The sequence below is a fragment of the Eleutherodactylus coqui genome, chromosome 10 (genome assembly GCF_035609145.1).
Source record: "Eleutherodactylus coqui strain aEleCoq1 chromosome 10, aEleCoq1.hap1, whole genome shotgun sequence".
Taxonomy (NCBI): domain Eukaryota; kingdom Metazoa; phylum Chordata; class Amphibia; order Anura; family Eleutherodactylidae; genus Eleutherodactylus; species Eleutherodactylus coqui.
Genome location: NC_089846.1, coordinates 9,094,048 through 9,238,226, shown reverse-complemented (window position 1 = coordinate 9,238,226; position 144,179 = coordinate 9,094,048). Strand labels below are relative to the sequence as shown.

The 144,179-nt window shown below is 48.3% G+C and overlaps 2 protein-coding genes and 3 non-coding genes across 12 annotated transcripts; all 5 read left to right on the top strand.

The window, feature by feature from the left end:
• The first annotated feature begins 26,424 nt into the window (after positions 1-26,424).
• PRRC2B (proline rich coiled-coil 2B) lies at positions 26,425-117,883 on the top strand. Of its 7 annotated transcripts, none has more exons than XR_010786940.1 (32): positions 26,425-26,564; positions 66,960-67,129; positions 69,838-70,015; positions 70,144-70,246; positions 71,551-71,623; positions 71,726-71,893; positions 74,175-74,419; positions 74,578-74,705; positions 74,809-74,960; positions 75,038-75,128; positions 75,556-75,769; positions 78,109-78,436; positions 78,620-78,783; positions 79,977-80,214; positions 80,446-80,647; positions 90,967-92,931; positions 96,574-96,755; positions 96,842-96,954; positions 97,046-97,169; positions 98,797-98,873; positions 102,498-102,686; positions 102,926-103,120; positions 103,277-103,363; positions 104,156-104,260; positions 104,422-104,614; positions 105,467-105,564; positions 107,137-107,264; positions 108,133-108,373; positions 108,456-108,617; positions 108,735-108,826; positions 112,869-113,251; positions 113,853-117,883. XR_010786940.1 is itself a non-coding variant. In XM_066580200.1 (31 exons), the coding sequence occupies exons 2-31, from the start codon at positions 67,015-67,017 to the stop codon at positions 110,412-110,414; spliced, it is 6,417 nt and encodes a 2,138-aa protein (XP_066436297.1). In that variant the 5' UTR covers positions 26,425-26,564; positions 66,960-67,014; the 3' UTR covers positions 110,415-110,717. The 7 variants fall into 7 exon arrangements, 5 of the variants coding, with proteins under 5 accessions (XP_066436297.1, XP_066436296.1, XP_066436293.1 ...); XR_010786939.1 differs by having other exon boundaries at positions 112,866-113,251; XM_066580200.1 differs by lacking the exons at positions 112,869-113,251; positions 113,853-117,883 and adding an exon at positions 110,321-110,717 and having other exon boundaries at positions 71,726-71,869; positions 74,812-74,960.
• Positions 98,927-99,011, top strand: LOC136581176 (small nucleolar RNA SNORD62). Its single transcript, XR_010787050.1, has one exon. It is a non-coding gene; the product is annotated as a small nucleolar RNA SNORD62 (small nucleolar RNA).
• LOC136581178 (small nucleolar RNA SNORD62) lies at positions 105,290-105,370 on the top strand. The gene has a single exon (XR_010787051.1). It is a non-coding gene; the product is annotated as a small nucleolar RNA SNORD62 (small nucleolar RNA).
• On the top strand, positions 105,623-105,706 carry LOC136581179 (small nucleolar RNA SNORD62). Its single transcript, XR_010787052.1, has one exon. It is a non-coding gene; the product is annotated as a small nucleolar RNA SNORD62 (small nucleolar RNA).
• Positions 117,884-121,708: 3,825 nt separating the features above from the next.
• Positions 121,709-140,254, top strand: POMT1 (protein O-mannosyltransferase 1). 2 transcript variants are annotated; one of them, XM_066580194.1, is made up of 20 exons: positions 121,709-121,850; positions 126,557-126,713; positions 127,106-127,212; positions 127,532-127,582; positions 130,190-130,336; positions 132,180-132,291; positions 133,004-133,069; positions 133,145-133,238; positions 133,317-133,472; positions 134,117-134,247; positions 134,339-134,434; positions 134,511-134,603; positions 134,701-134,797; positions 135,348-135,440; positions 135,766-135,886; positions 135,961-136,058; positions 136,176-136,289; positions 139,241-139,367; positions 139,458-139,635; positions 139,706-140,254. In XM_066580194.1, the coding sequence occupies exons 2-20, from the start codon at positions 126,592-126,594 to the stop codon at positions 139,875-139,877; spliced, it is 2,175 nt and encodes a 724-aa protein (XP_066436291.1). In that variant the 5' UTR covers positions 121,709-121,850; positions 126,557-126,591; the 3' UTR covers positions 139,878-140,254. The 2 variants fall into 2 exon arrangements, with proteins under 2 accessions (XP_066436291.1, XP_066436292.1); XM_066580195.1 differs by lacking the exon at positions 133,004-133,069.
• The last annotated feature ends 3,925 nt before the right edge of the window (positions 140,255-144,179 follow it).

Here is a 144,179-nt window from a genome sequence, read left to right as displayed (position 1 = left end):
AGATGATAGCTGTCCCATCTAGAGCGACCCTTAATAAGGTTACCCAAGGAATGTCATCTGTGGGGGAAAATAAAACTCCTTTCGCATCCTGACGGTCTGCAGCTGTAGAGACACGCTGGGAGTTATAGTTTCCTCGGAAGAGGAAAGGGCTGTCAGGAATGTAAAAATGAATTAATTCTAATTAGCTAGTAGGAAAGGGACACGTGTTTTGCAGTAGTAGTTGCCGTCAGGCTCTTCCATTGTTTCTGTTCTGGTGGTCCACTTAGTAGTCGCTCCCTGTTCCGTATCTCAGATTGTCTCTCTCCTGGTAGCCCACTCAGTAGTCGCTCCCTGTTCCGTATCTCGGATTGTCTCTGTCCTGGGACCCTCTCATTAGTTGCTCCCTGTCCCTTGTCTCGGATTGTCTCTGTCCTAAGACCCTCTCATTAGTCGCTCCCTGTCCCTTGTCTTGGATTGTCTCTGCCCTGGTGGCCCACTCAGTAGTCGCTCCCTGTCCCGTATCTCGGACTGGCCCTGTCTTGGTGGCGCACTCATTAGTCGCTCCCTGTCTCATATCGCGGATTGTCTCTGCCCTGGTGACCCACTCAGTAGTCGCTCCCTGTCCTGGTGGCACACTCAGTAGTCGCTCCCTGTCCTGGTGGCACACTCAGTAGTCGCTCCCTGTCCTGGTGGCACACTCAGTAGTCGCTCCCTGTCTCTTATGTCGGATTGTCTCTGCCCTGGTGGCCCACTCATTATTTGCTCCCTGTCCCGTATCTCGGATTGTCTCTGTCCTGGTGGCCCACTCAGTAGTTGCTTCCCGTCTCTTATGCCACTTTTACACGGGCTGAGAATCGCACAATTCTCATTTACCCGGGAGAACGAGATGGTGATGACATCATCAGCCGCCTGTTTAGACTGCTTAGTTCTCTTTCACCTAACGTTTAGTGTTTTCACATTTCTCTGTGAAAAACTGACCGATCCGTGTATAAACGGCACAATAAGTGTCCGAGCCGGCGCTGATACTGAACGATGAATAAGAAGCGGATGATTCTCGCTCATCATTCAATCGTTGGGTCGAATTTAAATCAAATAATTATTATTCAGTTTTACTGGTTTTAATGATTTTCAAAAGGATACGCTTTCCGTGTCACTAGACTGCTGCCTGTCCCTTACCTCGGACTGTTTCTGTCCTGGGGCCCTCTCATTAGTCTTCTGCCTGGCCCTTACCTCTGACTGTTACTGTCCTGGGGCCCTCTCACTAGACTACTGCCTGTCCCTTACCTCAGACTGTTTCTGTGTCGGGGCCCTCTCATTAGTCTTCTGCCTGGCCCTTACCTCAGACTGTTACTGTCCTGGGGCCCTCTCACTAGACTACTGCCTGTCCCTTACCTCAGACTGTTTCTGTGTCGGGGCCCTCTCATTAGTCTGCTGCCTGTCCCTTACCTCTGACTGTTACTGTCCGGGGGCCCTCTCATTAGTCTGCTGCCTGTCCCTTACCTTGGACTGTTTCTGTCCTGGGTCCCTCTCATTACTCTGCTGCCTGTCCTTTACCTTGGACTGTTTCTGTGTCGGGGCCCTCTCATTACTCTGCTGCCAGTCCTTTACCTTGGACTGTTTCTGTGTCGGGGCCCTCTCATTAGTCTGCTGTCTGTCCCTCACCTCGGACTGTTTCTGTGTCGGGGCCCTCTCATTAGTCTGCTGCCTGTCCCTTACCTCGGACTGTTTCTGTGTCGGGGCCCTCTCATTAATCTGCAGCCTGTCCCTTACCTCGGACTGTTACTGTCCTGGGGCCCTCTCATTAGTCTGCTGCCTGCCCCTTACTTTAGAATGTTTCTGTGTCGGGGCCCTCTCATTAGTCTGCTACTTGGCCCTTACCTCGGACTGTTTCTGTGTCGGGGCCCTCTCATTAGTCTGCTACTTGGCCCTTACCTCGGACTGTTTCTGTGTCGGGGCCCTCTCATTAGTCTGCTACTTGGCCCTTACCTCGGACTGTTTCTGTGTCGGGGCCCTCTCATTAGTCTGCTGCCTGGCCCTTACCTTGGACTGTTTCTGTGTCGGGGTCCTTTCATTAGTCTGCTGCCTGGCCCTTACCTCGGACTGTTTCTGTGTCGGGGCCCTCTCATTAGTCTGCTGCCTGTCCCTTACCTCAGACTATTTCTGTGTGGGGGCCCTCTCATTAGTCTGTTGTCTGTCCCTTACCTCAGACTGTTACCCTCCCAGGGCCCCCTAATTAGTCTGCTGCCTGTCCCTTACCTCTGACTGTTTCTGTCCTAGGGCACTCTCATTAGTTTGCTGCCTGTCTCTTATTTCTGACTGTTTCTGTCCGGGGCCCTCTAATTAGTCTGCTGCCTGTCCCTTACCTAGGACTATTTCTGTGTCAGGGACCTCTCATTAGTTTGCTGCCTGTCTCTTATTTCTGACTGTTTCTGTCTGGGGCCCTCTAATTAGTCTGCTGCCAGTCCCTTACCTTGGACTCTTTCTGTGTCTGGGCCCTCTCATTAGTCTGCTGCCTGGCCCATACCTCGGACTGCTGCCGTCCCGGGGCCCTCTCATTAGTCTGCTGTCTGTCCCTTACCTCGGACTGTTTCTGTGTCGGGGCCCTCTCATTAGTCTGCTGCCTGTCCCTTACCTTGGACTGTTTCTGTGTCGGGGCCCTCTCATTACTCTGCTGCCTGTCCCTTACCTTGGACTGTTTCTGTGTCGGGGCCCTCTCATTACTCTGCTGCCTGTCCCTTACCTCGGACTGTTTCTGTCCTGGGTCCCTCTCATTAGTCTGCTGCCTGTCCCTTACCTTGGACTGTATCTGTCCCGGGGCCCTCTCATTAGTCTGCTGTCTTTCCCTTACCTTAGACTGTTTCTGTGTCGGGGCCCTCTCATTACTCTGCTGCCAGTCCTTTACCTAGGACTGTTTCTGTGCTGGGTCCCTCTCATTAGTCTGCTGTCTGTCCCTTACCTTGGACTGTTTCTGTGTCGGGGCCCTCTCATTACTCTGCTGCCTGTCCCTTACCTCTGACTGTTACTGTCCGGAGGCCCTCTCATTAGTCTGCTGCCTGGCCCTTACCTCGGACTGCTGCAGTCCCAGGGCTCTCTCATTAGTCCGCTGCCAGTCCCTTACCTTGGACTGTTTCTGTGTCAGGGCCCTCTCATTAGTCTGCTGCCTGTCCCTTACCTCTGACTGTTACTGTCCTGGGGCCCTCTCATTAGTCTGCTGCCTGGCCCTTACCTCGGACTGCTGCAGTCCCAGGGCTCTCTCATTAGTCCGCTGCCAGTCCCTTACCTTGGACTGTTTCTGTGTCAGGGCGCTCTCATTAGTCTGCTGCCTGGCCCATACCTCGGACTGCTGCAGTCCCAGGGCTCTCTCATTAGTCCGCTGCCAGGCCCTTACCTTGGACTGTTTCTGTGTCGGGGCCCTCTCATTAGTCTGCTGTCTGTCCCTCACCTCGGACTGTTTCTGTGTCGGGGCCCTCCTGGCATCCTGTGGTCTGACTTGTGGCCCTCTCAGCCCTACGGACACGCTCGCACAGCAGAGGGCCAAAGGCAATGGAAAGGAGCTGCAAGATGATCAGTAATGGAGGCCCCAGCAGTGATACTGAGAAGGTCGGGGACAGAGGTGGGAGGATACTGGCTTACCTGCCCATGCGCCTAGGTGACCTCTCAGCCGGCCTATGTGTCTATAGAAATAGATAAACTAGTATAGTATATACTGACTGAGGTGCTATATACTGCCTGTATGTACTGTAGTGCAGCTAATTTACTCTGCTGTGCTCCGCTCGTGTGGGAGTCTGGTGGCCACTCTTGGCTCAGTGCCCACCCAGACATTCACCGGTTACCCTGTGGCCAGTCCAAGGCCGTACCTTCTCCACCCAAAGATGATCGGTGCCGGTATATATAAATACGGCGCACATTAGATTGCAGTATTTCTCCTTCTACCTGAAGTATTTCCACACAAAGATTCTGTTCCTTCATGATGGATGGGTCCCAAGTAATCCCTTTTTCGTGTCCTCTCAGCTGATCATACGAATTCCATCATCCTCAGTCACATGACTTTATGTTCTGACATCATATGACCATTGTGTGACATCATAGGACACATACACAGTTGTATCACTGCCTACACTGATACACTGTAACAACCCTCAGGTGTTAGAAGTAGTTAGTCTGTATGTATTTTAGCTCCTGGGGATGTCAGGAATGTTTACATTCACAGACAGCAAGCAGAAATGTTGAAAATGATTAAAAAAAACTGAAACACAAGTTTTTTTTAGCTATAAGTAAATGTCAGAACATTTTATTATTTGGTGATTAGGACGGGCTCTGTAAAGGACAGTGGATGGCTAGAATTGGTCGCAGAGGTCGCAGTTCTAACCCCTTTGCATTGACATAACATAACTATTAAGCAGCTTACGGTTACACAGAAAAGCAGGATTGTAAACCGTGGCATATGGCGCTGCCGCCGCCAACCGCGCTCCCTGCCTGCAAGCTGCTTATTTAGGAACTGGATGGATAATCAAATGCTAAAATCATTTTTGTCTGGATTTACAAGTATGTAATGACCCCTGTGTCCTCTGATACCTGAAATGAAGGCATTAATAATGAGGTGAAGGCTTCGGTCTGGAGAGGAGTTGCCCTTTAAAGAAATAATAATACTTATTTTCTGGTACACAAACATAATCTAAATCTGTTTTTCGCTTAAGAAAAAGTTTTTAAAAAATTGGAAAGTGTATTAAAAAATAAGCAAAAGGTGGGGGCGCTGTTGCATTACAGTCTATGGAAATTATTGTCACTGGCAGTGTTGAAAATTGGTACTGCAAGTGACTGAAGCTAATGGGATTGACTTGAAAATTGCTTTCTTAACGTGACCTGATGATATCTCATGAACGTCTGATTAGTGGAGGTTAAATTAACAGAACCAATGCGCCCATTACTGGACCATTACCGTCTCCCTGCTCATCAATAGTGAAGCTAGCATACTTTCCCAACTGTCTCTGATTCGGCAGGACAATCCTGGATTTTGGGGGCTGTCCCACTGTCCTGGAAGGCAGGAGACATGTCCTGGTGAGGGCGGCCAGGAATAGTTTATAATAAAGAGCAGTGTATACTCAGGAGTGAGCGGGAGACCAGAGAAGCAGGGAGGCAAAAGAGTAGAGCATGGGCTTATTTTTTTTAATGTACTGCATAAAAGAGGACATGATGATTGGGGGGCATACAGGAGCGTTATTACTGAGGGACATGCAAGGGCATCACTACTAAGTAGAGGCATGCTGGGGGGTAATTACTGAGCAAGGGCATGCAGGGGCATTATTAGTGAGGGGGCATATGGGGACATTGTTACTGAGTGGGGACATGAAGGGGCATTATTAAGAGTGGGAGCATGCAGGGGACATTGTTACTGAGTGGGGGCATATGATTTTACTTCTATCGTTCTTACAATTACAGGGCCATTTAAAAAACGACAGCGAGCAAATTCCACAGCATTTCCGCATCCAAAAAACAGTCAAAATCCGTAGTATTGGTGCAAATTTTGACTGGAAATCAGCAGCGTATCTGCAGCTTATTTCATACTATGTGGCGCTCCCCCTTACCTCCTCTGAAGGTGAGGTAGTAATAGTGTCCCCTATATCTGCCCCAGTAGTAATAGTAACCCCCACAGTGGCCCCAGTAATAATAGTAACCCCCACAGTGGCCCCAGTAATAACAGTGACCCCTATAGCAGCCCTGGTAATAATAGTAACCCCCACAGTGTCCTCAGTAGTAATAGTAACCCCCACAGTGGCCCCAGTAATAACAGTGACCCCTATAGCAGCCCTGGTAATAACAGTAACCCCCACAGTGTCCTCAGTAGTAATAGTGACCCACACAGTGGCCCCAGTAGTAATGGTGACCCTTATATTAGCCTCGGTAGTAATAGTAACTCCCACAGTGTCCACAGTAGTGATAGTAACTCCCACAGCAGCCCCAGTAGTAATAGTGATCCTTATATTAGCCCCAGTAGTAATAGTAACTCCTACAGTGACCCCAGTAGTAATAGTGACCCTTATATTAGCCCTGGGAGTAATAGTGTCCCACACAGTGGCCTCAGTAGTAGTACTATTACTACTGGGGCTGATATAAGGGACATTATGACTAATAGTGTCCCCTATATCGACCCCAGGAGTAACAGTGACCCCACACTAGACCCAGTAGTAATAGAGCCCCCCTGAGACTGATATACTTACCTTCTTCTGGTCTTCTGAGCGCTGCTACTGCAGGATACACACACTGATGGCAGTGTGTGTGCCTGGACTCCTCCTCCCTTCACCTCTCCTCCTGCGGAACCAATAAGGAGAGGTCAGGTGAGGAGGATTCTGGGTGCACACACTGCCGTCAGTGTGTATATCCCACAGCAGCAGCAGTAAGTGATTATCAACCGGGAAGCTGCGGCATCCCAGCTGGTAATCACCCTCATGGTGACCCCGCCTCCCGAAAGTGGAACAAATAGCTGTCCCGCTTGGAACCCTGGCGAAAGTGGGACACAGGGTCCCAAAGCGGGATTTTCCCACCTAAATCGGGACATCTACTCACCTCACTGACAGGGTATGCAGGGACATTATTACTAAGGGAGGCATACAGGGATATTATTGCTAAGGAAACATGCGGGGCATTATTACTGAATGAGGGTGCTATTAGTGTAAGTGAGATACTATGGGGTACTGTTACTATGCGGGGTCACTGAGGGGTATGGTTACTGTGAAACTGAAGCAGCAGGGGAGGGAAAGGCAAGTACAGGATTTTTTTACTGAGGGGGCCATGCAAGGGCATTATTACTGAGGGGGGCATTCACGGGCATTCAGCTGACCAGCATCACCTGACCAGCGGCGCCGCATCTGACCAGGCCGTTGGGGACCGGAAGCTGGGGAGCGCTGACAGCGGGAAGCCTTCGGAGGAGGTGAGGGGGAGCGCCGCATTGTATGAAATCAGCTGTGAGTACGCAGCTGATTTCCAGTCAAAATGGTATTTGAATGTGGAAATGTTGCAAAATTTGACCCCCAGAGTAACTCCAGTAGTAATAGTGACCCCAACAGTAACTCCAGTAGTAATAGTGACCCACACAGTAACTCCAGTAGTGATAGTGACCCCCACAGTAACTCCAGTAGTAATAGTGACCCCCAGAGTAGCTCCAGAAGTAATAGTGCTTCACAGTAACTTCAGTAGTAATTGTGACCCCCACAGTAGATCCAGTAGTAATAGTGACCCCCACAGTGGCCCCAGTTTTAATAGTGACCCCCCACAGTGACCTCAGTAGTAATAGTGACCCCCACAGTAGCTCCAGTAGTAATAGTGACCCCCACAGTGGACCCAGTAGTAATACTATTCACTGAAAAAGCCAAAAATACAATACCTGAAGGTCTGCAAAGCAGACACGGTCGCCATAGGCACGATCGCCATAAGGCAGGCACAATCGCCACCGGCACAATCGCCGTAGGGCAGGCACAATGGCCTTAAGCCCTGAAGATATGTAGTCAGCCAGACAATGTGTGGAGGAGCAGCTTGTTCCTGGCAGGCTAATATGCAGTCACCCACTCAACCCAGCCCAGAATGGGGAGGAGTGACTGCATATACTAATAGCCTGCACATGTGAACGATACCAAAGATGTCAGCCATAGATGGGTGGTGACCCACCATACAGGATATCAACCCTGGCTGATATGACAGCGGGTTGCCCTGTATCTCCAAGGTGGGCCACACTGGCTGACATCTTGGGCTCCCCCACCAACTAGCAAACTACATACAAAGATACTAATGCATACTAATAAAATGCGGGTGTTGGTACTGCATTTTGGCCAAAACGCATAGGCTGACGGACCGCGTCGAGGTCACACCGCTTCCGTCAGTACCTACGCTAACTCACAATAAATTACATAAAATCACAGAGGTGAGGAAAAAGAAAAAACACATATTCACTGAAAAAGCCAAAAATACAATACCTGAAGGTCTGCAAAGCAGACACGGTCGCCATAGGCACGATCGCCATAAGGCAGGCACAATCGCCACCGGCACAATCGCCGTAGGGCAGGCGCAATGGCCTTAAGCCCTGAAGATATGTAGTCAGCCAGACAATGTGTGGAGGAGCAGCTATTACTACTAGGGCCGTATATCGACCCCAATATTAATAGTGACCCCCACAATAGTTCCCCTGAGAAAGATATACTTACCTCCACCTTGTTGTCTTCTCAGCCTTGCTACAAGCAGAAGTGTGTGCACCCACAGCAGCGCTTCCTCCTGTCCCTTCTCCTCCTGCGGAACCAAGGAGAAGAAGTCAGGGGAGGATGACCCAAATGCACACACCACCCTCAGTGTATGCATCCACTCACTGCGCCGCTGAGTTATTAAAAACCAGGGAGCGGTGGCACCCTGGCGGGTAATCACTTTAAATGGTGACCCGGCATCCTGAAAGCAGGACAAATGGCTGTACCGCCTGGAACTCTGGGGACAGCAGGACACGGGGTCCCAAAGTGGGACTGTCCCGCCTAAATCAGGATGTCTGGTCACCTTATATAAGTAAGGAATCCGCATATGAAAATAACAGATTGATTTCAATGTGTTTATTCACATTATCTATTATTACCCTGCAGCGATGTTGTGCGATAGAACAATTGCTGTATGTTCTGTCTTTGGGGGGTTCCTTGCAAGGAATCACCCATTATTTTCAGTGGGATGCCATGCTATTTACGTGTGAGTGCAATGCCGTTTTTAGCACTGAAACTATTGGAAACGCTTGCAAACTTTTCATGAGCGTGAAAATTGCAAATACATATATGTAATGCGCTTTCCAAGCAAACCCACATCATGCTCGCATCCAGACTCGCAATTTAAAGAGTGTGATATCACTCTGCGTTTCTCAGAACGATATCGCAGTCGCCCGTGCGAACCCCGCCTCTCTGCGAGAAAAAAAAGTCATATGAATAGACCCATTGTAAATCATGGGTTCTATCTTCATGCCAGTTCTGTGCGTCTTCAATGTACTAACTCAGGCAATGAAATGCCCCGTTAAGCATCCTGGGGCTGGATTCACACAGGCGAGCACGATATCAGTCTGAGAAACCGATATCGCACTCTTTAACTTGTGATTGGAGATGCGAGCGTGATGTGTTTTTGCTTAAAAAACGCATGTATGTACTTTCGATTTTCAATGTTAAAAACCGCATTGTACTCACATGCAAATGCGATGCCATTTTTTTAACAATCCCACAGAAAATAATCGTTAATTCCTTGCAAGGAATTGCCTAAAAATAGGACAGCATCACTGTTAGAGATAAACGCATTGCAAGCCATGCGTTATTTTCATGTGCGCGTTTCATCCATATCGCGATCGGATGGAACTTGTGCAAAAAAAAATTCCATCTGATTCCAACCATAGGGCTTATTCAGATGACCGTATATCGGCTGGGTTTTCACGCCAAGCCGATATACGGTGTCCTTGTCTAGAGGGGGGGGAGGATAGAAGATCCAGGAGCAGGAACTGAGCTCCCGCCCTCATCCAGCACCCTCCTATTGCAAATAGTGGCAAGGGGCGGAGAGGGGCCAGGAGCTCAGTTCCTGCTCCCAGCTCTTCCATCCTCCCCCCCTGCAGACAAGGACACCGTATATCGGTGTGAAAACGCATACGTTATACGGTCGTCTGAAGACGCCCTTAGACTAGATTTACATGGGCGAGTGAGAGATCAGTCCGAGAAACTTGGACCAATATCGCACTGCTATATAGCAATTTCTATTTGAGCGTGATGCGAGTTTGCGATAAAAACGTATTGCGGTACATACGATTTTCACATGCATTTTTCAGGTGCATGAAAATTCGCAGGTTGTTTCAATAGGGAAAAATTAAAAATAGCACTTACATGAAACTGGCACGTACATGCGAATGCGCTAAGATTTTTAACTAGTCCATAGCAAATAATGGGCACATTTTCTGTGATGTCGCAGAAAAATAGAACATGCTACAGTCTTTCTGTCTCACAGCATCGCTGCAAGAGGAAGAACGCCTGTGTAAGCGAACTCACCGGAAACAATGGTTAGATACATCGCACACGTTCTGTGTGACGCACAGATGCACAGAATCCGTGCCATTATCTCGTTTGTGTAAATTGGCCCTAGTGCTATAGCGGGCGTAGATGAGAATAACATAATAACACTTATACGAGGGGCTGCTGATAAGTCTTTGGCTTTACCCAGAAAGAAACGAGATAGAAAGGGGAAACTTTCCATTTCTCCCACATCCTCCTCACTGATGCCAACACACTTCTTACATCGGGATTCCAAGTTCTGTAAGCCCTGCAAAAAGAAGGATTTCGGTTGTGCCTCCAACCAGTCATCCGTAGCAGCCATGGCATCAGAAATGGTGGGAAATTTGGTCCCCTTGAGGTGTTTCTTCAGGTTTGGAGACAGATGATAGTCGGAGGGAGCTAGATCTGGTGAATAAGGTAAGGGGTCAACCAGCTGGAAGCCTAGCTCCACCAGTTTGGCCGTGGTCGCTTGTGCAGTGTGAGCGGAGGCATTGTCTTGCAGGAACAGGATTCCTTTGGACAGCTTGCTGCGCCTTTTGGCCTTCAGAGCTGCCTTCAATTGGTCCAAAAGCTCAATGTAATCCCTTACATTGATGGTGGAACCATTCTGAAGGTCGTCCACCAGCAGCAGCCCTCCTTATCCCAGAACACAGATGCCATCACCTTAGTGGCTGAGAACCACTGGGCCTCCACTCTGACTGCTCCCCCTAGTGGTGGCTGTATATATCTGTATGTAGTGAGCTCCCCCTAGTGGTGGCTGTATATATCTTTACACAGACGCCATCACCTTAGTGGCTGAGAACCACTGGGCCTCCACTCTCTGACTGCTCCTTGGTTTCAGGGTCCTACAAATAAATCCAGGTCTCATCCATAGTGACCAGTCCATCCAGGAAGTTCTTATCAGTCCAGAAATGCTGACAAATGGACCGGGGCGTTTTCACTCGATGCTTCTCTGATCTGTTGTCAGACATTTGGGGACCCACTTTACAGATCGCTTCTTCATGGATAATGACACAAACACGTTCACCATAAACCCCCATGATGTCGGCTATTCCTGCAGCTGAGATTGGCCGATTCTCCAGTATGAGGTTGTGCGCAGCATCGGCAATCTCCGGAACAACAACCTCTCTCGGTCGTCCAGGACGTTCCTCATCATTGGGGCTGAAGTGGCGCGTTTTAAATTTGGCAACCCAGTTCTTAACTGTAGAATATGAAGGGCATTGATCCCCCGATGTCTGCCACATATCACCAGGAATATCCGCCGTGGACTTTTCTTGCAGAAACAAGAATTTTATCACTCCTCTGCTCTCATTGGCTGTGAATATCGCCTTAGACTCCGCCATTTTGTTTTCCCGCCTGCCAAGATCGCTGTTGCCATAAGCTACAAACACAAAATTTTGAAAACCAAGATTAGACACATAAGGCTTTCATGTGATGTAACATTCGTTACAATAGAAACAAAAAAAGAACACAAAGCCAAAGACTTATCAGCAGCCCCTCATATAATACAGCATTTACATGGTTATGCCAAACAGTGCCCACATAATAGTGTCATACTGCCTAAATAATAGTGCCGTGACATGCCTACGTAATACCACCATAAAGTGCCAAACAACAGCACTGACATACAGTGAAGGCATAGCAGCGTCGCGCCCACATATTGCTATAGATAGTGTGCTGTAGTAAATGTAGAATGGCCCGCATATGATGCGAAGGATGGCGGCCCTACAACATTGGCGCCATGTTACAAACGCCCCTTTTGCCTTTCCATAAGCTATATGACACAGAGTGTTGGGGAAGGGTTGGAGCATGTCGCTTGCTTCTATAGGCCAGAGGGTGATTGTCCCTTACGCCGGAGCTTCCTTGTGTCAGCGGCTGCATTTAGTGGACGCCGGCTGCCATAAACCGCAGCTGCACACAAGCTGACAGCCAGCAGTGAGGCGGCCCTGCGAGCTTACAAAATGCTGCAGATATACGAGGAATTGTCATTCATGCGTCTCTGCAGTGTCTGCGCCCGTACATATATATATCACATGTCTATATCACCCTTTAGGGCGTCTGCTGAGAATTCAGGAGAACAGAGCCCGCTGCCACTTCCTGCGGTTATAAATGTCGCTGCAGCGTCTTCCTGCGCAGATAACCATGTTATGTCTTATCTACGGAGCACAGACCGCAGGAAGGACTGCGACACGCCAACCAGCCCACACCTCATTATATATGTCACACTGGTGTATCTAAGCCTATCGTGTGAGATGCTGCCTGCTGAGCTGCCGTATCTAATCATATTATGTATGATACTGTTTGCTGGGATAATGTATCTAAGCCTGCTATCTGTGATACTGTCTGCTGACATGGTGTATCTAATCCTGTAATGTATGATACTGTCCGCTGAGATGCTGTACCTAATCCTATCATGTGTGATACTGTCTGAAGAGTTGTGTATCTGACCGTATTTGGAGAGATACAGTCTGCAGAACTGCTATATCGAAGCCTTGCTTCTGTTGGCTGATCTGTGTATCTAGTTATATCTGGTGTGATACTGTTTGTTAAAGTGCTGTATCTAATCCTATCATGTATGATATTGTCTACTGAGCTGTGTATCCAAGCTCTCATGTGATACTGCCAGTTAGGATCTGTTGTATCCAATGCCATCACGTGTGATACTGTCTGCTGAAATGCTGTGTTTAACCCTATTATGGGTGATACTGTCTGCTGAGATACTATATATAATCATGAATGATACTGTCTGGTGCGCTGCAGTATCTCATCCTGCCATGTGTGATACTGTCCACTGAGCTGCTATATCTAATACTTTCATGTGATACTATCTGTTGAACTGACTGAATGTGTATCTAATGCTATCATGTGTGATACTGTCTACTGAGATCATGAAATAATGCTATCCTGTATGATACTGTATCTAATCCCATTATATGTGATTCTGTCTGATGAACTGGTGTATCTAATCCAATCCTATGTGATACTGTCTGCTGAACTGCTGTATCTAATCCTGTAATATGGGATACTATTTGATGAGCTGCTGTATATAATCCCATCATATGTGATATTGTCTGCTGAGCTGTGTATCTAATCCTATCATGTGTGATACTGTCTGCTGAGCTGTGTATCTAATCCTATCATGTGTGATACTGTCTGCTGAGCTGTGTATCTAATCCTATCATGTGTGGTACTGTCTGCTGAGCTGTGTATCTAATCCTATCATGTGTGATACTGTCTGCTGAGCTGTGTATCTAATCCTATCATATGTGATACTATTTGATGATCTGCTGTATCTAATCCCTTCATATGTGATACTATCTACTAAACTCTGTCTCTAATCCCATCATATGTGATACTGTCTGCTGAGCTGCTGTATCTAATCCCATCATGTATGATACATTCTCGGAGAAGCAGGCAGCACTACACCCCCCATCATCACGTGATGTATCCTCTGTGGGGTCGGCGTCGGTAAGAAGTCCTGGACTATTCCTATCTAACAGCTGGCTGTTTCCGCGGAGGCCCCTGCTATAAATGAAGCGCTATTTATACGTCTGAAGGACAGACGCCGCGCTCCCTTCTTGAGGTCGTCTTACACAGTAGCTGTGGTGGCGTTAATCCCGCCGGCTCTCACCGCGTTATCGATTGCTATATATATTTATTTATCTTCTACATTAGAAGGCCGTGTCGCCAGCGAGATGTCTCACTCAGCGCCATCCCGCCATCACTGCTTGTGGATGATCTGGGAGCAACAGTCTGCAGATGATGACATGTATGGCAGAATATGGTGCATGACACCCCTAGTGGAGAGGTTAGGAATAGCAGGACACTCTACTGCTCAACCTGCACTTACAGAATGGAGAATCGCATAACTAGCAATTCCACAATGTATTCTTAATAACAGATCTACTTCAATTCAACCAACCACAGAGTATGAGGAGGTCAAGTTCTCTATCGCACATACCGGAAAACTATAACAACGAGGACGCAAGGTCATAAATCTGCTGAGGATAAGGTGCTTTTTATTATGGATGCCATTATATAATCAGGGCTTATAAGGTTTATTATCAGAGACAAATCTAATACAAATCCACCCAGGTATGCATTACATACGGGCACTGATAACTGCACTGAACGGCCACTTTATTAGACCCCATCTAGTAGCCCGTTGGACCTTCTTTGGTCTTCAGAACCACAGCGATTCATCATGGTGCAGATTCCACTAGATAAGAGGTTTGTTCTGCAGGAATATCGGCCCCTGCGGACAGGAAGCTTCTTGTAGTTGCTGCAGATTAGATGGAGGTGCTGACGTTCTGATCAACTGACAGGAAGGGGTCATCGATTCATGCTGCTTGTGCCAAATTCTGCCCTCCCATCAGCACAGGAATCTGGACTCATCTGACCAGGCGATATGTTTCCAATGCTCAGTGATACAAGTTCTGCACTTTTTCACCCCCTGGAGTTTCGCCTTTGTATCAACAACACTGAAACTAATTATCTGCTCTGATAGGTTGTCCGTGCTACAGAACGGCAAGTTGTACATTCAGACACATTAGGCCTCCCTCACATGGGCGGATATTTGCTGTGAATCCGCAGCAAATATTGTCCATTACTTCCTATGGAGATCCACTGTTTCTACAAATGAGCGGAAATCAATTGCGATTTCCAATCGCAGCATGCTCCATTTTCATAGGGGCATCACACGGACGGCTTCCACTGAAGTCAATGGAAGCCATCCGAACGTCGGCCCGTCCGCAAAGAGAATTGCAGACTGGTTGCGGATTCCGCTTCGTCACTTAGCGATGGCACAGGGGGAAAAAAACAAATTTGAAAAACAAAATCTATACTGCACATGTGCGACTGCCAGCCGCTGGGACCATCCGCAGTACAGAAAAGATGGCGACAGAGAAGGAACGCGTGGATGCCGCTGCTGCCAGAGCTGGATTCCGCTGCGGGCTTCTGCATGCGGGATCTGGCTCTGCCGTGTGCAGGGGGCCTAAGTTGGAGCCCCAGAGTTGTATGTGATTGTTCCTGACTATGCAGCGCCTATTAGTCAAAATGATTCCTGACATCCTCCTCTGACCCCTTTCAGTTATAAGTTGTTTCCATCCACAGAATTCCCTTTTACTGGATGTTTTCCTCGATTGTGCCATTCTCGGTATACTCTCCACACCGTTACACCAGAAACGCCCGGCGGTTGGCAGTGAGGCCCAGCGAGTCTAGCATTGATGACCAGACCTCGGAAGTCGCTCAGATCGCTGGATTTTCCCATCTAATGCGGATTCACACAGAAACTGATCCACGGAAAACTTGTCATGTCATTCTATGCTGCACTCCGGGGCCACAGGGATAATTTCCATATAGGGGGCTCTAATAAAGGAGTGCTCAATGTAGATATATGTACACATATATATCTACACTATGTACAAAGCCACGGATGAGACAGGAAGTGCTGTCATGGGGACACAGGAGTAGCGATGCTGCAGATATTGTTCCTCAGCACTAATATTTCAACATGTATGAGATTAGAAGTCATTGTTCCTGCTCATTATAGTTCTTTTTCCTAATTGCTCCCATTGTGGTAAAATTACCCTCGATGCTTCTGCAGGACGTCTTAACTGACACTATTTCCCAGTGCTGTACATGACAGGAGAGGTAACGCTGTTATATTGTATTATTTTATATCATACACCGGGAAATATACATTTTCAGTAAAACTATACAAACGAATTTACACAAACGAATAATAATATGCGTCATTTCCACCAGCAGCCTGAAGGTGGTGCTGTGTCCATATATTTTGGCTTTCACTCTATGCGCCAGATAAACATTAAAGCTGGAGTCACACGGGACGGAATTTCAGCGGAATTCTTGCGGAATGGTCGCACTGAAAAACCGCGAGAATTCAGCTGGAAAAGCGCAGCTTCAAAACACGCGGCCTTTAGGCCTTATTCATACGGGCTACAAAGTCGTGCAATTTTGTAGCGTTGTTACAATGCTACAAATCGCATGTATGTGAAGCCAATGCTTTCCTATGGGCTACTTCACACATGGGATGTTTTGTAGCATGCAAGAACCTGACACGAAAACCTCGCGGGTCCGGCGATATGCACGCAACTCGTGAGGATTTGTAGCCCATGTTTCCTTATGGAACCTTCCTCTCTGTTACATCGCATCACACTAAAACGCAGTTTTTGTGCGCTGCGATGCAACTTTGACAATAGGAAATCCTACTGTCCAAGCCTAAACTAAGCCCTAACCGCAGAAAAAATACACATACATCACTTTAGACATGCTGTCAGTGGAAGCCGTCCCACGGAATCTTGGGGGAAGATGGCATTCACATGCTTTTAAATTGTTTGCGGCTGCTAATGGGCAGCTTTGATTTGCGGGTGACCCGCACGGATTCTGCAAATCAAAGCTGCAAGTGCACATTGGGTTTGATGGCGTCCAGGACTGCCATAGCCTGTGATTACTATAATAAGCAATAATGCATTGAAGTATAGAAGTATTGCGGTGTATTATGAGAGTAATCATAGCATTGCAGGTTTACGTCCCCTACAAGGACATAAAAAGAGTTTTAAAAAATCTAGAAATAGTTAAAAAACCTTTTTGCGCACTTTTCCTTCTTGTTTGAAAAAAAGAAAGAGAAAAGAAAACATGTTTGGTATTGTCGCATCTGTAACGACCTGTTACATAAATTGAAACACTTTTTATCATGAAGGGCAAATGCTATTAAAAAAAAGCAATAGAAAAAAAGAGTCAAAATGGTTTTTTTTTGTTCATTTTGCAATAACAGTAATCAAAAATATTTTCCAAAATGGTAGCAATAGAAACTACAGCTCGTCGTGCAAAAAACAAGCCCTCACAGAGCTACGCCCATTGAAAAATACAAAAGTTCGGGGATTTTGAATGCAGCGATGCAAAAAAAAAAATATATATATATATATATATTTTCTACAAACAGGCTTTTCATTGTGCAAAACTGGAAATTTTAAAAATATATACAATTTCGGTATTGTTGTCATCGTACCACCCGAAGAAACGCTGTAAAAAAAAAAAAGGCAGAATTGATGTCTTTATTTCCCTGCCCGCCAAAAACAAAAAGTTCTACAATAAATTATATTCACCCAAATGGTACTAATAAAAACTTCAGCAAAAAACATTCCCTCAGACGCCATGTGGACGGAAAAATATAAAAAGTTATGGCTATTAAAAAGTGAAGATGAAAATCCTCCCAAAATCGTAATGTCCTTAGGTGCGAAACAGGCCGTGTCACTAAGGGGTTAAAGCCTATTGAAATCCATGGGCTGCGCTAAATTTGTAAGAAAAGGATCAGAGACGATCGAAATAGATATGAGTGGACGCTCAGATTTCACGTTATTTTGATGCACGGAGATGTCGCCTGTGCGGGCGGGTAATGATAACGAAGGATTTTGTTTCTAGAGAGTGAAGCAGCTGCAAGAAAAACATCCCCATTAAGGGGGGGGGGGGGGAACAAAAATTCATGTTTGAGGTCTTGGGATACAGCAGATAAATCGTGAAGAGCGAAGTTTGTATGGCTAGCAATAAGAGCACATGGGGCTGTCCTGCGGATATTCCAAGCTCAGTGACGGAGCGACGTCCGCTGAGTGACTCCTGCAGGTACGGTAGGCTCCGCGCGGTCACACTTCTGGCAGCAACTGTTCTACATGCATTTCCTGGCACTGTTCCTTTAAGAAAAAAAATGGAGAGTTCTTTGACAAAACTACAATTGGCATGAAACTGCGGGTATTTATAGGGGCAGTAGGGTTTGCTACCTTGTATCCAGTGTAAACAATCCTGTGTGAGTAAACACATCAGCAGGGCAGATCTTTCTCCTGTGTTACAATGTATCGGATCATTCTGGAGTCCAGGATTGTCTACACTGGAAACAAATGTAACAAACCTTCAGCTGTCAAGTACATAGATAGGGCAAGGAAGATGTTTTATTGCATGTAGTGTCGCATGAGAATCACATTAGTGAAAAACAAAACTATTGAAATCACTTCAGTTCATCGCGTTTTGCGGGCAGGATTTTCACGCACGCAAAATGTGACAAAAACACAGTCATCTTAAGCCTTTACATGCATATTTGTTCTGTACTACGTGTTACACATGTAGTATGCAGTGACAATATGCCCGTGTGAGCGAGGCCTAAAACCCCCTCCTAATATTATATGACCTGTCGGTACCGGGAATGGGACATCTGAAGAGTTCTGCGGTATCTGCAGCAGATCCTGGAAGTTGCGCGGTCCGGCATCTCTGGATCGGATGAGATCTTGGAGAAGTCGTCACCATCATCTTTCTGTCCTGTTCCTGCAGTGCGGCACATTATCCTGCTGAGGGCGCTGCCATTAGGGCATACTGCTATTATGAAGGGGGTACTTGTATATACAATGATAGGTAGGTACTACATGTCACATCCACCTGCTGCCAGGACACAAGTATCCAGCAGAACATTGCCCATCACACAGCCCCTGCCAGCTTGTCTTCTTCCCATCCTGGTGCCATCTCTTCCCAGGTAAGTGACGCACCCGGCCGCCCACATGATGCCAGGACACAAGTACCCAACAGAACATTGCCCATCACATGGCCCCTGTCAGCTTGTCTTCTTCCCATCCTGGTGCCATCTCTTCCCAGGTAAGTGACACACCCGGCCGTCCACATGATGTAATCCATCAGACCGTCCGCCTCCTTCCATCGCTCCACGTTCCAGTTCTGATGCTCATGTGCCCATTGTAGGCACTTACCGTGGTGGACAGGGGTCACATGGGCACTCTGACCGGTCTGCAGCCCTGTACATAGTGCGCTGCGATGTCCTCTGTGATCGGACACCCTTCTCTCATCGCCAGCAGGATCTTTATCAGTAATGTGCCCTGCAGTCGCTCTTCTGTGGGATTGGACCAGACGGGCGGCCTTCACACCACACACATCACTGAGCCTTGGGCGTCCATCACCCCGTCACCAGTCCTTCCTTGGATTATGGTAGGTACTAACCACTACATACCGGGAACCCCACAAGGCCGGCCGTTCTGAAGATGATCCTGCCCCGTCTGCACATCACTATTGTCACAGTCACTCAGAGCCTTGCGCTTTCACATTTCTACTACTTCCACATCACCTTCAAGAACTCACTGATCACTGGCTGCCTGATATGGTTCATAATTAGATAGACCGATATGAGAGAGATAGATAGATATGAGATAGAGCGATATGAGATAGAGCGATATGAGATAGAGCGATAGATATGAGATAGATAGATATGAGATAGATAGATAGATAGATAGATAGATAGGCTTCGGTCACATCTGTGTTACGGCTTCAGTCATAACTTTGTGTCTCTGTACCATTGAAATTAGCGGGGGGGGGGGGGGGGACACGACGACAATGGAGGAGCTCTTAAGAACATCGAGCCATTGGATCCTGCCTATGGTTCCTCAATAGAGATGAGCGAGTATTGCCATTTCCGAGTACATGCCCGCTCGTGAGAAAAGATTCGGGGGCCGGCGGAGGTGAGCGGTGAGTTGTTGGAGTGAGCATGGGGGAGCGGGGGAGAGGGAGAGAGAGATATCTCTCTCCCCCCCCCCCCCCCCCCCGTTGGCCCCCGAACCTTTTCTCACGGGCGGGCATGTACTCGGAAATGGCAATACTCGCTCATCTCTATTCCTCAACCATCCCCTCCCTGTTGGTAAGAATTAGGTCCCAGATAGCAGATCCCCTTGTTTTCTCTTCTGCCTTCTGGAAGATAAAGTTGTCACCAAGAACGGATAATAATTTGTTGGATCCATTACTTTTACCTGAGAGATTCCCAACAAATGTCTGGATGGGTAAAATCTCCCATGATCACCATGTTGGGCTTCTTTGAGAGCTTGGCCATCTGATGTAGACAGTTCCTCCATATCTTCTGCTTGTCCAGGCGGCCTATAGTAAATGCCTACAATGTTGTATTATAGACGCAGCGTTTTATCTCGCCCTTGTGTGAACCCTGCTGAAGGCCTCGTGTCCACAGGTCCGCAGACGAGGCCAAAGCATACATTGTACTCACCTGTCCGGACGCTGCGGAGCTCTCCACCGTTACAGATCATGGACCAAAATTTCTTATGCCCGTGTGAATGCAGACTTATGAAACGGTTGCCCATAGCAACCACCAGTCACAGAGTTACATTCATTTTTCAAGAGCAGAATACAAAATGAGAGCTGTGCTGTGATTGGTTGATGTACACCTGAGGTACAATGAGAGCTGTGCTGCGATTGGTTGATGTACACCTGAGGTACAATGAGAGCTGTGCTGCGATTGGTTGCTAGGAGCAACAAAGACTGGCCTGCTTTTAGCCAGTTTCATAAACATCTCCCTCATATCAGAAAGCGGCAAACATTCCAGCATACGGTGCGGCGCCACACGCTTATGACTAAAAGAAAATAAGGCTTTGTTGCCCCTAGCAACCAATCACAGCACAGCTCTCATTTCTTGTACTGCTGAGGCAAAATGAAAGCTGCGCTGTGATTGGTTGATGTACAGCTGAGGTAAAATAAAAGCTGCGCTGTGATTGGTTGCTATACACTTCAAGTAAAATGAAAGCTGCGCTGTGATTGGTTGATGTACAGCTGAGGTAAAATGAAAGCTGCACTGTGATTGGTTGCTATACACCTGAGGTAAAATGAAAGCTGTGCTGTGATTGGTTGCTATACACTTGAAGTAAAATGAAAGCTGCGCTGTGATTGGTTGCTGTATTGCCGAGGTAAAATGAAAGCTGCGCTGTGATTGGTTGATGTACTGCTCATTTCCGCACCAGAATTCCACACACGGATTTTGCCCAATGACAGGACAAATTCCGTACGCAGATCCGCGGCAGAAGGCCGACCGATTTTGTCATAGTTTCACGAGGAAGAATTCACGTAGACCATTCCATGGTGCGTTCCGCTCGGTCAGCAGACCCTCCATAGGAGAGGTGAAGTGCGCTGCGGATCCGCATCGAAATCTGCGGCAAAATGAACACCCATGGTGCGGATTTTTACATGGTTTTTAATGCGGAAAAATCCGCATTTCTGTTACGTGTAAACGTACCCTGAGGGCTCCTTTACACGAGTGTATACACGCCTTGTATTATGCGCACATGATATGCTGTAACTAGAACGCCCTGGTTTCAGGGGGTTCGTTCACATATTTCTTCACGCGATCTGATGTCCTCTTGTTGTGCGTATTACACGCAGTATGGCTGTGTACACGCGGGGCAGAGAACACGCAGGATTTTTCATCCACTTTGCTGCTTGCTCAGGCTTAAAATTGCAGGCAGAATTTCTGTGCGGACAGTCCGCCCCGTGTGAGCCAGCCTTAGACGCCATTCACACGGGTGAGCGCGGTAGCTTGGTCCGATAGAACATTTGCCGCCGTGTGATTTTTATGGCGATGCAGAGCGTTTTTTTTATTAAAAATTGCATTACTTCTGTGAAAATTGCGAACCGCTTGCGTGTGTTTCCCGCACGATAGGATCACAAAGGTTTCCCATCGGCTTCTGTGGGAAACATATCATCGCACTCACGTGCGCATCACACGGGGCGAGGCGTTCCAAAGGGAGCGGCCAACGATAGAACGTGCGGCCAGGAAAAAAAACAAACAAAAAAATGCTTGCGTGAATGAATCCATTCAAAAGAATAGATTTCATATTTGTGCGAGTTTTGTGCGCATCGCCCAGGTGCAAAGCCTCAGCTCGGGCCCGTCATTCCCCCGCACCCATATCTAAACTGCGCTGCACAACACATCTACATGCATGATCTGCCTCTTGGCATAGGGTTCCCAAATATCACGCATTTCCTGGACTACGTGATTTGTTTGCAGCCCCTTAGGCCGGGCTCACATGAGCGTATTAATACCGCGTATTGCGCATGCGTTGTACGTGCATTTGATACGCGGTAATTTGCAGGCGATCAAACACATTGCCATATGCAGTTCCGCTCACATTTGCAAGTAGGAATTGCGTAATATGCAAAGGAGAACGCAGCCTGTTCTATTTTGCGGCGTATTATGCGCAAGGAAGCCCATTGTTCTCTATTGACGCATAATCAACGCCGCCATATGTGATCACATTGTGTATGGGCGGTGTGTAGATGTGCCATTGGTAGCAGCGGCACAGGAAATAGAAAGAAAAAAAGCCGAATGGACTGCGTATGACAGCGTGCGTGAGATATGCGGTCATGCGCAGTACAATCTCGCTGCGATACACAGCAATAGGCCAGGTCACCGGCGGCTTCACACGCAGTGTTTTACGTCTACGGCCGTGTGAGCCGGCATTGGGCGGGGTTTATGGGTTTTTTTGAACCACGATTTAAAAAACACATTGAAAAGCTGCATGCGGTAGTCAAAAACCAGAAACGCTTCTAAGAAACTGTACACACTGTAAAACATGTGCAGCTGGTATAAGTTATCCATCTCCTGTATATAGTGATATGGAGCATGCTGGTATAACCTGGGTATCCCCTATAGATAATTATATATGTACAGCCGGTATAAGTTATACATCCTGTATATAGTGATATGGAGCATGCTGGTATAACCTGGGTATCTCCTGTATAAAATTATATATGTACAGCTGGTATAAGCTATACATCTCCTGTATATAGTGATATGGAGCATGCTGGTATAACCTGGGTATCTCCTGTATATAATTATATATGTACAACTGGTATAAGTTATGCATCTTCTGTACATAGAATCATATAACCGTACAGTTGTAAGGGTCCTCCAGGATCTTCGGGTCCGACCCCCTGCTCAGTGCAGGATCACTAAATCATCCCAGACAGATGTCTGTCCAGCCTTTGTTTGAACACTTCCATTGAAGGAGAACTCCCCACCTCCCGTGGCAACCTGTTCCACTCATTGATCCCCCTCACTGTCTAATATCTAATCTGTGTCTCCTCCCTTTCAGTTTCATCCATTGCTTCTAGTCTTTCCTTGTGCAGATGAGAATAGGGCTGATCCCTCTGCACTGTGACAGCCCTTCAGATATTTGTAGACAGTTATTAAAGGGGTTGTCCCGCGCCGAAACGGGTTTTTGTTTTTTTCAACAGCCCCCCCGTTCGGCGCGAGACAACCCCGATGCAGGGGTTAAACAAGAACACCGGACAGCGCTTACCTGAATCCCCGCGCTCCGGTGACTTCTTACTTACCTGCTGAAGATGGCCGCCGGGATCTTCTCCCTCGGTGGACCGCAGGGCTTCTGTGCGGTCCATTGCCGATTCCAGCCTCCTGATTGGCTGGAATCGGCACGTGACGGGGCGGAGATACACGGAGCCCCATTGAGAAAAGAAGAAGACCCGGACTGCGCAAGCGCGTCTAATTTGGCGATTAGACGGTGAAAATTAGACGGCTCCATGGAAACGAGGACGCCAGCAATGGAACAGGTAAGTGAAAAATTTCTGATAACTTCTGTATGGCTCATAATTAATGCACGATGTACATTACAAAGTGCATTAATATGGCCATACAGAAGTGTATAGACCCACTTGCTGCCGCGGGACAACCCCTTTAAGTCTCCTCTCAGCCTTCTCTTCTGCTAAACATTCCCAGATCCTTTAACCGTTCCTCATAGGACATGATTTGCAGACCGCTCACCATCTTGGTAACTCTTCTCTGAACTTGCTCCAGTTTGTCTGTGTCTTTTTAAAGTGGGGTGCCCAGAACTGGACCCAGTATTCCAGATGAGGTCTGACTAAGGAGGAGTAGAGGGGGATAATGACCTCACCTGATCTAGACTCTATGCTTCTCCTAATACATCCCAGAATGGTGTTTGCCTTTTTGGCTGCTGCATCACATTGTTGATATAGTGATACAGAGCATGCTGGTATAACCTGGGTATCTTCTGTATCTATCTATCTATCTAAAGGTGAAAGTCCTCACTTACTGACTCACTGGCCACTAATTCTCTAACTTCCTGATGTTGTACAAACATGAATTTTGGCAGAATTCTTTAGGTCCAAAATAGGAAACGTAAAGGGGGTCGCAACTCGAAAATTCAATGCTAAGTGCAGAAGTATTGGCACCCCTATTTTATGTACCAAATTTAATTCTCTAACTTCCCAGTGTCGTACAAACATGAAATTTGTCACGACCATTCTTTAGGTCCTAAATAGGAAAAGCAAAGTGGTCAAGACTCGATTATTCAATGCTAATTGCAAAAGTAAGTGCACCCCTATGTAACATAACTTCCGGGTGTCGTACAAGCGTGAAATTTGGCGTAAGCATTCTTTAGGTCTTAAATGAGGACAGTGGGAAGGGTGGCACATTCTGCAGAGAGACATCGTTACATGCAGCCTGAGGAGAATCTAACGCTCCTCTATGTGTATACATATTTTATTCCTTGGTTCCTCTAAAGTAACCTTGACTTCATAAAATTTTGCGTGCAAACAACACGTAGCAAATTAACTCAGGCGAGGCTGGGTATATCAGCTAGTAATTATATAAGTACAGCTGGTATAAGTTATACATCTCCTGTATATAGTGATATGGACCATGCTGGTAAAACCTGGGTATTGCCTGTATATAATTATATATGTACAGCTGGTATAAGATTTATATATCCCCTGTATATAGTGATATGGAGCATGCTGGTATAACCTGGGTATTGCCTGTATATAATTATATATGTACAGCTGGTATAAGATATATATCCCCTGTATATAGTGATATGGAGCATGCTGGTAAAACCTGGGTATCTCCTGTATATAATTATATATGTACAGCTGGTATAAGTTATACATCTCCTGTATATAGTGATATGCAGCATGCTGGTATAACCTGGGGATCTCCTGTATATAATTATATATGTACAGCTGGTATAAGTTATACATCTCCTGTATATAGTGATATGGAGCATGCTGGTATAACCTGGGGATCTCCTGTATATAATTATATATGTACAGCCGGTATAAGTTATACATCCTGTATATAGTGATATGGAGCATGCTGGTATAACCTGGGTATCTCCTGTATATAATTATATATGTAGAGCTGGTATAAGTTATACATCTCCTGTATATAGTGATATGGAGCATGCTGGTATAACCTGGGTATCTCCTGTATATAATTATATATGTACAGCTGGTATAAGTTATATATCCCCTGTATATAGTGACATGGAGCATGCTGGTATAACCTGGGTATCTCCTGTATATAATTATATATGTACAGCTGGTATGTTATACATGTCCCTGTATATAGTGATATGGAGCATGCTGGTATAACCTGGGTATCTTCCAGTATATAATTATATATGTACAGCTGGTATAAGTTATACATCTCCTGTATATAGTGATATGGAGCATGCTGGTATAACCTGGGCATCTCCTGTATATAATTATATATGTACAGCTGGTATAAGTTATACATCCCCTATATAGAGTGATATGGAGCATGCTGGTATAACCTGGGTATCTCCTGTATATAATTATATATGTACAGCTGGTATAAGTTATACATCTCCTATATAGAGTGATATGGAGCATGCTGGTATAACCTGGGTATCTCCTGTATATAATTATATATGTACAGCTGGTATAAGTTATACATCCCCTATATATAGTGATATGGAGCATGCTGGTATAACCTGGGTATCTCCTGTATATAATTATATATGTACAGCTGGTATAAGTTGCACCGCATGGTCCGTGTACTTCGCTCTTCTCTGCCAGTGCACTTCCAGTCAGACCAATCACAACTGCAGTCTCTCAGTGGAACAGGGAGCCATGAGCTCCCCGGGTTAGAGTGCCTCCCCTCGCTGAGTGCCACCCAAAGCCATCCCACGGCGGGAAAACGTTTTGTGCACATAAGACATGCAGTCCGTATGCAGGTAATACACACGCAAAAAACCACATACGGCAGAATGCCCACGGACGGATTATCGCTGCGGATGTCGCGGTCAGACACCCGCCGCGAATTCCACACCAATGTCCGTCCATAGGCACGCTGTGTTAAATTATTCTCCCCTGCCCACGAGCGGAAATCAACAGCGATTTTCCGCTTACGGGGAAGAATCGCAGCATGTTCTATTTTGTACAGAATATCGCACGGACGGCATCCATTTTTTACGCGGCATATCGTACGGCCGTGTGAGGTTATTACAGCGTGTTACGCACCCAAAACCCCAAACTACACCCTCATGTGAGCCAGGCCTTAAATACACGGCAAATATAAACGCTACGTATTTTGCGCCACAAGTACGCCCGTGTGAAGGAGCCCCTATAGCGGCTAGCGCCATTAGTGCAGGTGCGGCGCTGCGCCCTGCCTGGTCCAGGTGACTTGCAGTACCGCCGGGGGCCGGCAGAGGCCGCTGCTCGCTCACCTTCAGCCGGATGATTGACAGCTCGGGCAGGGGGCGGGGCTTGTAGTGGAAAAAAAATCCCCGGCGATAGAGACGGAGAAGAAGCCGCAGCTGAGGCGCCCCGAATCCGCCGCCATCCTGCGCACCGACCGCCCGTCCCGACCCCCGCACCGCACAGGCAGCAGCACCGCACAGCGCTCCACCAGACCAGGTAGCCACCGGCGGGGGGGACGGCTCTGCGGGTCATCCTCTCCCGGAAAGAGGCGGGGAGGACGGGCGCAGGCCGCAGCTTTGTTCGCTCGGGCCCAGCAGCCATCTTCCTGCTGTTCTGGGGGCTCCGAGAGGAGGTGGAGCGGCGGCCGCGGCCTTGTTGCTGTGGCGGGGCTCCGGGGGTGACGGCCGCGGGCTGAGGCCTCCTCCGGGCCGCTCCTCTCCTCGGGGATGGGGGGAGGTGATGTTTCTCTCCCCCTCCGGCTGGAATGGACTCTCCTGCTCTCTGTAGATGTCACCCTCCCCCACAGGGCTGCCCGGAGGGGTTGTCAGGGGGATGCTAGCCGCTTGTTTACGTAGTGACTGATGAGCTCCGAGAGAGCTGGATACCGTGTGGTGCGATGCTCTGCAGACGGGGCCTTCTATGGTGGAACGATCACTCTCAGCATCCACTACCAGCGGTGTATGATACAGTGCAATGCTCTGCAGACAGCGGTGTATGATACAGTGCAATGCTCTGCAGCTAGTCCCTCTGTATATGCGGGGACCATCACTCTCAGCATCCTCCTACACCTGTGTGTATGATACAGTGCAATGCTCTGCGGCTAGCTGTGTGTGATACAGTGCAATGCTCTGCGGCTAGCTGTGTGTGATACAGTGCAATGCTCTGCAGCCAGGGTCCTCTGTATACCCGGGGACCATCACTTTCTGCATCCTCCTACACCTGTGTGTGATACAGTGCAATGCTCTGCAGACAGTGGTGTATGATACAGTGCAATGCTCTGCAGCCAGGGTCCTCTGTATATGCGGGGACCATCACTCTCAGCATCCTCCTACACCTGTGTGTGATACAGTGCAATGCTCTGCAGACGGGGCCCTCTGTGATGGAGCTCTCACACTCTGCATCCACTGGCAGATCTGTATGTTTATAGTGCAATGCTCTGCATCCAGGCCCTCTGTATACAAGGGGGCGATCACTCTCTGTATCCTACAGCTGTGTGTGATACAGTGCAATGCTCTGCAGACAGGGCCCTCTGTGATAGATCCATCACACTCTGCATCCACTGACAGTTCTGTGTATTTCTAGTGCAATGCTCTGCAGCCAGGGCCCTCTGTATACCCGGGGACCATCACTTTCTGCATCCTCCTACACCTGTGTGTATGATACAGTGCAATGCTCTGCAGCCAGGCCCTCTGTATACGTGGGGACCATCACTCTCAGCATCCTCCTACAGCTGTGTGTGATACAGTGCAATGCTCTGCAGGCCCTCTGTGATGGATCTATCACACTCTGCATCCACTGGGAGTTCTGTGTATTTCTAGTGCAATGTTCTGCAGCCAGGATCACAACTCCCAGTCTGCTCTGTCAGATTGTGGCTGCAGAGCATTGCACCATAACAGTAAAGGATCTATTAATCTTGGCATCCTCAGGCAGCCTTGTGTTATTGTGCAATAGTCTGCAAGACCGGATACTCCAATTATAATGGTACTATAACTCCTAGTACTCCCGGACGGCTCTGTGAATGATGTAGTGTAATGCTCTGCAGACGGGGTCCTCTGTGATGGAACTGTCATACTTGGCATCCACTGGTAGTTCTGTGTGTTTGTAGTGCAATGCTCTGCAGCTGGGATCTTCAAATTGTGGAACTATAACTCTCAGTACTCCCTGCCAGCTCTGTGTACTTCCCAGTGCAATGCTCTGCAGACGGGGCAATTTAATTACAGTGAAACCATCACACTTGGTATCCTTTGAGCAGTTAAAGTGCAATACTCTGCAGCCCGGGCCCTATAACTGTTGTGGAACTATCTCTATCAGCATCCATTGACAATTGTGTGCTATATAGTGCAATGCTCTGCAGCTAGTGCCCTCTATGTTTGATGGGACTATCACACTCGGCACCCACTCTGTCCTGTGTTCATCATGCAATGCTCTGCAGTTGGGTAACTATGGGATCTCTTGTTCCATGACAGCTGTGTCCTGTGCAGTGCAATGCTCTGCAGCCATGAAGTATTTACAGTGTCACTATCACTCTCAGCATCCTCTAACGGCTCTGAGTGTTTATAGTGCGATGCTCTGCAGCCAGGGTGCTGTATTTGAAGCAGAACTATAGCCCTAAGGTGCTTTCGGCGGCTTTGTATTGTGCAACGGTCTGCAGTCAGGGCATCTTGCTGTGGTGGGACTACAGCCCCAGCATATCCTGAAGGAGCAATGCTCTGCAGCGGCATCCTCAGAACTGGACAGCCTGTAACCCCGCGGTGTCCGTGGAAACTGCAGCCTCGTCTTCCAAGTCCTGACTGGAGTTGTAGTCAGACTGCTATAGACTAATGGCGCCCACCGCTGGCCACAGGACGCACTGCAGGCTGCATTCTGTAATGGTCACCTCCAGTGGCTGCGGCGACTATGGAAATGAATCGTCTCTTTAAGATCTCTGCTTGCTGTCAGTAAATGGGAACATTCTTTATACCCAGCAGTTGACCTCCTACTGCTGACAGCTGAGGTTCTGTTACAATGTGTCCGGTCCGCACCATCCTCTGTGGTGACCGCAGCGGCTGCAGCAATCTCCTCCTGCGCTGCTGGTCTGTTACAGTGTATCAGTGCGGGTGAGGCTGGTCTACATCAGGGGTTTATTCTCCTGTTCGGCCCCAAGCCCGCTCTCGCACCAGATGCTTTTGACCGTGATTAGCGCGGCGTCCCGTAACCGCAGTACAACGCCGCCATTGATTTCAATGGGCCCCACAGCCCAGCACTCAGATGTGGCGTTGCCAACACTGCGCTTTTCAGGCGCCATCTGCTGTGTTTTCACGCGTTTGAGTGCTTTTTGATGCCCTTCATCACCCGTCACAATAACGGGGCGCGTTAAAAACCGCGGTCTAACGTTGTACCATGCTCTCAAAAAAGTGCGAAATCGCGGTAAAATGGCACGGCTTTGCGCAGCGTTTTCTGAACGCATGTGTGAGCGGCCCGAGGGATTTCGGTGTATCGGCTCCATCCGGCTTCTGGCATCGCAGCGATGATCCCGCCTCTGCTGTTACTTGGGAACGACCATCGCTCAGTGAATGGAGGCCGAGCGGCCGGGGATCGGTCCCGCCGGTTTGCCCGCGATCGGTCCCGCCGGTTTGCCCGCGATCGGTCCCGCCGGTTTGCCCGCGATCGGTCCCGCCGGTTTGCCCGCGATCGGTCCCGCCGGTTTGCCCGCGATCGGTCCCGCCGGTTTGCCCGCGATCGGTCCCGCCGGTTTGCCCGCGATCGGTCCCGCCGGTTCGCCCGCGATCATCCATGAACATCCGCCTATTCACACCGGCCAATTGTCTTTCAGTTCTCTGCATGCAGAACGAGAAGCGAACGCATTGTCGCTCAGTCGGGGGAAGCGTTTTGCAAAACCCCGTCCTCTTTGCTGGCTAATCGCGGGGCTAGGAGTCGGGGGCGGGAGGGCTGTGCGGACTTTCTGCACCGTGTGAAGCCAGCCTTAGGCCCAATGTCCGCGGGCAGATCTGATTAGTGGGTGCGCGGTTCGCGCCGCTCAGAGAAGCATTGGGTGGCCGCTCGTCATTTTACACCTGCAGGTTTGCATGATCTGCGGATAATAAATCGCAGCATGCTCACTTTATGGCGGCTCACGCGCGGATGTGGCGCCATTCATCTCTATGGAGCTCAGGATCCGCAGTCATCCACAAATACGTTTGCAGAGGCTGGCAGGCGGGTTGTGGATTTTTTCCGCACGGATGATCCACAGTGTATCTGCGCGGGAAAAACACAAACCGCGAGCTCCCGCCAGCAATAAAAAAAAAAACCTTTTAACGGCGACTCGCAGTGAATCCGTGCGTGCCGTGGACATGAGGCGTTGGTCAGTCTTTTTAACCTTCGGTTGTAAACAAGCATGTTCTCATTCAGTGATGGCAAGCAGAGATCTTGAATTTGGTGGAGATTTGAAAGACAGTGAATTCCTGAACCTTTGATTATAGTGATGGTGGGCTTGTCTGATTGCGTACAAACAAGGGGCCGCGGGAAGTTTAGTACTGGAGTATTTCTGGCAGGGATGCCCCTCCTACAGCGGCGGGTGATCTGTGAACGCACCATGGGGACACCCCGGGATCACGTTGGCCAGTAGTGATGTTGGAGCTTTGTGGATGTCGGGACGTTTTTGACTTTTCCATAGGAAGACATTAAAGGGGTTCTGCCAGAATTTCAGGTTTCTCCCCTATCAATAGGATCTCCACAGGATAGGGGGCAACGTGCTTATCGATGGGGGTCTTACAGCTGAGACACCTGGGGATTTGTCCCCTGTCCTCATCCGTGCAGGGAGACAGAATGAATGACCGGTTGTGCGAGCGCTTCATTCACCTTTAAGGGTACTGTGGAGATGCCCGATATCCGTCAGCCTCTGTTCAGCGTGACACCACTATGGGGGGGGGGGGCACTGCCATAGTGGCAGCAGTGTGAGGTGGGAGTCCCATCCTTGAGATCAGCAGTGAGACCCCCACCGATCAGCAAGTTATCCCCGATCCGATCCCTTCAAAGTCGCTCTGCAGTAATCCTGCAAATTTTAGCGTGATTTGTGGGCACCACGGCCGCCCCGTAGCCTTGGCGTGGGCACCACGGCCGCCCCGTAGCCTTGGCGTGGGCACCACGGCCGCCCTGTAGCCTTGGAGTGGGCACCACGGCCGCCCCGTAGCCTTGGCGTGGGCACCACGGCCGCCCCGTAGCCTTGGAGCGTTTACACGGCGCTGGTTTGCTGCAGATTCACACACCAATCTGTAACCAAACGCTCCGTAAATCAGTGGTGTGACTGCGCCCGCGGGGCTCATGTCCATGACTGTTCTCATTACATATTGTGTGCGTTGCACGACCGCGTGATACAAGGGACGGTCACTGATCCGTGCACACTAGTCTGTAGACGCTGCATATCAATACGCACGAGAAACAGACGGCAGCCCGCTGCTCCTCTGCGTACCACGCCGTACATTTGTACAGGCAGCGTATGAAGCGCGGTCTATATGCAGCACGTTACGTAAGCCGTGTTTTCATACACATCTCGGCTCTAAAACAGAGCGGGGAAATAAATAAATAAATAAAAATTCGCACCGTGCCTGTGACTTGTGGCCGTGCGCAGGGCGCTCGCTGCCAGGAACGGTCTCTCCTGGCAGACCCCGTGTTTACTAAGTCGGTAAAACGCTGCGGGGAGAACGTTTGAGAAATTAGCAGGGTTGAAGGAAGATCACAAATATGGCGGCCCCCAAGGCATCGGTGACGGACAACGGTGTGAGACTGGAATAGATACAGAGATGGCGCCGATGCGTTCGGCATCATCTGCTGCAGCGAGAGCGCGCTTCATTCATGTACTGTCACACGCTGCGCGCTCCTGTCCTACGATACTCGGGGAGTAACCCGGAGGTACATCCGGGCTGCGTGGGGCTCGTGTGGAGCAGGATCTGAGCCCGCTCCACACACGGTTGGTGTAAGCTGTCTTTACCAGCTGTGATCGGTGTTCACGCTCCTCATGGCTCTTAACCCTGTAAATGCCCCGATTGGCGGTCAGGGGTAACAAATAGCTCCCTTTGATCATGAGGTGCTGCCTGGTTGTCATGGCAGCCCAGGGCCTTCTGAAGGCCCCCCCAGGGCTATCATGTGTTTCTGCCTATTAAGACGTGCCTGCAGCCTCTTGACAATGGAATGCCTTAGAAATATCATATGCTGCAATACTGAAGTATTGCAGTATATGGTATAAGCGATCAAACATTTGCAATTTCAAGTAGCGTATGGGGACTGTGAAAAAAATTGGAATAGTTTTTTATTTTTGTAAACAAAAGTTAATAAGTTAAAATAAATCTTTTCCCGTATTTTATAAGAAAAACAAGGAAAAAATAACTTATTTGGTATCGCCATGTCCATGGAAGTGCGATCTAACCAAATAACGCATTGTTTATCCTGCACAGTGTACATCGGTGATGGCGAACCTTTTAGAGACCGAGTGCCCAAACTGCAACCCAAAACCCACTTATTTATGGCAAAGTGCCAACACGTCAGGGGGCGGGGCTTATCACAACGTAGGATTTTACCTCTGTTGTTCTAAAAAGGACAGGCCTGCTTCAAAATAGACTGGGTGCAGAGTTTGACTGCTTTTTGGATGCGGGAAATACTGCAGCATTTCAACATCCAAAAAGTTGTCAAAATCTGCACCTTGCCCGTCCTCTGCCACATGGTCCGTCCCCCCCCCAGTGGCCCCAGCGGTAATAGTGAAAACACACACCAGCCGCCAGTAGTAATAGTGACACTCCACAGGGGCTCCACTGATATCACAGTGTGTGCTGGGATTAGCGCAGATAGCTGCGCTGCTGAGTGAATGCCGGTATTTACTAATGTGGTGAGCGGCCGATGGCGACGCGTGCCAGCAGGGAGGGCTCTGCGTGCCACAGGTTCTCCACCACTGGTGTACATCATCAGAAAAAGATACCCGACCCCCAGAATGTCGCCAGCTACTCCAAGATAAAAGGTAATAAAAAGCTTTTCAAAAGTTGTTGGTACCCCCAAAATGGGACCAAAAAAACGTCATCCCACAAAAAAACCAAAAAAAACCAGCATGATAAAACCCCGTCGATGGAAAGATGAAAAGGTTCTGTATCGGCAGTGATAGAAAGAGGGACGTGTCTGGTCCAACTCCAAGATGCCGTTAAATGTTATATCCCTGGAGAGCCCTTTTAAGGCATAATCACCGGTCAGATGTCCATTGCAGCCAACCGGGAGGTTGTCAGAAAGCTGCCGCAGCGCTCGGTGGCTGTTCATGGCAGAATCGCAGCTGAAGCCAGTGTAACAGTGAGCAGTCGCATAAACGATGCATGGTATGTGACTGCTGCCGCAGCTTCCCGTTTATGGAACGGCGGTGATGGTCATGTGACTGCTGACGCTGCTTCCCGTTTGTGGATTGGCGGTGATGGTCATGTGACCGCTGACGCCGCTTCCAGTTTATGGATCGGTAGTGATGGTCATGTGACCGCTGACACGGCTTCCCGTTTATGGATCGGCGGTGATGGTCATGTGACTGCTACCACAGCTTCCCGTTTGTGGATCGGCGGTGATGGTCATGTGACCGCGGACGCTGCTGCCCGTTTGTGGATTGGCGGTGATGGTCATGTGACCGCTGACGCTGCTTCCCGTTTGTGGATTGGCGGTGATGGTCATGTGACCGCTGACGCTGCTTCCCGTTTGTGGATTGGCGGTGATGGTCATGTGACCGCTGACGCTGCTCCCCGTTTGTGGATTGGCGGTGATGGTCATGTGACCGCTGACGCTGCTTCCCGTTTGTGGATTGGCGGTGATGGTCATGTGACCGCTGACGCTGCTGCCCGTTTGTGGATTGGCGGTGATGGTCATGTGACCGCTGACGCTGCTGCCCGTTTGTGGATTGGCGGTGATGGTCATGTGACCGCGGACGCTGCTTCCCGTTTGTGGATTGGCGGTGATGGTCATGTGACCGCTGACGCTGCTTCCCGTTTGTGGATTGGCGGTGATGGTCATGTGACCGCTGACGCGGCTTCCCGTTTGTGGATTGGCGGTGATGGTCATGTGACCGCTGACGCGGCTTCCCGTTTGTGGATTGGCGGTGATGGTCATGTGACCGCTGACGCGGCTTCCCGTTTGTGGATCGGCGGTGATGGTCATGTGACCGCTGACGCGGCTGCCCGTTTGTGGATCGGCGGTGATGGTCATGTGACCGCTGACGCTGCTGCTCGTTTGTGGATTGGCGGTGATGGTCATGTGACCGCTGACGCTGCTGCCCGTTTGTGGATTGGCGGTGATGGTCATGTGACCGCGGACGCTGCTGCCCGTTTGTGGATTGGCGGTGATGGTCATGTGACCGCTGACGCTGCTTCCCGTTTGTGGATTGGCGGTGATGGTCATGTGACCGCTGACGCGGCTTCCCGTTTGTGGATTGGCGGTGATGGTCATGTGACCGCTGACGCGGCTTCCCGTTTGTGGATCGGCGGTGATGGTCATGTGACCGCTGACGCTGCTGCCCGTTTGTGGATCGGCGGTGATGGTCATGTGACCGCTGACGCTGCTGCTCGTTTGTGGATTGGCGGTGATGGTCATGTGACCGCTGACGCTGCTGCCCGTTTGTGGATTGGCGGTGGTGGTCATGTGACTGCTGCCGTAGTTTCCCGTTTATGGATCGGCGGTGATGGTCATGTGACTGCTGCCGCTGCTTCCCGTTTGTGGATCGGCGGTGATGGTCATGTGACCACTGCTTCCTGTGCCCGGCAATTTTCAGGAAGACGCGAGCGCTAGTGGCAGCGTTAATGTAGCAGCAGTCGTCTTAGTTTCTTCGACCGAGCTCATATGATCATAATATAATTCCGTATTACACGCGCCTGATATGTGGTCAACGAAAGGACATTAATTTTCGCTGTTCTATTTCACCGTGTATTACATGCCATGGAGGCCTATTGTTCTCTATGGGGGCGTAGGAAAGCGTGCGTGCGCAATTACATTACGGATTTGCAATGTTTTATGCAGCATGGTGAAGAAACCGTAGAAAGTAAAAAAATTTAAAAGCGAGGCGCTGCAGGACGGCGGGCGTGAGATACATCACAGACGCGGTTACACGTCACTCCGCTTGCAGGTAAAACCCACTTTTTTTTTTACCCAGCGTTTTCCCATACACTCGTGTGAGCCCGGCAGTGGGCCTCATTTACACGTCCGTGTGCGTAAAACACTGCAGGTGTCCCACAGCGGTTTACTGATCTGCGTGATGGCGGCAGAGACCGCGGACGGCAGCGAGTGTCCTGCGCCTGACCGCGGACGGCAGCTCTGTTTTATAGCATTTTCATACACAACCTGCTTCCCATAGTAATATATTGTGTACAGACGGCGTTGCCCGCGCTGCCCATAAACACGTATGGGGGGTCTCTCGCTGCGTACGAACACAGTAATAGCGCAGCTGCCATCTTTTCCCCCGTATTAATACGCAGGGTCCGCACCCGGTGTGCGGGGATCAATGGATGTCCATTCGCTTTCACGGACTCCAGTTACTGCGTGTCATGCGCCCGTGCATCGCGGGTGTAATACTCGCCAAAATCACGGTGTTGTGAATGAGCCCTCACTCTGTGCTTCCCCAAGTTTTGGAAGACCCCTCTAACGAGGGATTCTCCGAGGACCTCTGATCTGCATTTGGTGTGAACCTTTTGGTACTTTTCACGTGGTGCGAACAGAGCCCAGCGGGTTTCCACCAGTGAAGGCGGATGTGAGTCGTATCTAAGAAACTCAGGTGTAACTTGCGTCGGCCCACGGATTGTTTGTGGCGTTCTCGCCTGCGCATATCTTCATAGGCTGTTGTGTCTCCGTGCGCTGCTGCGAAATACCGTATAATATATACTGGACCGGATGGCGGCTCACACTGGTGATACTGGGCGGTACGTGACATGTAGTCGGACTGTAGATACCAACACCCGGAGGTTGTGCCGAGGACCCTGCGCAGTAGAGGGTTTTTTTTAAACTCCCGCTTCTCGTGAAATTGGCGTCCCGATTAAATTGCGGACGAGCCACGGATCTGATGACTTCCATTGACTGAAATAGAGCACGCTGCCATTTGTTTTGTGGACCAAAAGTTCCGCATATCAAATCCGCATGCTTTAATTCATGTTCGGTTGATTTGCGGATCTTCTGAGAGGGTAATCTGCGCGGATTCCGCAAATCCTATCCGCCCATGCACATTGGGCCTTAGGCCTCCTGCTCACTGCCGGTTATTTGCTGCGGGTTCTGGAGCGCGGATCTGCAGCAAATACCGCCCATAGCATGCGATGAGAAATCGCTTCTTCCTGCCCACTTGCGTAAACCAGTCACATTTTCCGCAAGCGGAGGAAAAATTGCAGTGTGCCCTATTTTTGTGCGGATCTGCGTAGACTGCATCCATTGAAGTCAATGGAAGCCATCCGATCCGCGGCCCTTCCGTTATGTCGCGAATTACGCATCATCGGCGCAATACTGCTGGAAAAGCAAAAGTTTAAAAGCAAAAAAAATCGGTGGTGTTCATGTCCGGCGAGCCGTGCGGACCGTCCGCAGTACAGGTGAAGACGAGAGGAAGCAGGACCAGAGCATGCAGGAGGCCTTACATGTTGTCTAGGGGCAAGGCACCACACATGCCCATCATATGCCCCCTCTACCCGCATGCTGTGTAGTAACTTTTTATGAACCCGCACTGTTTGATGCGGTTTTTGTCGTGGATCAGATTTGACCCTTTCGATTTAAAGGGTGAAGTTTTGCTGCCGATCCGCAACAATGGGGCCGATTTTGATGCTTTTTTTGATTTTCCGCTGCGCCTTGTATGAACGTACAAGATGTGTTCCGTTCGGTCCGATGGATGTTATAAGGGGCGCACAATCCTCCAGTGATCACATCTCTCTGCTGCACTTCTCTAGAGGGGGCAATGGTAGCAAACCCTCTGAACTGTTGGAGTTTTTCCCGCCGTGTGAACATACGCCATGTGGATTCCACCTCTGAAATCTGCATCTCTTTATGTCACTTCTTGATGTAGAAACGAGTTTTCCCCGTTGAAATTCCGCATGCCGACTTTTGCGCATTGACAGGCAGATTCTGCGCGCAAATCCAGATCCTAAAGGCACAGACTTTGAAGACGGAATTCACATAGAAGTTTCCCCCCTCCGTTCCGCTGTGTGAACGTGCCCTTTAAGGCCGGCTGCACACGGGAGAGCCGGACTCCGCAGCGGAGATCAGCTCTGACCCTGCAAAATCCGTATTGCGGCGGTTCGCCGTCGGTCATGGGCAGTACAGATTTTTTTCTTCTAAATACATGTATTTTTCACGCCGTCACTTGGCGATGAGGTGGGCACCCGCAGCCCATCCGCAGTGTTAATCATGAAGGAAAAAGTGAAAATGCATGGCTTTCAATGTGCGCTATTTGCTGTGGCCCCTCTGTGCGGACTGCGGATTCTGCAATAGGAATCCGGTCGTGTGAACGTACCCTTATGGTCATCAGATATGGGGAGGGGCTTCAGCACAGTACCTGCTGTCCACAGGCTGTCCGTGTATCTCACGGTTAGCGCACGGACCTATTATAGCCAATTAGGCTATTCGCACAGGCGTGCTTAGTCACATTGTGGTTGGTATCACGGACCAGAATCTGGCATGTGGTGCCCACTTCCCGTGGCAAACGGGCAGCACACGGACCTGCGGCTGTCATGGTCGATGCAAGTTCATGTCCGTGTGAACTCCAATAACTTCTCAAGTTCTGAATCTTCTTCTTTCTCCTCATAGAGCGTTGTGGTGACAACTGTACGGGTGTATGTGGACCGCATGATGCCCACGTGTTCCACCGATGACACCCGGCCATGTTGTACTCGTTTTTGTTTTTTTTTCTTCGCGCGAGTCGATCGTCCGTATGATAAAAAATATCCCTCTTTTTAATGGACCAGAATGGGATGCGGAGCGTGCGGGGTCCGTGGGGATCAGACGGCTGTGTGAATGCGGCCTTAGGTCAGTTTCACATTGGCATATTTCGGGCACATGTCTGACCGCGGACTATCTCCCAAGTTCTGTGCGTTTGTGCGACACTCGGAACTCCTGCGATGTCTATTCGCATGAAAATCGCACATTGGAGCGTGATATCAGACCAATATCAGTCGCCCGTGTAAATCCAGCCTAATACAAACTTGGAGCATCATAGAGATCTGTGACTCTCTGTTTCGGTCAGGAGACCCGCGGTCGGGCCGGGACCCGTAGAAATACACCCGCCATACGCTCATGTGACACCGCACTTGCACGCTATGAACCATAAAAGGTGACAATTAAAATATCGGCATTGTGTCCAGAATTGCGCACATCCGTGTATCCTTCTGTAAACTGCGGCTGACTTTTGCACATAATATCCGCAGCGTGTGAAGGGGTGGTCCGGCCTTTTTCAATGGATGACGCACCCTCTGCATGGATCTTCCGTAGTTGATGGACGTGGATCCGCCGCTCGGAATTCCCATACATCAGCTGATCGTCTGGCCCGACAACGTGTGGGAGCGCCGGCCTTAGGGATCACTCATACGGACGTATTTCTCGTGCGTAACGCGCGGTGAATGGCGGCAATAAAAGGCAATGGACCTCATTCTTCCACGCACACCGGCGTGTGGGCGCTGCGTATCAATACGCAAGAGAAATAAATCGCAGCGGCTCTATTTCTCCGAGTATCAAGCGCAGCCCTTGAACGGCCTACTTATGAAACGCTGGTCATACGCAGGCATAGCGAGGGGGCAGCGCTGCGATACGTCCCACTCTCAACAGAGGAGGGAGTTGGAAAAAATAAAATAAAAATCGCACGTCTGTGGTGCCAGATTCCTGGGCATGCGTGGTGCCAATTGCAGCCCTACGTGGTCTCTGCCGGCAGAGCGTATGGACTGCAATGTGTACAGCGCAGCGGGAAACCCCATTGTCCGCCTATGCCCGTGTGAATGAGCCCTTATTCTCATTGACATTAATGGGGGCTTCTACAGCACTTCCTGTTCCTCATTATGAACAGGACGTTCAGTAACTGCGTGCATTTACTGCCCCTCAGCCACAAGCATCTACTAGCACCCTAGCTGGTGCCCGTAGGGGAGGTACTGCCCGTGGCCACATCTGTAGTGTCGCCGTGGGTTTATCTTCATGTGAAGGAGTGAAATCCGCAGTGAAGATTATGAGCATAAACTGAGATGTCGCGGATGTGAAGGAAACCCGTCACTTACCTAAAGCATGGACTAACCTGCGGTGCTGTTGGTCGGGTGGCAGGGGGGCGGGTGCTGTAGTGTTTTATACTCACCCGGTGCCCGCAGTGCCGGATGCTGAAATCCGCACGCCGGCCGAACATCCGACTCTTCAGAGTCCCGTGCGCGCTCTCCTGTACAAGTCTATGGGGGAACACATGAATTAGTTTATGGTACTTCAGGCAGGTGACCGGCTCTTTAACACCCTGCCTTTTTGTACTCTGGCGGTAGTAAGTTCTGCAGCTGATGTCCTGGAGGAGGTGCTGTGCTGTTAGCAGGCTCCTCAGCGCTGGTGTACATAGATGAGTGATAGAACGCTGTACAGTAATCCCAATACAAGTCGGGCTGCCTTCACGTCTGCGTTGGATCCTCCGTTGCAGATCCGGCAGAAAATCCCAGAAATAGGCCTGGGCAGACGAGCAGAAACCGCACGGACCTCGTTACAGTCAGTGGATCCGTCATAAGATGGACCTGTTCGGCCATGGGGATTCCCCTTCTCTGGCAAAATGGAATCCCCGCTGCAGATGTGAAGGTAGCCTTAGGGCTCATGTCCACAGGCGGGTGGGATTCCGAGGACCCTGCTTACCCGTCCGAGTCGTCGTCTTTTTTTTTTTTTTTTTTTTTCTTTTTACAGACTCCTACTTTCCCATGGAATCCAGGCCGTGGATCGGGCAGCTTTCATTGACTTCAATGGAAGCCATTCGTGTGGGAACCGCACTAAAATGGAGCACGCTGCGTTTTGATTTCCGCACCCAAAGGTCCACGAATCAAATCCGCATGCTTTAATTCCGTTGTGGACATCCATGTTTCCCTATGAGCAGCTTGAACTGCGGATCATCTGCGTGGGTGCCGGAATTCAAATCCTCCCGTGGACATTGGGCCTTCCTCGGGCTCCAGGGTTTATGTAGAACATCTCTCAGACGGGCAAGAGTCCGGGCTACTGTGCGGACGGTCCACGGCAATGGTGGCATAAAGGGAATTGGCTGCTGTAGCGTTGATACCAGACATGAACAAACTAATGTGAGTTTTGTTTTGGACTCATCCACATGGGTGTATTTGGTGCATATGTGCTTTAGTTGTGCCATGGTACATCTGTTATGTTAGTTTTGTGACAACCCACAAAAAACTGGGTGCATAAAAAGCAACTGCAGTGAATACAGATGCTAATGCATATTCACTGCACCCATAGACTTGAAGCGCTCATTAACAAGTGCATAAATACACCCCGCGCATAATATTGATTTCAATGGGTTTATTCACAAATGTGTATTTTTCACTCAGTTTTCAGATGCGTGGATAAAAACTCAGCATGTCTTACTTTGGTCTGAATTAGGCCATGGAAATGAATGGAGAAATACAAAGTCCTAGATCTGAGCAAGAAACATTTAAAAAAGCACATATAAAGAGTAGGAGGAATTGGGCTAAGCAGCAGCACATGTGAAAATGACTTGGGTATACTAATAGATCATAGACTGAACATGAGTCAACAATGTGATGCAGCAGCCAAAAAGGCAAACACAATTCTGGGATGTATTAAGAGAAGCATAGAGTCTAGATCACGTGAGGTCATTATCCCCTCTACTCTTCCTTAGTCAGACCTCATCTGGAATACTGGGTCCAGTTCTGGGCACCCCCACTTTAAAAAATGACATAGGCAAACTGGAGCAAGTTCAGAGAAGAGTCACCAAGATGGTGAGCGGTCTGCAAATCATGTCCTATGAGGAACGGTTAAAGGATCTGGGAATGTTTAGCAGAAGAGAAGGCTGAGAGGAGACTTAATAGCGGTCTACAAATATCTGAAGGGCTGTCACAGTGCAGAGGGATCAGCCCTATTCTCATCTGCACAAGGAAAGACTAGAAGCAATGGGATGAAACTGAAAGAGAGGAGACACAGATTACATATTAGACAGTGAGGGGGATCAATGGGTGGAACCGGTTGCCACGGGAGGTGGGGAGTTCTCCTTCAATGGAAGTGTTCAAACAAGGGCTGGACAGACATCTGTCTGGGATGATTTAGTGATCCTGCACTGAGCCGGGGGTCGGACCCGATGACCCTGGAGGTCCCTTCCAACTCTAATGGGACTGTATATTTGTACATAAATTCAGCGGTACCTTCTTGGGTTTTTTTCTTTTTCTGTTGAAAATACGCAGCACTTTCGCTTGCAAAAAAAATCTCAAGAATTGACAAAATACGCTCTGAATAGGTGAGTTTCGGTCCATGAATGTGCAGCGTATTCACGGAACAAAACTCGCATCCGCTCTTGTGAATGAGCATGAGGACTCCTTCACATGGGCATCTTACACATGCGTATTCCCTGCGTGTAACACACGGTGAATGGAGGCAGCGAAAGTCAATGGACACTACATGTGACGACACATACACAACTCTGATATGAACTGGAGCAAACAAGCAAAAAAAGTCGCACTGCGACAGCCGGCCACACAGGCCGGTAGAGCTGCGATAGTCATGTGACCGAGGCCTTTGTGGCGTGTCCTGTTTTGAATCAAAATTGACCAGTTTGTCTATTTATTTATTTTTAGTGCGACTTTGGTCTGCGGCAAAAAACGCCTATCTGAATACACCAAGTTTACTCACTGCGTCCGCGTACTTTCTGTATTCAGTCCGTGAAAATATAGGCAGAAAATACGCCCGCGTGAATGGGCCCTCGGTGTTATCAGAAGAACTGTTACTATGTGTCCTCCAACCAGACTCCTTCATCCTGGATCTCCAGCAGCTGCAGATCTTCCACAAACACTGTCCAGAGCTGCACTCCCTATTCTGCTGGTGGAGTCACTGTGTACATACATTACTTATCCTGTACTAACCCTGAGTTACATCCTGTATTATACTCCAGAGCTGCACTCACTATTCTGCTGGTGGAGTCACTGTGTACATACATTACTTATCCTGTACTGATCCAGAGTTACATCCTGTATTATACTCCAGAGCTGCACTCACTATTCTGCTGGTGGAGTCACTGTGTACATACATTACTTATCCTGTACTGCTCCTGAGTTACATCCTGTATTATACTCCAGAGCTGCACTCACTATTCTGCTGGTGGAGTCACTGCGTACATACATTACTTATCCTGTACTGACCCCGAGTTACATCCTGTATTATACTCCAGAGCTGCACTCACTATTCTGCTGGTGGAGTCACTGTGTACATACATTACTTATCCTGTACTGACCCCGAGTTACATCCTGTATTATACTCCAGAGCTGCACTCACTATTCTGCTGGTGGAGTCACTGTGTACATACATTACTTATCCTGTACTGCTCCTGAGTTACATCCTGTATTATACTCCAGAGCTGCACTCACTATTCTGCTGGTGGAGTCACTGTGTACATACATTACTTATCCTGTACTAACCCTGAGTTACATCCTGTATTATACTCCAGAGCTGCACTCACTATTCTGCTGGTGGAGTCACTGTGTACATACATTACTTATCCTGTACTGACCCCGAGTTACATCCTGTATTATACTCCAGAGCTGCACTCACTATTCTGCTGGTGGAGTTACTGTGTACATACATTACTTATCCTGTACTGCTCCTGAGTTACATCCTGTATTATACTCCAGAGCTGCACTCACTATTCTGCTGGTGGAGTCACTGTGTACATACATTACTTATCCTGTACTGATCCTGAGTTACATCCTGTATTATACTCCAGAGCTGCACTCCCTATTCTGCTGGTGGAGTCACTGTATACATACATTACTGATCCTGAGTTACATCCTGTATTATACTGCAGAGCTGCACTCACTATTCTGCTGGTGGAGTCACTGTGTACATACATTACTTATCTTGTACTGATCCTGAGTTACATCCTGTATTATACCCCAGAGCTGCACTCACTATTCTGCTGGTGGAGTCACTGTGTACATACATTACTTATCTTGTACTGATCCTGAGTTACATCCTGTATTATACCCCAGAGCTGCACTCAGTATTCTGCTGGTGGAGTCACTGTACTGATCGCTGTGTATTATGACATTAGGTGTGGTTGCGCTGTATGTCGCGCTGTATCTGCTCTGTACGGTTACAGAGGTTCGCAGCGAGCGGTGATGATATCCGTGCGTCCTGAGACCTGGTTTATTTTCGTAGTGATGTACAGATGGGAGCGCCGGTGATTTCTCAGCGGTTGGATCGGGGAGGGCGATGGAGACTGCTGCTGTGGATCTGGGGGTTTTGGCTGAGGCTTTTAATTGCCCCCTTAGTGATTAGACTGTAATTTTTTTAAAGAAATAAACAAAATTCCTCGGAGGACGCGCGGCGCTCGGTCTCGTTCCGGCTGTGGAGGCGACTTCATGGCTCTTCTATGCCTTCAAGGTGAACGTTGTCTTGACGTTTTGATCTTTTCTACAGTTTTAGGGTGAGTTCACAACTCCTCCTTTGTTAAATACGTGTAAGGAAAATTTGCCTAACTTACGATTCCCTCATATTTCTATTACTCAGGATGAAATACAACTCCTTGTCATAGATTGGTACCAGGAAGGGCAGTCATGTAGAATGTAAAAGGGTTCTCCAGGACTTTTACCATTGATGACCTTATGATAGGTCACCAGATCGGTGTGGGTGTGGGGTGGTCAGCCAATCCGAATCCCATGTGGTCAGTGTAGATAGTGCCGTTCTTAGTGCAGTGGTCCAGGTAGGTATTGCATTTAACTCAGTGGGATGTCAACGCAGACCTTGCTGTTTGCACTGAAAGCCGTCTAGGGAACGGCTAGGATCCCCAGAGGCAGATCCCCGCTAATCAGCTATGGTATTGATGACCTATCCTGATTGGTTATAATTCGTAGAAGTCCTGGACACCTATTTTTGCCTCCGCTTTTCCTCCCCTACTTTTGCCCGAGTCGCCTCCGCTCATGCAGGTAATGGAATTGTTTGGGATATGATTCCCTAAAATGAAATTTGGCCGCCACCTGAAGCGGATTCCTCCATTTGTTGGAAAGCCGGGTGACTGCTGATAAGGGGGGTGTGACTCGGCCCTCGCAGCCTACACTGGTTACACATACATTTATGGCCAAACTTGAAAAGTTGGGTGGGAACTGCTTTGGCTGAAATAGGAAGTGCTTGTGTATTAGGGAATGTATTTATCAGGGAACCCGTCATCACCTTTTAGCTCCATAAATTATGCTATGGGGCTCAAAAGTGAACGGGGATTTTGGGGAGCCATGTTTGATGCTCACAGGTGCCCTTTTTCTGTGTTGCGCCCCTGCGAAGTTGGTACGCACAGTGTGACTCTTCGCAGCCCGGCTAGGAGGAATTGCGCTGTGCACACCAACTTCATGGAGACGTGGCGCTGGAACACAGCTCCCCGGACCCCCATTCCTTCACCCTTGCGCCTCATAACATAGAGTATGAGGTGCCACAGTTTACGACAGGTTCCCTTTTTACTGACGGAGGTGAGAATGCTTGCATTGCGGTCAGCGCGGTGCGGCTGATGCGTGCGGTCGCACTTTGCTCCAGGGTTTTCTTCCTGTCCTAGATTACAGTTATTGGGAGGGGGGACCCTGGGGTGAGCGGCTTGTTGATTGATTATAGCTGGAGCGTTGCCTCTCGCCATGGTCATTCCATCAGATGTCAAGAAACAATTATCCTTCGTAGAAGTTGCCGTGCCACGGAGGTCACATGACTGATAATTGCACCGCGCTGTTCAACTGCAGTGGCATCGTGCTGACCGATCAAAGATGGACGTTCTGAAGCTTCTGTCCGCTCCCTGTTGTCAGAGGGACCACTTGGCATCCAAATCCTGATAGAAGGACGTTCACATCAATGCAAACTTGTGCAGTGGGGGCGATACGTAGGGCAGGAAAAACTAAAGGGAGACTGCAAGGTCTTGTTCACATGCGTGATTCCACCACGGATTTGAAGTGGAAACCACGCTGACTTGCATTGGACAATCCCTTTAAGGCCTCTTTCACATGATGAGAAATCTGTGTTGGGGAAATCCAATGTGAGTTTTAATGAAAATGCACCAGAAATCCATGCACAATAATTTATTCGGCACTCAGTTTTGTAGAATCCGTCTCAGGATGTGACACGTAAATTTCCAATCTGCGCCGTATGGTTTATGGCATTATGGTGCTCCCTCCAATCCAAATGAATGGGTCAGTATTTGATGCAGATTTCATTGTAGGTTTGCTGAGGTGCCCATCCATGCGAACAAGGCTTAATTGGTCTTTGGTCGCCATTGGCTGTATACTCCTATCCTATTTCACCACTGCGATTGCTGCCGTTGCCTCCTGCTTGTACGCTGCCTTATCCGCGATGGCCGTGTAGGTGATGAATGAGCGCCCGCCATTTGGTCCAGTTTGATCTTGTAGCGGATACTGGTATCACCCCCTCCCCTCTTTATTTCCCGCAGCGCTCGCTGATAATCCTCGCTCCCCGAGGAGGCTCCGGCGCCTGATTCCTTCTGCTAATTAGATTTTCCCTTGCTCTGTTTTCACTTACTGAAATAGAAGGCGGCGGTGATCAATGCGCCGGGCGCTACGTGCCATGCAGATGGCATCTTGTAGGGGTTTTTTAATTGAATGTACACTGTGTCAAAAAAACACTCGCACCCCCAGAAGAAGTTGTCGTTTTACTGCAATACCTGGCATGCAGTTCCATCTCAGCAGATCTGTAAATGATGGGAGTTGTGGTGATTAGATGGACAGTCTTGTCACCGGAGACCTAAAAGTGGTTCCCCCCCCCCCCCCCCCCCCCGGCCTATAAGAGGCTCTCGGAGGTCCCTTGTGTGTAGTGACCTCTTCTTCCGCTTGTAGAGCTTGTTGACCACTAGACGCCTCTACGACGCAGAGAAGAGATTTCACCCCGTTACCAGAGGGGGCGCATTATTGGGATGTGAGAAACTGGATGGTCGTATCCATGAATTGTCCTCCACCAGTCGTTCTGACCAGACTGTTAGGAGTTGGCACCAGTTGATGGGGGCACATAAGGTGACCGGGCTCAGGACGCCCCCTACAGACCACCAGTAGAGAGGAGTGTCTGACCAGACTGTTAGGGGGTGTTGGGACCAGTGGATGTGTGAGGGCACACAAGGTGACCGGGCTCAGGACGCCCCCTACAGACCACCAGTAGAGAGGACCGTCTGACCAGACTGTTAGGGGGTGTTGGGACCAGTGGATGTGTGAGGGCACACAAGGTGACCGGGCTCAGGACGCCCCCTACAGACCACCAGTGGAGAGGAGCTTCTGACCAGACTGTTAGGAGGTGTTGGGACCAGTGGATTTGTGAGGGCACACAAGGCGACTGAGCTCAGGACGCCCCCTACAGACCACCAGTAGAGAGGAGTGTCTGACCGGAATGTTAGGAGGTGTTGGGACCAGTGGATGCATGAGGGCACACAAGGCGACTGAGCTCAGGACGCCCCCTACAGACCACCAGTGGAGAGGAGCTTCTGACCAGACTGTTAGGAGGTGTTGGGACCAGTGGATGTGTGAGGGCACACAAGGTGACCGGGCTCAGGACGCCCCCTACAGACCACCAGTAGAAAGGAGCGTCTGACCAGACTGTTAGGGGGTGTTGGGACCAGTGGATGTGTGAGGGCACACAAGGTGACCGGGCTCAGGACGCCCCCTACAGACCACCAGTAGAAAGGAGCGTCTGACCAGACTGTTAGAAAGTGTTGGGACCAGTGGATGTGTGAGGGCACACAAGGTGACCGGGCTCGGGACGCCCCCTACAGACCACCAGTAGAGAGGACCGTCTGACCAGACTGTTAGGGGGTGTTGGGACCAGTGGATGTGTGAGGGCACACAAGGTGACCGGGCTCAGGACGCCCCCTACAGACCACCAGTAGAGAGGACCGTCTGACCAGACTGTTAGGGGGTGTTGGGACCAGTGGATGTGTGAGGGCACACAAGGTGACCGGGCTCAGGACGCCCCCTACAGACCACCAGTAGAGAGGACCGTCTGACCAGACTGTTAGGAGGTGCTGGGACCAGTGGATGTGTGAGGGCACACAAGGTGACCGGGCTCAGGACGCCCCCTACAGACCACCAGTAGAGAGGACCGTCTGACCAGACTGTTAGGGGGTGTTGGGACCAGTGGATGTGTGAGGGCACACAAGGTGACCGGGCTCAGGACGCCCCCTACAGACCACCAGTAGAGAGGACCGTCTGACCAGACTGTTAGCAGGTGCTAGAGGTGATACAACAGGATACTAGAGTCTCCATGCCCATCTGTATCACATCTTGTATCCAAGCTGGAGGCTGATTTTTTTCATGCTGCGTCATAACATGGGCCTTGATCTATCTTTTGACGAAAATTACTGGAGGCGCCTAAAGACTCTTTTGGAAGCTGAAAAAGGAAGTGGGGGGAGTTTACCTGCGTCCGGCGCTCGGAAACGAAGACAGCTGGCTCTATTTAGCATTGCAAGTCAGGCTGTATGTCCGCGGGTGCGAATAAATCGCCGACAAATCCTGCTGTCTGAGGTTTTCTATAGTGTTGCTATGGAAAGCGCAGCTGCAGTGTCCACGAGGGGGGACTTGTAGGGATCCTCCACTCGTGGGATTCAAATCACAGCATGCTGCGATTTGCCATAATTCTCCGCGGTGAGCCTGCCTGTCAGTTGTCTCCTGCTCTCCGGCGGCTCCCGTGGGGAGATCTGCCGCTGATATCGCTGCGCCGTGGACAGGCAGCCTTATTCCGAGCATTCTTGCTGACCGAGGGAATTCCGCGCTGCAGCGTATTTTTCGCACGATGCGCCCGTGTGAAATGCACGAGAAAATGCTAATTAATCTTGGGACTCTTGCGGCTATTCCTCAGGGTTGCGATTCTCCACTGCGATGCGGCCGGCGTGGGATTGCAGCGCTTGTGTGCATGAGGCTTATATGTGGAATACATTCCTTCTAATGGAGGTTCTCTGCTCTAGGGGGCATAGACGGGCACATTCTTGGATTTTGGGGACGGGGGGTCTTGCATTTGCCGGCATGACCTTGTAGGATGTCTGTCGGTTCGCCCCGACGTCTTTGTGGTTTTCGGTTTGTGCATTTTCTGGGTTCACTTGAAATTTGCACTGAAGAATCTGCGGTCTTGTGCACCATCCCGGCGAGCGCTGCTCAGTCATGTGACCTGGGTGGGGGATGGGAGCCATCGATGCACCCAGGAGTCTCCTAGCAACAGCACAGAAGCCAAAGACATCTATGGGTGGATATGGAGAGAAGAGGGTGTGTATATTTATGAAACTAGGAGATATAGAAGGTAAAATATAGCAAGCGTCATGTTATCCTAAGGGCCTCTGCTGTCCTGATGGTTTGTTACAATGTATCAGTCTGCAGAGGATTGTGTAGACTGGATACAATTATGTAACAATCCCTCAGCTGTGAAGGATATTAAAGGTGTCTTCTCACTAAACACTTATGTCCTACCTACAGGATAGGTGATGAATACCTGTTTGCGGGGTCCGACGGCCGGTGCTCCCAGTGATCCTGAGCACGGTGCACCCCGGCGGCCCCATGAAAACGGAGCATCGGAGTGCATGCTCCACCGCTCCATTCCCTTCTAGGAGACTGAGGGACGCTGCTGAGCGCATCGATCTCCGCCTCACCTGTAGAGGGGAAGGGAGCGTATTCTACATGGGCATCGCTGCTCAATTCACGGGGGGCATTCGGGGTGGGCTGTGCTCGCCATGGCTGGGAGTAGAAGCATTTCGATCCTCAGCGATCGGACATTAATTCCCTGTCCTGATGAGAGGACCTAAATGTCTTTAGAGGGGAAACAGCAGTAAAGCTTTACTGGATTTAATCTGCTGGTTGTAAATAAGGACGACAGCAAGCAGAGATATTGAAAATGGTGAGCAAATGAAGGAAAGGTGAAATGGTTGCCTATGGCAACCAATAAAGCTGCTGTTTAGCACAAGTGTTGTGGTTTTCGTTTTTTGCTCTGTTATCGGAATCGCTGGCCAAACACATCCGTCCTGTGATGGAACCGAACGACGCAGAACGGACCTCATTAACTAATGGGATGTGTCCAATTTCCGTCCAGCATTTTCCGGGGTGAAATGAAAAGTTTGGTACCCTGTTAGCCAGTAGAGTACAACGTGATTGTTCTCCGTAAGAGAAACCAAGTGATCTTGTAGATATGAGAGCTTTTACTGGCTAACAAAAATACATGATGTTAATGCGAGCTTTCAGACCTCTCAGGGTCCTTCCTCAGGCATAATGAAATAAATCCAAAGAAGCATGCATATGTATACACCTACATGGGAGAAGGCACAGTCATTACCAGGATGAGTAGAGGAGTAACTACTTAATTATCCACTGATGATGGATGTGAAAGTGTTATAGTCTCTAAACTGATGTTATGGCCCTTTTACACGGGACGATTATCGTTGGTGGTAATTCAAAACCCATTCGCTCTCACGTGAAAGTAGCCTTAAAAAGATGTCCGTGCAGGTTTACGTAAGATCAGTAAGATGCTGTATTGGCCGTCACTAAGGGGTGGAAGCGACCGTCCGGTCCTGGAGAAGTGCGGATGGCAGTGCCGCTTCCCCGACTACCTACATAGTATGTTTGGTAGTCTAAGGCCTCATGTCAACGGGCTTAAAATCCGCAGGGTTTCTCCTGCACGCAGATCTGCGCCCCATAGGGATGCATTGGACACCCGCAGGTAGTTAAATACCTGCGGATGTCATTTTTCACGTCAGGTGCGGATCCGCATGCGGGAAAAAAAATGGACACGCTCCATTTTCGTGCGGGCCTCCCGCAGGCTTCTATTGAAGCCTATGGCAGCCGTCCGGATCCGCGGAACACCCGTACCGTAATTAAACTCACCTGCTCCGGACAATGCGGTTCTTCTCTTCTTCGCGGCCGGATCTTCTTTCTTCGACCCGGCGGATATGCTCGGCACGCCGGCGGCGGGCACATCCGCCGGGCAGAAGAAAGAAGATCCGGCCGCGAAGGAAGGAAGATTCGCATTGTCCGGAGCAGGTGAGTTTATTCTGATTTTCAGTCCTCATGTCCGCGGGGCAGGAGGGATCCGCTACGGATTCTACATGAAGAATCCGCGGCAGGCCTGATTTTCCCCGTGGACATGAGGCCTAAGACACTGCATGCTGCCGACTGCTCACATGGTGCCGTGTCTTAGACTACCGATACATACTAATACACAGATGACATCAGGTAGTCAGAGAATCTCTGCTGACGTCTTTGTTTTCGGACAGGAGAGTTGCTTTAAAGGTTTTCTCATCAGTTTTTATTAATCCGCTATCCTCGGGATAGGTCATCAATAGTTGATCGTTAGGGGTCCGTCACTTGGGACCCTGGCTGATCAGCTGCTTGGGCACCAGCTGTCATCTGCAAAACACAAGGTACTGAGCAGAAGCAGATCGCTGCCATCCCTGTGTAGTGGCCAGCGCTGGTAACTGCAGGCGCAGTGCACATTCTTATCAGTGACAGCTGTGCCTGTAATTACTAGCACTGACCGATTTTTAATTTTCTTTTCTTTTCTTTTTCTCTTCCCACCCAAACTGATTGCATGTCAGTCTTGTCCAGATCACGTATGAGAGGACATGCAGACGCAGGTCAATGTGCTGGTAGTTCGTTAATTTCTGGACTGTCGGAAGCCAAATTAAAGTTCCTATGTGATGAGGTCCTATAAGCTCAGCAGTGTCGTCATATATTGGGAATAGGAAGGGAAGATCGTCCTTTTTAAACCCCTCTTCCGCCCTCCGATCAGCCTGTGCCCGGGAATGCATGTACTGCCGCTTTAAGAATCCGTCGTCAGTCTCTTGTACCTGGATGATCTCATCACTGCGTTCTCCGCATCCCCAGCATGTATCGCGCTGGGGTGAATGGAGCCGTTGCTTGGATACGGTTTGTACTCCAAAGAATCCTGCAAAAAAACACGTTTACGGTGTCATTCAGGAACGCAGCGCTGTAAATATGGTGGATGATGCCGGACAACGGGCATGTCAGCTGCCACGGGGATTCTCTGCCCACCTACACCCTGCATATTAATCCTCTGCGGGCACACCGGGGTGGGTTGTACTATTTTGGGCAGAGGTTCAGGCTCTTCAGTGGTAGCAGAACTACAACACCCAGCTTGTACTTATAGCTGCATGCTGGGAGTTGTAGTTTTGGCCTCTATTATTAGGGAACATCATTTTGGATATAACTTGTAAATAACGTTGAACTTAAAGGCATCCCCGGGACTGAGCTGATGATTTTCTTATTCTCAGTATAGGTCATCAATAGTTGAACAGCAGGGGTCCGCTGCTCGGGACCCCCAGCGATCAGTTGTTATCCGGCCTGCTGACAGTTCTGTACACCTTACAGTGGTCTGGGTGGGTAATGCAGGTGAAGCCGCCCGGAAATAGAGCACGCTGCCATATTCCCTCTGGTCACGGAAATCTCAATTCGTTTCCGTGTATGTAGGAAAAAGCGCTTTTACTCAGCATGTAGCGAACAGTATTTGCTGCAGATCCGCGGTGCGGACGTAGACCGCGGGTTCCGCAATGTGAGTCCATTCGTGTGCAGCCGGCTTTAAAGGTCCGAGATAGAAAAATTGCAGTTGTCCTGTTTTTGGGCGATTCTGCTCCTAAGGCCATTCTCACATAGACATTAGCCAAATGTCGCCTTCGACCGCTAATCCGTGAGACTCCATTGGAATCGATGGGAGCGCTTTGTAGTGTTTAGCGCTCAGTGAGCGAGAGAGTGGTCAGTGCAATGGGGTTTTTCAAATTTTACTATTGTAACATATGCTTTTCCCGCGAGTGAAGAACGCATTGCAGGAATCGCTGGTTTACAAGTTCAATGTCCTTTATTCTCAGGCCAATATTGCATTCGCCTATGTAAATGCAGCCTAAATCTGCTGCCATAACACTGTGGGGTGTATTATAATCACGTGGCACGTGGATTCGTACAGGCGGAGCCTTCTAGCGTCACGCAGAATTCTTACTTACAATGTTGTATGCACACGCATCAGGTCGGAGGTCGGGCCACCATCCTGTCCGTTCTGGTAGCCTTGAAATCTCGCTCACACCCTGGGTAGCCCTATGGGGGCGTCTTCGGCGCATGCACCGTGGAATTGCGTATATACACCTTGACCTCACTCATATGCACCAGAATATACAGCCGTAGGACCGTACCTGCTGTGTGCGAGATTTCAGTGCGACCAGAACGGACGCCAAGAGGCGGGAAGTAAAAGAAAAAAAGACCGATGCGCCGACCTGGTGGAATGGTGGCCCCTCCTCTGCGACTCCAGACTGCGCAATTTGCGTTTAGGGCCTGCAAGATTAAAAGTAAGAAGTTTGCTTGTATGGCAGCGCGTTTGCGGATTTTCTACTGACAAGTTCCCTTTAAGTGGGGGTTCTGGCAGTTTTGGCTGTGAAGATGGGATTAAGCCTGCCTGTACGGCTGTCGGCAGCACTCGCAGTACGCGCTTCCCTGGAGTGCTCTCCACATTCAGCAGCTCCTCTTCTGACTGACAGCTGCAGCATCCAATCAGGAGGCAGAGGGGAGGGGCCGGGAGCTGCTCAGTGCAAGAACGGAGGGGAGTTCAGGGACCAGGACCGCCGGCGGAGCATTTACAGGAGTGCTACAATAAAAGCTGTAAGTTCATTTCCTGAGTGTTGCCGGTGCTGGAAGCTTCCATACAGGTACGTTTAATCCCCTCCACGGCTCACACCGGCATCAGTTTCACTTGTCTGGTCACAGGCTGTGGACTCCACTCACCTCCAGAGCTGCATTTAGGGTGCAGCTGACCTTCTGTTGGCTTCCAGGCTGTAGATCCTCCATCTCGCTGCTGGTCTAATCTATAAACAGCCTTATGGGATTCCCTTCTCCCACCAATAATCTACAGGACAGGGGATAAATGTCTGATTGCTGGGGGTCCGACTACTGGGACCCCCGGCCATCCCAGCATCAGAATGCTGGCGGTGCATATGTGACAATCCCTTCTATGGGACAGGTGGAGATGGATGCACTTGGCTCTCTCCCTCTGTCCCATAGAAGTGAACGGTGGTCATGTATGTGGTCCCACATGGGGACCCCTTGGTCCCCAGATGCTGGGATCTCTCACGTGACGGCGATCAGTCGCTTATCCCCGACCCTGTGAAGGTGGGATAAGTGGCTGTTGCAAAAAAATTCCCCAACTTGTCTGCTGTTTTTCAGCTCTAAATTACTTTGCAACAACCAGTCACTTTGTCACGTGGGCCCATTAATTATTATAGGGACTGCCCCTTTATTCCATGCGCCTACTGGTGACTTTGGGGACAGACAGTGAGGAGCTCGCAGGACTGACTGTTTAGCACAACAGGGTTTGTATGAGGTGGGATTGCTAGCCAAGGCTGGTCTACACGCTGATGTGACGCCGATCCAACTTCTTCCGCAGCGCGCTCAGGTAATTTATTACTTGTTTACTCAGGTTAGGGCGCTTGCAGGGATTGAACCCGCAACCTTCAGGTCATGAGCGAGGGCTTAGGACTGCATTCTGCGCCACACAAGGCTCACTGTACATAATGAACCCTGACCTGTCTGTGGCATGCTGGATTGCAGATTGGGACGCTTTTACACGGAGCGAGAAATCATACGCCCGACGGAACGCGCAAACAATAACGCAGTTCGCTCCGGCGGTCCGTTTAAACACAGGTGAATAAATGACTTTACAGGATCGTTCACGTTTGCTGCATCGGTGAATGAAAACCACTGAATGATCGGTGTTCAAACTGAACGATTAGCGAATGCGCCAACGATTATTTCTGTGCTTGCATAAAATGATAATGAGTGAACTGATTACCCCGGGAACGGAAACATTCTGTTTTATTGGTTCCTGGAATTTTAGACCTTATTCTGAGTGTTTTTGTGCCGTTGATTCCGAAAAGTTTCCTTCTAGGAGGTCCAGTCCGAGATATTCCGGTGGTCGTTATCTTCATGTACATGTGATACATATCGCCCCGCCGCACATCACACTTACTGAATGAAGCCGTGTGTAAAGACATTGAAGGGGAATGCAAGGTGTTTCGGCTACCAATGTAGACCATTTCTTGCGATGAGCTCGGCGAAGCTAAAAACAGGTACATTGAATGGAGCAGAAATCCGGGAATTTGTGAAAGACCATCGATCCCAGGATTCAGTGGACAGCTTTGAAGTGCGGCCGTTGGCTTGTAGGGCTGTAAAGCATTTCCTTGGGAACTAGAAGGCCACCAACTCCGGAGAACTTGTGGAGCACTTCTGTTCCTGAACACTTGGGTGTGACATGAGCGTCGGACCGCAGGACCGGCCGTTGTCACGAGCGTCGGACCGCAGGACCGGCCGTTGTCGCGAGCGTCGGACCGCAGGACCGGTTGTTGTCGCGAGCGTCGGACCGCAGGACCGGCCGTGGTCGCGAGCGTCGGACCGCAGGACCGGCCGTGGTCGCGAGCGTCGGACCGCAGGACCGGCCGTGGTCGCGAGCGTCGGACCGCAGGACCGGCGGCGGTGGTCGCGAGCGTCGGACCGCAGGACCGGCGGCGGTGGTCGCGAGCGTCGGACCGCAGGACCGGCGGCGGTGGTCGCGAGCGTCGGACCGCAGGACCGGCGGCGGTGGTCGCGAGCGTCGGACCGCAGGACCGGCGGCGGTGGTCGCGAGCGTCGGACCGCAGGACCGGCGGCGGTGGTCGCGAGCGTCGGACCGCAGGACCGGCGGCGGTGGTCGCGAGCGTCGGACCGCAGGACCGGCGGCGGTGGTCGCGAGCGTCGGACCGCAGGACCGGCGGCCGTGGTCGCGAGCGTCGGACCGCAGGACCGGCGGCCGTGGTCGCGAGCGTCGGACCGCAGGACCGGCCGTCATTCTGGATGATGTAAGTGATAAACGGGTAACGATCTCACCGGGTGGAAGAACAGGACTGCGGAGAACGGGTGACGCATATGATGGCGGAGACATCCAGCGCAAATGTCCAGTACATTTCATCGCAGGAAATCACAGAAGCCTAGTCTCATCGACATCTCAAGGAAGAAACTCTTGTTGTGTTCGTGTTCTCGGCTTCCTGGGATTTATCTTTGTACCTTCAGCTTCCTATTTGGTGGTTATTACATGTATGATACAATATGTGGACATGGATACATTTATATTAATGCTGGAGAAAAACTCATGGCATTTACACAACCTATTATCTCATTCAGTCGTGTTTACACTGAACAATTATTGTACAAATTCCAACAATCCAGCCATCTTTTTATTTCGGTACTGTAATCGTTCTGTGTAAAAGCGCCCTTATGCACAGAGATAAGCGGTGCCAGAGTCTGCCAACTGCCGTCGCCCTGGTGGTAAACCTCCCCACTCCTCTAATAAGTCCTGTGTGCAGTCTGACTACTTTCTGACAGACTGGAGCGTGATACGAGCGCGGCGACCACAACCCGCGAGTCCTATTAGCTTTTCAAAGCCTCCCAGGGCTGCCATGTATTTCTTCCTACTCTGATGGGTCGGCGGCGTGTCTTAATGCAATACCGTATACTGCAGTATGGAAGCACTGCATTATATGCTGTAAGCAATCAAATGGTCTCCAAGAAAAAATGTAACAAAAAGTGATCTAAAAGTCCTACGTACCAATAGAAACTATAGGGTGTCCAACCAAAAACGAGTCCTCACACCTGTAGCAACAGCAATATAGAGTTATGGTGGCCCGGAGGGGAGGGCGCTCTTTTTTTTTTTTTTTTCCCCCCCCCCTCTCTCTCTCAAAGACTTTATTTTTTATAAGTACTACAGTAATCGTACTGACCCAAAACAAAGGTATCATGTCATTTTTGCTGCAGTGTGTGCGCCGTAAAAACAAGAAACCCCCAAAGATGACAAATCTATAATTGCATTTTTTTCCCCATTTCACGCCACTTACAAATTTTAGTGCATCAAATGGGACCATTAAAAAAAGTTAATATAAGATATTTTTGGAAAGTGAGGAGGAAAAAGCAAAAAAAAAAAAAAAAAAAGGGCCACGTCATTAAGGGGTTAAGCTCGAGTGCTGACGGATTCCAAGCAGCAATCGGGAAAATTCTGGATGATAAAGTGAAAAAGTTGGAGCGGATGCTACGGAACAGAAGCTCCCATCATGCCCTGCAGCGGTCTGGTTCTGTGGCGGGACGGAGACCTCTGCGATAACGTATGTGCAGATAGCGGTTCATCTCCCGGGCAGCAGCTGTGAGCGGAAGGGGTTAATATATCCAGGTACCCGTATCGATCCCTCTATACTCCCCGCAGCCCTAACCTGATTGCAGATGGCTCCCTGGCTGCCATATTGTTCCTCTGGGAGACGCGCTCGCTTGTCTCTTCCCGTCAGTCCGATCACTGGGGCATATCCGCGGCATCTCCATGATAGGGCTGTGCTGATATGTCGCGGGGCTGTGCGTTGCCATGTTCGTATCGTACTCCAGTCTGTTAGAAAGTAGTCAGACTGCGCATATAACCCTTATGAGATGAGCGGGGATGCTTACTACCAGGGTGAAGGCTGTTGTCAGACTGGCACAGCTTATCTCCGTGCGTAAGGGTGCTTTTACATGGAACGATTATCACAAAAACCGCTGAATCGTTGGAATTTTGATTGATAATCGCTCAGTGTAAAGGCAGCCGATGGTTGAATGATAATTCATTTACTTATCATTCATTTTATGTAAGCATAAAAATCATCATTCGCACGTTCGCTAATCGTACGGTTTAAACGCCGATTGTTCAGGCGTTCTCGCTCACCGCTGCAGCGAAATTGAACGATCTTGTAAAATCCTTTTTTTATTTAATTTTTTAAATCTGTGCCTAAACTGACCCTCCCCCTCCCCCCGAGTGAACGGTCATCGCTTGCTCGTTCCTTCGGCTTATGCATTCTCACCCCGTGTAAAAGCCAGGTCAGCCTTGGCAATGTGCAGCCGCAGAAAGCCCTACTCTGAAGAGGTGGTTCTGTCATGCCAGCTTTGAATGTCTGGCAGTGCCCATATGGCGCACAGGATGCCATGCAGGCTGTGGCCCACCCTGAGGACAGGGACGGGCATGAGTGCGGCATACAGCACTGCAAATAACCAGTACTGTCCGTCCTGCACTAGCTGGTTGTCTTGGCTCCCCTCCCCCCACCATATCCCATGAGTAAATGCACAGAGCGGTCAATTAAATCTGTCAATGCGCCCGATCCGAGGGGAGGAGGGAGGATAATTAATGCTGAGAACGTCTCCTGTGCGACCCAGAGGGTAATGCAGGTCTCTCCGCTCTGGTCCTGCTGCCTTGACAGCATTGCTGCTTCCGGATGATTGGGTGCAATGATGACGCTTCCCCTGCCATGGATGGATGAGCAGTAGGTTGCTGCACCTATTGTGGGGAGATAAAAGATCACCATTATATACAGCAGGCAGGACCTCGGAGGCTGAAGTCATGCAGCAGCTGCAGCAAGAAAACCGACTGCTCCTCATTCCTCGGATGATTGTACTTTCATAGACAGGAAGTAAGAGACGTGAGCGAGGGAAGCAGAAGCGGAGCGCACAATGTTACTGTAAATCAGAGCAAAAGATCAGTGTCATGTTATAGGCCACTGCGTACTTGTATTACTTATCCTGTAGTGATCCTGAGTTACATCTTGTATTATACCCCAGAGCTGCGCTCACTATTCTGCTGGTGGAGTCACTGTGTACTTGTATTACTTATCCTGTACTGATCCTGAGTTACATCCTGTATTATTCTCCAGAGCTGCACTCATTATTCTGCTGGTGGAGTCACTGTATACATACATTACTTATCCTGTACTGATCCTGAGTTGCATCTTGTATTATTCTCCAGAGCTGCACTCACTATTCTGCTGGGGGAGTCACTGTATACATACATTACTTATCCTGTACTGATCCTGAGTTACATCCTGTATTATACCCCAGAGCTGCACTCACTATTCTGCTGGTGGAGTCACTGTGTACATACATTACTTATCCTGTACTGATCCTGAGTTACATCCAGTATTATACCCCAGAGCTGCACTCATTATTCTGCTGGTGGAGTCACTGTGTACATACATTACTTATCCTGTACTGATCCTGAGTTACATCCTGTATTATACTCCAGAGCTGCACTCACTATTCTGCTGCTGGAGTCACTGTGTACATACATTACTTATCCTGTACTGATCCTGAGTTACATCCTGTAGATCTTTTATTATAAAAGTATGAAACATAACAATAAAAGCAAACTGTAACAATAGTAAATAATAATAATACAACCGTATACAGAGATAAGGCCCTTCACCCAGAGTCCATGGTCCACAAACAAAAGAAACCCCATGTCTGGACTCCCCTCCCCCCTGCCGCACACTCGCACACACACTCAAAGCAAAACACAATATACCTAAAAGAAGAGCATCCAGCTATCCAGAAGAGAAAACTAAAACTAAAACTCCAGGTCCAGCCGTACCGCACTGAAACCCCATCATAAACAAAATTAGGCAATAACGTAAACATAACATATATATATATATATATATATACCAATAATTAACTAAATATGAAAATAAAGACCAAGCCAACCGGCATACAAAAATAACTAAAGAAATTGTTTTTCAAAAATTTTTTTTTTTTTTTTTGGGTCCCCAGTGCAGCTCGGGGGCCATGCCTGCTCCATCAGTCCGTGCCCAGAGTTCTAAAGTTCAGGACGTGCCAAGCCACACCAGGGGTTTTTTGTTTTTTTTAATATATATAAACTGTACAACACTCTGCCTGCCGCAGCCTGGGGGCCATGCCCGCTCCACCAGTCCGTGCCCAGAGTTCAATGTTCGGGACGTGCCAGGCTACGGCTCAAGGCGTGAAACCACTCCCCCCCAACCCCCCACCCACCCTAACTACCACCCAGAACGTGAATATATACATATAAAACATACAATAACCAATATACATGACATACACGATATATATTAACATAACCCGAAAGCCTAAGGTCGGCTCACCTGCAGCCCTACTTCACTCCATTTTGCCCAAATCAAAACAAAAAGCTTTATGGTGCACTCACAGCCCGCCACCGGGATTGGAGGTGATAAGCCGGGCACAGACATCACAATGTACTATCCCTTGCATTTTCTCCCTATTCTTTCCCTAATTTGCCCTAGACTGTCCTTAGTCTAACCCTCAGTCTGACCCTTCATGGAAACCTGTCCCTGCTCTATCCCTCCTCTCTCCCTATCCTGTCCCTATTCTCTCCCTATCCTGTCCCTATTCTCTCCCTACTCTGCCCCTAGAAAATTAAGAAAAACAAACTGTCCCTAACGAAATACAAGCCCTCTCCATAGGAGAGAAGCTTTAGATGTGCCCAGCCTCTCATACTCCAAAGAACGCACCTTCACCAGGTCACCCAGGATGTTCCTACATACCGTATCCACGGGGAGGACTTTCAGTTCCGTCGAGATTAAACACCGTGCACTCCAGATGTGGAACCTGACCACTAGGCTAACTAGAAATAAAGTGCAGCGGTCCCTGCCACCAAGGCCTCTGAACGCTCCATAAGCCCACTCCGCATAGGAGAGGTGTGCCAGCTGAGGCCAGCCTATGGAGACCCCTACCCGTTGGTATACCTCTGTATTAAAGGGGCACTGAAGCAGGAAATGCTCCATGCTTTCCAGCACGTCGCTGCACTCCTGACGGGGGCAACCCCTGTCAATCAGAGGCCTGCTCTTCAAGTTACCCCTTACATACAGTCTCCCGTGAAAGCAGCGCCAAGCCAAGTCCCAAAACTTCAAGGGGACCCGGGTTGAATTCAGTAAACGTAACCCTCCCTCCAGGTCCCGACTTGGGCAGTCCTTGAGCGCCAGGGGCTTCTGGAAATGGGTCAACAGGACTCTTTCGTCGAGGAGCCTCCTCGTCAGAGTCCTGATCTCCCACATCCCCAGACCCCACCGGCGTATCACCTTCAGAACCAAGGTAGCGTAAGCCGGGAGATGTCCGTGCTGCGTGCGAAGGTCCTTCACTCGCCCTCCTGTCTCCCATTCCTGGAAGAAGGGCCGAAACCATCCCCTGCAGGAGTAGACCCACGGAGGAGCCCTCTCTTGCCAGAGGTTGCCTATGTTGATCTTAAAAAAAGTGTTTACAAGAAACACCACGGGGTTGACCATAGACAACCCCCCTAGTCTCCTCGTGCGGTATGTAACATCTCTCCTGATCAGGTTCAACCTGTTCCCCCACAACATTAGGAAGAACAGGTTGTAGACCCGGGTCCAGAGAGGCTCTGGCAAAATGCATACGCTGCCCAGGTAGATGAATAACGGGAGCAGGTATGTTTTGATCAGGCTAATTCTTTCCCGAAGGGTCAAAGACCAACCCTTCCACTGATTTACCTTGTGAGTTGCACCATCCAGCCTGTCCACCCAATTTTGCATGGGGTAATCCCCCTGGCCGAATTTGATGCCAAGTACTTTTGCTGAAGTTTGGGGCACCGGAAGAGTGTCCGGGAGATCAAACACAGGATCCCCCCTTCCTAACCAGAGACTTTCACACTTATCCCAGTTGACCATAGACCCGGAAGCTTCCGAGTAGCGGTCCACCTCCGACACCACAAACTCCGCCTCCTCTCTCGAGGACACGAAGAGCGTGACATCATCGGCGTATGCCACTGCCCTCAGGGTAGCCTCCGGCACCGCCCGGTCCATCCCGACCCCTGCTATAGGTCCACAATCAACCCTCCTAAGGAAGGGATCTATCGCAAACGCATACAACAGGGGGCTTAGAGGACAGCCCTGACGGACGCCGGACCCCACCTCAAAAGGGCGGCCGGGCCAACCGTTCACCAGCGGGAAAGTCTCAGCCCCTGCATACAATGTTCGCAGCCAATCAACAAACCCCACTGGCAGGCCGTATCTCAGAAGGACGGACCAGAGGTACTCGTGATTAACCCGATCAAACGCTTTGGCCTGATCCAAGGACAGCAGGTACCCCTCCCAGTGACCAGCCCTACCCTGCTCCACTGCCTCCCGGACACCGAGAACAGCGCTAAAGGTGCTACGGCCTGGAACAGAGCAATGCTGCGCCCCCGAGAGGAGCCGGGGTGCAAACTTGACCAGCCGATTAAACAGCACTTTGGCCAGAACCTTCCTGTCTGTATTGAGAAGCGCTATGGGACGCCAGTTCTCAATACGGCTCGAGTCTTTACCTTTTGACAGAATGATCAAGGCCGACGTCCTCATTGACTTTGGCAGAGTGCCCGAGGAAAGACACTCATTTAATACCTCCGTCAAGAGGGGACTCAAGAGGTCCTTGAAGGTCTTATAATACTCGGATGTTAATCCATCCGGACCTGGCGACTTTTTGGGCCGGAGCCCATCAATCGCCAGTCTAACTTCCTCTTCTCTGATCTCTTCTGTCAAAACGCCAAGAGAGGTGTCTACCCCTGGCCCAGGGACAGCTTCAGCCAGGAAAGCCGACATCACTTCCGAATCTAGATCCCTCTTTCCCAAGAGTTGCGAGTAGTAGGATCTGACGACCTCCAGAATCCCTGATCTGGATCGATTCAGGGACCCCGTACTGTCAATCAGTCCAGTGACCACTTTACTATTCACTGACATCCTACAGTTTCTGTAAGGGTCGGGCGAGCGGTACTTCCCGAAATCCCTCTCAAAAACCAAGGATGCGTGTCTGTCATACTGGCACGTCTTGAGTAAAGATTTCACTCTGGAGATCTCCTCGCGGCTACCTCCAGTCGAAACGAGATGTTCGAGTTTCCTCCTCAGGCCGTTGTACAGGCGGTACCTGTCCAGGCATCTGAGGTTGGAGAGCTCACGGAAGAACCTCGCCGCCCTCCTCTTGAACATCTCCCACCACTCTGACTTACTGCTACAGAGATCCAGTAATGGTACCTGGCTCTGCAGAAAATCCTCAAAGGACTGTCTTATCTCTGCTTCCTCCAGGAGTGATGAATTCAGTCTCCACAAACCTCTACCCATCCGGGGGGTCTCTGCAACATTCAGAGAAAACAATATTAGACAGTGATCGGAGAATTCCACCTCAACAACGGACACTGGTGAAGAGATGGCTTCCTCCTTCAAATAAAACCTGTCTATTCTAGACCTGCTCTGACCCCTATAAAAGGTGAATCCCTCGTGGCCTGGGGTGTGCCGGATGTGGACATCCACCAGGCGAGCCTCGCTAGCTATGCTATTAAGTGCGACGCTGTCAAAAGTCAACCGCCTGTCTCCAGAGCCTCCCCTATCGCGGGCTCTTGTGACTGCATTAAAGTCACCTCCAAAGACAACTTGGCGGCTGGTAAAAAGGTAGGGCTTGATCCTCATAAAGAGACTCTTCCTGTCCTTTTTTGACTGGGGACCGTAGATGTTTACAAGTCTCAATTCTTGTCCCTTCATGAGGACATCTAAGATCAGGCACCTTCCCATTTCTAATTCAATTACTCGTCGGCATTCGACCGCTGCGGTAAAAAGGACCGCCACTCCACTATACGGCTCGGCCGCAAGAGACCAGTAGGAAGGGCCTGACCTCCACTCCCTTTTTGCCTTATGTATGGCTGCCAAATCAGACAGCCTGGTCTCCTGCAAAAATAAAATGTCGGCTTCAACGCGGCCGAGAAAATCAAAGGCCGCAAATCTAGCCGTATCTGACTTAATGCTGGCAACGTTAATTGATGCCAGAGTCAGCGGAGTGGGTGCCGCCATCATGAGTGATTAAATTAGATGGCTTTCTTCCTCACACCCGCTTCTTCGGGGTCAGAGGAAAGCCCCTTGCTTCTTTTTTTGGACACAGATGTGTCCATAGCAGGGGATCCCCCGACCCCATCGTCCTTGTTTCCAGGCTCCAGAGTAGCCCCCTCCCCGGAAGGAACTATGCCTCCACGAGTAGGAGACTCAGCGCCCCCTGTTGACCCTTTCTTTGCCCCAGGCACCTTGCCCTTCGCTTCCCCCTCAGAGGAGGAAGAGATGTCTTGAAGGGCCCGGTACCTGTTGGAGAGTCCAACTGGAGGCGAGCTGGCTTCTCCTTCCAGTACTTTGCCAGGGGTGGGAGAAGATCTTGAATCCCCCCTTCGCTTTCTCCTAGTGGCACCTAGCTTACGCCGTTTCTCTAACCACCTCTTTCCTTCCTCATCCACACTCTCATAGTGGGAGGAATCTGAAGAGTTGGTCTTTCCGTCCTCCCTCTGGATCCTCCTGTCCTCTTCATCCACTTCACTGTCCCTCAAGGCCTCAGCCGCAAAATTTGCTTCAGGAACAGGGGCCACCATTGACCCACCTGCTGTGGGCGCTCCTGTCAGCTCCCTGCTCCGTCTGCGTTTGTCCTGACGCCTCTGCTCAGCAGGCGTCTTTTGCCGGTTCTTCCCTGGCTCCTGAGCTCCTCCACCTCTGCTAGTCCCCTCACCCCCGGAGGCCGCACCATGGCCCCCATCCGTAGGGGCTGACACTGCATTGGCAAAGGAGCGTGGACAGCGACTGAATGGGTGACCGAGATCACCACACAGGTTACACCTAATCTCCGCACAGGAGGCGGCTAGATGACCCAGACCCCCACACAGAGCGCACTTCAAGGTCTTACAAGCGGCGCTCAAGTGTGAGGGGTCGCCGCACCTGTGGCAGAGCTTCGGCTGCCCCTGGTAAAAGGCCAGGATACGATCCCTGCCGAGGAAGGCTGCAGATGGAATGTGTGCCACTGAGTTACCTGAACGCTTCAGCTTGACCATAAACGTCCAGGCCCCGGACCATATGCCGTGCTCATCCCTGTTCTTTCTGGGCATGTCTGTCACCTCTCCGTACCTACTGAGCCATGTCATGATGTCAAAGCAAGAAAGTGACTCGTTACGAGTCAAAACGGTCACCTTCTTGACTTCGTTCTGGCGAGACACCACCTGGACGGCAAAGTCTCGCCAGCTGGGCTCGCTTTTCATCAGCTCGTAATTCCCCCAGAAGAGTTCTAGACCCTCTGGGCGAACGAAGCTGATGTCAAACTCAGACGTGCCGAAGGGATGGATTAGGGCAAAGATGTCAACCGCCCTAAAGCCCATCTTCAGTAGAAGCTCCACTACCCTCGCCCTCGGGGGGCATGTATCATTGCCCCTCCAACGAAGACGGACCACATTCCTACGACCTGCGTCCTGCCCGGGTGTTGGTAGGGACCATACGGTCTCCCCCCTTTGCTCTCGGAAGGCTCCTAAGCCGTGTCTCTCTGTCCAAAGAGATAGGTTCACCTCTCTTCCTCCAACTGTGATTGAACTCTCCCCCTTCCGTAGAGCCCCCAGGAGGCGCTGTTGCAATACGCCCTCTCTAGAGCCTGGAGACAAGGAGGACCCTTCCCCTCCAGCGGCGACACTGGCATAACTCCTACCAGCTGTTGTCGCCGCCGGAGGGGCGACTGGAACCTGTGATGTGCCCTGACTATCCCCAGAACCTGTGCCTATATTTACAGTAGGTTCCCCTGTGCTGAGAACAGTAGCTGCAGCCCGTGCCTCCGAGTGCGTCGGAGCATCAGACTCGCGGGCTGCACCAGACACATCCACACCTTTCATACCAAGACCTTTCATTCCAAGACCCTCTGGACCGGACTTGGGGTTAGAAGCAGCTTTTTTATTTTGGGCCTTGGTAGACCTGGGGGGTGGCACTGCTGCCCCATCTTGCGCAGCTGCAACCACCGTAATGACCCCCCCATGGTCAGCACTCTGCATTCCGGCAGTATTAACATTTTTATTTTTGCTTTTTCCTTTACATTTGCCAGCAGCCTCCACATCACTGGGTGCCTGGGACCTAGGCTGGGACCTAGACTGAGGGACCCCTGTAGACCGACCTGTCGCACGGGGGACCCCCGATCCCGCAGCACCCTCCGCATCACTGGCCTTACTGGCGCTGGCAGTTCCGCCACTGCCAAACTCTTTTGCCACCTTGCCTTGTCCTGTGCTGGCCGCCCTGCTGGCTGTTTCTGTCACTGCACTAACTGAAACAGGGACAGGGGACCTGGCCAGTTTAACTCCTTTATCCCTGTTCCCATGTTCAAAACCCACTGCAGAGTCAGAAACCGGGGTTCTCAGGGTGGGGGTGCCCTGATCCGACTTTGCAGCCAAACCAGCGCCCCCCGTCACATACACAAATTTCTCCTGCACCAAATTCTTTTTTTTTCCTTTTTTCGCCTTGATTTTCACTTCCTCCTCTGGTAAATCATCACCAAACTTAAGGCTGCTCATATTGGGGGGGGGTTCCAACAGCCTTATCTGCTGCATTATTAAAGCGCCCCCATCGCTTTTGTCTTCTTCTGGATCAGAATCCCCGGAGGTTAGAGGCAGCGCAACCTGCTCCGGCCGGAGGCTGCTGGTGGTTGTAGTGCCACTCTGGGTCTGCTCTCCTGAGCAGACAGGCTGCTCCCTCAGACTGTCCTGGTAGGTGTCCTCCTCAGAACAGTCACCACTGCTGTCTCCATTGCTGGAGTGATCAGCCTCCTTGTGACCGCTGTGTCCTGACGCCATCTTGGAGAACCTATCACTGTTTATTAATTTTTCCCTAAAGGGACCACTTTGCTCAAGAATCCTGTCCCTCTCTTCCTTGCACCTTTGTATGCAGTCTTTACAGTCCTGTATGGACTTGCTGATTGCATCTCTTTTTCCTTTAGCGGCGGTCTGGTCCTTCAGTGACCTGGCCGACCGCAGCTTCTCCTTCTGCAGGAGGATTTCTCTCCCCGCTCGCTCATAATCCGCCATGCTGGTGGCCAGACGGGAGGCCAGCTCTACCACAGACTCCCCTTTCCGACGATCACTCCACTGTGGCTTACCTTCTTTGCTGAGCGTTTGGCTGCGAGTCTGACTGCGGGTCATCATCTCGCTTCCGGCGCTGTCAGATGCGGCTGCACCAACCTGCTGGGCCATGTCACTGCGCCTGCGACCCGGAACCTCTCTCTTCGCAGCTTTACTAGCTGCTCCGGCTTTCCTGGTTGTTGCTGCTGAAACCACGTATGCCGCCAGCGCCGCTGATGGTGTTGTCGCTGCCTTCTCAGCACTCCCCCCCCCTCCGACCGAAGCCGGGTGGGGGGGAATTGCGGGACTCCATAGAACAAGAAGCCCAGCTACGTGCTCTGATCCTGGGCTCCAAAACAGGCTTCCAGCTGGGACTGCAACCACACCCTGGTTCTCTGAGGAGCTCCAACAAACCACACCTTACTCCAGAGCTGCACTCACTATTCTGCTGGTGGAGTCACTGTATACATACATTACTTATCCTGTACTGATCCTGAGTTACATCCTGTATTATACTCCAGAGCTGCACTCACTATTCTGCTGGTGGAGTCACTGTGTACATACATTACTTATCCTGTACTGATCCTGAGTTACATCTTGTATGAATGTGCAGCGCTGCAGCCAGCGTAGGCGAGGAGCGACTAGCAGCGTGTGAGTGTGTGCGGTGCTGCTGTGTTTTAAACAGATGTTACTGTGCGGTAATTGCTCGGCGGACGGAGAACGCAGGGGAGTCTTGCAGCGATAGAAGTGATGAGGGTGGCTTTGGGGCCGGATCGCAATTGTGACCTCAGCGCCCCCTATAGCTAAGCCCATGGTCCTCCCTGTCCTGCTTTATATGAGCTCAGATTCTGTAAACTCTTAGAGGATGCCCATCACATACTTGCTGACTGTTTCCTATGACGCATGCAGAATTATGACAGCAGAAATATTGTCCAAAGCGAATGCTCGCGTGAATATTCTGGGTTCTTATTAACGGTTTCTGCTTTTTTTGTTCCACAGGCAGATCGGGAGAGGCGCCGAGAAAAATTTCCCTACTAGATGACATTTCATCGCAATGTCCGATCGTTTGGGGCAGATATCCAAGGGAAAGGATGGGAAAAGCAAGTACTCAAGTCTCAACCTGTTTGACAAGTATAAAGGGAAGTCAATAGAAGCCGTCAGAACCACAGGTGAGGGGACAGGGGCATACTGCGTGCGACCATGTGAGCGACCATGTGACCCAGAGTTTTGGAAACTTCCGGTAAAGTTGGTGACACGCGAGTGTATTCTGGCTGTATTTATGAATCCGTAATACAGACAAGCGTTCTGGCCTAACAGCGAATATTCTGAGCTGAACGCCAAGCATAATGGGAATCTGTGATGACCGAGACCCTTGTCTGTATTAGATGCATAAAGACCTCCTCCTCCTATCCACAGAATAGGGAATGAATGTCTGATCGCTGGGAGGCCCAGTTATCTAGAGAATCGCACCCCCAAATGCCCCTGTGAATTGAGCGGTGGTATCCATTGACTTCTGTGGGACAGACTGAGATCAGTGCCTCTGCATTCTCCCTCCATCCCATAGAAGTGAATGGAGCTGTGGCCTTGCATGCACACCACCGAACTATTCACATGAGGAATTCGGGGACACCGTTTTTGATATCGCTGGGGGTCCCAGTAGTGTTGGACCTCCAGCGATCGGATGTTTATTCATATCCTGTGGATGGGGGACTAAATGTTACCGGTAGTAAAAGCCTTTTAAAGGGGATTTGAAAAACATGGCTGCTTTCTTCCAAAAATGGCACCCCTACAGTCCACAGGTTGTGTCTGGTATTGAAGCGCATCTACATTAAAGTCAATAGGGCTGAGCTGCTGTACCATGCACAACCTGTAGATAGGTGGGGAGCGGTTCACGCAACAGGGCGTAAACGTACGTCCTTGGGATAGCGCGAGATCACATATGATCCCGCGCTATCCCGCAGCGGGAGCCGGCTGTCAGTCACAACCGGCGTCCTGCTGCAACACCGGGGCGGGGGGGTCAGTAGCTCTGCCATGCCTTATCACAGCGATCATCAGGGCTGTGGTCAAAGTCCCTCAGAGGGACATAAATGTTGTAAAAAAAAAGCAAATTAAAAAATGTAAAAAAAAGTAAAAAACATTTTTTAATGCTTTTTCTCAGATTAGCATAAAAAAAGGTAAAAAAAAAAATAAAACCCCACATATTTGGTATTGTCGCGTCCGTAACGACGCGTACAATAAGCTGCACTTGCTTTTGACTGCACGGAAAAAAGCGTTTAAAAAAAAAAAAATGAGGCAAAATGCTAATTTTTAGCATTTTGACTCACTAAAATGCAATAAAAGTGATCAAAAAAGCCGTATGTAACACAAAATGGTACCAATAAAACATACAGCTCCCAAAAAATAAGCCATTATAGAGCTCCGTACATCAAAAAATAAAAAAGTTACAGGACTTTGAATGCAGCGATTTAGAAAAAAAAAAGATTTCCAAAACAAGGGTTTTTATTGCAGAAAAGTGGAAAAATCTAAAAAAAAAGTAAGAATTTTGGTATCATTGTAACCGTACCGACCCGCAGAAAAAATGGATTGTCTCATTTATGCTGCATGATTAACGCTGTAAAAAAAAAAATCTATGGCAGAATTGATGCTTTTTCTCTTCCTGCTATAATAAAAAAAATAAATTAAAGTTTTACAATATAGTTAATGTACCCAAAAATGATGCCATTAAAAACAACAGCTCGCCACGCAAAAAACAAGCCCTCACACGGCCGCGTCGACGGAAAAAGTTATGGCTTTTGATAAATGGAGAAGAGAATCCGCCAAAAACTGTTGCGTCCTTAAGCCCAAAATAGGCTGTGTCATTAAGGGGTTAAAGAGGTATTCTCCTTCACATTGAAGTCTGATAGATGTGGGTCCCACCTCTCGGTCTGGTCCTCATTTTTAGGTCTGGCTGAATGCAGTTGCATGGGTGGTCAGGACTTACAGAAGCAGCCAATTCGGCTTTGTTACGCTGTTTTCATAACTTCCATAGGTGTCAAAGAAAGTCACTAAAACATTGTAGCGCAGTGAGCCATGCTGTTACTACGCCCCGAGTTACTGAACCGTTCATCTCTCTGTGCTACGCTGTTTTCATTGCTCCTATTAACTACTTTCCGAGTTATGGCAACTGCATATTGAGGCCCGCTTGGCTGTTTCTCCGGACCGGCCACTGCATGCAGCCAGGCTGGGGGTAGTGAGAGCCAGAAGTAGAGATGGGTCCTGGGCCTAGAGGTGGTACCAGCATCTGTCAGACGTCATGTCATATCATGTGGATGGGATTATCCCGCTAAGGCCTCATTTTCACGGGCGGATTGGATTGTGCATGCGGGAGCCCGCAGAGGAATCCGACTCTGGCCAAGGACTCTGCGGAACTTCTACTTACCCGTCCGGGTCTTATCTTTTCTTCACTGTGGATGTGTGTGGAAGCGCTGGCTGCCGCGCCGCTGCACATGCGCAGTGGAGTTCTTTACTTTTTAAACTCCTACGGAATCTACGGCCTGTCCGCAATTCAATTGCGGATGGGCCGCAAGTCGGATGGCTTCCACTGACTTCAATGGAAGACGTCCGTGCGGGATCTGCAGGTAAATAAAGCATGCTGCCATACCCCCACCCCCACCCCAAAGATGGACCTGATTTGCGGGTCACACGCACTGCAGATCCGCAAATCCACCCCGCTCATAGGGATACATGGGCGTCTGCAAGGGAAATAAAGCATGAGATCTTTTGAGGATTATTTTTAAACCCCGTGGGTGCAGAATGTGTGCAATGATTTAGACTTGGTGGGCATTCTTTACGCTGTATGTGTGGAAGGGGTCACCCTATTTTATTTCTCTCCCTCCAGTTATACCTAGACATGGCTTACAAAGTCTTGGGAAAGTTGCCGCTGCTCGGCGTATGCCACCTCCTGCAAACTTGCCAAGCTTGAAATCTGAGAACAAAGGAAACGATCCCAATATTATTATAGTGCCCAAAGACGGTACAGGATGGGCAAACAAACAAGAGCATCCAGACCAAAAGAGGTGAGCCCGTTGCAGAGCGCCCCCTGGTGGCGGAGCAGTGTCATTTCTCTGAATTGTGTATAGAGTTGTCCGTTGTCATATCTACCATTATTATATTGACTCCTGATTTCGTGTCTCGTCTCCTGCAGTTCCAGTGTGACAGCTCCTCAGCAGCCGGAGTCGCTGCCGCAGCAGGGTTTGCCGAAGTCTGTCTCCAATTTACAGAAACCGACCACAGTGAACAGTCCGGAGGTAGGTGCTCGGCGGCTTTTAGTCGGGTCGTGCCCAATGCATTGCAGTTTTTCCCTATTCACGATGAACCGTTCAAGGAGCGGCAGCTCTGGGGGAAGAAATGGGGCAAAGCCCTATGAATTTTCGAATATGAAAGTGGAGCACAAATGCAACGACATCCTATGAACCCTTTCATTACCAACACATCAGGGGTTGTCACAGCAGCTCCACCTCTATTACGATCTAGCCCCTACTTCCCCCTTTAATTAGCAGGTTTGTTCTGGCTGAGCTTCTGCTTTGGTTTATCTTGCATTATAGAGACGCAGTGCTGATGATTTTGCTCCTGGGGATGCTTTGCTTTGGTGACGGGTGACAAGGATGTTCATTAGCTCGCTCACAATTCCCCTCCACCAATTTAGCCCGTCTCCTTGGTGGGATCTTTATTCTTATCTTGTGTTTTGCATTTGGTGGCCTCTAAAGAAAACCGTAATCGCTTTGAACACCCAGAAGCTGCTCCCTCGAGTGTCAGGCACCGTCCCCTCCTCGGTCTTGGCAACAGAGGCTTTTATTATCATTCTTGCTCTGCAGAATAAACCCTGAGATGCCAGGTCAGCCCCAGCAGGAGGGAGAAAAGTCCTGTGTTAATGGTCTCCTGTTTGCAACTTCTCATGGAGCCTTGAAATAATACAAACCATTACACTGCTGTGCAGGTGACGCAGGACCTCTAAGGAAAGGACACTAATCAAGAAACCTAATATCCCCCCAATCTGCAGTCTGTGCGCATTATGCATATTAGAACTAAGCCATCCAATGGGCAGTTGACTGCGCTGGTCTGGGTTCCTTCTCTTGCTTTTATGCTAACCTGACCCACCGTCCCCACTTTGTGCCATTCTATGATTCGCGTGTCCGTCCGTTTAAATGTTAATTAATGTTGCAGAAAGGTTGTGGATTCTGTGTCATCACCTAGCGGCGATGCAGGAAAAGCAGTGATGGGCTGTTCGCAGAGCCTCCTACCCCTGTTAGGCCATTTCAATGCACTATCACTATCAGTACTGACAGAGGCATCTAAGTGGTTAAACATTCTGGCTCTGAGATCTCTTCCATCCTGGCTGTTGTGGTCAGATAGCTGATACCTATGTACTGAGTGGTCTCAGCTGCTGGACCCGCTACATACACTGACACCTGGCAGCCGCCATGCATGTACATATGGTGTCGGGAGGAGATAATGCAATGTCAATCTACTTAGGGAGTTGTATAAGGTATTGTCCTGATCTACGGGTGACCCTAGCAGGGATCTAATGATATATTTTTTTTTCCTCTTGCAGAATATAAATTTAGTGCCCGGTGGGCCAAAGTCATGGGCTCAGCTGAACGGAAAGCCAGCAGGACACGAAGGTGGTGAGTGGTGCTGCTCATATCCTAAATCCTTGCCGCACTGTTCAGCCCTCCGTATGGCAGGTGAATTACATGCCTCGGTTCTCTGTCCTGTCTGCTCTGCAGGTTCAAGGGGCTCAAGCCGACTGTTGTCCTTCTCTCCCGAGGAATTTCCAACGCTGAAAGCAGCTGGCGAGCAAGACAAGGCTGGCAAAGAAAAGAGCGGCTTAGATCCGTCGTATGGGCCCGGACCAAGCCTCCGCCCCCAGAGTAAGCCCCTCGCCCTGCTTCCCGGTAACCGCTCTGAACGTTTTATTGTCCGTCCTCCCTTCCCCCGCTTTACTCCAAATCTGCTTCTATGTATTTAGGAGGATCAATAACTGTATGTAATGCGTCTGTACCCTTATTGTGCCTATATTTATATCCGACAGCAAGGGGTTAAGCAGCAATATTCAGTAACTTTACATATCTTATGTGTAATAAGATTGTTAGAGAAGGAAGGTTCGTTCTGATGTGGAAGTAGTATCAGTACCTGTAAAAGCGCTAGAATGGAGGCCCCTTCACTGCAGTAGCCGGTACAGCCACCGCTCCTCTGTGCAGCTCTCCCCCTATGTGGGGGGGGAAGAGTGAATGGAGACAGCGGTTGCATCTGCATGCTGCTGCTCCATTAATCTAGTGGGACTGCTGGAGATAGCCAGATGTTTGTACTTAGCGGTTTCTGCTGCAACGAATGCAGCTGCGCATGTGAGACCGTCACTCTCCACTTCGTTGTGAATGGATGCAGTAAACCCACAGTGACAAGAGGAAGACGCATGACCCCTGTTCTTGGAATCGATGTAGGTGAGACCCCCATTGATCAGACTTTGATTCCCTATCCTATGGATAGTTGATAAAAGTCAATCTTTGTATAACTCCTCTAATTGGATTTTTCTACTAAAGACATTTATGTACTACCCACAGGATAGGGAGCACCCTATATAATCCCAAGGCACACGCGAATGCCCCATGTGAATGGAATGGCTGTGTTTATGCTCGACTGCCACTTAGCGAGTACGGTGGGGGTGAGCGGTGTGTTGCAGGAGGGAGTGGAGTGTGTGGGGGGGGGGTGACAGCGACATTTAAACGGTTAACGGCTACGAGCAGCCGCTCAGCTGATGGTAGCTGTTGCCGCCGGGTGTCGGCTGTAAGAAACAGCCAGCACCTGCAATGTATGCAGAGAGAAAGATCGCCACGCAATCTCTCTTCATACATAGACCGCCGACACAGGCCGTCAAAAGATGTATCAGCGGTCTCTAAGGGGTTAAGGTTTTATTTATGCTTTTATAACAAAATGCAAAATTATAGAAAACCTCGAGTGTCAAAACGGGCAATAAAGTCTCCATATACTTCCTACAGAGTCAAACAAGATAATCCCAGCTTGAACATTGGGAAAACCACTTTAAAGAGTTGGTCAGATCCGGGCAACTATTTTCCTTAAAGCGTTTGTCCGTATTGAGATTTTTGAGGTTTTCTCCCCAACCCTCCCAATGTTTTAGATCACAAGAACCGAAATGCTTTTACCTACTTGGCCAATCTATCAGGTCTCATCGGATCTATTCATGTGTTAGTAGGTTTAATAGGGTTGTCCAGGACCTTAGGCTTTTTTATATTGATGACCTGACCTTAGGATAGGTCATCAATAGATGATCGTTGGGGTTCACTGCTAGGGATCCCAACCGTTTAGCTGATTTTCAGTGTCGCTGTAGTCAGCGGTGGAAGCAGACAGCGCTGACCTCATTGTGGAGACACGGTTTGGTATTGCAGGCACAGCTCCCATTGAATTCAGCGGATCCTGTACCTGCAATACCAATCCGATGCACTGTATTATGGACAACGCAGGGAATCGGCTGGTCAGCAGGGTTCCCGAGCAGTGGACCCCCAACGTCCATCTATTGATGACTTCTCTTTGGGACAGTCTAGGGTCTCGGACAGCCTCTTTAACAATTCCCTGTGTCTGTGTCTTCTCACAGTTGCAGGTTTGTTACAATTGTATGTTGTCTGGACCTCTAGGCTGATACATTTTAAGTCCACTGGTACATTGTAACACCATGAAGATAATGCTGACCGTACGGGGATATTGTCCACAAGCCTTTATTAACGATGTGCTACATAAAAGCAGTCGGACGTCTACACAGGACGCGTTTCCACTCCGTAAGGAGTCTTCATCACTTTTAGAAAACTTTCTAAAACCTATATGGTACATTGTAACAGTCTGCAGTCCAGGTTGTATGTCTAGATTAGATACACTTGTAACAAATACTCAGCTGTGACGTGTATAACCTTTTGATGTGGACAGTGTTTTCATTCACTGACAGCAAGCAGAGGCAATTTTAACTGTGATAAATTGATGCACAAAGTAGGAAAATGCAGAACTTGTGCTTGGATGTCTTGATGGACCTGCTGTCCTGCATGCAGCCTTGGAGCACATGTCCGTTTTTTGCTACATTGATTTATGGTAACCGCACAGTTCTGTTTCCCAGGCCCGGGCAGCAGACTTGATGTTTAACGCTTGTTTCCTCTTATGCTCCCATTGCAGATGTCACCAGTTGGAGGGAGGGCGGTGGGAGAAGCATCACTGGTGGCATATCTCCAACCGTCTCTCCTACTGAGCCGGGCAGCAAATCCACAGCTCCTGCAGATGGCGCCCCCTCCACAACGCAAGCTAGTAGTGACCCTAAGGAGCTTTCGCTGCGCCCGGCTCAGCCCACCAGAAAAGGGGCTTCACAGTTCATGGGAAACACCTACCATCCACCTACTTACCATGATATGCTACCAGCTTTTGTGAGTATAAAGTATTCTTGCTGTATACTTTATGGGCTGCTGATGGAGTCCCTGTATATGTGTATACATACATACATACATACATACATACATACATACATACATACATACATACATACGAAGATGTATTGTGAAATCTCCCCCTCTTGTGATTTCAGATGTGCTCTCAGCACCCTCCAGAACCCACTGGGACATTGGATCGCGCTTCCTTCCCCGTCCTTTCCTCCCAATCTCGCCTTGAACCTCGCGTACCCTTTAGACAATATCAGATGAACAATCAGGATGGGTGAGTGAATACGTCTGTGCTGTGTATGCAGCAATCCTGCCGTACATCCCTTACATTGCCCGCATCCTGTCGCTGACCGAATCCTTAACTTGTCTTTTGGTAGCAGAAAAGAGATCCGACTAAATGGTGGCGGTTTACGGCCTGTCCGTTCACAGCGTCCTCAACCGGAGAGGGCCCCGCGAGCCACCATTATAAACGCAGAAGACCTTAAAGAGCTGGATGACCTGGACAATGACGCTGAGGACGGCTGGGCTGGTACGTATCAGAGGTGACATCGCACTGCGGCTTTGGGATATGCTCTTGGTGTTAATGTGTGACCTCCCTGATCTCAGGTCTTCACGATGAAGTGGACTATTCCGAGAAACTGAAATTCAGTGAAGATGAGGAGGAAGATGAAGCCCCGAAAGACAACAGAATTAAATGGTAAAACGGAGTTGACTGTCTGGACGGCATTCTTTCTTTATTTTTTTAAGGCCTCCCTCATTCAGGCGATCGGCAAAGCGCTGCGTTTTCAATTGCGACCCTTTGTCGCGATTCACTTAAGCGGCCGCCGCCGGCTTTTGCTACTCCCCCCATCAATGATGAGGTTCGCTAAACACCGAATAATTGAACAGACGCCGTTTGAAAATTGCAATGCTGGAAAGCGCTGTGATCGAATGCCTGTCTGAGAGGCTCCATTGAAAACAATGGGAGCGTTATACCGCGATTACCACAGTGCTGACAATGCTGCGATAATTGTGGAAAAAAGCGCCTGGTGAGAGCAACCTAAAAGGAAGCCCTATTTGCATATGGAGTCCCGCCCTTCACACATCCTGTACCAGGTCATATGATAACTGTATTGCTTTTTCAGGAACGGCTGGGAGGGCAGAAGGCAGCGCCAGGTTTCCTTTACCTCCACTGACAGCGGAGAAATGAAGCACTCAGTGGAGGAGGGAAAGATATGGATCGATCAAGTGGCGCATCCACGCCCAACCAGGAGGGGGCAGGAGGCTGTGCAGACAGCGCCACGTAAAACCAGCAGCTGGGCTGCAGTAGCTGAACACCCAGGAGGGAGGGGGCAACTGGTAAGCATTAGAGAAAACATAGGGAGCAGTATTATAGTAGTTATATTCTTGTACATAGGAGCAGTATTATAGTAGTTATATTCTTGTACATGGGGAGCAGTATTATAGTAGTTATATTCTTGTACATAGGGGGCAGTATTATAGTAGTTATATTCTTGTACATAGTGAGCAGTATTATAGTAGTTATATTCTTGTACATAGGGGCAGTATTATAGTAGTTATATTCTTGTACATAGGGGGCAGTATTATATTAGTTATATTCTTGTACATGGGGAGCAGTATTATAGTAGTTATATTCTTGTACATAGGGGGCAGTATTATAGTAGTTATATTCTTGTACATAGGGGGCGGTATTATAGTAGTTATATTCCTGTACATAGGAAGCAGTATTATAGTAGTTATATTCTTGTACATAGGGAGGCAGTATTATAGTATTTATATTCTTGTACATAGGGGGGCGGTATTATAGTAGTTATATTCCTGTACATAGGGGGCAGTATTATAGTAGTTATATTCTTGTACATAGAGACAGTATTATAGTAGTTATATTCTTGTACATAGGGGGCAGTATTATAGTAGCTATATTCTTGTACATAGGGGGCAGTATTATAGTAGTTATATTCTTGTACATAGGGGCAGTATTATAGTAGTTATATTCTTGTACATAGGGGGCAGTATTATATTAGTTATATTCTTGTACATGGGGAGCAGTATTATAGTAGTTATATTCTTGTACATAGGGGGCAGTATTATAGTAGTTATATTCTTGTACATAGGGGGCGGTATTATAGTAGTTATATTCCTGTACATAGGAAGCAGTATTATAGTAGTTATATTCTTGTACATAGGGAGGCAGTATTATAGTATTTATATTCTTGTACATAGGGGGGCGGTATTATAGTAGTTATATTCCTGTACATAGGGGGCAGTATTATAGTAGTTATATTCTTGTACATAGAGACAGTATTATAGTAGTTATATTCTTGTACATAGGGGGCAGTATTATAGTAGCTATATTCTTGTACATAGGGGGCAGTATTATAGTAGTTATATTCTTGTACATAGGGAAGCAGTATTATAGTATTTATATTCTTGTACATAGGGGGGCGGTATTATAGTAGTTATATTCCTGTACATAGGGGGGCGGTATTATAGTAGTTATATTCCTGTACATAGGGGGCAGTATTATAGTAGTTATATTCTTGTACATAGAGACAGTATTATAGTAGTTATATTCTTGTACATAGGGGGCAGTATTATAGTAGCTATATTCTTGTACATAGGGGGCGGTATTATAGTAGTTATATTCTTGTACATAGGGGGCAGTATTATAGTAGTTATATTCTTGTACATAGGGGGCAGTATTATAGTAGTTATATTCTTGTACATAGGGAAGCAGTATTATAGTAGTTATATTCTTGTACATAGGGGGCAGTATTATAGTAGTTATATTCTTGTACATAGGGGGCAGTATTATAGTAGTTATATTCTTGTACATAGGGAAGCAGTATTATAGTAGTTATATTCTTGTACATAGGGGGCAGTATTATAGTAGTTCTATTCTTGTACATGGAAGGCAGTATTATAGTAGTTATATTTTTGTACATAGGGGGCAGTATTATAGTAGTTATATTCTTGTACATAGGGGGCAGTATTATAGTAGTTATATTCTTGTACATAGGGGGCAGTATTATAGCAGTTATATTCTTGTACATTGGGGGCAGTATTATAGTAGTTATACTGTTGTACATAGGAGACAGTATTATAGTAGTTATATTCTTGTACATAGGGGGCAGTATTATAGTAGTTATATTCTTGTACATAGGGAGCAGTATTATAGTAGTTATATTCTTGTACATAGGGGGCAGTATTATAGTAGTTATATTCTTGTACATAGGGGGCAGTATTATAGTAGTTATATTCTTGTACATAGGGGGCAGTATTATAGTAGTTATATTCTTGTACATAGGGGGCAGTATTATAGTAGTTATATTCTTGTACATGGGGAGCAGTATTATAGTAGTTATATTCTTGTACATTGGGGGCAGTATTATAGTAGTTATATTCTTGTACATAGGGGGCAGTGTTATAGTAGTTATATTCTTGTACATAGGGGGCAGTATTATAGTAGTTATATTCTTGTACATAGGGGGCAGTATTATAGTAGTTATATTCTTGTACATAGCGCAGCAATGCATGCATATTAAATAACGATATAATGAAATCTGAATTTCATAGGACAGTATTTGTTTTTTTCTTTCCCTTTCGCTCGGTGCTTCCGCTTTGTGGTTTGCCATTGTTTTTTTAATAACTTACAGCTCTGTTGTTCTGTTATACAGAAGCCAGCTCCAGCCGCAGTGTTGCGACAACCTTCAGTTGAGGAAAAAGAAGAGAAAGCATCTCCAAGGCAGAAGTTTGTCACATCTGAAATATCGGAAGCAGTTGAGCGAGCTCGCAAGCGACGTGAGGAAGAAGAGCGCCGGACCCGTGAAGAACGGTTAGCTGCCTGTGCTGCAAAACTTAAACAGCTGGATCAGAAGACCAAGCAGGCTTCAAAATCTGGGAGTGAGACCCCTAAGCATCTGGAAAACAAAGAAAATGAGGACCCCAGGTCTCCAGTCTCTGACCGAAGCAGTACTCAGGAGAACGCACAGAATTTCCGAAGAGGTACGGCTATATAGTACAAAGGCTTGTGATGTTGTATAGCCTTCAGGAGTGTGGTCGTTGGTAGATGGCTGAACGCTTCCATATGCTATATAATGTATACGATATGTAATAGAATCTGCAGCCTTTCACCTGCTTTTATACAGGGCATTTGAAAAAATGAAACTTAAGTTTGTTCTCCTCTAGATTATTCCCAGGAGTCTCCTTCTGAGTATCTGGAGGAGGAGCCGCCAGCAGCTCCCAGAGCCGAGAGCAGCAGTGAAGATGACTGCCGAGAATCGGTGTCTCCAGTGCAGGATTTCAGCAAGCATCAGAAGCTGATACCACCGAGGTTCCAGAGGCAACAGCAGGTAATGGTTTGTATACTCTGGGCTGGGACCGCCTGAATAGAATGGGTAATATCCTTTAAAGTTATGGGTCCTAAACAGCATTTTCTAGGAACAGATGAGCTCACTCTAGTTCAGCTCCTTACCGCCATGACTTCTGCTTGGCAGCACATCCTAAAGTTGCTCTTGGTTCCCCAGTTATCGCATGAGAATGTTAGTGCGGTTGTAGTTTTGGATCGTGTCAGTGACTCAGGTCTCCTGCCCACGGGCTCTTTATTTATTGTTTTTTTTTTCCACTGCGTTTCCCCGACGATAATCCGCACGCGGGTGACTCGGTATATGCTTTCTATAGGATAACTATGGAAAGCACAGCCTGAATGTCCATGAGCGGAAAATCGCTTACGATTTTTCGCTCACGCTAAAAATTGCGATATGCTGCGATTATCCGCAATGAACCTACCATTATAGATAAGTTAATCGTGGAAAATCGTGGTGCGGAAGTGCTCCCCGGTAGCAGTACCCCGCAACGGGATACCGCTACGCACATGGACAAGCGGCCAAGCAGTAGGTGAGAGGAGCACAGAATTATCATAATGAAATCTAGTCTATTAGGAGTCATTTGGCTGTGTTTATTTGGTCTTTAGTTGCAGATTACTTATAGAATATATATGTAGTGAGTGAGACATCACTATTCTGCTAGTGGAGTCACTGTATACATACATTACTTATCCTGTACTGCTCCTGAGTTACATCCTGTATTATACTCCAGAGCTGCACTCACTATTCTGCTGGTGGAGTCACTGTGTACATATATTACTTATCCTGTACTGATCCTGAGTTACATCCTGTATTATACCCCAGAGCTGCACTTACTATTCTGCTGGTGGAGTCACTGTGTACATACATTACTTATCCTGTACTGATCCTGCGTTACATCCTGTATTATACTCCAGAGCTGCACTCACTATTCTGCTGGTGGAGTCACTGTGTACATACATTACTTATCCTGTACTGATCCTGAGTTCCATCCTGCATTATACTCAAGAGCTGCGCTCCCTATTCTGCTAGTTAATATTGGAAATACGCAGCAATTTCAGCTGTGAAGCCTGAAAAATTGTGGATGCAATTCTGAAGTAATACTTGATACGGCCTGTGTGGGTCGGAGTCGGTTTCCGTTCTTGCTGATGTAATGCTGTGCTCTGTTTTGTTTCCTGTAGGAGCAGTTGTATAAGATGCAGCAGTGGCAGCAACAGCAGCAGCAGCAGCAACAGCAACAGCAACAGCAAGCATTTGTGGCATCTACGCACTCCAACCACCCGCGCCCCTTCTACTCCCCCCACCCCCAGATGTTGGGGTTTGATCCTCGCTGGATGATGATGCCTTCCTATATGGATCCCCGGATGACTCAGGGTCGTGCTTCTGTAGACTTCTATCCTTCCTCCATACATCCACCAGGTTTGTATCATCCAGGTGCATCTTTACCGTGCGCACAGGAACAGTACAAGACACTTTTACTGGATTGTCCACTCGGCACACAAATTTGTGTACCCCGTCGGTGTATGAGGGCGACCAGATTTGCACTGCACCAATGAATTCAATGTATAGTTGTCAGGACTGCATGCTCTGCCAGTTGCCATTGCTGCTCGTTCGGTCACTGTTTATAAAACAAGCTTGTTTTCTCGCTAGGTGTGATGAAGCACATGATCCAGCAAGAATCTGTGGGTGGAGGCTGCCAGTCAGACGATTGCCCGCTTTCAGAGCGCAGGCCTCCATCTGCTGAAGCAGTGTCTGCATGGAGCCAGGATAGTTACATGCACCTCCAGAGCAAAGCCTACTCCCTGCCAACGCAGAAGCCGATGGAAGGTACAACGGATGGAGGTTACAGCAGGTAACCAGATGGGGGATGTCAGCAGCTGAAAACTAAAGTTTTTTTATTCTAAAAAGTGAAATATAAGAAACTGTCGGCATGTCGGCCGGGTGCGAATCGCGTAACGCAGTCAACCCGCATAGTGTGATTAGCAATGAAACCTCAGTGCAAAAGTGGGAGTGTTTGCGGGATGATAGTCCCTCTTGCGTGGGTTCCCACGACTTTTATAGTTTTTCATTGTGATTTAATTATTTGAATGATTTTAGGCCTCATTCATGATACGAAGTTTGCATCAGAAAGATCAGACACACATTTCACTGAAAATCCAAATCCGATTTCTGCTTTTATGGGTTTACTACAAATTTTCATTTCAACTTTTTTTTTTTTGATCGGTCTATTCTATGCTGTACGGATTAAGCGATGTTAACTGTTGCATTGCAAGAGCCATAACTTATTGACATGGCTGTTATGGCTTTATTTATTTTATTTTTTGGGGGGTGGGGAGGGGGTTGCGAGTTGCATAGAGATTCTGCCACTGTTTTTGGGTTTTGTTCTTACAGCGTTCACCTTTTGACAAAAATAACATCATTTTCTTCCCTGGATCAGCACGATTACTGCGATCCCAAGTTTTTATTTGGTTTTTATTTTTTTTTACTGCTTTAGCACAAAAACCACGTCTTTAAACCCCTTCCCACTCCAGGGCGTAAGTTTACGTCCTGGCAGCGATGTACTTCCCGCAACAGGGCGTCAAATTACGTCCTGGGGATAGCGCGAGATCATAAGTCATCTTGCTCTATCCCGCAGCGGGAGACGGCTGTCTGTCATAGCCGGCCTCCCGCTGTTAACCCCTCCCCTGCCACGATCTATGTAGATCGCGGCATGGGAGGGGTTCACAGAGGGAGTGCGCTCCCTCTGTGACGTCACCGGGCTCTCGCGATATAATCGCAGAGAGCCCGGCTGGTTGCCATGGCAACAGGATGCCAGACACTGGCGTCCTGTATTGCCATAGCCTGTGATCGATGTATAAGAAAATCGTTGCGTCCTTAATCCCAAAATAGGCCGTGTCCTTAAGGGGGTTAAAGAAAAACAATTGCATTTGCATTGCCGCATTCTAAGATCTTTCGCATTTTTAATCAATGGACCTCTGTGAGGGCTTGTTGTTTGCGGAAAGAATTGTAGTTTTTATTGCTACTATTTTAGGGTACATGTAACTTTTTTGTTTTGCCTTTTACTACCTTTTTTTTGGGAGATGAACAATAGAAATTCCAACATTACTTTTTAAAAGCGATGTGCTTTTTTTTTTTTTTTTTTTTTTTTTTTTTTTAATAATGGTATTTTATCCATTTCCAAAAGAAATGTGGGGAGCAATGCATATACCTTTTTTTTTTTTTTAAACTCGTTTTATTGAAAACATTGTATTGTACAATAACTGAATAATAAAAAAAACTTTGATTACATCATTAGCTCGTTACATGCATATCAAGTATTTTAGTACAGTCAATTGACATATTTATTTGTTACATTTTTCCCTGATGTTGTGTTTTCTTTGTGGTGCCGGTGAAGGGTGTGTTTCTTTTTTAGTTTTACCAATTGTTTCTAGGCGTTGTTATTCTCATCAAATTATGGAATTGGTCCCGTGTATGCACCGTACCCGTTGTCCCACACCATCTTTCCCACACTTTATTAAACTTTTCAGGGCATTTTCTGTTTTTGTATACGATTTTTTCGTATGGCAGAGCGGCGTTAATAATGTTCTGCCACTTTGTGAGTGTCGGAGGGCGTCTATCCATCCAGCGTAGGGCTATTGCTTTCCGGGCGTAGAATAGTACCCTTGTAAGAAATATCCTGTCATGATACTGCCATTGTTCTTCGTCTAAGAGCCCCAACAGGCATACTGCGGGATCGTGTGGCACTGGTATTCCCAGTATTTGTGTTAGAAATTCTATGATCTCTCTCCAGTATGCCTGTATATCTACACAGTTCCATATTAGATGATTAAAGTTTGCATTAGGTATTCCACACCGGTGGCAGCAGTTGGTGGTTATCCGATTCATTTTATAGAGTCTAGTCGGGGTTAGATAACACTGATGTAAGATATATAGTTGTGTTAGTTTGTTGTTTGCCGCCGGTGATACTGTGGTGTATATGGACATTGCCGTTTCCCAATCCTCACTAGTGAGGCTGGGAATAAGTTCTCTCCATCTCTGCATTACTGACATTGGTGTGTCGGGAATTTTAGCTTGCAGTAGATGGGTGTACAGCACTGAAATCAGGCCTTTAGGTCCTTGTGTTCGCAGTATGCCTATTAATGGATACTGGGAGAATGTTTGTCTAGGTCCTGGAAATTGTGCGGTCAGTGCGTGTCGGAGTTGCAGGTATCTAAAGAAACTCGCCCTTGGAATCTGGTACAGTTCTTGCATTTGTTCAAAGGAAGCCAGCGTTTGGTCGCTGTATACATGTTCTAGTGTAGTGACTCCTGAGTTTATCCAGAATTGTTTGCCTGGCAGATTCATCAAGTGTGGTAGCGCCCTATTGTCCCACAGGGGAGTCTCCAGGGGAGTGTTCTCCTGTCTAGTTAATGATTTACTTGTCCGCCACACGTTCACTGCCAGTCGGTGGATCGGTAGCATTTGTTTGGTCACCCATCCTGGTTTTTCCAGAAGGATCCAAAGCGATGTTTCCTCGAGGAAGTACATGAGGTGGTGCTCGGAGTTAGGGAGAGGCGCGCCCGACAACCAATGGCGGAGATATCTAACCTGACCCGCCAAATAGTATAGTTTAAAATCTGGCAGCGCCATCCCCGCAGTCTCTTTAGGGCGCTGCAGGGTATCCAGACGTAATTTGGCTCTTGAGTTTCCCCATATAAATGATGTTATTAATGAGTTAGTTTTTTTGAAGAATTTTTGTGGTATGGATGTTTCTGTGTGCTCTAGGCTATATAGGTATTTGGGGAGAATGATCATTTTTATGAGGTTTATCCTGCCTGCCACCGATAGTGGTAGGGTACTCCAGCTTTTCAGCTTTTGCTGCAGAGTTGTCAGTAAGGGAGTGATCTTTAACTCGAGGCTTTGGGTGTGTTCTCTGGTGATATGTATACCCAGATACTTAAATCTGGGGGTGATTTGTAATTTACAGAATACGTCTCCCGTCAACCATCCCTCTGGTCTTAGAGGCATAAAGGCGGACTTTTGCCAGTTGATACATAGGCCCGAGAAGACTCCAAACCTGTCTATTAGGGATATGGCCAGCGGCAGGGTGTTTCTAGGATCTGACATATATAATATTATGTCGTCCGCATACAAGCCTATTCTATCCTCTCTGGGCCCTATCTGGACGCCTTTGTATGAGTTATGTTGTCGAATTCTCAGGGCTAGAGGTTCTATTGCAATTGCAAATAGAAGGGGGGAAAGCGGGCACCCCTGTCGGGTCCCCCTGTGTAATGGGAAAGAGGCAGAGGCCAGGCCGTTTACCGTTACCCTGGCGGTCGGCTCTTTATACAGGATAGAGATCCACTTTATAAATGTATCTCCAAACCCGAATTTACGTAGTACCTCTATCAGATACCCCCATTCGACGGAATCGAACGCTTTAGCTGCATCCAATGAGGCCAAGGCCCAGTCGGATCTCCATCTCCACCCCACCTGTGTGATCACCTGTGTTCTTCTAATGTTGTCCGATGTCGATTTACCCGGGATAAAACCGGATTGGTCCGGGTGTATAATTTTCCCTATAATTTGGTTTAGTCGGATGGCTAGTATTTTAGTAAGGATTTTGTAGTCCGTATTTAATAGGGAAATAGGCCTGTACGAGCCACATTCCTCCGGGTTTTTGTCTGGCTTAAGAATAAGGACTATGTTGGCCTCCAACATCGACTCCGGGAGGTGGCTCTTGTCAAGGATGTATTCATAAAGGGTAAGTAGGTGTGGGATTATTTCCTTTTTATAGTGCTGGTAGATTTCCACTGGTAACCCATCCACTCCCGGAGTTTTGTTCTTTGCCATCTCATTTATTGCTTCTTCAATCTCTTCCACTGTAATGGGAGAGTCAAGTAAGGACTTATGGTCCTCTTGTATTTCTGGGAATATTATGTCGTTTAAGTAGGTCTCTAGTTCTGCGGGTGTATAGTTAACTCGTGATTGGTATAAGTCGTCGTAGAATTGTTGAAATCTACCCATAATTTCTTTCGGGTCTGTAAGCATTTCTTCCTCAATTGATTTAACTCTCAGTATGGTTGGGGGGGCAGTTTCCTGTCTCGCCATATAGGCAAGCAGTTTACTGGATTGATTTCCTTGTTCAAAAAAGGACTGTCGGGTAAAGAAGAGGTTCCTCTGAGCTTTCTCTTTCAGGTATAGTAAGTAGTCTCTTCCTATCTGAAGCCATTTATCTCTTTTAGTGTCTGTGGGGTCAGCTACAAATTCTCTTTCTAATTGTTGGCATTGTTCTGCTAACAGTTCACCCTCCCGTGCCGTGGCTTTTTTGACAAATGAGATTGAGGACCTTAAACAGCCTCTAAGGTATGCTTTAAATGCCTCCCATACTAAATTTATATCTACGTGTGCCTCGTGCGCTTCATAATATATTTGGATCTGGTCCGGTATGCGGTCATTAGGTCCAAATAACGAAAGCCAGAATGGATGTACTCGTGGTCTCTTGATTGTAATTGGGCCTGGGTTTTTAAGGGTCATGCGTATTGGTGAGTGGTCTGAGACACCCCGGGGTAAGAACTCTATTGTGTCTATTTTAGGGAATAGTGAAGGGGATCCGAATATATAGTCTATACGGCTGAGAGCGTGGTTGTGGGCTGCATGACAGGTGTATTCTTTTTGTTGCGGGTGAAATATTCGCCATAGATCTAGCCATCCCGTTACCGAGATAATAGAAGCCAGACGAGTCCTGCCCGCGTCTCCCTCCCTCCGAGCACCACCCCCAAATCTATCCATGGTGGGATCCATAACCATGTTCATGTCTCCCATGCAGACGACTGTTGCGTCTGGAGAGAATGATGCAAATTGTATGCCCTCTGCTAGGATGTATGTTGTCGCCGGTGGCGGATTATAACAACACAAGAGGACATACGGGTCATTGTTGATTTTAGCCCTTACAAAAATGTATCTACCCTCTGTGTCTCTCCTAATCTGTTCCACCTCCCATCTAAGTGTTCTTCTTATTAGTAGAGACACCCCCCTGGAGTATGATGTGTGGCATGTATGAGCGGACCATTGTACCCATGGTTTCATCAGGACTTTTGTGGTTTCAGGCGTGAGGTGGGTCTCCTGCAGGCACAGGACATGTGGTCGCCAGGAGCGTATTGATGTGTTTATTGCTGTTCGCTTTCTGGCAGATCCCATGCCCCTGACGTTCCAGGATGCAAAGATTATCTCCGCCATGGGCTAAGAGATATTAATCTGATCCGGATACGCTTTCCCATGTCATTCCGCCTGTCAGGTGTCCCCACCCGGCACTTAATTACATTTTTATCATATATCATGTAACAGTTTTTCAGCATATTTTCAATATCATCATGGAGCACTTGATGTATACAACTTATAAACATTTTGATAAACTACTATCAACTTTAACTCTTAATCAACTTGTAATTAAACAGGTTTTAAAGTTATCCACTCTCTCAAGATCGTATTCGTGGCAATCCTATATTAGGGGGTACCTACAAAGTATAGCTTATTTCAAGACTATACTTGTGGTATTGTTGTGTCGTTGGGTCAGTTGTGTGGACCGGCATTTGTTTGACCGTCACTTTCTGGGTGGGTCCCCTTAAGGATAAGGAGAATAAGGGGAGGGGGGGGGCCCTCAACATGTGGGTCCTAAATCACCCCGCGAGGGGGGTCGGCAGAGGAAGGAGAAGGAGGGGACTAGAGAGTTCCGCCAGTGCCGCAAGAAAGGAGGGCTTGTCACTCTCTCCTGCGAGTCGCGGTCTACTTGTCTGCCACAGATAAGGAAAGTCTCAGTTCTGTGCTTTTTAGCTGGGGTGTTCCTGTGGCATGTTTAGGAAATAGTCTCTAGTGTGCAGTTAGGAGCTATAAGGGGAATGTTCATCTTTGTGTGGTGGTCTCGGCACCTAGAGAAGGGGAAAAACAAGTGGTTATGTATACATTACGGCCCTTCTGGTCGTCGTCTGGTGTTCAGCCAATTTCCTGCTTCGGCTGGCGTGGAGAAGAAGCGAGTGCGGTCCCCATCGACCACTCGCAATCGGGCCGGGTACACCATCGAGTACGGGAGCTGCAGTTCTCTTAATTGTTTCTTGACTCCGAAGAATGTTGCTCGCTGCTTTTGGAGATCCGCCGAGAAATCCGGAAAAATGGACACACTGGCGTTGTCGTGTCGTAGAGGTCCTCCCTTTCTGGCGGCTTGTAGGATTATATCCCTATCACGGGAGTTGAGCAGCTTTGCTAGTAGGGGTCTGGGTGGGGCTCCTGGTATTGGTGGCTTCATGGGCACTCGATGCGCACGTTCAATAACAAAAACTTGCGATAGTCCAGCATTGGGGAAAAGCTCTCGGAGCCAACGTTCTATAAATTCCTCCGGTCTTTGCCCCTCAGCCCGTTCTGGTAGTCCCACTATGCGTAAATTATTTCTTCGTGACCGGTTTTCTAAATCGTCCGCTTTTTGTCTCCAATATTCAGCTTTTTGCGTAAGATCTCGTATTGCATCTGTCATTGGGGCGACAGTATCATCTATGGTAGATATTCTGTTCTCTGTGCTGGCAACACGTTCTCTTAGGTTTTGGAGATCTTGCCTCAACAGGCTTACATCCATTTTAACTTCATCAATTTTGCTGGTAAGCGTGGCTGTAGAGGTTTGTATTGCGGTCAGAAGCTGTTCAGACAGTTGTTGCAGTGTTTGCACTGTTCCCTCAATTGGGTCTGGGTTGTTGTGCTTTGTCGTTGCGGCTCCCACCGCGGCGGGCGCTGCGGGGTCAGGGCTGGGCTCTTTTTGGATGTCTCCTCTTGCGAAGGCTTTAAGTTTATCTACGGATGAGCTTTGTCTCGTGGGGCCCATTTTGCAGCTGTTTGGTTTTCCGCTATAGAAGTTAAATTCCTTATAGGGGTTCTGTATTTTGACTTCTGTGTGTGGTTTTCACGTCAGTTAGCTTTCTGCGCTGGGGTTTCCCTTATTCTTCTCCCCTAGTTCTCTGGACTGTGTGGTGTTCAATCCTCTTGTGGGTAGGGAGGAGGGGGGGAACCCTCTCTGTGACCCCTTTAACGTACCTTTTCAGCGCTTTGTCCGCCAGCAGCACTTGTACGCTAGCGGTCACTTCACCACTGGTCTAGCGGTATCGTTCACCCCGCTGTGTGTGCCTCCGGTGTATCTCTGACGGCTCTGCCCTCTCTCCTCTCCTCTCAGTGGTTCTGTGTTGGGTCCGGGGGCAGCTTTCAGTTCTGCTCTGGGGCCTGTATGTTTATGTTGCCACTCACAAGATGGCCGCCGCGGCCGCAATTTCGCGGGCTTTTCCCGCCGACAGCGTTTTCTGTGCCAGTACCTCGGCTGCACCACCTGGAGTTCGGCCTCCTCTCCTCTCTCTCCGTGCAGCTCTGCATTGCACCCGGTAGCAGCGCTCCTCAGCGTTCCGAGCCCTGCACCCTGGCCGATGCCCCTCACAAGATGGCCGCCGCGGCCGCGGTTTCGCGGGCTTTCCCTCCCGCCGGCAGTGCCCGCTATGTCCGCGCTGTGGATGTTCCTCCGGAGGGTTTATCCACCTCCTCTCTCCCCTCCGCTCAGCGCTGTGTCCGACCCGGAGTCCCCGCCGACAGCCTGTGCCTTCCGCTGTATGGCCGCAGCGGTCGCCTGTCTCCGCACCCACCGCTGCCGGTATCTCTCCCGCGGCCGTCCGGGAGCGCTGTCAGGGGACTCGGTCCGCTCCACCCCCCCTCCGCTGGTGTTTTTCTGGGTCAGGGGACCCTCAGGATGTCTGCAGGATAGCGGTTTTGCCGGTAAGCGGAGGAGCTCTCCTCACATGCGACCGGACAGTTCGGCTGCTTGGCCACGCCCCCGCATATACCTTTTTAACACCATTTTTTAGTTCCTTAAGAGGACTTGAAGATGTAATTGTTCCATCGCTAGGACAGTACACTGCATCACTTATGTAGTGCATTCTACTAAGGGTATGACAGCAGCTTATTAGACTCTGCCAAAGGCCGTGTCAACTTGTCTGAGTTACATGGTAGACATTGAGGCTTTTGTTAGTCTTCCAGCTGCCATAGGAACTCATTGGTACCTTGTGATCACTTTGCAGGATGGTAATGACTGACAGGAGGAGACCCTTCCCCATGTCATCTACTTACACACTGCAGTTGCTATTGTGGCATGTAAGGAGTTAAACTGCCGGGATCTGAGGTTTCTCCTCTCCTGTCAGTTAAAACAGGAGTCCCGCTGTCAATAGTCAGCCAAACCACCGCCTTGAAAAGCTGTATGTGTAGATTTAAAGCCCATTAGTGACCACCATTAAATGGCATACGGCAGACACTAAGGGGTTAACATTCTCAAAACAGATTAGCCCGTTCAATGTGGATATGCTGCAAGCGGAGAGTTGCCAACCCTAATTGTGTGTCAAGAATGGACTTGTTAGTTGTGTGACTGTCCCATCTCCCCCACATCTGCATCAAAAGTCTCATTAGAATCAACATGTAACATGCTTATTTTTTAGTTTGGACTTGACCCCTTCAAACGAGGTGGCGAGCTCCATGTCAAAATCTACTTGTTGCCTGTGGGTTTTGATGCAGATGTTCTTACCGCAGTTATTGCCAGCATGCCTTACCTTTATGTATATGTGGCTTTTTAATTTTACATCTGAAGATCTCTGCTTGCTTTCAGAGAGTGGGAATAATTGTGTCTATCTCCAAGTTGAAAGCCTGTACTGGCCTACTACTACTTAGTTGGGGGTTTATTACAGTTGTATCCAGTTTTAGGGCCCTTTTACACGGGATGATTGTCGGGCACTTAAAGGGGTTTTCCACCCTTTTCTCAACTGCCGACTTATCCTCCTGAATAGGTCATCAGTAGTTGGATGGAGGTCCACCGCACGGGATCACGTCTATCAGCTGGTCGTCGTCCAGTTCGCTGTAAGTGCAGTGGGACTGATGTTATCATCAGCCGTCGGCATAGGAAGGGGGAGTGCCGACTTCACTCCCATTGAAATCAATGGAAGCGCCGTGCTGCTATTCCACTTCCTGCTTCTCTTATGGTCAGGAGTTCACATCCAGTCCTGAACAGCACTTGCATTGATTTAAATGGAAGTGAAACAGATGCCTGTTCAACTACTGATGACCTATCCAGGGGTTAGGTCATCAGTTGAAAGGGCAAAGAACCCTTTTAAGCGCCTGACAATTGTCCCGGCAATAATCTTTCCTGTCACTATAGGGATTGTCACTGAGGCAGTGCGGACTGGAGACCACATTCACAAAAAACAGGCAGTCGTTCATAGATGAACGACTGCCTGTTTACATGGCCGATCTTGTCCTTTGATTTTTATGAAAATGTACGACAAATGATAAGTGATACGGCTTATAATTTTAATGGCAGGAGGATGTATTGTGATCTCCTCTAATATAACTGTGTGATCATCATAAGTAATGGCTCCTTCACACGGGCATTTGCGTAAAACGCTGCAGGTCTTCCAGTGTTTTGCCTATTTAGGCTCAAGCTGCGTGGTGCGCAGAGAAAGAGCATGTTGTGGTTTATTTTTCTTGCGTATCAATAGTGCCCACACGTGTGTGTGTGTGTGTGTGTGTGTGTGTGTGTGTGTGTGTGTGTGTGTGTGTGTGTGTGTGTGTGTGTGGAGTCAATCAAAGGCAATTGACTCCATTCACCGCATATTACCCGCAGTACATACGTTCAAGTCATACGCGGTGACAATACACCCATGTGAACAACCCCTAACTGTGACAGGAGTGGATGTCTCCTCCAACACAGTTGCTGTGCTAGATCCATACAAAAGCATCACACGGGCTTTGGAATTGACTAGTAACTGCATCCATAACCCCAAGTAGATCTGATCTGGTCAGACCTGAGATCACATGACCATGTGAGGAAGAAGAGGCCAGAAGTTTTAGACAGAAATAACAAACCATAGTAACACTAGCCCATTTGTATATATACAGGGGGGTGGCTACAAAAGGCATAAAAATCAAAGGAGTGGCCCTTTTAACTTCTGAATATAAACAAGAATGTTCCCATTCACTAACTGCGTTTTAGTTCCAAGATTTCTTATATTAACCTTATACTGCGTGACCCCTTGAGAAACTGCTGTGCATCTGTGTTGTAAGAAGTAAATACCAAAGAGTTTTGAGTTACTCCTTTTTGACTTTTTTTTTTTCTCTCTTAAGGAATGAAAGCTCCTACTGCTCCACAAGGGAGAGGCCAGATGCTGTACATATCCACCAAGAGCCTTTAGAAGAGAGGGGCGAGGAATATCTTACTGGAAGTTATGAAACTTCTGCTGGAAACTTCAGCAGCTGCATCTCGCCTCAGAGAAGGGGACCGGACACTTCCTACCAGCATCTGGAGAGCGCATCAGATTCTGGTGTCGGTAGAGGGCTACAAAGCAGTGCAGCGGGTAGGCCGTCGGAGTTTATGAATAATAAGAAGTCTCAGTTTAATGGCTGGGGGTATGTGCATCATCAGAAGTCTTCCGATACCTCAAGTAGCGTGGATGAAGAGCCTACTAAGGAGGAGCACAACATGGTTTCTGAATCCTGGAAAAGGGAAGATCGAGACAGTCAAGACTCTTCTGGTGGAGCAGACTGGAGAAATGAGGCAGCTGCCAACTCTTCCCAGCCTCACTCCGAGAACCTTGGAAGGAGTCGTCGGACCGGTCCTATTAAGAAACCAGTGCTGAAAGCTCTTAAGGTAGAGGAGAAGGAACTAGAGAAAAGCAAACCTGAAACCAAGGAGCCTGTGAAAACCATGAAGGAGAAGCTACTCTCAAAGATAGATAGTGCGCCAAAAGTGGAACCCACTCTCGTAAGCTCTTCTTCCAGCTCTCCGATTGAGGAAAAACCCCAACTTAATGTCCTAGAATTGGAAAAAAATCCACAAGAGAAGACTGAAAAAACTTGGGGCACAAAGTCGTCGTCTATACCTCGAGAATCAAATGCCGTCCCCCAAACCAAGAGGAACAACTGGATATTTATTGACGAAGAGCAGGCTTTTGGGGGTAGAACCCATGGACGGGGAAGAGGAAGAGGGTTCAGAGACTTCAGTTTCCGAGGGCGAGGTTCTGCTGGCCCTTATAATGGTCAGAGGGTCAACAGAGGCCGAGGACTTCGAGAATTTAACCCCACTGAGGATTTCCGAAATAGAGTCTCTCGAAGGCGTGGGGTTAGTGAAACCCACAGCGAGGGGTCAGAATATGAGGAACTCCCCAAACGTAGGCGTCAGCGAGGTACAGAGAATGGGAATGAGCCTCTTATGGAAAAAGAAGCAGATGATTCAAGGAAAGGAGACTTCCAAGATTCCTGGAGGTCCAATAGAAATTATTCAGATGATTCCAATAGTATGGACTCTAAATCCAGGGCCCCGAGGGCTTTCGGAAGATCACTTCCTCCTAGGCTTAGCAACAGTTACAGCAGAAGGCCTTTTACCTCCAAGGAATCCTCACACTGGACTGCCAAGTCTGGAGGGTCTACTTGGCAAGAGTGCAATGGACCGTCAGAATCTTATGGCCTGCGACACAATGCCGAAAGGGAGCACGGCAATGACTACAGTTACTCAGACTCCCTCCATCATAGGAGAGCATTTGATGAAACCCAAGGAGATGACAGGCGGCCATTTTTGCAAGACGAATATTCGGATAGGGAGAGTTTGGATAAAAGATCTTTTGTTAGAAGACGACCCCCTCGTCAAGATAAACCACCAAGGTTTCGCCGTCTCAGGCAGGAAAGGGAATCAGCCGGGCACTGGAGCAGTGAAGAGATGGGTGGCACTGTGAACAACCATAATGAGCACTGGCAGGTCCGTCCAAAGATGCCCCTTAATGAGCGGTCCGGACCACCTGTTAGACGATCACCAGACAGGTCCTACCATAACTCCGATCACGTAAACGAAGATTGGGAAACTGCATCAGAGAGCAGCGACTTCAGCGAGAAGAGGCCCGGAGAAGTAGACGGAGATGGAAACCTGTCTGGAAATGGCTTTTCTGAGAAGAGAGAACTCTCTAAAAGGAGTTTCTCCAGCCAGAGACCTCTTGTAGACAGACGAAAGGTGGACTCTTCCGGATATGATGAGAAGCCAATCAAGGTCGGAGGGAGTTCTCGTGACTACCAGCAAAACTGCACTTCTGGGAAGACTAGGTAAAGAAGTTCCATGGTAGTGGGGGATTAGATACAGTTGGGTGTGCTATAGTTGTTACCAATCTGTTACATGTTACCTGCTCTGAAAAAACTACTGTCACAAAAAAAACATAACTTTTGTTTCATGAATTTAAAAAGCTCTATTACGTCCCCGCCACCATACTACATATGCTAAAACAGTGTATCCGTCCTGACTGGGACGACCCCGCACTGGAACCTAGCACTTGATTACCCTATTGCACCCTAATTTAGAGGAGAAGGAAACACAGATAAAAGCAAAGATTGGATGTAGAAAGTAAAAATCTATTCTAACTGGAAACCAGCATCAAGAAGATGAAAAAAAGCCGATGCAAATCTGATAAGTATTTATATCTACAGTATTTCCATAAATCACCATTTGAAAAAAAAACCAATGATAGTAGAAATGTTAGCATCAAAGGTAATCAAAAAGCTCATTTGTCAACATAAATGACCTTGAGGCCTTAAGGTCTTATCCGGGACCCAACAGACCAGGTGTCACAGATAGATCTAATATTATATAGAGCATATCATCTTTGTATTTGTACCTTTGGCTTGTTTTAGTATATTGTGAGTGAACATACAGTATGGAGGATATAAAATATACGCACACTGGACCAAATCTTCCATACCGTATGCACAGGTATGTATATACTGCACAGGTATATATACACTACTGGTCAAGTGTTTTAGAACACCTCAATTTTTTTCTAATTATTTTTTACATGAACACAGTTCAAATCTAGCAAATAAAGTGAAGTAAAAGGGTGCTTCCACACTTGCGGTGGGGATTTCACTTTCCTGCTCTGTTCAAGGATCAGGAAAGGGGGAACCACCGGAACCGAACAGCATCAGGCAGACCCTATTGACTATGAGGTCTGTCTGTTTGCTGCCCAGCTATCCGGTTTGGGTTTTTCTTCCGGTATTGGCAGCCGGATCTGCCACGGAACCTCCGTCCGGAAGTTCTGACGCAGATGTGAGGCCGCCCTTAAAAACATAAACATATGAAATTTTAACCTGAAATGCAATTGTAGTCTGAATTTATGATTTTTTTAAAGTTTTCTTCAGGGAACACATCAAGGATGGCTGCTCTGCAGCACAGAAAACAAATTATAATTTGAAATCGGATAGAAACTATTTAAACTATTTCTACAGGTGTCTCAACTTCTGTAGAGTCCTCTCAAACCCTCTGCTGGTATATAACGCAGTCCGTTCCAACACTGGTCATAACACCCTCGAGGTCAGGATGTAGACAGGTTACAGAAAGACGATTATAACCCTTAGAAGTGTAGGTCTGTCCTACTGAGAAATTACCAAGAAAGCCAAGGTGGCGGTCAGTACAGCTTCCAGTACCATCACAAGGCACTTGGAAACTGAGAGAAAGCGGTCTAACAGACCAAAGGCCACTAAAAATCACATGAAGTTTTTGGAGAGTCAATAGTTTCTGTGATCAGCACATCTCAGCACAAAATCTTCAAGCGCCACTTAATGCAGCAAAGAATAAACAAGTTTCCATTTCAGTTGTGAGGAGAAGACCTCTATCTGCAGGTCTGACAGGTACAGGGTCCGTAAGAAAGCCCCTGCTAAGAAGAAAAGATTGACTGTCCCAAGCAGCAGCTCCAGTGGACTACTGAAGAGTGGAAGAAGGTCTTACGGAATAATGAATCAAAATTTCACATCTTTGGTACATCACGCAGGGTTTTTGTATGCAGTCAAGTAGGTGACAGGATGGTTCCTAATTGTGTGACACCAACTGTCAAACATGGAGGAGGAAGCGTGATGGTCTGGAGCTTTTTTGCTGGGCCACAGTTGGCAACTTGCACAGGGTGACTGGCATACAGGACAAACAGGGCTACCATAACCTTTTGATTCACCATACAATACCCTCTGGTGTGCGCCTAGTTGGTCAGGGGTTTATATTACAGCAAGACAATGACCCAAAACATACTTCTAGGTAACGTCAGAACTACTTAAGAAGAGAAGAAGAAGCCAGTAGGATTGAAAGAATGGAACGACCTACACAGTCTCCAGACGTAAACCCCCTAAAGCTTGTTTGGGATGAACTGGACAGAAGGGTGAAAGCAAAGAACCTACAAGTGCAGCACGTTTGTGGGAACAATGTTGGACAATATCTACACAACTGAGGCCTTCTTTCTACAAAGTGGTTGTATCAGCTGGAGGGGTGACTGTAGTCCAAAATCTAGATTTAATTTGGTGAAACAAAGTTACTCTATTATTTTTATTCATTTTTAACTTGCTTATTTTTTTTCTCTGCTTTCATTTTACATTTGACACCTTAAACTGTAAAGATTACTAAAAAAAGGAAAAATTGAGGTTTTCTAAAACTTTTGACTGGTAGCGTATATAGACATTGATGTATATTTGTGACCGTGACACCTGGTCTGTCGGGTCCCTGGTTAGCCCTTGAAGGGTGAAACTAACAGGATGATCTATGTTGACAATCTGTAGGGGGCGCTGTTTTTACTACCTTTTGATGCCCACATTTCTTCTATCATTCCCATAAATATCAATTGAATAATTGAATAATACTGTAGACACAAATCTTCCATCTACGTAAGTATTTACATCGGCTATTTTTCATCTTCTTGGCCGTTGGTTTCCAGTTGGAACAGATCATTTTCTTTCTACAGCTAACCATTGGCTAGATTTGTTTCCTTTTCCCCTAAATTAGGCCCAGTGACCACGGGTGGATTTGATTTGCAGAATCCACGCGGAAGAATCGCAAATCAAGCCGCCCGTAGGAAGACATGGGCGTCCGCAAATGAAATAAAGCATGCAGATTTGACTTCCGGACCTTTTAGGTCCAGAAAAAAAATCACAGCATGCTTCATTTCAGTGGGGATACCGCTTGGATGGCTTCGATTGAAGCCAATGGAAGCTGTCCAATCCATGGTTCCGTAGTAAAGCAGGAATTTAAAAAAAGACAAAAAAACCTCCACTGCGCACATGCGGCGGCGCGCCGATTGGTGCTTCCGCACAGATCCGCAGGGAAGAAAATGAAGACCCTGATGGGTAAGTGGAAGACCCGCAGTGGCCTCGGCTACGGGCAGGGATTCCGGGTTCCCACATGCGGAATCTGATCCGCTTGTGGACATGAGGCCTTAGAGTGATCAAGGGCTAGGTTCCAGTGCAGGGTTGTCCTTGTCAGGTCGGCTACCCCACTTTCTAATTTGAGATCTAGTGGTGAGGATGTAATGGGGCTTTTTTATTTATGAAATAAGTTTTTTTGTGACGCAGCCGATATTTTTTTTATTTTTATTTTTTTTTCTGTGACTCTTGATATAGTTATGACTGTGCAATTTTGATATAGGCATAGCAAGAGTCTGTTATTTCTTTAGACTCTATGAGGCGTGTTACCTGCTCTGATACATTGTAACAATCAGGACAGGAGAAAGATTTGTTCTACTGCTGTGGTTTACCTCAGAGGGTTGTCTAGACTGGATACAATGTAACAAACCCTCAGCTGTGAGAAATAGGTCAGCATGGGTTTTCAACCTCTGAATGCAAATGTTTTTTTATTCATGGACAGCAAGCAGAGGGTTTGAAAAATGCTGAGGAATCGTAACTTATATTAGAAAGTTACAGAACTTTTATCTTTTGAAGTCGCTGCTCTGAAGAATCTTACACACAAGATGGCAGCCACCACCGCTACGGGTTAGAAAGGTCTGCTCAGTGTGACAGTGGAGAGGCCCCAGGGAAGAAGTCGGAGCGGGATTCCCGGCTGACAGGGCTTAAAGCTGGCGAGACGTCTGAAACCATGACAGCTTTTGATCTGAAATACGGAGGTAGAATGCTCTTCCCTCTGATGCTTTCTCGACGGATTGCAGACATTCGGAACCAGATTACTCATTAACATCGCTGCTCTTTTCAGACTCCGTTATCGAGGAAGACCCTGAGGTGGGGGGTGAGCCTTATTCCGATATGACCAATAAGCCCCGCCGAGCTCTGGACAAAGACCGCAGGAAGAAGGATCAGATCGTTCAGGTGAGAGCAGTGTATGCCAGCTTATAACCACCATAGTCCGCCCGTAGAACTGTGTATGGAGAGATCGCAGTCTGACTACTATCCCGTGTAGGTGCCTACCAAGAGCAGCAGCATACAGTCAAGGATCCCTCCTCGTTTTGCCAAAAAGCAGAACGGCATGTGCCTGGATCAGACTGAAGTTCCCGGTAAAGAGCTCTGGGAGAGCAACAGTCAAGGTTAGTTACGACCCTTCATATCCGTAATAGAATCCATAATTCTATGAGCGAGTTGTGAGAACATCTGGTCTCAAGTAAATGGCACCATTCCATTCATACGTAAAGAAAAAAAAAAGACCCCATAGCCATTAACCCCTTAATGACGCAGCCTTTTTACTTTTTTTTTTTTTTTTTTCTCTCCCCACTTTCAAAAGCACAACCAAAAAACTTGTAAAAATTCCTAAGTGGATTGAAATAGGGGGAAAAATATATGTATAATTTTTTTTTTTGGGGGGGGGGGGGGTTTTAACATGTTCTGCAGCTAACTTCTGAAAGCCATGACTTTTCTATTTTTCCGTCACTATAGCTGTGCGAGGGCTCTTTTTTTTTTTTTTTTTTTTTTTTTGCGGGATGTCCTGTAGTGTCTATTGGTACCATTTTGGAGTAACATACAACTTTTCGATTTGCTTTTTATTACATTTTTTTCTTGGAGATGGAGTGACCAGAAAAGTTCAATTCTAACCCACTAGATTGGACTTTTATGGACGCAGGGACACCAAATAAATAAATATATAATTTTTTTTTTCTAATTATAAATGTAAGAAAAGGTTTGTGTGTTTTTTTGTTTTTTTTTTTAAACTTTATTACCTTTTTTATTTTTTGTGATGACAACTTTTCTTCACTACTTTTGTGCGGTTTTTTTTTTCCCCTTGCCCCCACTGGGGACTTGAACTTGCGGTCGTTTGATTGCTCATACAATCTCTAATGCAATACCATAGTATTGCACTATACTGCATTCTGGCAAGCGTTTAGCCATAGCAGGCCTCAGGCTCACTTGGCAGCCAAATGGCACCTTACAAACGCATTCTGGAGGAGCCACTCAGGACCTTCAAATACCGATTTGGGCGTTTAAATGTTGCTAACAGCCGCAATCAGCATTAGCTGATCACCGCTGTTGCCTTTGGGTGTCTGCTGTCAAAGACCCACCATGTACGGATTAGGATTGCCTTCCAATCCCACTTCATACAAACCCTGCACACCTAGGACAAACATATACTCCCTGGGGAGGCATCAAGGTGTTAAGATGCCCCCTGCTGTTATGGGGCTGGGTAATACCAAGCAGGACCGGGTGATGGACTGCGCTGTCAGTCATCTGTCCTTGATCACTGTGCCGATTACCTCTCCTTATGTAAAGTGATGGGGGGCCTCTCACAAGTTTTCAGCACCCAGCAGCAAAGGGGATGGGTCCAGTCATTACTCATCCCTCTCTGTCCAGGGGCCCAATGGCAGCTTCTGTAGGACATAACCCTATTCCAATCACTGATCTCCCTTAGCTTCACTTGCAGGCGACTTCATCAGGGAAACTGATTGTTCAAGCAGACTTTGGCTTGTCAGGAGATAGAAAGTGTGATCATTCCCTTGGACTAAACAATAGGGTCTCTTTGGGTCTCTGTGATACAGAAGTGTTGCATTTCCTTTTCTCTGCACCCCAGGCCGATCAGCGGTTTTGAAGGAGCGGTGACGCTTGTGCTCGTGCTGTGGCCTCTTCGTCCTTTCTATTGCTTTGTACACCGTACATTTAGTAGAGCCTTTCTTGTCTGCTTATTAGTGTTCTGCAACTCTGCATTCACATTCTTTCTTCTTGCAGGTATCTCCGTTCAGTCAGGCGGTGATACCTGGAGTAAGCCTGGCAGCAGTTTCAGTACGGAGTCTGCATCCTCGGAGGTGAGTTTTCCAGCTGCTGTATGTGCGCTTCTTCCTGTATTGTGACCCTCCGGTCTCTCTGATCATGTTCCAATAGATCCTGCTGACCCTTCACCTTGTGCTCAACAGAAGGGGAGTGAGGAGATGTATATACTGAGAAACTGCTCTGCATCATTAGCATTGCGGCTTGTGCAGGGCAGGACATATGTCTAAGTTCTCCCTATTGCATGCTAACCCATTTGCCCCAAGACGTATATCTGCATCCTAAGCATGCGGGGTTGTATGCAGCAAGATCAGGAGCCCTTGTAAAAAGGAAACAAATAAAAGTTGTCATTACAAAAAATACAAGGGTGCTGGCTATCTTTGACAGCCGACGCACGCTCGCAACAGCCGTGATCAGCGTCCATGCTGACTGCGGTAGTTACCCTTTTAAATACTCCTATGGGTTTTCTGGGGTCCAGAACTGCCCCTCTACAATGATATTGTGGGGTGCCGTTCATTTGTTATGGCAGTCTGGGGCCTTCTGAAGGTCCTTAGGGCTGCCATGACTCACTGTCTATCAAGGTGTGCCTGTGACATGTCTTGATAGGCTGGCTGTGAGAATGCGGTATACTGTAATACTTTGGTATTGCATTGTACCACAAGAGCAATTTTAAATGATCACAAGTTCCCTATGGCAGGGGTGTCAAACTCATTTTCACTGATGGCCACATCAGCATTATGGTTGCCTTCAAAGGGCCATTTATAAGGGCTTATTCACACAGGTGTGTTTGTTTTGTATTATGCGCATGTCCCGATTACGGACCAAAATTTCCCATTAAAGTCAATGAGATTGCGTAAATACAGTTAATACATGTGATACATGCATATTCACTGCATAATAATGCATGAAGGTAGGAGAAATGTATGAGATCATCCTAACATAGTATGTTAGGCTGAAGGGACACAATGTCCATCCAGTTCAGCCTGTTTCGACCCCCGCTTGTTAATCTAGAGGAAGGCAGAGGCCAATTTAGCCCATTTGGGGAAAAAACTTCTTTCCCGAATCCGGCAGTCAGAATAATCCCTGGATCAACGTTTGAGTTCCTACCGGACTCCAAGACCCAAATCAACAACCCGGTGGTCACCTAATGTCTAGATCCTGTAATATCATAGCGCTTTTTTCCTCACACGTGAAAAAACCCAAGAAGGCCCAAATGCGAAATGAATGCGCACAGTTTAAGTCAATGAAAACGCTGCGTATTTCTCAGACGTGTAAATGAGCCCTAAATGTAACTACCCTTTTACATGGGTATGGAGCTCTCTGCACAATGATGGGGTTTCTTCCCTTCCATCTCTTTAGCACTGAGCTTCTTACCTTGGAGGGTGGCAAAGGTGCTCGAGTAGGGCTGGCAGAGCTATGCCACCACCGGTGAGTTGCTAAATAGAGCAGTGCGGAGGTGCAAGCCGGAGCTCAGAATCCAAGATGGCACCCACTCTCAAGTGCTGGCTGTGTCCTCCGTACTCGTCACAGGCCACACAAAATGTTATGGTGGGCCGGATTTGGCCCACAGGCCTTGAGTTTGGCAGACATGCTGTGTGGGGACAAAAAAAGTGGTAAAAATAAGTGTAGGAAAAAACAAGATTTTTGGTATAAGTTACTGTAAAATCACTTTCTCGTCCTGTTGATTGGGGAACACAGCACGACCTTGGGTCTAGCTGCTGCCAGTAGGAGGCGACCATAAGCATAAAAGTGTTAACTCCTCCTACTAGCCATACCCCTCCTGCAAGCACAAAGCTAGCTCAGTTTGTATGCAAGCAGTCAAAGTAGCATCCGACAACAATAGTTAATAAATAACAGCCATGTGCGACCGCACCGAGGACCCTCCAACCAAGAGTATATGTTACAGTCCTAATACCAGACTGGGTGGGTGCTGTGTCCCCCAATGAACAGGATGAGAAAGTGATTTTATGGTAAGTTATACCAAAAATCTTGTTTTCTTGTCTGTATCATTGGGGGACACAGCAAAGACCTTGGGACTTTTTCCCACCCAAGGGGGTGGGAAAACATAAGAAGCCGCATGTGTTAAAAAGTGCTATAAGCTCTTCAAGTGCGACAAGTGTTAATGGATGCCTGGACATCCAGCATGCTCAGAGACTGAGTATAATGGGATCTGAGTACCGGTCCCATCTACCCACCGGTAAGGAGCTTCCTATGAGGCACCCACTGCCTACATACGATGTAACACAGCCTGTAGACATAACCCTGGCACGGTAACCTGTACTGCTGCAAAGCGAAGTCAGACGGTTGTGACCGGCGCGTCCCTTGGGATGCGCCATGAACTATAAAAATGCAAATCGAATTAGTTCTTGCAGTGGCCCACAGCATTGCCAAGTCCACAGCATGGCAGGCACCGCTAGATAGTAGGGGGCTCCTGCTACAGGGGCAGGGCAGCAAGAGGACAGATACTCACCTGGTTACTTACCTACTCTGCCGGGTGTCCTGATGCTGGGGAATGTTCCCTCACTTTCAGCAGTGAACCCCATCTACTCCGCAACCTACCAAGAGGGGGAGTGCTCTGGGATGGGGAACCCTATAGCTGGCGGGCAGCGATCGATTGCACAAAGGCATGATCGTGCCACCTTTTCTTCTTGGAGGAGGACAGACTCTTGCCTGTGTGCCCTCCTTGTGGGGAACAGGTAGCAATCTGTGTGGCCACATCCTGTAGTCCTGAAGACTTTGAGTGAAGAGGTCTGCCTCCTACAGACCTAAGCTAAAACTGAGCTAGCTTTGTGCTTGCAGGAGGGGTATAGCTAGTAGGAGGAGTTAACACTTTTATGCTTAGTGTCGCCTCCTAGTGGCAGAAGCTATATCCAAGGTCTTACTGTGTCACCCAATAATACACATTAGAAAAAAGTTTTATTAGGAAAATCTGAAATGACAAAAAAAAGCCTTATTTACCCCGCATGGTGACCATCGTCAGAAAATAAAAATAAACGCTGCCAGAATTGTGTGTTTCTTTTTTTTTTTTTTTTTCCTTTTTGGGGTCACCCCTTCTTTAAAGAAAAAATGTAATAAACAGTGATCATAATGTCCCATGACATCCAAAATGGTATCATTAGAAACTCCAGGACATCCAGTAGAAAACGAACCCTCACACAACTATTTCAGTCGAAAAATAAAGTTACCGCTTTTAAAAGATGGCGGCAGCAAATTTTATGTTCTTTCTAAAGATATTTAATTTTTTAACAGTAGTACAGCAAAAAATAAAGCTGTATATAGATTCAATATCGCCGTAATCATACTGGCCCACAGATATAACGTTATGTCCATTTTTGACGCAATATGTATGCTGTGAAAGCAAAGATTTCTCCACCCCCTCACCCCCCCCCCCCCCCCAAGATGGCAGAACTGTTTGTTTTTTTTTTCCATTTTGCACCACCATATTTAATGTTTTCAGTACATTGTATGGTAAAACCTAACCCCCCCCCCCCCCCCCCCCCCATACAGCTCCATCTATAGAACAAGAGTTATGATTTTTTTTGGAAAGCGGGGAGGAAAATCTTTAAAAAAAAAAAAACAGGGCCACATCATTAAGGGGTTAAAGGGGTTCTCCTGGACGTCACGTCCACTGTAACGTGTGACGATATCCTTCGTTTTTATAGGGTTTCAAAGGAAGCCAGGGTGACAGTGGCATTGACCTCAGTGCCGAATCGCGAGAATCGTCTGCCACTTCCTCCCAGCGTAGCTCTCCGTATGGGACAATGAAACCAGAGGAGTTGAATGGTGCAGTCATGGTGGAGTCGAAATCTGACTGTCCTAAAGAGCAGGGTCAGAAACAGTCGGAAAAGAAGGCGAGTTTCTTCTTGTGTGATAAACTAGACTGTTGAATGCGCTGTCCTTTCTGCAGGCAGACTGGTATAGAGGGGCCATGGAGCGGAGAAGAACTGGAGACTTTCCTAATGGAGTCTGTTAGTAGGAAGCAACTAGTGATGGTGAACCAGTTTCTATCCCTTCACCTCATGCATCCGTCTCCCGGATGTGGGGTCAGGATGACTCTGTGACGTGTGCTTGTCCCGTGCTTCTCTTGCAGGAGCCAGACTCTGTTTCTGGAATTAACAAGGAACACAAGCCCGGTCCCATCGGCAATGAGCGTTCACTAAAGAACCGGAAAGGATCAGAAGGGACCGAGAGATTAGAGGGCAGCGTCCCACCTGTCAATGGCGTCGAAATCCACGTGGAATCTGTTCTTCCTGTTCCTCCTATTGAGTTTGGAGTAAGCCCAAAAGTGAGTATCGTTGTCCTCCTTTTCCTAGCACATGATTCTACTTCTGCTGCCATCCCGAGTGTCTTCTAGTGTTCTATATGTCATTTCTTGTTAGTTTGTATGCATTAAATGTACCTGTGTGTTTATTTTATTTCCGCTTTGCTTGGTTTCCTCAAGGATGCGGATTACTCGTTACCCCCTGGAGCTGCTCCTGGACCCGCTGCTAGCTCGGTTGCAAAACTTCAGGATGCCTTAGTAAACAAGGTGAAATATAGGAATTACTTTGATTAATTTGGCAAAACTTTTAAAGGTGTTCAATTCTTGAACAGAGTGTCTTATATCTGTGTTAAAGCAACCCTCCAGTCCCAGGACAACATTTGGTCCAAGAACAGGGGTGGTGGGTGTTATGTGCTATCCATCCTGTGCGCCAGTATCCCTCAGATCCATTGGTTTTTGGGTCTCATTTTTGGTCTTGCAGGATGGCTGTCGCAATCTTCTAACTACCAAATACGCTCTGCAAGTCCAAGGCACTTCTTGCTGTTCTTTGCTTGGCTGACGCTGATCATCTAAGCTGCGCTGGCAGAACCGAGCAGCTGTAGTGCATCAATATTCTAACACGCTAGCAATGCACAGTTTGTATTAGGTAGTCAGAAGATTGCATTGGTCATCATGCAAGACCAAAAAATGAGGCCTGAGTACCTGGGGCAGGTAATATAATGGCCCCTCTGCTCCCTGGTCAGAAGTTTATCCCAGGGCCAGAGGATCAGTTCTACAGGAAATGGTCCAATATTAAAAAAAACACATGGTTTCGTTCTTCTAGAAAAGTGCCACCCCTGTTTAAGTCTTGTCCGGTATTGCATCTCAGCACCATCTATGTGCATGCGACAGAAATGCTATACCGGACAATCTACAGACAGGTGTGGTGCTGCTACCATTGGAGAAAAGCAGCCATTTTTCTCTAACCCTGGACAACCCTTTTAAGTACTTGTGCTATAGTGATAAGAATTGTTTCCTTCCATCTCAGACTTAGTACGGTTTTGTTTGCTCTGGTTTTAGGCTGGTCTGTCACAATCCATACCCATGCTGAGAAGAGATCACCATCTACAGCAAGGAATGGGACTAAACCCCATGTCATACCCCACTGCCGACCTTACACTGAAGGTAACGCTCTCCTCACCCACCCTTATTGTGCTCTCCTGTCCATTTACAGTGCATTAACCTGCAGAGTGAAATGCTATGCCGTTGGATGCTAACAGTTGCTCCCTCGTACGATCGATTTGGATTCAATGCATTTTAATGTATTTGTACTCTCTAACCTGCAGATGGAGTCTGCCCGCAAAGCCTGGGAAAACTCGCCCAGTCTGCCAGAACAGAGTTCTCCAGCCGGCCCTGGCTCAGGAATACAGCCACCGTCTAGTGTGGGAACCTCAACAGGTGTCAATTACAGCTCATTTGGTGGGGTGTCAATGCCACCCATGCCCGTTGCCTCTGTAGCCCCTTCAGCATCTCTTCCAGGTATTTTTCTTTTCTTACCCTTTTGCCGACATTAAAGGGGTTATCTCAGCAAAGTAGCTTCTCCTATCAATAAGATGGGGGTTACTATCTGATCGCTGCTGGGACCCTAACTGAAAATGAGAACTGAGATCCTGGATGTCCCCGAATGGAGTGGTGGTTGCATATGCGTGCTGTCTCTCCATGGATTTCATTGGGGCTGCTGGATAATGTGCTCTATGGCAGTCCTGTTGAAATGCATGTAGCAGCAGTGTGCATGTATTATTGCTGCAACATTCATTCAGGGAAGGATCTGCACTTGTTCTTGTAATCGATGGGAGTCCCAGCAGTCAAATTCCCGCTGATCAGCTTAATAATCTCTATCCTGTGGATAGGGCATAACTGCCTTTGGTGGGATAACCCCTTTAACTGCTATACCTATATACTCAAGTCCCATCAAGAGCTGCATTCATAACTCTGCTGCCTCATATGAAGTTGTCCCTGGCTTTTCTTGATTATTTTACACTGTTCTGTAGTCTGATAGTGAAGAATAACAGTCTCCCATGATACACTGTACCACATTATACCATCCCCGTCTGCTTCTAGGGGGAGACGAGTATTGAATGCAGCTCTGGGTGTGAGTGGAGATGGCCTGATGTAACACAAGATGGTGAGGTTTTGTTGTAGTCGTCCGTTCCATCTCTGTGATGATTCTATGGATCCTTCCGACCCTTCGCTTTGTGCTCTGAAGGGACCTGAGGAGACTCCGTTACTGAGAGACTTTGCTGTAGTGATTGTAACACACTTCAACCATTCGGCGCAGCTTTTCTCTGCACCGAGGATTTCTCATCTCCTTTGTGTCTTTCTGTCTTCAAGGTAACCACATTCCTCCTCTCTACCTGGAAAGCCACATGTTTGCAGGTCAGCCGCGCCTGGTCCAGCAGACGATACCTCAGCAGCAAGGATACCAGCAGGTCCGTGTTCTCCAGCATAGTCTATGGTGTCTTCTACTTAACGCGACGCATTTGTCCGCCTCCATGATGTTTCAATGGATCCTTCTGACTCTTCTACACGTGCTCAGAAGAGAGCTGTAGAGATGTTGTTATGGCTGAGAGGCTGATACAATATATTTAATGCACAATAGGATCAATATGTTCCTTGACATCATACTGTGAAACCAATGAGGCTGGAATCCTCCATGGAGTGAATCTGGTCTGGGTGTTCGGGACGTTTCCTATACTCGGCCGTTATGGTCATTAGAAGTGCGTGATCTCTCACATAGACTTTCCAATATGGCGGTTAATCTATGTGAGATACCTCGCACTGTCTTTCTGGCTTATGAAATGGAAACGATCGAGCCCATTGAATGCGGTTCGATGGATTAGCCATTTGAAGACCCAGAATGACAATGCTGCTCCTGAGCGGTAGACAGATGAGCGTCACAGTGAGAGTACTTGCGGGCTCCCACATGATCATCAGTGCAAATGTGATCAGCAGCGGGGCAAAGACTGTAATATAAGCCTGCAGCTCGGAATTAAAAGGAAGCTGTCAGCCGTTTTTAGCTATATGAATTAATAACAGCGGTACAATTCTGTAGCATCACTCAGTTTTTGCAGTCACCGTGGCTAGAAGCATACCTGAGTATTTGGGCGTTTGAAAATGTCCCGCGTGGCATGTAAATGGGGCAGAGCCATCCAGTGGGTGCTTGCTGCATGCAGAGCAGGAAAAGTCCGTCCTGCTGGCCTCCTGTGACGTGGATGACATAGTGGATGCCATCGCTGTTAAACCTCATGCGTTGCACCAGGAGGTCTGATACTGGCACATGCACAGATAAACTGGCCCTTCTATGGGCAGAATCGCGGAGGTTACCTGTGTATGCGCCGGTATCTGACCTCAGACACGAGGAATCAGAGATTTCAGAGGAGGCTAGTAGGGTGGACTTTTTGGCTCTGCATGCAGCTAGAAGAGAAAGCCCGCCTGCCCACCGGACCGCTCTGCCTCATTTACATTGCGTGCGGGACATTTTCAAAAGTTTTTAGCCATGGTTATAGAAAAAACAGTGTTGGATGATGGGATGCTACGTAATTGTACTGCTATTAGTACTTTTTAGCAATATGAACGACTGACAGGTTCCATTTAACAGCACAGGTCAAAGGAATCTCTATTCTCCGCCTTTTAACCCTTTGAATGCCTACATTCAAGGGGAGAGACTGAGGGGAGACCACCCCTTTCATCGTGTCACAGGGAATCTCTCGGGAGGGTTACTGTTCCCCCCTGGTGGAGAGTGCCAAGTAGGCGTGAGGAGACTGATGGGCCAAGCAATGCTCCCTGGGAAATTGTACCATCTCATTTGCATAAAGAATCCCTGTGACACAATTAAAGCTCATACCCAGTCTGCACAGGCACTTATGGCATATTGCCCTCACCCTAGTGCTCTCTGACAATATTCCCTATTGTTACAGGGTATAACAGGCATTTTGTGTGTTTGTACAATGTATCGCTTTCCCTTTATACTCTGCTTACCTCTATTTTGTGCTTTTCCACAGGCTGCAGCTGCCCAGCAGATTCCCATGTCTCTCCACACATCGCTGCAAGCTCAGGCTCAGCTGAGCATGAGAGGAGGATTGCCCGTGTCCCAGTCACAAGAAATGTACAGCTCCATGCAACCCTTTAGGTAATGCAACAATTTATTATACACGGAATGGCCACCCTATTAGAGCCCCCCATATAGTAGCATATTGGACCTCCTTTGGCTTCAGAGCTGCAGAAATTGTTGTCGTGCCCATCCACAGGAAGCAGAGGACCCAGGGTGTGCCAAGAAAGCATTCCCCACACCATTACTCCACCAGCCTGGCAGAAAGGAGCCATCGATTCATGCTGCTTGAGCCATATTCTTACCCTCCCAATGGCAGGTGCAACAGAAATATGGATTTGCAATGTTTTTCCACTGCTCACTGATCCAGTTTTTGTATAGCTTCGCGGCTTTCAGTTTTTCATAGAACTGGTCATCTGCTGTTATAGGCCATCTGTGCTAAGGAACAATGAATTTGCATTTGAACATATCAGTTGGAGCACCAGCATTGCATTCAGCTGACTGTTGGACAGAGCGATTCCTGACATCCTCCTCCGACCCCTTTCAGTGACGAGTTGTTTACGTCCACAGAATCCCCTTTCGCTGGATGCTTTTCCTCAATCATGCTGTTCTCTGTATACTCTCCACACCGTTAAATCGGAAAATCCCATGTAGTTGGCAGTGAAATCCTGGCCCAGCTAGTCTAGCACCGATGACCAGGTCTCGTTGGAAGTCTCCCAGATCACTGGGTTTTCCCATATATTGTGAATTCACATTGAAACAGACCCACGGAAAACCTGTCACTTGATTTTATGCTGCACTCCGAGGTCACAATGATCATTTCTATACAGAGAAGTGTCAATCGTTAAAGGGCCGGGGGCGCTAATAAAGGGCCAATCGGTGTATGGAATGATCGTGCTACAGAGAAGGTGGCAGTGGTAATAATTGCCTGTGCATGTTGTACCCCCAGGTCCCAGGTGTATATGCATCCCAGCTTGTCGCAGCCGAGTGCCATGGTTCTGACCAGTGGCACCGGACTCAAACCTCAGTACTCTCCGTTTCCTGGAATGCAGCCTCTGGAGATGGTGAAGACGCAGCCCGCTTCCCCTTACCAGCCTTTGAGTGGGAGTCAGCAGCTTGTATATGAAAGTCAGCTGAACCAGGCGGCGGGCATGGGGGCCTCTCAGATGATGGACTCCCCTCTCACACAGGTCAGCTGGACACTTCTCTACATCTCTGCCACATTCACAGCCAGTTCTGCCCACGTTTCACACTAACCCTTCTGTGTTCCAGTTAACCATGCCAATGGCTGGCTCTCAGCTCGGGATGCCTCGCTATAACTCTGGACAGCAGCCAATGCTTCTACCGCAATCCATTCAGATCCCACAGGGACAGAACATGCCAGTGGGCGCTCCGCGGAGGATGCAGCCTTCAGTCCTGACCACCAGTCGAGAAGTGAGTGATGGGTTACATGCCTGCGTGTACGGGGACCCACTCCTCAGTTATAAGCCCCACCCCACCCTGCAGATCTCTGCTCTGAAGGATCTCGTTTATTCGTTGTTTCCTCTGCAGTCCTCTCAGATGGAGATGAAGGGATTTCACTTCACAGAAGGCAAGCAGAGTATGCAGACCGCCGCCTCTGTGCAAGCACAGCACTCATATCGGTAAGACTTTTGCCCTTTCTCTTGCATGTAACTGTCGTCCGCCCCCCTCTTTCCGCCCCTCACCACCACGTGGGGGGTAACTCCTGTCTACAGCGGCAGCTCGCTTGTATGTCTGCTTGCTCTAATTGAAAATGTGTCCATGTGGAGTGGCTGATGGTTCTGCATGCAAGGGAATGATATAAATGACCTTTACACCCATAGAAGTGTTGAGTAAGTCTATAAACGCCTGCAGACTTCAGAGCGGAACTCATGCAATATTCCCTGCCTTGTTCAATACTTGTACAGAGTTTATTCTGGTGATTTGCATTCTGGGAAGCATCATATAATATATAGGAAAACTCTCTCCCTGCTTTTATAAGAGCTCAGCTAAGTTGTCAGAGGGCTGTCTGTCAACCAGCTTAGTGACTGTTTCCAGTCGCAGCCAGTAGAATAGTGAGTGCAGCTCTGGAGTATAATACAGGATGGAACTCGGGATCAGTACAGGATAAATAATGTATGTAACACAGTGACTCCACCAGCAGAATAGTGAGTGCAGCTCTGGAGTATAATACAGGATGGAACTCAGGAGCAGTACAGGATAAGTAATGTATGTACACAGTGACTCCACCAGCAGAATAGTGAGTGCAGCTCTGGAGTATAATACAGGATGGAACTCAGGAGCAGTACAGGATAAGTAATGTATGTACACAGTGACTCCACCAGCAGAATAGGGAGTGCAGCTTTGGAGTATAATACATGATGGAACTCAGGATCAGTACATAAGTAATATATGTACACCGTGACTCAACCAGCAGAATAGTGAGTGCAGCTCTGGGGTATAATACAGGATGCAACTCGGGATCAGTATAGGATAAGTAATGTATGTACACAGTGACTCCACCAGAAGAATAGTGAGTGCAGCTCTGGAGTATAATACAGGATAAGTAATGTATGTACACAGTGACTCCACCAGCAGAATAGTGAGTGCAGCTCTGGAGTATAATACAGGATGAAACTCAGGATCAGTACAGGATAAGTAATGTATGTACATAGTTACTCCACCAGCAGAATAGTGAGTGCAGCTCTGGAGTATAATACAGGATAAGTAATGCATATATACTATTAATACATTGATTCTGTATGTGAACGTGGAAAAACGTAGCAGTACGGTAAGGACAAATATCGGTGCTGATGTAAGATGGTATGCAGTTTCTTTATTTTTAGGTGCGTGTTATATTGATTGTCTTCTCTGTCTCTTCTATTCTATGATGCATGGCCTCCTGTAGCTTACTTCATGAATGGTCCACACCTCACCCCATGCCACATTGAACAGTGCAGTCAGGCACCAGGTGGATGATGGCAGGATATGCCTCCACTTTGTCTCTTCTTTCACACATCTCCATAAGTCCTCTCCTCATCTCTTTACTTCCCCCATAGTCCATATCCTTCCAGGCACCAGTAGTAGTTGTGGTTTTGCTCTTTACCTTCTCTCAATCGGTTGCCTTTCATTTTAAGGCCAGCTTCAGCTAGTCCCAGTGGGAAGTCACCCGGACCGGGGCCATCTGCCAACTTGGGACACTATTCTCAACAGGTAAAGTCCTGTGATTAAGTGTCCCTTCCTCTTCCATATGTATGTAGACTTTGTCCATCACTGGATCAGAAGCAGCGGGCCCCTCCTATGAGATCCAGGGGACCCTACTACTAGGGACATTGAGGATGGTGTTATGGACCAGGCCTAGTGGTCGTATATCCTGCCTGCTCAGCTAGGTTTGCATGGAGAAAATCTGTGGTCTTTGTATCTGTAGTAAAAGCTTTGCCCTAAATGCCATCCTTGCGCCCCGTCTGCCTGCTGTTATGGTGACGTATTTGTTTTGTGTCCAGTTGTCCTATCGGCTTCTTCATTACTCATTGTGCAGCTCTTTAAATGTTCCTTTCTTAAAGGGCTCATCCAGTCCTATTTTAAATAAAGTTCATTCGCTTTAGTATTAAGTACTCTGCTGATATACTCTTTGTGTTTCCCTCCTCGCCATCTTCAAGGTCACTGCTTGCTGTCTGTGAATAGGAACATTCTTGTTTACTTCCAAAGACTGAAAACCCCGTCCTTACATCATGCCTCTCACTGCTGTATACTCTCCATATGTTGGGTGGGGTTATGTTTCTCTTTGTGGAGAGCACCAAGTAGGTGGAAAGAGACTTATAGGCCGTGCAATGCTCCTTGGGAAATGGAGATATGCAAATACAAGATGGTACAGTGCCTCTGTAGCGCCACCTATTGGAAGCTGGCTTCCCCAAAGGTCAAATTGGTCCAGCCTTCTATAGCTATATCAGACAAGTTTCTGCATGGTAAATACATCAGCAGCACAAATCGCTCTCCTACCCTGATATTTTTGCTACATTGTATCCGTGCAGATACATAGTATTGGCCTGTTTTGCTTACAGTGGATTGGTGGCACTGGATGCCATTTGTAGCAAATTCTCAGCTGCGAGATGTATTGGGGTTTTTATATTTTTACAAGTTTTTAGCTTCTGGATTTAAACAAATATTTTTATTCACGAACATCAAGCCGTGATTTTGCAAATGGCGTGGAATTAACCCCTTAGTTCCATAGGAGGTAAGTTTACGTCCTGGCTGCCTGCTACCTAATGCTACAGGATGTGAACTTGTGTCCTGTACACGGTACGGGCTCAGAAGCTGGCATCTGCTGCCAGCTGTGACTGATAGACGGCCTCCAGCTGCCCAGCAGGGATCGGTATGCTTATTGGCTCATAGGACGGGGGATGTCTCGCCTGCCTCCCCATTTCAGCGCTGTCCGACCGCAGACTCGCCAGTTTTGTAGAGAATGAACTCCTTCACTACCTGTGCTTTTCTCTTGTATCCCAATAAGAGGATAGCGTACGCACTGAAGGAGTCCTTCCTCGCAGTGAGTTGGCGGGCTGACAGTGCTGGAACGGGAAGGCAATGAGCAGAGCAATACTCTGTCTGGGTGCCCTGGTCCTGAGTCCATAAACGATCTATGGGACTCATTGTATTTACAGAAGACTGGTAAACCACATTATTCCACCCCACCCCAAATTATGTGACATCCCCTTCTGTCTTCTGAACTTCAGCTGAAGCCCCTCACTTGCTTGAGGCGGGGGGCCTCCGCTCTGTGTGCTGGATAATGCAGCACAGCCCTATGTGCAGACTACAGCTTTTTGATACATAGGGTATTGTTCTGCCCTTATGACATTTGAAGGTGTTTCCTGGGACTTTACTATTGATCGTTGGGGATTTGTAGCTTGGCATCCCCGTCGATCAGCTGTTTGCCAAGTCAGACAGAGCTGGAAGTAAATGGCTCTGTCCAAACAGCAGCAGCCCGAGTTGGTACTGCATGCGCAAGTCCCATTGAATTCAATGTTATGTCGGCCTGGCTTCTGCAGTGTTGACAGGGCTATCTGCCTCCAGCTCTATTGCACTGACAGTGGACCCTGCAGACAGCTTATCAGCGTGGGGACTCCCGAGTGACAAACCTCCCACTGATCACCTATTGATGACCTGAGTGGCAAGAAAAAGTCCCGACAAGAACCTTTTAGGGTGGAATTTGGCATGAATCTGCAGCAGGTTTCACCTGGCAAAAACAACATCAAAATCCACGCTAAATGGTACTGATCCACACCAAAATATACTAGGTGTGAACGCACCCTGGAAGGGGTTGTGCGGTTGTAAACTTATGGCTTACCAGCAGGTTAAGGTTGTCAACAGTAGATCAGCAGGGTTCCATTGTCAGGGACCTGAGTCAGCTCTTCCCTAGACCTGTGTACTTGTGTGCTGAGCTGATTTCTGCAGGAAGCAGATAGCTCCATTCCCACTGCAGTGGCCGGGCTTGGTATTGCAAGCTATCAGCTTTCTACAGAAATCAGCTCATTGTATGACTCGCAAACCATTGATCATCAGGTTCCTGGATGGCAGACCCCTGCCAGTCTATTATTGATGATCTGCCATGCTGATAGTTTTCCTACAAGGCAGCCTCATTTATTTATTTATTTATTTTTAAACTGAACATTCATTTTTTTTTTCCAGCAGGTAAAACCGAGGACTGACGATAAGTGCGGCCTGGTTTCTCCCAAACTTCCTGATCAGCCCGCTGCGAGTCAGATGAAGCCGGTTCGGACAGGGGCCATCAAGCCTTCAGTGGCGAAAATGGAGGAGAGCGCAGCCTGAGAAGCAGTTCCCATTGTTTTCTTTTGTAAATAACATGTTCTTATCGCCTCCCATGCCACCTCTGTTTCCTCCACTTCCTTTTTTGGATTCTTCCTGGTTTGAGAGCCTCCTCCTCCGTTACCTCCACAGTCACATGGACAGGCGGACAGTGACCCCCTTGGAGAAAAACAAACAAAAAAAACTACCTGTATCCGCATCCTTAGAGTTAATTCTTGCTAAATGGACTCCTTCGTTGACACAGGAGCGTCTTAGGGCTCATGTCCACGGGCAAATTATGATTTAAGATCCGCAGCGGATCTCCCGCATGCGGATCCGCATCCCATAGGGATGCATTGACCACCCGCGGGTAGATAAATACCCGCGGATCGTCAATAAAAGGCATTTTAAAAAAAATGGAGCATGGAAAAATCCGGACCATGCTCCATTTTCGTGCGGGTCTCCCGCGGGGACGGCTCCCGCGGGCTTCTATTGAAGCCTATGGAAGCCGTCCGGATCCGCGGGAGACCTAAAATAGGAATTTAAAGTATTTACCATCCGGCGCGGGCGGGGAAGGTCAGCTGTTCCTCACGGCCGCATCTTCCTTGCTTCGGCTCGGCGGATGTGCCCGGCGCATGCGCGCGGCACGTCGGCGACGTGCCGGCGACGTGCCGCCGGCGTCAGGAATTCATCCGCCGGCCGAAAATGAAGATCCGGCCGTGAGGAACAGCTGATCTTCTCCGCCCGCGCCGGATGGTAAATACTTTTAAATTCTTATTTTCAGCCCTCATGTCCGCGGGGCAGGAGGGACCCGCTGCAGATTCTACATGGAGAATCTGCAGCGGATCTGATTTTCCCCGTGGACATGAGGCCTTAAGCCTTTACTTTTGCTGCCCTCACCCCCCTTCATCATGTGACCACGCAGTCCGTGATTTGTTGGCGTCTCATGTCCCCTTCTTCCACCTTAAAACTGACACACAGCAGCGGATTTGTATCACTCGTTTCTTATGTTTTTAAACGACCCTTTACTTAACTTTTTTTTTCTCTCGTATCCTTACATATGTAACGACTTTTAATCCCTTCTTTTTATTCAGTTTCAGATCTGTCCAGACTGGGGCATCATTAGTGTAGAATGCAGCAACGTATCCTCGTATTTTGGGGTAAAGCAGATGGCATGAATCTTAGGACTACACCTGAGTTATCAGCACCCTGTGCTGCCATGTGTGATGGCGAGAAAATAAAGACCCGTATTAGCATTTTCGTGCTAAGTACAATGATCTCCAAGCTGTCGCTTTACAGCTGTTGCAAAAACAAAAATCTCAGCCTGCTGAGAGTTGTAGTTTTGCAGCAGCTGGGGAGTCAGTTTGGGAACGATGTTGTTAGGGGTTTGTTCATACATGCCAGTAGCGCCGACAAACTGGTACAACTAAAGTCGCACAAACCCCCATCCTAATACGTACAGTCTGCCGTGACTTCTTTTTAAAGAAACTGTTCTTGCTGTGGAAAACTTTTGCAGAACTCCATGGAATTGCATTTAAAGAAACTCATTAGGAGAATCTAAATCCGTCATATTATGCCTAGACAGGGACTGAGGGGGCGGAGCATGACCGACTTTATTATGCCCCGCCCCCTCAGTACAAACAATAGACATAACCTGATGGATTAGTGTTCCTTGGAGAATGCCATAAATACAATAAGCACGAATGTACTCGAATGATGAGTGAATCGCTCCTCAAATTCACCTGTCGTCGTGTGTCAGGTACAAAGAGGAGAATAGATTGTAAAGTCTGGTGGATCGAACACTTTACTGATGCGTAGTGTGGCCCTTTCACCTCCCGCACCCTTTGGGGCCCCTCAGGTTTGCTCTTTTTGTTTTATGATACATTGGATCCAAAGACGTAGATGAAGGAAGCCTTAGCTTTAGGAGAAGTGAGCACAGGGTCCTCTCGTCAATGCAACGTTCTAAGTTACACACTGGCTGAATTTACAGTACCGGTAGTTTTGGTGTAATTCACAGTTCGGGGCTGAATTGGTAGGGACTAGAGGCATAATTTGGCTTGTCAGAAATTGTATAGTCTAATATAATCTTTGCCCTATCAATCCCGGTGGGAGAAAGCATTGATGTTTTTTGCAGCTTTAAGTTTTGAGGCTATGGGTCATTGGTGGAATTAAAGGAGTTTGGGACAAGATGGCACAAAACTGCACGAGCCTAACCAGGAAGACTATAACCCCCTTCGTCCCTGTCCGGTCTGTTACAAATTGTGGGGTTATCGGTAGATTGTTACATACTAATCACAATTACACGTCAGAGTTAACAGCAAGAATGATGAATTTGTGAATGCGCTAATTGTGCCTCTTGGTTCAGTCCATTACGAGCCTTTCCTGGATATCCACCCCCCATCGCACCATCAATGGCACTTAACTTCTGAGTTATGTCACCAGCCCGTTACAGATTACAGTGTATTCAGCGACTACATCACTATTCCTCCCCCCCCACCCATCTGCATAAAGAGGCCTTAAAGTTCTACAACGTCCTTGTATTCTTTGTGTTTCCCTTCACAGTGTTTAGCATCTCTAGTTTCATTTGGCCCATGGCTACATATATTGTGTATATCTAGAGGCTGGGAACCTGTCCTATCCCCCCAGCTCAAATATACCGTACAGAGCAGGACTAGGTCAGTGTGTATTTACATTCACTGACGGCAAGCAGAGATCTAAAGCTGTGCAATATTAAAACACAAAGTATATTAGAAAATTGTGGACCTTTTCATTATGCAGCATAGTGTACATTATATAGGAGCAGGTATCTGGTTCTGCCCCATTATTTACATCTAACCGTATTTCTTGCAGGCGCCCATATAACGGTACAGTCCAGAACACGTCATGTTACTTTCCAACAACTACTGGTAGGAATTTCCTGAATGCAAAATGTATGTATAGAGTTCTTAGAAGCCTTTTGGACATTCTCTTGTAGCCTCAGTTATGGGATCTCCATCTGTTCAGTTTATATATTGGCCTCAACCTCAGTTGTTCCGCATGGGTGGGCCCAGAGCTAAAGGAACCTCCCTTGCTCTTGCTTTCTTAAAAAGGGTTTCACTTACTGACCTGTTGTAGAGACACTGTTGGGACCCCTTCCCAAAAAAAATTGCCAACAGACCCCTCAGCTTTTAGCCATATCCAGCCTACAAATCCCACCAAGACCACTTGCAATCCTCTACGGTTTTCAACATGCTCGCCCCTTGTCCCGCGTCCTGGCTCAATATAAGGATCTTAGTCTGGTTGTGTATATATGCAGTGTACAGTGTGTATGTAGTAGCAAACTGAAAACTATTTCAACCAGCTTTACCTCGCTTCCAGTTTAGTCTGTGCTATGTCTTTGTATATATTATAAATTTCCTTCTCACCGGATGTTGCTGCTGCATCTAGTTTGTTTAGGCATTTACATTGTGAGGCCGTGGTCAACAGCAGTGTCCTTAAGAAAATTCAAAGCGTCCACCTAACCACCTGTAATTGTGGCAGCCATTTTTCCCCCCCAGGTATTTGTAATATCACATGGGAAGTAAGGGTAGGAGGAGTTCCTTTGTGTGATGTCACTGGGGGTAAGAGCCTCCCTTTGTGTGATGTCACTGGAGAGTGGGAAGGAGTTTCTCTGGGATGTCACTGAACACAGGGTTTCCTGTGTGGTGGTACTGGGGAATTTGAAAGGGTTTCCTCTGTATGATGTCACAGGGGGTGGCAAGGGTTACCTCTGTATGATATCACAGGGGGTGGCAAGAGTTACCTCTGTATGATGTCACAGGGGGCGTGGAAAGGAGTTTATGTGAGATGATATCACTGGAGGGTGGGAAAGCTTCTCTATTTGTAATGTCACGGGTTGGGAAGGGTTCCCTTTATATAAAGTCACTGGGGTTGAGAAGGATTTCCTCTGTGATGTCACTAGGGTGGGGAGCATCCCTCTGTATAATTCACTGGGGATTGGGAAGGGTTCCCTGTGTGTTATGTTAGTGGTATTGGGAAGGAGTTTCTCTGCGTGATGTCACTGGGGGGTGGGAGGTGTTTCCTCTGATCTCACTGGGGGTGAGGTGAGAAGGGGTTTGTGTGATGTCACTGGAGGGTGGGAAAACGTCCCTATTTGTAATGTCATAGGGGATGGGAAGGGTTCCCTTTGTATAATATCACTGGGGGTTGAGAAGGATTTCCTCTGTGAGATGACTGGGGTGGAGAGCATCCCTCTGTGTAATGTCATGGGATGTGTGTGGAAAAGCTTACCTTTTGTGTGATGTCACTAGGGGGTGGGAAAATTCCCTTTAGTTTCTGTGATGTCACTGGGGTTAGGAAGGAGTTACTGTGTGATGTCACAGGGGGAAGCTTCCCTCTGTTTGATGATACTGGGGGAGCCTTTAGAAATGGCTGCCTGCATTCTATGCAGGTGAAGGGCGTTCGCTTTGAAGTCAATGATCTGCAATCACATATCATATTTCTAAGAGTTTTACCACAAAAAGGTGAATGGTTTCTCGTACGCCGGGGGTCCGCAACGCAGAGCAAACGCCAGATAATCTCTCCCTCCAGTGGGAATGACCCTGTGCAGCCGTCTCCAGGGAGCTGATAGATACCGAGTGTTTTTATATTTTTTTAAAAATCTATTCAGAGAGAACTTTTTAAGTGACCCAAAAAAATGACAGAGAATAAAACCTCCTGACCGTCACCGCCTGGTGTCAGACCACCCCCTGCCCTACATACCTCGTTTCCGGTTCATTTCATGTCCTCTCTCGGTCACCCTTTCCTTAAACGATGTGATTGTATTATTAGCTCTTATCATCTGGAAGAATTCTCATTTAAATAATAAAAAAATGTTAAAAAAATACATAAAAAAAAATAAAGCAAAATCTGCTTTTCTCAAATCTGGTGTCGTGTTTTTACATTCATGTCTGTTTGGACGCTCGGCATATGTCACCTTTTACAGCATGGCGGGGTTACAGTAAAGTCCAGCCCGGCTTCAGTCGGCATAATTGGGACTGTGCTGTAGGGGTCTAAGAATGAGTGAATGTGATCCACCCCAGAGGGGATCCCTCATCATGGACAACCCCTTCAATACGAGGGGCCATTGTGCAACCAATCAGATTTCCCCTCATTCTTAGGGCTCCTGCACACTGGTGAGAGCGATATCTGGATGTGATTGACGCCCCCCCCCCCCATATCGCTCTCGCAATCCCTCTGAAGTCCTGGATTCCCCCTGAAAATAATCCATGAACTGTGGGGGGGGGGATGAATACATCACCTTGGAGGCGCTGTCTTTTCTGGCGCGTCTTCCAAGGTGATGTATTAATATATATATTTTTTTTTCCTACAGTTCATTGATTATTTTCGGGGGGAGGGGGCTTATAATTCACATCAGTGGCAGAGGATTGCGGGCATCTCCCATTTATTTCAATAGGGTTGGCGCTGCTGCCGCCGCCGACCCCTTTGGAAACAATAGGGTGGGATTGCAAAAAGAATGGGGATGCTACAATTTTTAGTTTTATTGCTGCATCGCAAGCGTTCAGACATCGCACATGTGCATGGAGCTGTTTGAAGCCATTAGCTTCATGTTTTTGCGACTTCTCGCAGCGCTGGGAAATTGTGCGATTTCATCACCAGTGTGAAGGCACCCTTAAAAGAGCCTGCGATGTACAAGAGCTGGAATCTGATTGTAGCATCTTCGTCTGTATCTGGAGACAATATGATGGGATGTCTAATGTTTCATCGCCCTAGGGGGCACCGCAGTACGGGCCTATAGTCCCAGATCAGAGCTGTCAGAGTCCCAACCACTAGGAGTATAGGAGGGTAGATGCTGCAGCTCTGAGACAGTCACTAAACTGTTGGGGTGCAATCACAGGGGGCGAATCAAAGACAAAAAACACATGAAAGGCGAAAATCTGTAGCAGGAATTTACAGTGCGGATTTAAGATTAGCATCGCAGATTCATTTTGCTGTAGATTTGTACAGAGTGTGGATGAGATTTGTTTAACATCTTATATCCAAGCTAGAAGTGATACAACAGGGTACTAGAGCCTCCGTGCCCGCCCATATCACATCTTGTATCCAAGCTGGAGGCGATACAACAGTGTACTAGAGCCTCCGTGCCCACCCGTATCACATCTTATATCCAAGCTAGAGCCTCCATGCCCAACCGTATCACATCTTGTATCTAAGCTAGAGGTGATACAACAGCGTATCAGAGCTTTCATTCCTGTCCGTATTATATATTGTAACCATACTAAAGGTGGTAGAACAGGGTACTAGAGCCTCTATGCCCCCCATATCACATCTTGTATCCAAGCTAGAAGCCGTACAACAGGGTACTAGAGCCTCCATGCCCGCCCGTATCACATCTTGTATCCAAGCTAGAGACGGTACAACAGGGTACTAGAGCCTCCATGCCCGCCTGTGTCACATCTTGTATCCAAGCTAGAGGCGGTACAACAGGGTACTAGAGCCTCCATGCCCGCCTGTATCACATCTTGTATCCAAGCTAGAGGCAGTACAATAGGGTACTAGAGCCTTCGTGCCTGCCTGTATCATGGGTGGAAACATGGGTTGGCCGCTGTCACTGATAGGTAACTTCCAGCGCACGGACTCTCACCTCCCAAAATGGACCTGGCAGCTCGCTTATGTCATCCCAACCCGATGTTGAACTCATACCCACATGGCCATGGCAGCTGACACCTGTCTCCCCGCTGCCGCGCTCATACTTCTCCTCTGCTCCCGTTTCCCCTGCAGACGCTGCTGCCGGGGCTGCTGTCCCTCTCCTCCCCACTGTCAGTCAATGCCGATGCTGGCAAACCGCGCTGCGTCTGTCCATGTACCCGTGGCGCCACTCTTCTCCCTGCTGTCACATTGCATGCTGCTGTGTCAAATATCGCTCTCGCCAGACATGTTAATGTCCCTGCTGTGCCGCCGTCGCAAAGACTGCACTCACTCTGCATTTTGCTGCTCACCTGACCTTTTGCCCGCTGGCTCACTGAGACCAAAGGATCCATGGCAACTGAGGAGGGCGTGGGCTGGGAGGTCTCTGTAACCCATGCCTCCAACCATACATGCGGTGGAGACCTAATGCACCAGCACCCCTAAGGCATCAGTGCGGGGGGACATGCAGGGAGCATACTGCTGATCTGGATTATGATTTTCTCCAGCAGGCTTTTGGGGTATTTTGTCGCTTTCCTAATTATATCGTGTGCACACTTCGTCGACCAGAATCAGACACAAATGCTTGTCTAAAACCGGGAGAGTCTCTACCATGTGTAGAGGCTCAAGCCTTTTATTATAACACATGACAACCGCCCTTCAATGGGCGTGCAACAGATTACATCAGTAACATATAAGATTCTCATTTGTTGGATCATATAGAATCCCCCACCTCTCTGCCCACCCCCTCCAAGTGTTGAGGTGGTATGGACTTTTGTCCTAGCTGAAGTCATCTCCGTGTAGTGATGAATCATTGTTTACCTAGCTTCAGGATGAGAGTGGAAGGGGGCCTAGGTAAACACTCAGTATTGAACACAGGATATACACATAACACTATAGCCCTTAACTCTTAGAGGTCTCTTGTGCAATCCCTATGTACTTAGAGCAAATACATCACCCATCCATGGGCTAGCAAATACCATGATTAGATTGTGTGTGTCCTTTAGACTCCTCAGAGCTTAGAGTCATTACAACAGCAAAATACATTTGGGTTATATTAATCGATAGACATTTTATAAATAATCATCATGTCTATCACACTGCAGCCAGGGGTTTGGTGCGGGTCAATTGTAAAATATGGAAATGCCCCTGGGGTGCGTCTATTATGCCCTGTGCGCCAGTTGACTGGGATACAATACTCGCCGTTTTAGAGCACACCAAAAGTGCAACTTCCTGTGCACAGGCGAATTTTCACTGCATTCCTCGCGGCAATAATCTGACTACAGGGAATGCAGTGACCGCTTTCCATAGTGTTGCTATGAAAAGCACAGCCCCCCTGTCCATGAGCGGAGAAGCATAGCCATTCCCTGCTTGAGGTCACCAAATTACGGCGGAGATCTGCCGCAGGAAACCGCAACGCCCGTGGACAGGCAGCCTAATGTGAGCAGCTCCTCGCAGCGGCGGGCGTGCGGCCCTTAGTTCATATAATGTATGCCAGAAACCAACATACATTATATTAAACAGCTACTGTGGCTCAGAGCTGGCCAGACGAGACCCGTGAAGAAAGCGGCCGGCGCCCCCAAACATCCATCTGGGAAAGCGCATGCAGAGTCTACTGTAGCCAGCGTATGAAACGCTCCAAAATGCTTTTTTTTGTTTTCTGGAGGCCGCCTTTCTTTAGGCTTCTACATTCATTAATCAAACCGATCCCTCCCTGAAAAGGGAATATTTATAGATTATAAAAAAGAGGTTTTTTTTTAATACAATTAATAAAACTCCCTCAATGTCAACTTTGAAGATCTGTATAGAACTTCATGCACCCTCCCGAAAGGTAGGTGTGTGCGACTTACATAACATATGTACCCATTTCCTTGTGTTTGGGGTATACTGGGGTGCAATCATGACTGTAAAAGGAGGAAAAGAAACACTAAAATCTGGACGATTGGTGGGATTTCTCGCCAACAATATGGCCGCTTCTTCTCTGTGCGGCGACGTTATTATTGTATTGCCTTTCCCTATAGTGCGCCCTCTGGCGGCTGACTGTAGAAGCGCTTTGTGAACGACGTCCGTGCGTCGCTGTACGTAGGCTTTACGCAGACTCTACTAGTCGAGCGCCGCTCTTCTCCGACCTTACTAGTCGCTGCTGATCAGCTGGAGCGCATACGGTGCGCCGTTACCACGGAGGATGGGGCAGTAGTCACCGAGGTAGGTGGGCGCCATTGCCGGTTATCTCACCACCCACTCGTCATGGGAACCTTCTATCAGTAAAGCTCTAGGAGTTCTGCAACTCCTATAGACTTTATGTCTGATCTCAGTATCTCTGCTTCATATCAGTGAACGGGTATCTTGTTTGTATTCAGTGACTGCAGTCCTGGGATTCTCCCAGCTGTTCATCAGCGTTGTGTCAGTGAGTAGATGCTTCCATTCACTGACAGCAGATTGTGCCCCACGAGTGTTTATAATGTCTGTAGATCTGAGGGGTCCTACATACAGAACTGATTACTGGAAACAGCAAGCTGCTCCTCAGGTAGCTCCTAATGGCAGAAGCAGAGAACAGCGAGTGCAGCTCTGGAGTATAATACAGGATAAGTAATGTATGTACACAGTGACTCCACCAGCAGAATAGTGAGTGCAGCTCTGGGGTATAATACAGGATGTAACTCGGGGTCAGTACAGGATAAGTAATGTATGTACACAGTGACCCCACCAGGAGAATAGTGAGTTCAGCTCTGGAGTATAATACAGGATAAGTAATGTATGTACACAGTGACCCCACGAGGAGAATAGTGAGTTCAGCTCTGGAGTATAATACAGGATAAGTAATGTATGTACACAGTGACTCCACCAGCAGAATAGTGAGTGCAGCTCTGGAATATAATACAGGATGTCACTCAGGGTCAGTACAGGATAAGTAATGTATGTACACAGTGACTCCACCAGCAGAATAGTGAGTGCAGCTCTGGAGGATAATACAGGATGTAACTCAGGATCAGTACAGGATAAGTAATGTATGTACACAGTGACTCCACCAGCAGAATAGTGAGTGCAGCTCTGGAGTATAATACAGGATATAACTCCGGATCAGTACAGGATAAGTAATGTATGTACACAGTGACTCCACCAGCAGAATAGTGAGTGCAGCTCTGGAGTATAATATATGATGTAACTCAGGAGCAGTACAGGATAAGTAATGTATGTACACAGTGACTCCACCAGCAGAACAGTGAGTGCAGCTCTGGGGTATAATACAGGATGTAACTCAGGATCAGTACAGGATAAGTAATGTATGTACACAGTGACTCCACCAGCAGAATAGTGAGTGCAGCTCTGGAGTATAATACAGGATGGAACTCGGGATCAGTACAGGATAAGTAATGTATGTACATTGTGACTCCACCAGCAGAATAGTGAGTGCAGCTCTGGAGTATAATACAGGATGGATGTAACTCAGGATCAGTACAAGATAAGTAATGTATACAGTGACTCCACCAGCAGAATAGTGAGTGCAGCTCTGGAGTCTAATAAAGGATGTAACTCAGGGTCAGTACAGGATAAGTAATGTATGTACACAGTGACTCCACCAGCAGAATAGAGAGTGCAGCTCTGGAGTATAATACAGGATGTAACTCAGGATCAGTACTGGAAAAGTAATGTATGTACACAGTGACTCCACCAGCAGAATAGTGAGTGCAGCTCTGGAGTATAATACAAGATGTAACTCATGATCAGTACAGGATAAGTATTGTATGTACACAGTGACTCCACCAGCAGAATACTGAGTGCAGCTCTGGGGTATAATACAGGATGTAACTCAGGATCAGTACAGGATAAGTAATGTATGTACACAGTGACTCCACCAGCAGAATACTGAGTGCAGCTCTGGAGTATAATACAGGATGGAACTCAGGATCAGTACAGGATAAGTAATGTATGTACACAGTGACTCCACCAGCAGAACAGTGAGCGCAGCTCTAGGGTATAATACAGGATGTAACTCAGGATCAGTACAGGATAAGTAATGTATGTACACAGTGACTCCACCAGCAGAATAGTGAGTGCAGCTCTGGAATATCATACAGGATGTAACTTAGGATCAGTACAGGATAAGTAATGTATGTACACAGTGACTCCACCAGCAGAATAGTGAGTGCAGCTCTGGAGTATAATACAGGATGGAACTCAGGATCAGTACTGGAAAAGTAATGTATGTACACAGTGACTCCACCAGCAGAATAGTGAGTGCAGCTCTGGAGTATAATACAGGATGGAACTCGGGATCAGTACAGGATAAGTAATGTATGTACATAGTGACACCACCAGCAGAATAGTGAGTGCAGCTCTGGAGTATAATACAGGATGGATGTAACTCAGGATCAGTACAAGATAAGTAATGTATACAGTGACTCCACCAGCAGAATAGTGAGTGCAGCTCTGGAGTATAATACAGGATGGAACTCGGGATCAGTACAGGATAAGTAATGTATGTACACAGTGACTCCACTAGCAGAATAGTGAGTGCAGCTCTGGAGTCTAATAAAGGATGTAACTCAGGGTCAGTACAGGATAAGTAATGTATGTACACAGTGACTCCACCAGCAGAATAGTGAGTGCAGCTCTGGAGTATAATACAGGATAAGTAATGTATGTACACAGTGACTCCACCAGCAGAACAGTGAGTGCAGCTCTGGGGTATAATACAGGATGTAACTCAGGATCAGTACAGGATAAGTAATGTATGTACACAGTGACTCCACCAGCAGAATAGTCAGTGCAGCTCTGGAATATCATACAGGATGTAACTTAGGATCAGTACAGGATAAGTAATGTATGTACACAGTGACTCCACCAGCAGAATAGTGAGTGCAGCTCTGGAGTATAATACAGGATGGAACTCGGGATCAGTACAGGATAAGTAATGTATGTACATAGTGACACCACCAGCAGAATAGTGAGTGCAGCTCTGGAGTATAATACAGGATGGATGTAACTCAGGATCAGTACAAGATAAGTAATGTATACAGTGACTCCACCAGCAGAATAGTGAGTGCAGCTCTGGAGTATAATACAGGATGGAACTCGGGATCAGTACAGGATAAGTAATGTATGTACACAGTGACTCCACTAGCAGAATAGTGAGTGCAGCTCTGGAGTATAATACAGGATAAGTAATGTATGTACACAGTGACTCCACCAGCAGAACAGTGAGTGCAGCTCTGGGGTATAATACAGGATGTAACTCAGGATCAGTACAGGATAAGTAATGTATGTACACAGTGACTCCACCAGCAGAATAGTGAGTACTGCTCTGGAGTATAATACAGGATGTAACTCAGGAGCAGTGCAGGATAAGTAATGTATGTACACAGTGACTCCACCAGCAGAATAGTGAGTGCAGCTCTGGAATATAATATAGGATGTAACTCAGGATCAGTACAGGATAAGTAATGTATGTACACAGTGACCCTACCAGCAGAATAGTGAGTGCAGCTCTGGGGTATAATACAGGATGTAACTTGGGATCAGTACAGGATAAGTAATGTATGTACACAGTGACTCCACCAGCAGAATAGTGAGTGCAGCCCTGGAGTATAATACAGGATGTAACTCAGAATCAGTACAGGATAAGTAATGTATGTATACAGTGACTCCACCAGCAGAATAGTGAGTGCAGCTCTGGAGTATAATACAGGATGTAACTCAGGATCAGTACAGGATAAGTAATATGTACACAGTGACTCCAGCAGCAGAATAGTGAGTACAGCTCTGAGGTATAATACAGGATATAACTCAGGATCAGTACAGGATAAGTAATGTATGTACACAGTGACTCCACCAGCAGAATAGTGAGTACAGCTCTGGAGTATAATACAGGATGGAACTCAGGATCAGTACAGGATAAGTAATGTATGTACACAGTGACTCCACCAGCAGAATAGTGAGTGCAGCTCTGGAGTATAATACAGGATGGAACTCAGGATCAGTACAGGATAAGTAATGTATGTACACAGTGACTCCTCCAGCAGAATAGTGATTGCAGCTCTGGAGTATAATACAGGATTAGAGATGAGCGAGCGTACTCGCAAAAGCACTACTCGCTCGAGTAATTTGCTTTATCCGAGTATCGCTGTGCTCGGGTCTGAAGATTCGGGTGCCGGCACGGAGCGGGGAGCTGCAGGGGAGAGCGGGGAGGAACGGAGGGGAGATCTTTCTCTCCCGCCCGCTCTCCCCTGCTCCCCGCTGCGACTCACCTGTCAGCCGCAGCGGCACCCGAATCTTCAGACCAGAGCACAACGATACTCGGATAAAGCACATTACTCGAGCGAGTAGTGCTTTTCCGAGTACGCTCGCTCATCTCTATACAGGATGTAACTCGGGATCAGTACAGGATAAGTAATATATGTACACAGTGACTCCACCAGCAGAATAGTGAGTGCAGCTCTGGAGTATAATACAGGATGGAACTCAGGAACAGTACAGGATAAGTAATGTATGTACACAGTGACTCCACCAGCAGAATAGTGAGTGCAGCTCTGGAGTATAATACAGGATGGAACTCAGAATCAGTACAGGATAAGTAATGTATGTATACAGTGACTCCAGCAGCAGAATAGTGAGTACAGCTCTGGAGTATAATACAGGATGTAACTTGGGATCAGTACAGGATAAGTAATGTATGTACACAGTGACTCCACCAGCAGAATAGTGAGTGCAGCTCTGGAGCATAATACAGGATGTACCTCAGGATCAGCACAGGATAAGTAATGTACACAGTGATTCCTTCTACCTGTGAGTTGGGGTGATGTTTGTGGTTGTGGCTTATTAGTAACATAAGGGTTTTCTGCTCTCTGTGCTTTATGTTCTTATATTATACATATTCGGTATATATTATCTTCCTTCTCTTCCTCCTCCAGTTTCTGGTTCTTGGCTCATCATCCCCACCAGCAAGATGGCAGCATTGAAGAATTCTCCCTTTGTCGTCACCGTGGAAGTGAACCTTATAGTTGTGGCTCTGACTCTGCTGGGGCTTTGGAGCCGACTCTGGAGTCTCTGTCATCCGCCAGCAGTGGTGTAAGTGTTCACTTCACCCATTATGATGCCCACTCAGGCTTCGGGCATCGCACATTCACAGCAGATTGCTGCCAGGAACATTTGCAAGAAGTGGATGCACTAAAATCAGTGTAATGTGCAGTAGGAGCCTATAGGGGTCACCAACCTGCAGATCTCCAGAAGATTGTGTAGACTAGATGCAACTGTAACAAACCCTCAGCTCTGAGAAATTTGAGGTCAGGGTGGGTTTCAGTCTCTAGATGTAAGCAAAAATGTTCCCATTCACTGACAACAAGCAGAGATTGTGAGGAATTGAAGCACAAGGTGTATTTAAAAAGTTACTTAGTGATGAAAATCCTTTTTTTGGGGTCTAGGGGGCCATTTAATGTTTTTGCGCCGTTTCTCACCCGCAGATTTGACGAGGTTTATTACGGTCAGTTCATCTCTCTGTACATGAAGCGTGTATTCTTCTTGGATGACAGCGGACCCCCGCTAGGACACCTGCTGCTGGCTCTTGGAGGTAAGAAGACCCTCTGAAACAGATGATATGAGTGCAAGTGCTGCACGTGGCCCCATAGCAACCAGCCAGATCACGACCTTCAGATTGTAAGCTCTTGGGCCAGGACCTTCTCTCCTACGTGGTAGAATTAGCCTGTGTGTACATTATGAACATTCCAGTAATCCAGAACCCTGATAATCCAGAGACAAAGATGTCGGATTAGTAGGAAAAGCCGCCTAATAGTTCGGCACTGGTGTATCTGTCCCTTTGGAGCTGAGTGCGTGCGTAGAATCCCAACAGTCTGCCATTTCTGGTCTTTATTGCGTTCTCTTTCTTGCAGGATATCTTGGGGGATTTGATGGTAACTTCATGTGGAACAGGATTGGGGCAGGTAAGTGACGTCCGCGGGGGCAGCGGGCAGTTGGGCATTTCTGTTAGGCCTTGTACACACGGGTGACAAAGTCGCACGATTTTGACGCGTTGCAACAATGCTACAAATCGCATGTTTGAGAAGCCCATGGTCTCCTATGGGTTAATTCATACCTGCAATGTTTTGGAGTGTGTGACATCCCGAAACAAAAACCCCGGGGGTCCGGCGATATGCATGTGACTCGTGAGGTTTTGTAGCCCATGTTTCCCTATGGAGCCTACCTCTCTGTTGCATCGCATGAAAACGCGATTTTCATGCGCTGCAATGTAACTTTGATAGTAGGAAATCCTCTTGTCAAAGCTATAACCTCAGCCCTGGCTGCCGGAAAAAAAATGTAAAAAAGTATACATCACCTTAGAAGCGCTGTCCTCTCCGGCGCGCCTTCTCCACGGCACTTCTCCTTCATCTCTTCTGGCCGCGGTTCAAAAACCCCCGCCTCCTGGAAGCGCTGACTGTGATTGGCTGAGGCTTAGTCAATCACAGCCAGCACTCGATGAACCAATCACAGCCATTTATGGAGCGCTGGCTCTGATTGGCTAAGCATCAGCCAATCGCAGCCAGCGCTCCCAGGCGGCATGGATTTTTCAATCCCTGGCCAGAAGAGATGAAAAACATTGCTGGGGACCCGAGGAGAAGATGCAGAGGAGCCCCAGACAGCGCGTCTAAGGGGATGTATACTTAAAAAAAAAAAATAATAATAAATAATAATAATAATTTCTGTGTACAGAAATCACCTAGATGGAAAATGTCTGGTGATAAATAACGCTACTGTACTAGAAATGTTGGTGTAACTACTGCGACCTGCTCATGGATGCTTTCCTTAAAATGCCAATAAAATGAGTTTTACATATATATAAAAATTCTGCAGCTAGGGCTTTTTTTCGGGGTAGGTCTTGTATTTGGTAGCACTACAAAATCGTGATATCGCTGCGATTTGCTTGCGGCGAAGATCTGTCGCCTGTGTGAACGAGGCCTTATGTGCGTACATGACTCAGATGCTCCCCGGTGTTACTTCATGGTAGTAGATGCTTTATATAAAAAAAATATTGACCCCTCAGCAGTCCGGTGCTATCAGTGATGTGTAGCATCAGGTATGAGGAGAGCATCACACAGGAGACTCCAGTACAGAAACCATCATGTCACCGGGTGTAGAGCCAACAACGGGGTCTGGTGGTGAGATGTTACCACTTGTAGAGCTGACAGCGGGGTCTAGCAGGGGGATGTCACCAGGTGTAGAGCTGACAGCGGGGTCTGGCATGGGGATGTCACCAGGTGTAGAGCTGACAGCGGGGTCTGGCATGGGGATGTCACCAGGTGTAGAGCTGACAGCGGGGTCTGGCATGGGGATGTCACCAGGTGTAGAGCTGACAGCGGGGTCTGGCATGGGGATGTCACCAGGTGTAGAGCTGACAGCGGGGTCTAGCGGGGGGATGTCACCAGGTGTAGAGCTGACAGCGGGGTCTAGCGGGGGGATGTCACCAGGTGTAGAGCCGACAGCGGGGTCTAGCGGGGGGATGTCACCAGGTGTAGAGCCGACAGCGGGGTCTGGCGGGGGGATGTCACCAGGTGTAGAGCCGACAGCGGGGTCTGGCGGGGGGATGTCACCAGGTGTAGAGCCGACAGCGGGGTCTGGCGGGGGGATGTCACCAGGTGTAGAGCCGACAGCGGGGTCTGGCGGGGGGATGTCACCAGGTGTAGAGCTGACAGCGGGGTCTAGCGGGGGGATGTCACCAGGTGTAGAGCTGACAGCGGGGTCTGGCATGGAGATGTCACCACCAATCAGTACGGACATCGCAGCTTCTGGACCTTCCAGAGCCCGCTGTTGGCCATGTTATTGGGGGATGGAGGCCATCCGGTGTGTGCGGTGCCGCCATGTTCAGGGAGACCTCGTAAACTGACAGAACGTGGACAACGAAGCCTTGTAGGAGCTGTGAAGACATCACACACATCGTCTGCCCTCGCTCAGGAGGCCTCACAGGCCATTGGGACATCCATTAGCACCAGAACCCTCCGTAGGGAACTACATGTGAAGGGTTACCATGGACGAGCGTCTGCACACAGCATCACAGTAGTGACTGCACAGCGGCGCCTGCGATGGGGCTTAGAGCGACGGACTGTAAGTGAGTGGAAGCAAGTGTTGTGGATGGCTGAATCACAGTACACTATCTTCAGATCGGATGGCGGCACTTGGGTGTGGTGGTTGCCTGGAGAGTGGTTTCTACGTGACGGCATCGTCCCAACAGTAAGGTTTTGATGAGGTTCTGTTACGGTGGGGGTTGTTAGGGCCATTGGTTATAGTGAAGTTCATCTTCACCACTAATGGGTACAGGGACATCCCATGTCATACGGCACACTGTGGGGAGCAGGACATCTCCAGACTTGAAATCCCTCCAACACCTATGGGAATCTGGTGGGGGGTTACTGCAGTCATGGAGGCCAAAGGCAGTCCAACAACAGATGGAAAATGTAATTAAAAACGAATTTCATCCCCTTCTATGTGCGTCCCAATATTCTGCTGACCAGTTTCCCCGCTGCTGAGGCTGATGTCCATTATTCTCTCCCCTGCAGAGTACAGCAGTAATGTCCCCGTGTGGTCGCTGCGTCTGCTTCCTGCCGTGTCCGGAGGCCTCTGCGTCCCACTTGCCTATCAGATAGTGGTTGAGCTGGGCTGCTCCTCCTGGACCGCAGTTGCCGCTGCACTTCTCATTCTGTTTGGTGAGTTTACCTTCTCCCGTTGATGTAGTTCATGGAGGTCCCGTTGCTGAGACCCCGCTGCTCCCCAGATCTGCAGCGCTCACCCAAGTTCTGGGCCCTTCAGCTATCCTCTATGCTTCCTGCAACTGAAGACGGACAGATAGATGTCCATAGACTTCCATGTGTCAGCCTTCAGCAGCCCACAAGCAGTAAAGGCAGAGGCACAGCACTTGGGTGGGTGATCAGCTGGGGTCTCAGAAGCGGGACCCCCCCCCTATGATCAAACCGTTTGGCATGTCACTCTGATGTCAAACGTGCAGCACCTCTTATTAAAGCGTTTCCCCTCTAAAGATATCTCCCCCTCAGAGTCCTTTTACACGGAGCGCTGAATCGTTGGAACGAGCGAACGATGGCGAGTAGTTTGCTCTATCCCCTCAGTGACGCCGCTGATTTTGGTTCTAAGGATGTGACCATTTTCTGAGATTTTCATCTCACTTTTTAAAAGCCATAACTTGACTCTTCCACTGACGCCGGCGGTTTTTACTTTTTTTTTAAGCCATGGGGAAATTTTGCCAAAAAATTTTTATTTAATTTTTTTTTTTTACTACTTTAAAAAAAATAAAAATTTTTAAATTTTTATTTCCCTGTAGTGGACTTGATCCAGCGATGCGGTGATCACACTGATAATACATTGCAGTACTTCTGTACTGCAGTACATTATCATTTCTCACAGTGATCGCAGGCCATGGCAAACCCTGATGCTGTTGTCTAGCGTCCGGTTGCAGTGGCAACTCATCTTCTCTCTGTAAAGCCTCTACATGCGCTAATCCACATCGATGGTGATATTTATGTCCGGGGGTGGGAAGGGATTAAAATGCCGTCAGTTTACACGCACAGATAACGGTTACATTTTTTCGTCGTTTCCTTGATTGGGGGGGCTCTGCCAATCAATGGGAACGACTGAAGCCTACATAAAATGAGCGATAAGTGAACATATTATGGTTTGCTGTTCGGTCGTTGGCCGTATTTCCACTGAACGATAAACCGTCAAATTTGCGCGATCCAATAATTTTTTGCATCATAATTGTTCAGTGTAAATGGGCCCTCGCCCACAGAGTACGAGATAAAGGTCTGATCTCTGGGATTGGGACCGGAGGACGATGTGCCTCGAATCCCTGCGCACCCTCTACTCCCATCACTTCTATGGGACAGACGGGGCATCGATGCGCTCCGTGTTCTCCCTCCATCCCATAGACAAGAGTGAAGCAACATTTGCGCCGCCGCTCCACTCACGGTATTCAGGTTGTGCTGTTCTTTGGATCGCTGAGGGTCCCAGCAGTCGGACCCCAACCATCAGATATTTATACCCCATCCTATGGAAGCCCCTCAGGCCGCCTTTGGTTGTGGATATTCCGCAATGGGATACCCGCAGTCATTCCACACCAAGAGGAGCCGATTTGGTCACGTTTTCCCGTACAGAAAATTGTGAAATTCTGCCTTTATATTTAAACTCCACAGCATAAAGACATTCTGCAGCATCGGGATCGGCGGCATCTAAAAAAATACTTCTATGGATTTACTGCGGAAATTGTCCACCGCGTGTAACGTCTCCTCCGCGGCGTCTAATAGAAACACTGGAGTTTCTGCAGCAATTCTCCTAGTGGAAATGTCGCAGCAGATTTGGCCCGGTCGGGGCGGCCCTAAGATGTAGCTGGTTTTCGGCTGATTTCACCCCTTTATTTTTATAGTCGCTCCATACACGAAACGCTGGATTTATTTTCCCCAGTAGATTATTTGCAGTAATACTCTTTTGGAGACGAAATACCTGGTGGATTCATCACTGTTCATTTTGTCACAATTTTAGAAAATTCTCTGGTCACGCAGTCTCGCCTGATTCTTCTGGAGTCCATCCTCATATTTTTCATCCTCCTAGCTGTCCTGTCATACCTCAGGTTTAACAGCCATCAGCAAACCAGGTGAGTCTAGTGAGTTGCACGTTACTTATCTTGTATTATACTCCAGAGCTGCACTCACTATTCTGCTGGTGGAGTCACTGTGTACATACATTACTTATCCTGTACTGATCCTCAGTTACAGCGTGTATTATACTCCAGAGCTGCACTCACTATTCTGCTGGTGGAGTCACTGTGTACATACATTACTTATCCTATACTGCTCCTGAGTTACATCCTGTATTATACTCCAGTGCTGCACTCACTATTCTGCTGGTGGAGTCACTGTGTACATACATCACTTATCCTGTACTGCTCCTGAGTTACATCCTGTATTATACCCCAGAGCTGCACTCACTATTCTGCTGGTGGAGGCACTGTATACATACATTACTTATCCTGTACTGATCCTGAGTTACATCCTGTGTTATACTCCAGAGCTGCACTCACTATTCTGCTGCTGGAGTCACTGTATACATACATTACTTATCCTGTACTGCTCCTGAGTTACATCCTATATTATACTGCAGAGCTGCACTCACTATTCTGCTGCTGGAGTCACTGTATACATACATTACTTATCCTGTACTGCTCCTGAGTTACATCCTATATTATACTGCAGAGCTGCACTCACTATTCTACGTCACAGTGATGTGGATTCGGTGCAGTGTACCAGGGCCCATCCCCTCCCCTCCTCCTGTCTGTTTAGTCACTAACTCTGAGTCTTCCTCTGCAGTCCATTCTCTGCCCGCTGGTGGTTGTGGTTGCTCCTGACCGGTGTCTCCTGCTCCTTTGCGGTGGGGTAAGCGGCTCCTTCTCCTCACACCTTATCTCCCGCCTTTACTTCACCTCTCTGATGTTCTCCTCTCATCCTCAGAGTCAAGTACGTCGGTCTCTTCTCCTACCTCCTGATCCTGGCGCTCGCCGGGGTGCACAGCTGGCAGCTGCTCGGGGACCGGAAATTGTCCAATGTACGTATGTGACGTTTCGGCCCTCCCCCTGGTGCATTGTGGGTGGACGGACTCTCAGCACGCTCTCTTAATGTGCAGGTGGTGGTACTTTGTCACTTGGGGGCCCGTGGTTTGGCCCTGCTGCTGCTCCCAGTGCTCCTGTACCTGGGGACCTTCTACATCCACCTGTCAATACTGACGCGGTCCGGACCCCACGACCACATCATGAGCAGCGCGTTCCAGTCCGGTCTGGAGGTAACCCTAACACATAAGACAATCCAAGGGGCTCAAGCAGAAGCCCACGTCCGATGGAGACCCCCAACCGCATCACAGGGGTCTCTGCCTTCATGTAGATAAAACGTAATGGAGTTGTACCAAGAACAACTCTTATAACCTATCCATAAGCTGGATGATAAAAGTCTGATCAGTGGGGGTCTCACAGCTGAGACCCTCACTGATCTCAATAACAGGTCCTGTGTCCCCCTCTTCTCCTCACTATGGGCTCGCTGCCCCCTCCCCCCGCGGTAACTTTAAGACAGAATGGTGTGGCGGTCGCACAAGCTCAGCACCGCTGCCTTCATTTCAACGGAGCAGCATTGCACATGGGCGACCGCTGCTGCATTCAGTCTGATGCCACTGCAGGGGGTGCAATTAGCCTGTAGTGAGGAGGAGGGGGACACAGGACCCCCCTTGGGATCATTGGGGCATCCTGTGGATAGGTGATAAAAGCTCTTCTTGGTACAACCCATTTTATTAGTGTTTAGTAAAAACTTTGCAGCTTCCTAATAGTTTTAGGTTTTTAATATCTCTGCTTTCCGTCGGTGAATAGAACAGGCCTCTTGTCTGCTCATGTACCTCTACAAGAGGTCCTGAAGCATTGACGACCTCTTTCTTGTCAGGGCGGCTTGTCCCGCATCACCCAGGGGCAGCCGCTGGAGGTGGCATTTGGATCACAGATCACACTCCGGAACACGCTGGGTAAACCAGTGCCCTGCTGGCTGCACTCACACAAGAGCACCTACCCGATCATGTGAGTGCACCTTGCAATGTCGGGAGGAGGGGTAGGATATTCTACTTAAAGGGGCGCTCCAGTCCTTACATCTTCAGTTCTCGCCCTGCAGGTATGAGGGGGGACGTGGGAGCTCGCACCAGCAGCAAGTCACCTGTTATCCCTACAAGGACGTCAACAACTGGTGGATCGTGAAGGACCCGACGCGGTAATCGCAGGATACGGTCTGTGTGTGGCGCTTCCTTGAGATGCGAGAGGAAACTATTGTGTTGTTGCTTATTCAGGCAGGACATGGTTGTCGGCTCCCCACCGCGGCCCGTGAAACACGGAGACACCATACAGCTGCTGCATGGGATAACGGCACGCTTCCTTAACACGTATGTGTCCCTTCATGTATGTGTCGTGTTAGACCTGGACGTTAGCCGCATGCTGGCTGCTCGGTGATCGTGTTATCCGCATTTCCTTCCCCCGCAGACATGACGTCGCCGCTCCCTTTTCACCCTACGCCCAAGAAATCTCCTGTTACATTGACTATAACATCTCTATGCCGGCACAGACCTTATGGAAGGTGGTGAGTGTCAGCTTCTGAGACAAGGGGGAGATCACTGCTTAGGGGTATGTTCAAGCGCTAGCGGAAAAATCCACAGCTGATTGCAGCCTGCAACACCACCCCTCTCCCCTCGGAATACTGAGCCCTCACTGCCGCGCACATCCTGCAACCGCTACTGAGCCCGCCGCTGGGCAGGTGACGCCAGGTGAGCCGTGTGCATTGCAATTAGGGCTCAGTATTCCGAGGGGAGGGGAGAGGAGAGGCGTTGCAGGCTGCAATCCGCTGTGGATCTGCAGTTGAAACGGAGTCAAAATTTTCACCAATGGTTCAGATTTTGCCGTGGAGCTTTCCGCTGCGGAAAATCTGCAGCATTTCCACTACGTGTCCCTAGGACTGTTCCCATGTATCAGTCAATGTTTGCCGTCCAGTTAGGAGAGGCCTGATCCACTGTAACGAGCCGTGCACCCATAACGGCATAGCAGGTTTCCATTCACTGATCGCAAACAGAGCTCTTGCCACAGTTGGGTTACTGCCAACTTCACAAAAAAAACTTTTCACCTCTTCTTTCCAGGAGATCGTAAATCGGGAGTCTGATAGAGACACATGGAAGACCATCCTGTCTGAGGTGAAGCTGCTTCATGTGAACACATCATCTGCACTGAAGGTAAGAGCGTTGAAAGCTATTGTTCCCTGTTACCAGCCATATCATGCTGCAGTTGCTGTCGGTATTGAATATGATTACAGTAACTTGCTTGATGAGGACAGTGATGGAATAGCGAGGGATGAGCTGGTGTGGAATTACTCACACGTTGCAGTCATGTCACGGTTTTTGCTGCACTTTTCTAAAATTGTGCAAAGCTGCGGAGATTTTGAAAAGTTGCAGATAAAACCGCAACGTGTGAATAAGCACTTAATGGAGACAAATAAAATCCGCCTTGGCACCGATGAGGCTTGAGGAACTCGCTGGTGACTTGCATTATCTGCCGCAGCTCAGTGGCTCTACATTACCAAACTGGGGCTTCCGGCAACTGGAGGTTGTGGGTGACAAGATGGCGAAAGCTTCTCATCCGAGCCTGGTGTGGAACGTGGAGGAGCATCGCTACGGCAGGAGTGAGTGCATAGCAGGGCGCAACCTCCTAATCTGCTCCAATCAGGGACATCATGAATATCTGCGCTTCTTATAGGCCGGGAGCAGGCGGAGAGGGAAGAGGAGCTGCAGGCGCCGGCACAGATGGACGTCGGGAGGAACCTCAGCTTCATGGCTCGATTCTGGGAGCTGCAGGTAGATCGCTAATATGTGATTCATGGCAGTGCTGCATGCAGGAGCGCGGGGGGCACAGGCCGAGCGCTGGTTCATGCACCCTCTTCCATCTAGTCCTTGCTTTCTCTGTCCCTATAGTGGAAGTTGTTGACCATGCGGAGTGAGAGTCCGGAGCACAAGTACTGCTCGTCCCCCCTGGACTGGATCACGCTGGATACCAGCATTGCTTACTGGCTCCACCCTAGGACTACGGTAAGTGGACTCAGACGGCTCTATTGACGTAGTAATAGGGGTTGCAATTGTGACTTGGCCCTTAAGGTCCCCTGCGCCACAATAACACCTACCGCTGCTTCCGTTTCCAATCTCTTAAGCAGAAGGTACTTTTCATTTCCACTTGCCCAAGCACACATTGCATACACAGCGCTTCACACCGTGTAACAGCAGCCCAGCCATGATTGGGGTGTAAGAGCACAGGGGTCACAGTTAGGCCTTAACGACACAGAAGGGATCACTATTAGAAAGTGATGGCATAGAAGTAGCCAGTAGTAGATTGTGGCATTTAAATGCCGCTGTCAAAATTGACAGCATTTAAAGGGTTAATAGCTGTGATCAGTGTCAGCTGTCAGAGACAGCCGCCACACACTGTGTATGGAGCAGGGTCAGCTGCCAATCCCAATCCATACAAACCCTGCACCCGGAGGGCGTACACACTTTAAGCCGGGTTCACACGGCCACGAATCTTTGTGGCATGGCCTATCTTTGGGTGTGCCATTGCATCGCCGATTCTTTTCAATAGGGCTGGCCAAGCATTGCATCACGTGCTAGATGCATGCGGGTGTGATGCGAGGTTTCCCATTGAAAACGCTCTGCAAACCTCTGCCGCAGCTGATACAAAACTGCCTTACATCCACGGCACAATAGCATGCTGGCGGGCGCGATATCTGGGCATGTTTCACGGCCCGTAAAGCACTCGCCTGCGTGACATTAGCTTTAAGCTCTGAGGTTAAGCTTTTAACACTCTAGCACTGTCCCTCGCAGTTGGCGCTGCATCGGTCGGCCACGTAAGAGACCCAGTCATCCAGCTGAATGACTTAGATCAAAGCCGGCAGCCATGAAGAGTAGGGATGGGGCCCAAGCTGAACTTATTCTACCTAGGCCAATGGGCTTTTAGCTGCGCCCCTGACTTATTTGTCTTATTAAAGGGACCTTATCATTGCCCATGAAGCTCATAGGACAGGAGGCACTGCGTATTGAATGGTCGCTGTCCTGCAAAGCTTCCAGCTCCTGTGCAGCATATGGAGGAATAACCAAAGTCCGGGCACCTTGTTTTTTCCTGTTACACCCGAGTGGCTGCGGATGGCAATACAGTGATTGGATGGTCTGACTTTTCATGGATTTTAGTGTGGTACGATTGGATGCCACACACTTGCTGGGTCTCTGAGTTTGCTTTCCCCTACCCATTTGGCACCTTTGGGCATTTTTTCTTATTCCGCTCGTCTTGTGTACAGCAGCTCCTGCGCGCTCGTAATGACAGGACGAGCTCTCTGTGTCAGGCTGCTCTCACGTGTTAAAATGCACCATTTTTTAACGCACCCCCTCATTACAACGGGTGGAGATGTAAAAAGCGCTAAATGTACTAAAATAGAGCAGACAGCGCTCAAACGCGTTCTACTGTATAAAGGGGTGTGTGGCCTTGTGCGCAGAAGTAGTCCGCGGTCTACATGATGCCGGGTGAATATGAGTGACCTCAGCAGGCCAGCTCCTAGGAACCCCTAACTTTTGTTGATGTGGCTCTTAAAGATTCTGTTACCAGCGCTGCCCTTCGGTCTTGGGGAAGACCTTGTATTACCTGCTTCTATCCTTTCTCCTTGTTCTGCCTCTGATCTGCTTGCTCCTGGGGTCTCTCTGCAGATGGTTGTGGGGATTCCTACGACGCATTCTCCAAGTTGTACAGTTTCTTTAAATCCAGCCCCCCATGCAGTAAAACCACAAGCTTATATACACCTCTCCTGTCTCCCGTCGCTCCCGGTCTCCCTTCTGATGTCACATTCAGAGGCTGCCGCAGTTGGTTTACAGGACATCACAGGCGCTGCAGCCTATAATAGAGGTCAGTGCTGCAGCGCCTGCGACGGTCTGTAAACTGGGCAGGACTGCAGCCTGGACACAGGCAACCAGCAGAGTGGGAGACGGGAGAGGTAAGTCTATGCTTATTTTACTGCATGGGGGCTGGATTTACAGAAATTGTACAACTCGGGAAAGCTCCTTTAAGGTCCCTTTACTCGGGACGACGGCCGCGCCTGTGACAGTTGTCTTGTGATTGGATACTTTCCTCCATTCGCAGTAAATAAGCAGTCGATGACACATTAAGCGGCTCTCGTTTACATGATCTAACGATCACTTGGTTTTTAGGTGAGCTAAAAATTAAGCAACTCTGACAAATGAGCAATTTGTCTCTCATTGGCCTGATGGTGGAGGCTTGTGTACAGGATGACTAATGCCTGAATTTGGGGTTTCTGGCAATAATTTGGGTGCTAATCATCCTGTGTATAGTTACCTTTTAGACTACCCCATGCACACTGAGCACTGCAGATAGTATTACAGGCCATTCACTTAAATGGGAACTTTGCCTGCAATACTAAGCCTGGCCACTGCATTGAGAATGGTGCTGTCTGCTTCCTACAGAAATCTGCTCAGTGCGGTGGCCTAGACAACAGTTGACTGGTGGAGGTCCTTGGCAATAAACCCCACCAATCCACTATTGTTGACCTAGCCGAAGACTAGACCATCAATAGTTTACAAGTGGACAACCCCTTTCAAGGGATATGCCAAGAAACCTGCTTCCCTGGGTCAGGTCTAGGGCACAGCTGCAGGAGGACGCGGGTTTAAAGCTGTAGAAGGTATCGCCCCTCCGGCCTGTTATTTGCATAACTCGCTGCGGCAGCAGCTTTTTCTAGATTGTTTCTTAAAGGGGGTCTCTGCCATCAAACACCCTCTGGGTCAGAGCTGCACGGCCTTGTAGTGTGTTCGCAGTGGGGGTTGGTTCGACCCCCTGTGCCATGATGGTGGCATTTTGCTGTGGGACCAGTGTAAGTAAGTCATTAGTGGTTTAGGGTTTCGCTTTACGACTTTGCAGCAGTTCTGTGGCTTTTACTACAGTTTTGGTCACTGCAGTAACGGTGCTCCTGTCTCGCTTGTCCCTTCAGGCTCAGATCCAGCTGCTGGGGAACCCTGTGATCTGGTATTCTGCCAACGCCGGTGCGGTCTTCTACATCGTCCTCTTCCTGTACTACCTGCTGCGGCAGCGCCGGCGAGTCTACGACATTCCACAAGGTGCTGGCTGTAATCCGCGGTCTATGGAAGCATGCAGATCGCTGGCATCCTGATCATCGGGAATTCCCTGACCATATGTTGTATCCGCAGACACATGGCAGGCGCTACAGCTCACTGGGACGCTGTGCCTCGGAGGATGGGTGGTGAATTACTTGCCGTTCTTCCTGATGGAGAAGACCCTCTTTCTGTATCACTACCTCCCAGCTCTGACGCTGCAGATCCTGCTGCTGCCTCCGGTGCTGGAACACGTCCACCAGCATGTGATCCGGTGAGTCCCGCGCTCCGATGGGCCCCGGCGCTCCCCCTGGGGTCTGTGCTCATGTCTCTCTCTGTTCCAGGTCCGACGCCCTACGGAACACCTTCTGTGCTCTCCTGCTGGTGTGGATGTCCACTGTCATCCTGACCTTTACTGCACTTTGCCCCCTCACCTACGGCCTGTCGGCCCTGTCACAGCAAGAGTTAAGGAATTTAAGGTGGAAAGACACTTGGGACATTCTTATCAGAAAGTGATGTCTTCAGGTAGATGAGAACCTGCGCTGGTTACACGGAGAAGATGATGAGCTCCTCGGCCTCAAGATGCCACAGAGTCAACTTAAGGGGTTTGAGAATAGCGAACTAGAGGTTAGGAAGATAAAGGGGTCTACTGTGAGGACTGAGGGTCACGCTGGAAACGACCAGCAGGTGGTGCTGTGGCGGGATGGGCTAAAGCCCAGATGAGCACAACAGAGCAGACGGTCTGGCCTCCATGCAGCGAGGGCTGCAGTTAAGTCAGTAGTAGAGAAGTACATGACTCAGCAGGGGGCAGCACTGAGTACAGGAGGAAGCTCCTCCCAGCTGAAGAGAATCTGATATCTGTAGTGTCCCCAAAATAAAAGTATTTAGCCTTATGTAAGGTTTATAGTGTCACTGACTGGTCTGAGGGAGGCATCTTGAAAAAGGTGAAATCTTCCAAGATTTGTTTCCATTCACTGACAGCAAGCATTCTTATTTGCTGAAGCTGCTGATCATATCCATTTGCCAATAGAATATGATCAAGGTGAAATTTGACTAGAATGTTTACCGGCATGGGCAGCAATGAAGTGGTGACGCCTAAGCTGTTATAATGGGGTTAACTGGCTGCTCAGTGGGAGCAAAGGACGCTAATTAGCTGCTAATGGGATAATTAACCCATCAGTACCGAATGCAAAATGAGCGCTCAAAACTGTCAGTTTCTGATGAATTCTGAGCGATCATCTGTGTGTGTGAATGGCGCTTTTCTCCAATTGCTTTCAATGGGGCTGCAGCTGCTGCCACCGCCGGCCTCACTGGGGACAATGGACACTGCGATGCGAGATCACGCAGCAATATGGAATATCCTGCAACTTGTTTCCTGCATCGCACTGGGGTGCCATGCAGGAAAACATCACTCATATATATGATCCCGTTTATAAGAATGGAGGTTATATTTGTGCGTCTCCAAAATCCGTGTAACGGGCCCCTCCCACAGGATGCAGCGCGGAGGTGGGTTTTTGTTGCGACATTTGTGCTGTGGAATTCTCTGCTTTTTTTTTTAATGCAGACTAATTGCAAAATGACGTCATCTGTATGTGAGAAATCCACAACAATTCTAGAAGACGTCCTTCCGCCGCCGATGCACAGTCCAATCACCATAGGGATAACAGGGTGACCTAGAAATGTCCACACAGACCAATTCCGGCTCCTGTGAAAGGTCCCTACAGTTTTTCTCACCTCTTTAACCAACTTCGGGGCTAGTCCTCATGGGACGCTTATATTCTGTATCACTGTAAAACAAGTTTCAAAGTGCAGGACTGCAATGAACACGGCTGGGATCAACTAGACCTCATGGCAAGAAAAAGCTGCAGGATCAGAGTCCTTTTACACGGGACGCCTGGCGGTCACGTCCGCGCCTGACAGTCATCCCAGCGGTAACTTCTACACGAGGGATAATCGCTCACTGAATGGAGTCGCAGCGCCGAAGATCCCCGAGCGCCATAAACAGTCATTCATAGGTGAGCGATTGCCAGTTTATAAAGCAAGGGCCCTCCGACTACATCGGTTTGTCTGTAACCGTGGCCACACATAGGTCTGCAGAGGAGCTGCAGACACAAAACGGGAGATTAAGCAAGAAAACTTTCCAAATTATTTTAGATGCAATTAACCAGCCGTCTACAAGACCGACAACATGTGAGGCAAAAGGGACAAGATAATTCAACTTTTAATGACAACGATGTTACCACCATTAACATGAGAAACAGACACTGAGAATACTGTGTACAGCGGCGGACCCCCTGCCCTGTGCCTAGGGGGGGGGGGGGGTCTATTATATAACAGTCAGAATTTACTCCTTAGAGTAATGCTACCCTCTGCTGGACGGATAAATGTAATAACTGGGACTACAACCCCCATCAGTGCGCCGACTACTGTTCTCTCGGTCGTCAATCAAAGGCAGCAGCCTGGACCAGGAAATGTGTAAACGGCTTGTGAAATGTCACGTCCGATTATCTACAGCAGCCGTGGCGGACCCCAGCCCATATCCCAACATGCTCCACAGCCGCTGGGGGTTCGCTCATTTGCATAAGCATAAAGTGCAAAATTAAGAGCATTAAACTATAAAGTGGATTCAGTCTATATACAGCGCGAGGACGATAACGAGCATCAGCGCTGGAGGAGGCTGAGATGGGAGGAGCTGCTTGCAGGTTGCCCCATCCGCCCATGTACTAATACAAGGCAAGGACACTGCAAACAGCTCCTCAGATCTCAGCGTCTGGAATCCCAGCGAGTACCATCTGGGAATGCAGGAGTATAACTGCATTTATGGATGAAGGTTTCGGTGGCGGTTAGCCGTCATGCGTCACATAGCGGTACGTTCACATTTGGCAGATCTGATGCAAAAGTTTCCCATTCACATGTTGCAGAAATCCAACCCTGTTCACATGTAAGTCTGCTGGGTGTGAATTCCCCCTCATACATGATCCCGTGTATACTCACTATACATGTAGCGCAACACGTGAGACCCCAGAGAGCAAAGGTTACTGTCACCCCCCAGTGAGGACCACTGTCTCCACCCATCCCCGCTGTATGGGGGTCTGCGGCTCCGCTCGGTTCAGGCGAATAAGGCGGCGCTCTAGTTCTCTGCACAACTGGGGGTTCCAGTGGGCAGGGAAAACCTTAGGCGATTCAGTCCCACATCAGCACAGTCTCCTTTATGATCAGTGGCGGGGAATCCAACCTCTGGGATGCCCACTGATCCAAAGAAAGTGATGGCATATTCGAGTGATTGTGTGGCGTGGGGGTCATCCATTACATGGGACAGTTGAAGCTTTTAGTAGGTCCTGCAGCCGCAGGGCATACATCCAGAACTGGAGGGGAGATATTAAAGGAGGTTTCCTGGGTCTAAACTATTTAACAACATATCCTCAGGCCAGCGCATTGAGGGCTGTTCCACACGCGACGTTGCCACGAGAAAATCACAGCAATATCACTGCGCTTTTGTGGCGCTACAAAGTTGCGTGACTTAAAATCTAAGCCATAACTGCACTGAAGAAGCGCTATCAGCTCTGCTGCATCTTCTCCCCGGTACTGGTTTTCAGCAGGCCGTCTAGCTGGGATTTGAAAATCCCCGCCTCCAGGAAGCACTACCTCTAATTGGCCGAGTGCCGTGGCGCTCAGCCAATCAGAGCTAGCATTCGATGAACCAATCACAGCCATTCATTGAATTAGTTTTTTTCCTGCAGATAGGGTATAGTTGAGGGTTCTGGCAGTAGGATTTCCTACTGTCAAAGTTGCATCGAACCCCATGAAAACAGCGGAAAGCTCCATAGGGAAACCTCGCAAGGTTTTTGACTCGCACTGTCACATGCTACAAAACATCGAAATGTGAAGTAACACATAGGAAAGCATGAGCTTCACATACATGCGATTTGAAGCTTTGTAGCAACAGGAGAAGACAACGCGACTGTCGCACAGGCCGTAACCTCATAACGCTTAATGACATCAAACCTGCTCCATACAATGTGGGTGTCGGCCATCATTGACAACTGACACCTGTCCACAGCAGCTGTAATCAGCGCTCACCCTAATTGCCGCTGTTAATCCTTTAAATGCTGCGATCATAGTTTGAGGGTCTCGAATGAACACCCACCACCCCATCCTGGGAATGAGATCGCAGGTTGCTGTACAGTTGCCATGGCAGCTGGGGGCCTTCTGAAGGCTCCCAGAGATGCCAGTACAGACTGCCTATGAAGATCACGGGATAATGTAATACTACAGGAGCGATCAGAGGCCATAGTATAATCTAATAAATCGCAAGTTCAAGTCCGCCACAGGAACTTAAATTTTTTTTTTTATAAATGGAGAGCGGAGTAATTATTTAAAAAACAAAAACCCTTTCCCACATTTATAATAAAAAAAAAAAATCAAAATGAACGTCATCCAACAAAAAAGAAAAACTCAGAGTTGTGCTTTTCCGCTTAGCTCAGCTCCAAAAGAAAATGTAATTAAAAAAAAGTGATTAAAAAAGTCGTATGTACTCTAAAATAGTACAAATAGAAACTATTGAATGGCTGTGATTGGTTAACCCAGCGCCGGCTTTTATTGGCTGACACCGTGCCGCGTTAGCCAATCGGAGCATTAGCTTTCTGGAGGCGGGGCATTTAAGCCCCGCATCCAGAAAGCAATGCTCTGTCAGTGTGGAGGAGGGAGTGACAGCCTGCAGCAGCGCCACGGGAGGAGAGTATTGATTTTTCTTTTTCCTACAGCGTATTCCCGGCGTATAAGACGACCCCCGACTTTGGAGAAGATTTTCCTGGGTTA

Bases quoted from the DNA above. Each gene is read 5' to 3' on its own strand.
- POMT1 (XM_066580194.1), top strand. From the start codon at position 126,592: ATGGCAGCATTGAAGAATTCTCCCTTTGTCGTCACCGTGGAAGTGAAC. The intron at 127,213-127,531 runs GTAAGAAGACCC...TCTTTCTTGCAG, and splicing joins CCTGCTGCTGGCTCTTGGAG to GATATCTTGGGGGATTTGAT. The intron at 135,441-135,765 runs GTAAGAGCGTTG...TATCTGCCGCAG, and splicing joins ACACATCATCTGCACTGAAG to CTCAGTGGCTCTACATTACC.
- PRRC2B (XM_066580196.1), top strand. From the start codon at position 67,015: ATGTCCGATCGTTTGGGGCAGATATCCAAGGGAAAGGATGGGAAAAGC. The intron at 92,932-96,573 runs GTAAAGAAGTTC...TATCTTTTGAAG, and splicing joins TGCACTTCTGGGAAGACTAG to TCGCTGCTCTGAAGAATCTT. The intron at 98,874-102,497 runs GTGAGTTTTCCA...TCGTTTTTATAG, and splicing joins CGGAGTCTGCATCCTCGGAG to GGTTTCAAAGGAAGCCAGGG.